Source organism: Dendrobates tinctorius, unplaced genomic scaffold, assembly GCF_039654945.1.
Source record: "Dendrobates tinctorius isolate UK_male_01 unplaced genomic scaffold, ASM3965494v1 ptg000107l, whole genome shotgun sequence".
Lineage (NCBI taxonomy): Eukaryota > Metazoa > Chordata > Amphibia > Anura > Dendrobatidae > Dendrobates > Dendrobates tinctorius.
This window is the reverse complement of record NW_027361775.1, coordinates 25,801,161-25,945,339: the sequence shown is the minus strand read 5'-3', so window position 1 is coordinate 25,945,339 and position 144,179 is coordinate 25,801,161. Positions and strand designations below refer to the sequence as shown.

General features: G+C 45.0%; 1 protein-coding gene and 1 long non-coding RNA gene across 4 annotated transcripts; one reads left to right on the top strand and one right to left on the bottom strand.

Annotated features, from left to right (window-relative positions):
- Positions 1-79,712: 79,712 nt before the first annotated feature.
- CUNH2orf72 (chromosome unknown C2orf72 homolog) lies at positions 79,713-85,977 on the bottom strand. The gene is made up of 3 exons (XM_073589297.1): positions 85,335-85,977; positions 83,699-83,782; positions 79,713-80,229 (listed from the first exon to the last, which is right to left on the bottom strand). The coding sequence occupies exons 1-3, from the start codon at positions 85,900-85,902 to the stop codon at positions 80,150-80,152; spliced, it is 732 nt and encodes a 243-aa protein (XP_073445398.1). The 5' UTR covers positions 85,903-85,977; the 3' UTR covers positions 79,713-80,149.
- Positions 85,977-142,763, top strand: LOC141100669 (uncharacterized). 3 transcript variants are annotated; one of them, XR_012234737.1, is made up of 4 exons: positions 85,977-86,092; positions 134,498-134,607; positions 138,784-138,938; positions 139,119-139,215. It is a non-coding gene; the product is annotated as an uncharacterized lncRNA (long non-coding RNA). The 3 variants fall into 3 exon arrangements; XR_012234738.1 differs by lacking the exons at positions 85,977-86,092; positions 139,119-139,215 and adding exons at positions 99,405-100,126; positions 141,469-142,763; XR_012234736.1 differs by lacking the exon at positions 85,977-86,092 and adding an exon at positions 99,405-100,126.
- The last annotated feature ends 1,416 nt before the right edge of the window (positions 142,764-144,179 follow it).

Sequence of the window (144,179 nt, the reverse complement as noted above, 5' to 3'; positions counted from 1 at the left end):
TGGGGATGTGATTCCCTGCTCTGTCATGGGGAGTATGTTGGACCCCCTGCTCCTGCCGCAGGCAGGTAGTTGGTTATTGTTATCTATTGGTTACTGTTATTTTACCTTGCATTTTGTATTTTTTGTGGTCCGTCGGCATGGGACACTTTATCATTTATTTTTTCTTTTGCTACATCTAATTTACTATGGGTGACAAGGAAAATTTTGCCACTATAGTAGTGGCTTCGTATAATGTAAAGGGGCTACGCTCCCCGTGTAAGAGAAATCAGGTATTGAACCTTCTGCATGCAAAAAAGGCTAGTGTGGTCTTTCTACAGGAGACACATTTTAAAGCGGGGAGAGTACCAGACATGTCTAGATCTCGTTACCCGACCTGGTATCATAGTACAGGTGGGTCGGCGTCTAGAGGAGTGAGTATTGCTATTAAAAAAAATGTTCCTTTTGTCTTGCATGATTGCCTTTCAGATTCCGAAGGAAGGTATATTATACTGAAGGGCCTTATTGCCAATACCAAAGTTACCCTATGAAACTTATATGCCCCAAACAAGAATCAGATTGGATGGCTGTGCAAAACAATGAATACCTTAATACTATTTACTGAGGGTTTATTGCTGATGGGGGGAGATTTTAATGTATCACTTAATCCATCTTTGGATACTTCCACGGGCAAGTCGACCCTTTCTCAAAAGGCACTGAGAAAACTACACCTTTCTTTCCAAGAATTACACTTGATAGACCCCTGGAGGACACTCTCTCCTTCGGGCAGAGACTACACTTTTTATTCCCATCCGTGTGGTAGCTATCATAGAATTGATTATATATTGGTACAAACAACCAACCTCTCATTAGTCAAAAATGCGACCATAGACGCTATCTCACTATCGGACCATGCTTCTATTTTTCTCGACATAGGCATAGAAACCCTTCCGCGACCAGCCAGGTCATGGTCGCTTAATGAGACATTATTAGATTCAGATTCCCACATTACGAAACTGACTGACACTCTTGAATTCTTTTTTCAGACAAATTTTCACTCTGGCCCACCCATACCTGTGGTGTGGGAATCACATAAAGCGGTAATGAGGGGAGAATTTATAGCTTTGAGTTCCCATCTCAAAAAAGAGAGGACAAAACAGGTTGTGTCTATTTTGCATCAAGTTAATTCCTTGGAAAGATTGCATAAGAGATCTCAAGTAATTAAGATACTAACTGAAAATAAAAAAATCATGTTTTCCACAAACATGATCTTTTAGTCCCCAATTTTTTTATTTTCCCAAGGGTAACAGGAGAAATTGGACCCCAAAAGTTGTTGTCCAATTTGTCCTGAGTATGCTGATACTCTATATGTGGGAGAAAACTACTGTACAGTATTGGCACACGTCGGGGCTCGGAAGGGAAGTAGTGACGTTTTGGAATGCAGACTTTAATGGAATGGTCTGCGGGTGTCATGTTGCCTTGGAGAGCCCCTGATGTGCCTAAACTGTGGAAACCCCCCACAAGTGACCCTATTTTGGAAACTAGACCCCCCAACGAACTTATCTAGATGTGTGGTAAGCACTTTGAACCCCCCAGTGCTTCACAGAAGTTTATAACGCCCAGGCGTGATAATAAAAAAACATATTTTTTCCACAAACATAATCTTTTAGTCCCCAATTGTTTTTATTTTCCGAAGGGTAATAGGAGAAATTGGACCCCAAAAGTTGTTGTCCAATTTGTCCTGAGTACGCTGATATCCCATATGTGGGAGAAAACTACTGTATGGGCAGTAGTGACGTTTTGGAATGAAGACTTTAATGGAATGGTCTGCGGGAGTCATGTTGCCTTTGGAGAGCCCCTGATGTGCCTAAACTGTGGAAACCCCTCACAAGTGACCCCATTTTGGAAACTAGACCCCCCAAGGAACTTATCTAGATGTGTGGTGAGCACTTTGAACCCCCAAGTGCTTCACAGAAGTTTATAACGCCTTGGTGTGAAAATAAAAAAATCATATTTTTTTCCACAAAAATGATATTTTTGCCCCCAATTTTTTATTTTCTCAAGGGTAACAGGAGAAATTAGACCCCAAAAGTTGTTGTGCAATTTTTCCTGAGTAGGCTGATACCCCATATGTGGGGGTAAACCACTGTTTGTGCGCATGGCAGAGTTTGGAAGGGAAGGAGCACTGTTGTGAACTCTTTTGACCTGGCATCTGAGTTTGGGCTCCCTCTGGTGGTTGCTGCGGATAATGGAGCTGGTTTGGCTGACAGAAGTCAATCACCTGAGGCTGATGAATGGAGGTCAGATGTTACAGACTGGATAGATTAAAGTGAGCAACCTTCCCTCAGTTGTTGTTGCCGGTGATTTGGTTTGCTTCCTGAGCACTTTGGAAGTCTGCTAGCCTTCTGCTCTGTCCTGCATCTTTCAGATAAGTCAGTGGCGTAGCTAGAGCTTTTGCCGCCTGGGGCTGTTCCCGAATTTGGCGCCCCCCCGGCTTAATTCACACAAAGGTTACCAAAAAATAGTCAGGACAACACGCACAGAAACAAAACTCTTTATTGTTTAACTGAAACTTTAAATTGTCACTTTGGGAGTAAAGTTGATTTCAATTGTTCTAGAATCTTACTTTTCTTGCCTTTCTGTTTGCAAAATCGTTGACAACATCATTAAAGTCTATTTTTTCACTCAGCTGATGTTCAATAGACAGAATGGCCATATTTCCTAAAACGCATGGCGCTCATTGTGGATCTGAGGTAATTTTTAATGAGCTTTAACTTAAAAAAACTCCTCTCACAAGTAGCAACACTTATAGCAATAGTGAGAAAAATTCGAAGGAGTATCACAATATTTGGAACAGAGTTCTCTAGACTATATTTTACAATAAACTGCAACAGTTCAAGGGGACTGTCTTCCTTCCATGTCTCTTTTTTGTCTTGTGTAACAGCAACAGAAAGAAAACTTTTAAGCCTTTTTCTCTCAATGAGGAACTCTTCCTTATTAATATCATCGTGATCTTGATTTAGCTGACACTCATACTTCTCGTCCAAAAGGTGTGATGGAGTAAGGAAGGCATATTTTTCAGAAAGAGCATGAAGCTGTTTAAATCTTGTTGTGATCTCCTGGATCACTCTGTCCAACGAAAGGTACATTTCTCTCATCAACTCCATTTCATACGGCAATTCAACGTCTTGTGATTCTTCACCTGCCATCCTTTTCTTCTTTCTAGAGCGGAGATCCATATCTATTCCCAAATCTTCACAAATTTCTTTTGCATAAGCTACTGAATGCTTAACTAATTCCTCTCTGTTTTCAGTTAAAAATGCTTTTAATGCTCCAAGTTTTGTGTCACATTGTTGGATATTTAATCCTTTGGTCTGTAGGTAGACCTGTGTGTCATTAATTTCTTTAAGCACAGATTCCCACAGGCCAAGAAAGCACAGGAAGGAAAAAGATTGTAATGCAAAAAGCAACACGCCAGCATCTGACCTGGTAACTCTATTTTCTTCTTCACCAGTTAAATGTTCTACAGCCTGTAAAATTTTGGAGTAATGTTTTTTTACTGCACTCACAGCATCTCCCCGTGCACTCCACCGAGTTTCTAATACACGCTTGACACTTTGACCAGTGACTGAAATCAGAACATCCCAGCGATGGGTGGAAGAAGAAAAAAATGTGAACAAACACTCCACAGTTCCAAAAAATGTAACCGAACTCAGTGCAACAGAAGCTGCATGTACACCTGCCAAATTCAGAGAGTGATTTGTACATGCAACAAATTCAGCTTTTTTGTTTATTTCCTTGATGCGTCTCTGAACGCCAGTATGTTGACCAGCCATTACAGCAGCATTATCATATGCTTGTCCTCTACAATTTTGGATGTCAATTCCGTATTTTTCTAATTGTTGCAAAATCATAGTTGAAATACTCTCTGAAGTTTTACCTTTTATTTCAATGAAATCAACAAATGATTCCACAACCTTCACTTAATTTCCATTGATCATAACGTAGCGTAAAACTTGGCACATTTGATCCTTATGAGAAATATCAGGGGTGCTGTCAAATATCATACAGAAATACTTTGCTAATTTTACTTGCTCCTCAACTTTGCTTCTTACTTTCCCCAAAAAAATTTCTCTAAACTCATTCTGAATTGTAGGAGACAAATATGATGTAGCAAACTTTTTTCCCAACTTGATTCTTAGAATATGTTCACGTAGCACTGGATCATATTTCGCCAACAAATGAACTAATTCTAAAAAATTTCCATTATTTCCAGTTGATTCAGGTTCATAATCAGTCTCATGATGAATTACTTCTCTGTGACCCCGTAAAGCCAAATTTTGTTTAGCTAGGAATCTAATGATATCCAACAATCTTGAAAGTATCTCCCTCCACTTCTTCACATTATTTTCTACTTCTTCCTGTACTTTTTTATCAATTGTTACGCCACGTTGGAGTCTAATTTCCAACTCCTTCCATTTTGTGAAACATTCTACATGGGCCACACTAGATTCATGGTTGTATACTTTAGGATTAAGTTTCCACCATGTGTTGAATCCATCCACTGAATAAAAATTAGACTGACTTGTTTCTGCATCTGCAAATAGTCTGCAACAAAAGCAGTAAAGGGCTTTTTTGGAAGGAGAGTACAGCAACCATGACCTCAAGATTTTTTCATTATTTGGCAGAGTTTTAAAAAACCAGTTGCATTTAAGTTTTCTGTTTTGTCCTTTGATTGATACACCCTCACGAACCACTTCAGCAAAGTCTGAGTCTAGATGCTGAACCACTGATGCACCTTGACGTACCAGTAAGATCCTTGTATCATTATTAATTTTACTTGGCCAAAGACCAACATCTTTTAAGTCAATAGCAGGAATATTTTGATCATCACACTCCTCATTGCTTCTTGAAGTTGAAGGAGCACTTGTGTCAATGTTTTGGTCATCACACTCCTCATTGGTTCTTGAAGTTGAAGGAGCACTTGTGTCAATGTTTTGGTCGTCACACTCCTCATTGGTTCCTGAAGTTGAAGGAGCACTTGGGTCAATGTTTTGGTCATCACACTCCTCATTGGTTCCTGAAGTTGAAGGAGCACTTGGGTCAATGTTTTGGTCATCACACTCCTCATTGGTTCCTGAAGTTGAAGGAGCACTTGTGTCTAATGCTGTGAATTTAGGAATCTCCTCAGCAACAGGAGTAGTGGTATCGCGGCTGAGATATTTTAGTAGTGCACCTTCATTTTTTTTTTAATTCTTCCTCCTTAGCCTTTTTCTTTTTTCTAAACATTGCACCACTTTCTTTTCTTCGCTTCATTTGATCTAAGCCTAATAAAATAACAAAAAAACAAAGTAAGGTCAGACCGGGGCCCGGGCAGTGCCAGTGCCCAGGCCACCAAGATGGCACTCCTGCAGCCGGCAAGAGAGTGGGACTGGTTGCAGACACTGACTCCAGCATTCCCAGAATGATGTCACTTTCTGCCTACGTCTGGGTGCTGCTACCCAAAGTCCAGCCCTAGCCCTCCCACCAAATGACCTATCGGCCCGGCAGCGGAGTACTTGGTAAAGCCTGTACGCTGTAAATGAGTTGGAGCCTGCCACTCGCATTTCTGAATGAATGCGCTGTGTCAGACCACGTCGTGGCTTTAGCCGCATCTGACACACGGCAAACCAGAAGTAACCCGGCTTGCCGTTTGCCGGAGCAGACAGGATGGAGACTGATCCTGTCTGCTGGGAATACCCCTTTAATCTCTGTGTACAGAAGCCTATGCATTTTTTATAGCCTAAAACGTACACCAAAATAACAGCGTGAACCCAGCCTTTGTGACTTTTCTATGTCCCTTGTACCTTATAAATCCCTATAAAGAAATCTTTCAGAAAAGGACAATTACAGAATTTCAGAACTGTACAAGAATACCAGAAAGTAAAGGTCTGCTTCCTGCACGGTGCACCCCCTAAACACACACCAAGAATTACACAGCGCTGCTGGTTAGCCTTACAGATAGTAAGAGTAGAGTGAACATGTGGAGTATTCTCTTTTTTTAGTCACTGTGTCACCCTCTGCATTTTTTGCACACTTTTTACCTGCAACTCTAGAACTCACTAGTTAGGAAGAAGGAGCCGAACTGGAGCCGAACTGCCAACTGCCGCCCGCCTCACACACTCTGCTGTCGCGTCATTCGGACCGCCCACTTCCCCGCAAGCTCCTTCATACCGCCAGAGCGGAGTGGCGGGGGGCGGGGCCGCCTGTCACAGGATGCTTACGAGCTGTCTGCCCAGGAGCCGGATTGTAGTTGGAGCGTGAGTGCGGACCGCAGCGGACGGCTTCCTACATCTCCCTGCTAGGCGCCCCTGGGACTAACTTTAATTAAATAGAAAAAAAAAATTTGCTGCGCCACCGGCGGCCCGCCCCCCGCACTGGGGCGGCCCGCCCCCCCGCACCCCCCTTCCTACGCTGCTGAGATAAGTTATTTGTCTCCTGGAATCTTTTTGCATTGTGATTCAATTTTGCTTTGCTGGTGTGAGTCAGCCTTCCCTGCTGGGACATGTGCTGGACTTTGCTTCATATGCCACAGCTTAGGTCCAGTTCACACCAGAGTGCTGATTTACTGGGGGAGAGGTCGTGTGGCCTCAGTATTTTTGCATACCAGACGTGTTTTATTTTTCTTAGGGTTTTTGCGTGATTGCAGACAGTATCCTTTCCTGTCCTGTTCTATCTAGACAGCTTGGGCCCCATCATTTGCTTACTCTATTTTCTGCCTGTGTTTGTGCCTCATCTTGTCTCACCGGCAATATATGTTCGGGGGCTATCTATTTCTTTGGGGTTCTACTCCGGGGCAGTTTAGCTTTCCCATTTCTCTCTTTAGGCTTAGTTGAGTCTTGTCAGTGCCGAGGCGTCTAGCGCATCGTAGGTATGTCCCACGGCTAATTCTAGTTGTGTCGTCAGTTTAAGGGTCTGCAATCCGCTAAGCTACCAACCTCTCTGGCTATCTGGTTACCTAGCCTATGTACCTGCTATCTTCCTCGGTTACCTAATCATAACAGAGCATCGTTTGACTTTTTCAACACAGAATTGGCTGGAATTGAGATCAGACGCCATGTTGCATTTGGAGAGCACCTGATGTGCCTAAACAGTGGAAACCCCCCAATTCTAACTCTAACCCTAACCCCAACACACCCTTAACCCTAATCTCAGCCCTAGCCCTAACCCTAGCCCTAGCCTTAATCCTAATGGGAAAATGGAAATAAATACAATTTTTTTTATTTTACTTTTTTACCCTAACTAAGGGGGTGATAAAGGGGGGTTTGATTTACTATTTTTAGCGGGTTTTTATGTTTGGCAGCTGTCATACGCTAAAAGACGCTTTTTATTGTAAAAATAGTTTTTGCATCACCACATTTTGAGAGCTATAATTTTTCCATATTTTGACCCACCGAGTCATGTGAGGTCTTATTTTTTGCGGGACAAGTTGACATTTTTATTGGTACCATTTTCGGGCACGTGACATTTTTTGATCGCTTTTTATTACGATTTTTGGGACGCAGAATGAACAAAAAACAGCATTTCAAGAATTTCTTTTGGGGGGTGCGTTTACACAATTCCGCGTGTGGTAAAATTGATAAAGCGGTTTTATTCTGGTCAGTGCGATTACAGCAATATCTCATTTATGTCTTTTTTAAGTTTTGGCGCTTTTATGCAATGAAAACAATTTTATATAAAAAATAATTATTTTTGCATCGCTTTATTCTGCGAGCTATAATATTTTTATTTTTTGCTGAAGACGCTGTGTGGCAGCTCATTTTTTGCGGGACAAGATGATGTTTTCAGGGGTACCATGGTTATTTATATCCATCTCTTTGATCGCGCGTTATTGCACTTTTTGTTCGGCGGTATGATGATAAAGCATTGTCTTTTTGCTTTGTTTTTTATTTTTATTTTTTATGGGGTTCTCTAAAGGGGACTAGTGGGACAGTTTTATAGGTCAGGTCATTACGGATGCCGTGATACTAAATATGTGTACTTTCATTGTTTTGTTGTTTTTTTTTTTTATTTCCAAAAAATGAATTTATTGGGGAATTTTTTTAAATTTATTTAGGGATTTTTTTCTAAATTATTTTTACACTTTTTTTTCTTTACTGACACCCGGCTGCGATCAGCGGCATCCCCCCCAGGAGCGCCGCTGATCGCTTAGACGTACTATCCCTTTCCCGGTCATACGGGCCCGGGCAGCGTAGGATTGGAGCACCTTGGGCCCACCAGAGAGAATCATTCTTGGGGCCCACTATGTAACTACATAGAAATAAATACAAGACTACCAGTTGTGTGGTAAAACGCACTAATATCAGGGTATAATATAAGATAGTACACATCTTAATTATGTAGCAGGAGTTGGGGTAGAATCATAGAGGGGTAGCCCCCTCATAGAATATAATGCAGCCCCCCTCATAAAATATAACGCAGCCCCCCTCATATGGTATAATGCAGCACCCCACAAAATATAATGCAACCCCCTCAAAAGGTATAACGCAGTCCCCACAGTACAATATAATGTAGCACCCTCATAGGGTATAATGCAGCCCCCCTCATATAGTATAATGCAGCACCACCACAGAATATAATGCAGCCCCCCCCATAGTGTATACTGTAGCCCCCTAATAGGGCATAATGCTGCCCCCTCATATAGTATGATGTAGCTCCCCAGAATATAATGTAGTCCCCTGAGAGAATAATGCAGCCCCACCACAGAATATAATGCAGCCCCCCATAGAGTATACTGTAGCCCCCTCATATAGTATGATGTAGCCCCCAGAATATAATGTAGTCCCCTGAGAGAATAATGCAGCCCCCCATAGAGTATACTGTAGCCCCCTCATATAATGTAGTCCCCTGAGAATAATGCAGTCCCCCACAGAATATAATGTAGCCCCTTCATAAAGTATAATGCAGCCTCTCTCCACCCCATCATTGTCCTCATCACCACCTCCATCATTGCCTTCTCCCCCACCACCCATATCATTCTCCCCCACCACACCATCACTGCCCATTTCACCACCTCAATCATTGCCTCCTCCCCACCATCATTGTCCATTTCATCACCTCCATCATTGCCTTCCCCCACCACCATCATTGCCCATCACCTCCATTATTGCCTCTCCCCACCACCATCATTGCCCATCACCTCCTTTATTGCCTCCCCCACTTCCATCATTGCCTCCCCCCACTTCCATCATTGCCCATCACCTCCATCATTGCCTCCCCCACCATCATTGCCCATCACCTCCATAAATTGCCTCCCCCACCATAATTACCCATCACCTCCATCATTACTTCTCATCACCTCCATCATTGCCTCCCCCACCGCCATCATTGCCCATCACCTCCATTATTGCCTCCCCCACCACCATCAATGCCCATCACCTCCATTATTGCCTCTCCCACCACCATCAATGCCCATCACCTCCATTATTGCCCCCCCACCAATATCATTGCCCATCGCCTCCTTCATTGTCTCCCCCACTGCCATCATTGTCCATCACCTCCATTATTCCCCCCCATCAATATCATTGCCCATCACCTCCATCACTGTGTCCCCACCAATCTTTGTCCATCACCTCCATTATTGCCTCCCCCTACCATCATTGCCCATCACCTCCATCATTTCCTCCTCACCATCATCGCCCAACACCTCCATCATTGCCTCCCATCACCTCCATCATTGTCCATCACCTCCATCATTGCCTCCCCAACCGCCATCATTGCCCATCACCTCCAATATTGCCTCCCCCCACCACCATCATTGCCCATCACCTCCATTATTGCCTCCCCCAATATCATTGCCCATCACCTCCATCATTGCCTCCCCCACCAATATCATTGTCCTTCCCCACCACCCCTCTCACAATCACATGCACACAGCACCGGTCCGCATCACTCACTCACACAGCACCGCATCTCAGACACACACAGCTCCGCACCACATACACACGCAGACACAACACAGCTCACCTCCCCGCAGCAGCACATCCCAGAAGCCTCTTTCTCTCCTGCAGCTTTCTCTCTGAGACAGCACGCTGGCTGATGATGTCATCCAGCTGGGCTGTCACAGACAGGAAATGCCCAGAAAGCAAGACATCCAGCATGCTAGCTCAGAGAAAGCTGCAGGAGAGAAAGTGGCTTCCGGGATGTGCTGCTGCGGGGAGGTGAGCTGTGCTGTGTGTCTGCGTGTGTATGTGGTGCGGTGCTGTGTGTGTGATGCGGTGCTGTGTGTGTGGTGCGGTGCGGTGGTGGGGCTGGGCTGCCCACTATTAAAGAGGAATGGTATTCACGCCTCTCCACGCCCATAGGGTCGTGGGGATGTGTGAATATTGATTTAGCTTTAGCAGCGGGGACAGAATCCTGTCTCCCGCTGCTGCTAGCTGGCACAGGGCAGGCCCACTTGACTCAGAGGCCCCATAGCCACTGGCTTGGGGGCCCCTCAAGCAGTGGGGGCCCTAGGCACCTGCTGGCCAGTATGCCAGCAGGTGTCAGTGCCTTGGCCCAGGTACCATGGATGGGATAGCACGTCTGATGTCAGAAAGGGGTTTATATATACTTTGCTCCCCATCTTGACTAAAAAAAACAGAAATGTAGAAATTTTTCCAAATTTATTAAAAAAGAAAAACTGAAATATCACATGGTTATAAGTATTCAGACCCCTTGCTCTGTATTGAGTAGAAGCACCTTTTTGAGCTAGTACAGCTATGAGTTTTCTTGGGAATGATGCAACAAGTTTTTCACACCTGGATTTGGGGATCCTCTGCCATTCTTCATTGCAGATCCTCACCAGTTCCGTCAGGTTGGATGGTGAACATTGATGGACAGTCATTTTCAGGTCTCTCCAGAGATGCTCAATTGGGTTTAGGTCAGGGCACTGGCTGGGCCAGTAAAGAATGATCACAGAGTTGCTCTGAAGCCACTCCTTTGTTATTTTAGTTGTGTTCTTAAGGTCATTGTCTTGCTGGAAGGTGAACCTTCGGCCAAGTCTGCGTTCCAGAGCACTCTGAAGAGGTTTTCATCCAGGATATCTCTGTACTTGGCCGCATTCATGTTTCCTTCAATTACAACCAGTCGTCCTGTCCCTGCAGCTGAAAAACATCCCCATAGCATAATGCTGCCACCACCATGTTTCACTGTTGGGATTGTATTGGGCAGGTGATGAGTAGTGCCTGGTTTTCTCCACACATACCTCTTAGAATTATCACCAAAAAGTTCTGTCTTCGTCTCATCAGACCAGAGAATCTTATTTCTCATAGTCTGGGAGTCCTTCATGTGTTTTTTAAGCAAACTCTATGCGGGCTTTCATATGTCTGCCACTGATGAGAGGTTTCCGTCGGGCCACTCTGCCATAAAGGCCTTACTGGTGGAGGGCTGCAGTGATAGTTGACTTTTTGGAACTTTCTCCCATCATCCTACTGCATCTCTGGAGCTCAGCCACATTGATCTTGAGGTTCTTTACCTCTCTCACCAAGGCTCTTCTCCCACGATTGTTCAGTTTGCCTGGATGGCCAGGTCTAGGAAGACTTTTGGTGGTCCCAAACTTCTTCCATTTAAGGATTATAGAGGCCACTGTGCTCTTAGGATCCTTGAGTATTGCAGAAATTCTTTTGTAACCTTGGCCAGATCTGTGCCTTGCCACAATTCTGTCTCTGAGCTCCTTGGTCAGTTCCTTTGACCTCATGATTCTCATTTGGTCTGATATGCACTGTGAGCTGTGAGGTCTTATGTAGAGAGGTGTGTGACTTTACAAATCAAGTCCTATCAGTTTAATTTAACACAGCTGGACTCCAATGAAGAAGTAGAACCATCTCAAGGAAATGGACAGCATGTGACTGAAATATGAGTGTCTGAGTAAAGGGTCTGAATACTTATGACCATGTGATATTTCAGTTTTTCTATTTTAATAAATTTGCAAAAAAATTCTACATTTCTGGGTTTTTTTTCAGTTAAGATGGGGTGCAGTGTGCACATCATTGAGAAAAAAATGAACGTTTTTGAATTTACCAAATGGCTGCAATGAAACAAAGAGTGAAAAATTTAAAGAGGTCTCAATACTTTCTGTGCCAACTGTAAATGGGCAGTACCTTGTCAGTGATTGAAGGACATGTATCTTCACACTGCATAAGGCTGCCATTTTCTCTGTTATGTATGCTTGAAAAAGACCTATAGTATTCGAAACGTTGCATTATGGCAAAATAAAGATCAAGTTTTGTTTTTTCACCTGAATTGGATGCTGCTCATTTCTATATTTGGTATGTCCTTTCTCCAATTGGGTTCATTGGATTTGGAACGTGCATCCCTACATTTGAAGTGCTGTCGCCTACCGCTTTTGTATTTATTGGACTGCCACCACCATGGCTCAGTGTATTTTTCTTTGCACTCCTCACCTTTGTGATGCCATACAGTTTTGAAGCCATCATGTCAAAGAACATTTACTTTGGTCTCATAACTCCAGAGGATAGAGTCCTAGTAGTCTTCAAATTTTCAGCATGGGCCCTGGCAACTTGGAAATGGGCTATTTTATGCCTCAAATTTAGAAGTGGCTTCCTTTGTGGACAACACCAATGCATACCATTCCTCTGCAGTGTACTCTCTATTGTGTCATGGGAAACACTCAAACCTGGTTTGGCTTTCTACTTTTTTATGTAACTGTATTGACCTCCGTATCATGTAATCTCTGAGACTGCTCTGTACTCACATGTGCATTTATGCATTTAGCAGGGCTTAAGGGGATTATTGTGCTTGTTACACACCAAATCTGTAGATGTGCTCACTAATGAGACTTTGGTTAGGGCAACTTAAAATATGGAGTAATACAAAGGGTAGCCAGCTCACCGTCATTAGATGCCCAGCGTGCACGGACCATGCTCTGACCGGCGGGAGTAGAACAAATTGAAAGAAAAGTCCAGCTTCTGGTAGAAAGCCTAATAGGCTTTGAGAAAGAGCGCTGCTTGCTCTCGAAACGCATCGCCATGTGTTCTCCTGCTCCCCACTGTTTGTATATGGATTTTTAGGAATAAAGGAAATTTTTATTAAAAAAAATTTTTCTTCTAGCAGCTGGACTTTTCTTTCTATTAATTTAAAATATAATAATGATAATGGTCCTGACAAGTGGTAAGATTATTTTACAGACTTTTGGAGAAAGGCACAATGCCAGTCATTCAAGGGTTAATTCTTTGGACCACTGAGAAGGACTTTCTATCCACTGAAGCATCAGTAATAATCACCTGTGGTAACTACGGCAACCGTGCTGATGTCATAAACACATACATCTATGATATAAAAAAAACAATCAGGAACCACAGGTCATTCATCCGTATGAGGTGCCGCACCTTGATGTGTCTGGAGACCTGGAGCTTCATCACTCCACAATGGGAGGAAGGAGACATCTGTCTAGCCAGCCAGATAAGCCATACCGCCTAGCCAGCCAGATCAGCCATACCGCCTAGCCAGCCAGATCAGCCATACCGCCTAGCCAGCCAGATCAAACTAACCCTAGCGATCAATGGGGTGACAGATGTTGCAGCCAGATCTCCCTCACGTCGGGTACTAGCCGGCTTCAACTTTACGTGTATGGCCTGGAGAGGTCGCATTAGGCTTCTCCATACGGCGTTCACACAGGGCGCCTGCTTGGACCTTCTCCATTACGGTCTGTTTTCTGCTGATGTAATATGTAACCTGTGTGCCTATGTGATGTCACTGCTATCATATCTATAGTGGATATATATTATGTCTCACTGTAAATATGATACAATGTATAAATTCTGGTACAATTTGCTGTTACGTGTTGGCATTAAATAAAAATAATCTGATTTGTAGTAAAATTATTTGGTCGATTTAGCATCTAATAAAAGTGTTTTGTATGTTTCTTTCACAATCTTGGGTTGGTGGAATTTTCTTGAGAGTCAGGATCCAGCATCTATGATCAAGCCATGAAGCCAGATATGGAGTCGGAGCATTTCTAACCCTGTGCTGGAAGACAGGATGGAGCAGAGATGACAGTGTTTCTGCACAACTAGCACAAGTTCACACTCTTCCCTGCATTCAGATAATGGAGCTGATAATGAATCTACCCGCTTTTGCACCTAGCAACTTCATGCCTGTGCCTACCTCTACCGCTGCCACAGAGTGAACTGCTACAATGTGAAATGTAAAATGATGTGACATGATTACATAATGATATCTAGTTCAAGAATTTCAGTTATACAAAGATGTCACCCAACTCTCATAGTAATGTGAGATAGGATGTATTAACCCCTTTCCGACATCGGGCGTAATAGTACACTAATGCCGGACTCCCCCCTATTTGGTGTGGGCGCCATCGCTTAACTAGTTAACAGCCATGGGTAGATCGCGATTGCACCTGCGGCTGTTGCGAGCACATGTCAGCTGTATATATCATGTCAGTTTATATTTACAGTTAACATGTGACCAGAACAGCCGCGGGTGGAATCGCAATCCACCTGTGGCTGTTAACTAGTTAGATGCCACTGTCAATTTCTGACAGCGGCATTTATCACGCTTACCAGAAGCGCACCATAAATCTAGCCCATTGGTGAATCCATCACATGATCTCGGGTCAACGATGGGTTGGCAGGACAAACAGAGGTCTGAAGCAGACCTCTATGGTTGTCAGTGCCAGATTGCTATGAGCGGCGCACGGTGGTCAGCGTTCATAGCAATTGAGCATTTCTGCTACATACAGGCGATCGAATCATCGCCTGTGTGTAGCAGAGGCAATCGAAGTACTGCAGCTTCTAGTTTCCAAAGGAGACTATTGAAGCATGCCAAAAGTAAAAAAAAGTTTTAAAAAATATTAAAAAAATAAAAAATATATAAAAAGTTCAAATCATCCACCTATCGCTGTTATGAGTTCATTTTCCCCTTCACCATTGAGGTCTGATGAACTCCCTTTTCTGGTGAAGGAAGGTAGTGAGGCTGATTACCAAACACCTGAGCTGGTAGAGGATGACTGAGTGACGGGAATTGCTGACTGGATATAAGGCAGCCGACGCCCTTCTGCCTCGCTGGTGATTTCTCTGAGGGATTCTAGGAGACTAGTCTGATTCCTGCTCCTCAAAAGCTAAGTTTTCTGCCTTGCTTTTTGCATTTGTGTTTTGGTTTTATTTTGCCTTGCTTTTCTGGATTCTGCCATTCCCTGCTGGGGTGAGCTGAATTCCTTTGTGTCTTTTTGCTCTGTCTTCAGAAAATACCTGAGTACTGACATAGTCTTTTTGAAGCCTAGCGTCTTCAGGGCCTTTTTCCCTGTCAGTCTGTTGGCTCTTGTTTTGATAGGGTTTTTGGCAGATTGCAGACAGCAGCTTTTCTATCCTGTCCTATCTAGTTAGCTTGGGCCCCATCATTTGCTCAGTCTATCTTTCTACCTGTGTTAGTGTTTTTTCTTCTTGCTTCACCGTCATTCTATGTTGGGGACTGCCTATTGCTTTGGGGTCTGCTCTGGGGCAGTTTAGATTTCCCTTTCTGTCTTTAGGCTATGTAGTTCTCCGGCTGTGATCGAGGGGTCTAGGGCACCGTAGGAACCCCCCACGGCTACTGCTAGTTGTTGTTGAAAGGTTCAGGGGTCTGCAATCCGATAGCTGCCAACTTCTCTGGTTTTCTGGACTTAGCTAGCATTTCTGTTTTTGCCTCCTACGGTGACTCGTTCATAACAGAATCACCAGCCATACCGGAGATCCTAGGGTACTCAATAGTAGGAAAGAATTGTAAAAAAAAAAAAAAGGTGTGTATATTTTTTTTCCTCTATATCTCTGAGGCCGTAGGGGGAATTTTTTTTCTTCTCTCAATGGAGATAAAGCAATTGTCTGATCATGTGGAGCAGCTCGCTGCGGAAGTGTGGGGAATTTCCACCTACCTTGCTCATTCACATGCTGCTGAACCAAAGATTCCTATTCCTGATGTGTTTTTTGGGGATCGGTCTAAATTTTTGAATTTCAAAAATAATTGTAAATTATTTTTTGCCTTGAAGCCTAACTCGTCAGGGAGCTCCGCGCAGCAGGTTAAAATTGTCATCTCTTTGCTGCGTGGCGATCCCCAGGATTGGGCGTTTTCTTTGAAACCAGATGATCCTATTCTGACTAATGTGAATGCATTTTTTCAAGCCTTGGGGTTGTTGTATGATGAACCTAATGCTATTGATCAGGCTGAAAAGACCCTGTTGGCATTGAGCCAGGGTCGAGATTCTGCAGAATTGTACTGTCAAAAATTCCAAAAGTGGGCGGTCCTTACTACCTGGAATGATAATGCCTTGGCAGCTCTCTTTCGGAAGGGTTTGTCAGAAGCCGTAAAAGATACTATGGTGGGATTTCCTGTTCCCTCTGGTCTTGACGATTCTATGTCATTAGCCATTCAGGTTGATCAGTGTTTACGTGAACGCAGGACTGCACGAGAGGTGTTGCCACCTGTTGAACAAGTGTCTGAACCTATGCAATGTGAAGAGTTTTGTCCAGGGAGCAACGTCAGGAGTTCAGAAGGCGTAATAAGCTGTGTTTTTTTTGTGGAGATGCCTCACATATTATTTCTGTCTGTCCTAAACGAGAGAAACGTTTTGTACACACGTTTTCTGTGGGTGGTGTTCAACTTAAGTTTCTTCTGGCAATTATTCTAATCTGCTCCCTGTCCACATTTTCCGCCAAGGCTTTTGTGGATTCGGGAGCAGCCCTGAACCTAATGGACTTGGATTTTGCTAAACGTTGTGGATTTCCTATGACACCTCTGCGGACACCTATCCCTTTGAGGGAGATTGATGCTACTCCTTTGGCGAAAAATAAACCTCAGTTTTGGACCCAGGTGGTAATGCGGGTCGCCCCAGACCATCAAGAAAATTGCAGATTTTTGGTGTTGCATAATTTGCATGATACCATTGTTCTGGGGTTTCCATGGTTGCAAATTCATAATCCAGTTTTGGATTGGAAATCTGTGTCTGTCGTGAGTTGGGGTTGTCGGTGTGCCCTTAGTGAGGCTCCGGTTTTTTCCACCTCTCCTTAGTCACATGATGTTCCTGACTATTTGGCGGACTTTTATGATGTATTTAGTGAGAATGAGTCTGCGTCTTTGCCTCCTCATAGGAGTTATGACTGTGCAATTGAACTGAGCCCGGGGTGTAAATTTCCCAAGGGTCGGCTCTTCAATTTATCTGTACCCGAGCATGAGGCTATGCGATCCTATATTAAGGAGGCGTTGGAGAAGTGTCATATTAGACCATCCTCTTCACCATTAGGTGCTGGGTTTTTTTGTGTCCAAAAAGGATGGTTCATTAAGGCCTTGTATTGATTATCATGCCCTCAACAAAATTACTATTAAATATCAGTATCCATTACCCCTGATTTCGGATCTATTCTCCAGAGTTAAAGGTGCTTGCTGGTTTACCAAGCTTGACCTCAGGGGGGCGTATAATCTTATCCGCATTAAGCATGGGGATGAATGGAAGACGGCGTTTAATACTCCAGAGGGACATTTTGAGTACCTGGTGATGCCTTTTGGGCTCACTAATGCCCCTTCTGTCTTCCAGTGCTTCATGAACGATATTTTCCGAGACTTTGTGCATAAATTTTTGATTATCTACCTGGATGATATTTTGATCTTCTCCAAGGATTGGGATTCTCATGTGGAACATGTTCGGACTGTGTTCCAGATCTTGAGGGAGAATTCCCTGTATGTCAAGGGATTGAAATGCCTTTTTGGGGTACAGAGGATTTCATTTTTGGGATTTATTTTGTCTCCGTCAACTATTGAAATGGACCTGGCCAAGGTACAGGCCATTTATGATTGGATTCAGCCCACTTCTTTGAAGGCCCTTCAGAAGTTTTTGGGTTTTGCTAATTTTTATCGGAAATTTAAAGCAAAATTTTCTAGTATTGCCAAGCCATTGACTGATCTGACTAAGAAGGTTGCTGATGTGTTGAATTGGTCTCCGGAGGCTTTCTTCCTTTCAGGAGCTGAAGCGAAGATTCACTTCTGCCCCAGTTTTGCGGCAACCTGATGTCTCACTTCCATTCCAGGTAGAGGTGGATGCTTCTGAGATTGGTGCAGGAGCTGTTTTGTCCCAAAAGGATCCTGTAACATCTAAAATGAATCCCTGTGCTTTCTTTTCCCGAAAGTTCTCCCCATCTGAACGTAACTATGATGTGGGGAATCGGGAACTGTTAGCCATGAAATGGGCATTTGAGGAGTGGAGACTGTTGTGAGTTCATTTTCCCCTTCACTACTGAGGCCCGAGGAACTCCCTCTTCTGGTGAAGAAAGGTAGTGAGCCTGATTGTCAAACACCTGGGGCTGATGATGATGACTGGCTGAGTGGAGTTAATGACTGGATATAAGACTGCCGACGCCCTTCTGGCTTGCGGGTGATTTCTCTGTGGACTTCTAGGAAACCAGTCTGATTCCTGCTCATCTAAAGCTAAGATTTCTACTTTGCCTTTTTGCATTAGTGTTTTGTTTTCCTTGCTTTTCTGGATTCTGCCATTCCCTGCTGGGGTGAGCTGAATCTCCTTTTGCCTGTTGCTCTGTCTTCAGAATATTCCTGAGTACTGACATAGCTTTTTTGAAGCCTAGCGTCTTCAGGGCCTTTTTTACTGTCAGTTGGTTGGCTCTTATTTTCATAGGGTTTTTCACGGATTGCAGACAGCAGCCTTCCTGTCCTTTCCTATCTAAGCTAGCGTGGGCCCCATCTTTGCTCAGTCTATCTTTCTGTCTGTGTTTTGTTCTTTCTTCTTGCTTCACCGTCATTATATGTGGGGGGCTGCCTTTTTTGCTTTGGGGTCTGCTCTGGGGCAGTTTAGATTTCCCTTTCTGTCTTTAGGCTATGTAGTCCTCCGGCTGTGATCGAGGGGCCTAGGGCATCGTAGGAGCCCCCCACGGCTACTGCTAGTTGTGTTGATAGGTTCAGGGGTCTGCAATCCGATAGCTGCCAACTTCTCTGGTTTTCTGGACTTAGCTAGCATTTCTATTTTTGCCTCCTACGGTGACTCAATCATAACAGAATCACCCGCCATACCGCAGATTCTAGGGTACTCAATAGCAGGAAAGAATTGTAAAAAAAAAAAAAAAAAAGTGTATATTTTTTCCTATATATCTCTGAGGCCGTAGGGGGAATTTTTTTTTCTCTCAATGGAGATAAAGCAATTGTCTGATCGTGTGGAGCAGCTCACTGCGGAAGTGCGGGGAATTTCCACCTACCTTGCTCATTCACATGCTGCTGAACCAAAGATTCCTACACCTGATGTATTTTTTTGGGATCGGTCTAAATTTTTGAATTTCAAAAATAATTGTAAATTATTTTTTGCCTTGAAGCCTAATTCGTCAGGGAGCTCCGCGCAGCAGGTTAAAATTGTCATCTCTTTGCTGCGTGGCGATCCCCAGGATTGGGCGTTTTCTTTGAAACCAGATGATCCTATTCTGACTAATGTGAACGCATTTTTTCAGGCCTTGGGGTTGTTGTATGACGAACCTAATGCCATTGATCAGGCTGAAAAGACCCTGCTGGCATTGAACCAGGGTCGTGATTCTGCAGAATTGTACTGTCAAAAATTCCGAAAGTGGGCAGTACTTACTACCTGGAATGATAATGCCTTGGCTGCTCTCTTTCGGAAGGGGTTGTCAGAAGCCATAAAGGATACTATGGTGGGATTTCCTGTTCCCTCTGGTCTTGACGATTCTATGTCTTTAGCCATTCAGGTTGATCGGCGTTTATGCGAACGCAGAGCTACACGAGAGGTGTTGCCACCTGTTGAACAGATGTCTGAACCTATGCAATGTGATAGAGTTTTTTCCAGAGAGCAGCGTCAGGAGTTCAGAAGGCGTAATAAATTGTGTTTTTTCTGTGGAGATGCCTCGCATGTTATTTCTGTCTGTCCTAAACGCGAGAAACGCTTTGCACACACGTTTTCTGTTGGTGGTGTTCAACCTAAGTTTCTTTTGGCTATTACTCTGATCTGCTCCCTGTCCACATTTTCCGCCAAGGCTTTTGTGGATTCGGGAGCAGCTCTAAACCTAATGGACTTGGATTTTGCTAAACGTTGCGGATTTCCGATGACACCTCTGCAGACGCCTATCCCTTTGAGGGGGATTGATGCTACTCCTTTGGCTAAAAATAAACCTCAGTTTTGGACCCAGGTGGTAATGCGGGTCGCCCCAGACCATCAAGAAAATTGCATGTTTTTGGTGTTACATAATCTGCATGATACTATTGTTCTGGGGTTTCCCTTGTTACAAATTCATAATCCAGTTTTGGATTGGAAATCTGTGTCTGTGGTGAGTAGGGGTTGTCGGTGTGCCTTTAGTGAGGCTCCGGTGTTTTCCACCTCTCCTCAGTCGCATGATGTTCCTGATTATTTGGCGGACTTTTATGATGTATTTAGTGAGAATGAGTCTGCGTCTCTGCCTCCTCATAGGAGTTATGACTGTGCTATTGAACTGAGCCCGGGGTGTAAATTTCCCAAGGGTCGGCTCTTCAATTTATCTGTACCCGAGCACGAGGCTATGCGATCCTATATTAAGGAGGCGTTGGAGAAGGGTCATATTAGACCATCCTCGTCACCCTTAGGTGCCGTTTTTTTTTTTGTAGCCAAAAAGGATGGATCATTAAGACCTTGTATTGATTATCGTGCTCTCAACAAAATTACTGTTAAATATCAGTATCCGTTACCCCTGATTTCTGATCTATTCTCCAGAGTTAAAGGTGCTTGCTGGTTTACCAAGCTTGACCTTAGGGGGACGTATAATCTTATTCGCATTAAGCATGGGGATGAATGGAAGACGGCGTTTAATACTCCGGAGGGACATTTTGAGTACCTGGTGATGCCTTTTGGGCTCACTAATGCCCCTTCTGTCTTCCAGTGCTTCATGAACGATATTTTCCGAGATTTTGTCGATAAATTTTTGATTATCTATCTGGATGATATTTTGATCTTCTCCAAGGATTGGGATTCTCATGTGGAACATATTCGGACTGTGTTCCAGATCTTGAGGGAGAATTCCCTGTATGTCAAAGGATCTAAATGCCTTTTTGGAGTACAGAGGATTTCTTTTTTGGGATTTATTTTGTCCCCGTTAACTATTGAAATGGACCCGGCCAAGGTACAGGCCATTTACGATTGGGTTCAGCCCACTTCTTTGAAGGCCCTCCAGAAGTTTTTTGGTTTTGCTAATTTTTATCGGAAATTTATAGCAAAATTTTCTAGTATTGCCAAGCCAGTGACTGATTTGACTAAGAAGGGTGCTGATGTGTTAAATTGGTCTCCGGAGGCTGTTTCTTCCTTTCAAGAGCTGAAGCGAAGATTCACCTCCACCCCGGTTTTGCGGCAACCTGATGTCTCACTTCCGTTCCAGGTAGAGGTGGATGCTTCTGAGATCTGGAAGAGTTCCAGGAGGACAAACCTGAGCGTTGTCCCAGTGGAAAGTTGTATGTTCCTGACCAGTGGAAGAAGAGAGTGATGTCTGAAGTTCATTACTCTGCTTTGGCTGGTCATCCAGGTATTTTTGGTACTAGAGATCTGGTGAGTCGGTCTTTTTGGTGGCCCTCCTTGTCTCGTGATGTCAGGAATTTTGTGCAGTCCTGTGGGACGTGCTCCCGGTCTAAATCGTGTTCTCGCTCTAGTGGGTTGTTGATGCCTTTGCCTGTCCCCAAGAGGCCATGGACCCATATTTCAATGGATTTCATCTTTGATATGCCTGTCTCTCAAAGGATGACTGTTATTTGGGTGATTTGTGATAGGTTCTCTAAGATGGTTCATCTTGTACCACTCCCTAAGTTGCCGTCTTCCTCTGAATTGGTGCCCCTGTTTTTACAACAGGTGGTTCGCTTGTACGGGATTCCTGAGAACATTGTATCTGACAGAGGAGTCCAGTTTGTGTCTAGATTTTGGAGGACTTCTAGGAAACCAGTCTGATTCCTGCTCATCTAAAGCTAAGATTTCTACTTTGCCTTTTTGCATTAGTGTTTTGTTTTCCTTGCTTTTCTGGATTCTGCCATTCCCTGCTGGGGTGAGCTGAATCTCCTTTTGCCTGTTGCTCTGTCTTCAGAATATTCCTGAGTACTGACATAGCTTTTTTGAAGCCTAGCGTCTTCAGGGCCTTTTTTACTGTCAGTTGGTTGGCTCTTATTTTCATAGGGTTTTTCACGGATTGCAGACAGCAGCCTTCCTGTCCTTTCCTATCTAAGCTAGCGTGGGCCCCATCTTTGCTCAGTCTATCTTTCTGTCTGTGTTTTGTTCTTTCTTCTTGCTTCACCGTCATTATATGTGGGGGGCTGCCTTTTTTGCTTTGGGGTCTGCTCTGGGGCAGTTTAGATTTCCCTTTCTGTCTTTAGGCTATGTAGTCTTCCGGCTGTGATCGAGGGGCCTAGGGCATCGTAGGAGCCCCCCACGGCTACTGCTAGTTGTGTTGATAGGTTCAGGGGTCTGCAATCCGATAGCTGCCAACTTCTCTGGTTTTCTGGACTTAGCTAGCATTTCTATTTTTGCCTCCTACGGTGACTCAATCATAACAGGAGACATTGGTTGGAGGGAGCTAAACATCAAGTCGTGGTCCTCACTGACCACAAGAATTTGATTTACCTGGAGTCGGCCAAACGCTTGAACCCTAGACAGGCTAGATGGGCCTTGTTTTTTACACGTTTTGATTTTGTGGTCTCTTTTCTTCCTGGCACTAAGAATGTCAAGGCTGACGCTCTTTCTAGGAGCTTCTTGGCTGATTCTCCTGTGGTGACCAAGCCTGCTACCATCTTAGGCGAAGGGGTAGTTCTTTCTGCCATCTCGCCCGATTTGAGACGTGCTCTGGAAGAGTTCCAGGAGGACAAACCTGAGCGTTGTCCCTGTGGAAAGTTGTATGTTCCTGACCAGTGGAAGAAGAGAGTGATGTCTGAAGTTCATTGCTCTGCATTGGCTGGTCATCCAGGTATTTTTGGTACTAGAGATCTGGTGAGTCGGTCTTTTTGGTGGCCCGCCTTGTCTCGTGATGTCAAGAATTTTGTGCAGTCCTGTGGGACTTGCTCCCGGTCTAAACCTTGTTCTCGCTCTAGTGGGTTGTTGATGCCTTTGCCGGTCCCCAGGAGGCCATGGACCCATATTTCAATGGATTTCATCTCTGATATGCCTGTCTCTCAGAGAATGAGTGTTATGTGGGTGATTTGTGATAGGTTCTCTAAGATGGTTCATCTTGTACCACTCCCTAAGTTGCCATCTTCTTCTGAGTTGGTGCCCCTGTTTTTGCAACAGGTGGTTCGCTTGCACGGGATTCCTGAGAACATTGTATCTGACAGAGGAGTTCAGTTTGTGTCTAGATTTTGGAGGACTTTCTGTTCCAAGGTGGGAATTCAGTTGTCCTTCTCCTCTGCGTTTCACCCTCAGACCAATGGGCAGATGGAGAGAACAAACCAGACCTTGGAGTCGTATTTGAGATGTTTTATTTCCGCTGATCAGGATGATTGGGTTTCATTTTTGCCCTTGGCCGAATTTGCTTTAAATAATAGAGCTAGTTCTGCCACTGTGATGTCACTTTTTTTTGTAACTTTGGGTTTCATCCTCGATTTTCTTCAGGGCAGGTGGAGCCTTCTGCCTGCCCAGGTGTTGACACTGTGGTGGAGAGAATGCACCAGATCTGGGACCAAGTGGTGGATAAGTTCTCTCTCTCCCAGGAAAAGGCCCAGCGGTTTTCCAACCGACATAGGACTATTGGTCCCCGGTTTAAGGTGGGTGATATGGTTTGGTTATCATCAAAAAATATCGCTATGAAGGTAGCTTCTCCTAAGTTTAAGCCTAGATTTATTGGACCTTACAAGATTTTGGAGATCATTAATCCGGTCTCTTTTCGGTTGGCTCTTCCTGTCACATTTAAAATCCATAATGTGTTTCATAAGTCCTTGTTGAAGAGGTTTGTTGAACCAGTAGTTCCTGGGGTGGCACCTCCAGACCCTGTATTAGTTGAAGGTAACATGGTATATGAGGTAGAGAAGATACTGGATTCCCGTCTGGCTAGACGGAGACTCCAGTATTTGGTTAAGTGGAAGGGTTATGGTCAGGAGGATAATTCCTGGGTCTCTGCCTCTGATATTCATGCCAAAAGATTGGTGCGTGCCTTTCATCGGGCTCACCTTGATCGCCCTGGTGGCGTGGATGAGGGTTCGGTGACCCCTCCTCAAGGGGGAGGTACTGTTATGAGTTCATTTTTCCCTTCACCATTGAGGTCTGATGAACTCCCTCTTCTGGTGAAGGAAGGTAGTGAGGCTGATTACCAAACACCTGAGCTGGTAGAGGATGACTGGGTGACGGGAATTGCTGACTGGATATAAGGCAGCCGACGCCCTTCTACCTCTCTGGTGATTTCTCTGAGGGATTCTAGGAGACTAGTCTGATTCCTGCTCCTCAAAAGCTAAGTTTTCTGCCTTGCTTTTTGCATTTGTGTTTTGGTTTTATTTTGCCTTGCTTTTCTGGATTCTGCCATTCCCTGCTGGGGTGAGCTGAATTCCTTTGTGTCTTTTTGCTCTGTCTTCAGAAAATGCCTGAGTACTGGACATAGTCTTTTTGAAGCCTAGCGTCTTCAGGGCCTTTTTCCCTGTCAGTCTGTTGGCTCTTGTTTTGATAGGGTTTTTGGCAGATTGCAGACAGCAGCTTTTCTATCCTGTCCTATCTAGTTAGCTTGGGCCCCATCATTTGCTCAGTCTATCTTTCTACCTGTGTTAGTGTTTTTTCTTCTTGCTTCACCGTCATTCTATGTTGGGGACTGCCTATTGCTTTGGGGTCTGCTCTGGGGCAGTTTAGATTTCCCTTTCTGTCTTTAGGCTATGTAGTTCTCCGGCTGTGATCGAGGGGTCTAGGGCACCGTAGGAACCCCCCACGGCTACTGCTAGTTGTTGTTGATAGGTTCAGGGGTTTGCAATCCGATAGCTGCCAACTTCTCTGGTTTTCTGGACTTAGCTAGCAGTTCTGTTTTTGCCTCCTACTGTGACTCGTTCATAACATATTGCCCCATTCAAAATAAAACAAAAAAAATTCAAACATACACATATTTGGTATCGCTGCGTTCAGAAACACCTGAACTATTAATATAAAAAAAGAATTAACCCGATTGCTAAATGGCATAATGAGAGAAAAATTCAAAACGCCAGAATTACGGTTTTTTGATCGCCGCTACATTGCAATAAAATGCAATAACAGGTGATCAAAAGATCATATCTTCACAAAAATGGTATAAATAAAAACATTAGATCAGCTCGCAAAAAAATAAGCCCTCACCCAGCCCCTGATCACGAAAAATGGAGACGTTACATATGGCGCCATTTATTTTATTTTTTTTTAACCAAACTTTGGATTTTTTTTCACCACTTAAATAAAAAAGAACCTAGACATGTTTGGTGTCTGTGAACTCGTAATGACCTGGAGAATCATAACAACAGGTCAGTTTTACCATTTAGTGAACATGGTAAAAGAAGAACCCAAAACAACAACTGTGGAATTGAACATTTTTTGCCATTTCACCGCACTTGGAATTTTTTTCCCGTTTTCCAGCATGCTAATACCAATGGTGTCTTTCAAAAGTACAACTTGTCTAGAAAACAACAAGTCCTCACACGGCCATATTGACCAAAAAATAAAAAAAATGACTCTGGGAAGAAGGAAAGCAAAAAAGGAAAAAGCAAAAACGGAAATACCTCTGGTCATGAATGGGGTTAATGAATCAATGTGATGAAGTGATGACATAATATTGATATCATATTGATGTGAAATTATGTGAGATGATAAAATACGAAGGTTACAGAGCTGTGTTTGCAAAAAAGTAGAAAAAACTTGATTCCTCTATCCACTTATTCAAGCTAAATTTCAATCTCCATAATCTTTGTCGGGCTTAATAAAGGATGGAGGACTAAGGCTATGTGCACACGTTGCAGATTCAGCTGCGGGTTTTTTCGCGCTGTACCGCAGGTAAAACCGCAGGTAAAGTGACCTGCGGTTTGGTCTGCAGTTTTGCATTGCGGTTTCACACCTCTACTATGTTAACCCCTTACCTACAATTGACATAATATTCCGTCCATGTGACCATGGACCTAATTACCATGGACGGAATATTACGTCATCGCGATCAGCGGCGCCCACGTGGTGAGCGCCGCTGATCGCGGCCGAGTGTCAGCTAATTATCATAGCCCTTATATCTTACTAACAAAAAAAATTTTGGTTCCAAAATTGTGCTGATGTAAAGTAAACATGTGGCAAATGTTACTTATTAACTTTTTGTGTGCCATATCTCTGTGATTTAAGGGCATAAAAATTCAAAGTTGGAAAATTGCGGAATTTTCAAAATTTTCGCCAAATTTCCGTTTTTCTCACAGATAAACGCAAGATATATGAATTAAATTTTACCACTAACATGAAGTACAATATGTCACGAGAAAACAATGTCAGAATCACCGGGATCCATGGAAGCGTTTCAGAGTTATTACCTCATAAAGGGACAGTGGTCAGAATTGTAAAAATTGGCCCGGTAGTTAACGTGCAAACCACCCTTGGTAGTGAAGGGGTTAAAGGTGTGAAACCGCTGCAGAAACCGCCCAAACAATTGACATGCTGCGGTTTGTAAACCGCGGAAAAAACCGCACCGTCAGCACAGCGTTTTTGAAAACCCATAGGGTTTCATTGTACTGTACTTGGTCTGCGGAACTGCTGCGTTTCCGCAGGGCCAACACCGCTGCAGAATCGCAGCAGAATCCGTAACGTGTGCACACAACCTAAAGGTTTTCTCTACTTTTTTGCAAACCAGGTGAGCACTATCACTTCTTCACATTTTTAGATTCTATTTTATCAAGTGGCCTTCTTGGCTTTGTTTTTATGTCACTTATACCATTTTGACCGTACTCCGGACAGTCTGTTTTTCGATTATGTGAGATGATGACATAATGATGATTCGGAGAAGAGTAATGTTAAGATGTTCCTCCAACTCCCAGGTGGTCGTAAATCACCACTAAAGGGGTTGCCCAGCTATAGGCTACTAGTCTGCACTCACTCTATGTGACTGTAGACTTGTGAATCATCGCATTGCACACACTGTATGCTGTGATGAATCTCCGATGCTGGGAGTGGGTGGTCATGTGACCTCAAGTATGCAATTTGCACGCTCACAGCCACATTCCGACTAGACTTGATTGGCCACAGTCAATAGACTTGCATTGATTGGGGCCACGTCCATCTAGTTGGCAGGTGACAGCATGTATTCGAATCATATACTTATGGTCAGACGTCTGCCATTTCCGACACCTGAAAATCCTCACAGCCCTGAAGTACATGATTTGCATACATGTGGTCACCTGCCGAATAGATGGACATAGCCTCCCTCAATGCAAGTATACTGAGCAACACCGGATAAGTGTAGTCAGAATGTTTTGCATGCAATTTTATATAAAAACTGAATCACACTACATAGAGTTTTGTTTGTTGATACCATGAAATCACATAGGCTTATGTAGTAGATGCAAAGCAATAGAAACATTTTTAATTAAGGCGATTTATAATTGAGACACTTATTTCATTTTAGATGAATTGATACAATAAAAAATTTGGTGAAGCTGGACATTGCCTTCAATATACTGTAAATATACTGTATTTTTACTGTAAGTTTGCAAGTATAAACCTATTTGGCATCGCTGTTATATCCAGCTATAAGGGAAAATTAACCAGGAGACATTTTGATTACTTTTTTTTATAGGTATTGCTTTACTTCAATACATTATTTTATCATCTTTACAGTATACATTGTTACCACAAGATGTCCCCATAATCGCAAGATTCAAGTATTATTGCATTCAATTTCTACAGCATTTTTTTTTCTCAATAGCAATACATATACTGTAATATATAAGTTATATGCTTTGATGTAATTTGGTATGAGTAAATCAAAATGTGTGAATTATTTAATTTTTTGGGTAAATTGTTTAAATATATTTCATGTATTCGTTTGCTAACAAGAATTTTATTCTTCTTTGTCTAATAAGAGGCTTTAAATTCAAATTTTTAATAAAAATACGCAGGCATACTTTCACTAAAATCAAAATTTGTGTGTGGGAACACATAATGGACGGAGCAGGGGCATAACGATCAAGGTTGCAGAAGTGGAAAATTCGATCTGGCCCATGCGGGAGGGGGCCCGCCAGCACATACTTCAGCTGCATGTGCGTCCGCACATGCAGTGGAAGCGTGTTACGGTGCAGAGACCCACTGAATCCCAGTGCTGCAATACACAACGATGGCCAATCAGAAGCTGGCAGCTGACATCGGAGAGCCAGTTACAGGCTGTGCATGACAGTGACTTCATGTGTTGCCGTTGTTTGCACATTGAAGAGGACGCTGTGCGGCGGAGGAAAGGAAAGAAGGCGAGTAGAATAGTCAAACTTTTTTTTATACATTAAAAAATAGCAGCAGAAAGGGGGACATATACACCAGTATGGGCCCAGGATAGGTGACATATATACCAGGATGGGGGACATATATACCAGAACAGGGCCGGACTGGGACTAAAATTCAGCCCTGGCATTTGAAGTTACACAGGCCCACTAGTCACAAGGTGACTATATAATATCTTTGTACACTTGTAGTTTACAAGAAGTGAGAGGAGATTAATAAGACTATATAACATGTAGTCACAGCTGTGCCCAGTATTTCAGCTCAGTCCTATTTATTGCTTTTAGGGACAGTACTCCTCCCAAATCTCTATCCCCTTTTGTATGCATGATTACAGAATTCCTGGAAGAACTGCTCTCTATTGGGCAACCAGACCCCCTGTTCATAGCCGCCCCTATCATACTTCCCAACTTTTGAAGAAGGGAAAGATGGACAAAGACTGCGGCGCGCACAGCGCGCCGCTGCAAATTTTGGCCACGCCCAGCCACACCCATTTCACAACTAGTCACACCCATGTCCACACCTAATCGCACCCATTTAGCACTGCTGATCACACTGACTGGTACTGAGGGCACAGTGGCTGGCATTATGGGCACACTCACTGGCACTAAGGAAGAGAGAAAACAGAGAGAGAGAGAAAAAAGAAAACAGAGAGAGCGAGAAAGAAAGGGGAAAGAAAGAAAGAACAGTGAGAGACAAAGAAAGAACAGTGAGAGACAGAGAAAGAACAGAGAGAGAAAGAAAGAGAGGAAAGAAAGAAAGAACAGAGAGAGACAGAGAAAGAACAGAGAGAGAAAGAAAGAAGTAAAGAAAAGAAAGAAAGAACAGAGAGAAAGAGAGGAAAGAAAAAGAAAGAAAGAGGGGAAGAAAGAACAGAGAGAGAAAAAAGAAAGATTAGAGAGCGAAAGAAAGAACAGAGAGAGAAAGAAAATGAGGGAAAGACAGAACAGAGAATGAAAGAACAGAGAAAGAAAGAAAAAGAGAGAAAGAAATAAAGAAAGATTCTATAAAGATACTATAGCAGCCCGGCTCCCATTGTAGTGCCCACCTGAGCCTCCTGGTGCAGGACCCATCATGATCCGCTCACATGGCCGGCATCCCCGATTCCAAGGCGATCCTGCTGTATGCGCTGTCGGAGGAGGACACGGTGATGGATCTGAAGCATTCCTGGTTCCATCACAATCTCCTCAATCTCCTCAAGAAATTATCTAATTTCCGGTCAGCTTCCAGCACATCACTTCAGGTGGAACGTCATGTGTGTGTTTTAAAATGCTCCTCGGGGCTCCGCCGTGTACTCCTGTGTCTGTGGGAAAAGCCCGCTTTGTATACACTTGGCTCCGCTCCGTACATCCCGTACACATATGGCTCCACACCATACACACACGGCTCCACTCCGTCCACCTCGTACACGCGCGGCTCCTCTCCGTACACCTCGTACACGCGCGGCTCCTCTCCGTACACCTCGTACACGCGCGGCTCCGCTCCGTACACCTCGTACACGCGCGGCTCCGCTCCGTACACCTCGTACACGCGCGGCTCCTCTCCGTACACCTCGTACACGCGCGGCTCCGCTCCGTACACCTCGTACACGCGCGGCTCCGCTCCGTACACCTCGTACACGCGCGGCTCCGCTCCGTACACCTCGTACACTCACGGCTCCGCTCCGTACACCTCGTACACACACGGCTCCGCTCCGTACACCTCGTACACACACGGCTCCGCTCCGTACACCTCGTACACACACGGCTCCGCTCCGTACACCTCGTACACACGGCTCCGCTCCGTACACCTCGTACACACACGGCTCCGCTCCGTACACCTCGTACACACACGGCTCCGCTCCGTACACCTCGTACACACACGGCTCTGCTACATCCACACTGTAAATCCTGACCCCACACATACTTACCTCAACCAGCACCATGACAACAGCAAAGCAGAGTCTTGCAGACGGTAGAGGCAAGGCTGAGCACAGAGGACCTGTGATGAGGTCACAGGAGGGGCGGAGTCAGGGGTGACATGATCGGGGGTCTGGACAAAGGCTCCTGATCATGTGACCCCCTGACTCCTCCCCTCCTGTGACCTCATCACAGGTCCTGCGAACAGAGTGAGCAGGCAAGCGAGTGCGACGCTGTGAGTGGCTGCGGGGGGAGGGGGTCTCATGCTAAGGCGAGGATGGGGTGCGTGGGGGGGTGTGGCGGCTTATCTCCCTGCAGTGCGGGAGGAACTTGAAACTATCACCGCCATGCCCGCAGAGGGCCGGCGGCAGGAGCAACAGTGGCCGCAGCAGCTGGCAAGCGGCCAGATGACGGCCCACGTGACAGCGGCCCAGCGGGAAAATGCCCGGTTGGTTATATTTCCAATCCGGGCCTGTACCAGAATGGGAAATATACATACCAGGATGGGAGACATTTACACCTGGATGGGCGACATATATATCAGGAAGGGATCTAGGATAAAGAATATATATACCAGGATGCATCCAAATGGGAGACATATATACCAAGTTGGGGGACATATATAACAGGATTGGCCAAAGATGAGAGACGTATATATACCTTGATGGGAGACATACAGGTCTGGCAAGAATTAAGAGACCACTGCACAGTCTTATAAAAATCAGCTTCTCTACATGTCTGACAGCCATTTTATTCCAGTGTCAGTTGAATTCCAAACAGAGTACACCTCATTCTACTTAATGTGCTTCTGATTAGGTCATTCATCACCTGAACCAAATCTTATTTAACAAAGGAAATTATTAAAAAAAAACCCTGCTGTTGGTGTTCACAATCCTCTTGCAATAGGACAAACTGGATGGCAAAACAAGTGCTAGTAATATCCCAAAAGTAACAGGAATGAAAAAATAACTTTTAACCATGCCAAAGGAGTTGAAAAGAAAAAGTCTTGAGTGAGGAAAAGAAGGGCTCAATTCTGGCTTTACTAGCAGAGGGATACAGTGAGCGTCATGTTGCCTCCATCCTTAAAATTTCTAAGACGGCAGACAATGGGAACAACAAAGCTACAGACCGGCAGAGGGCGAAAACGACTCTCCACTGACTGCGATGACCATCACCTTATTCGAATGTCACTCAGCAACCTCATGATGACATCAAGTGTCCTACAAAAGGAATGACAGCTGGGGTGAAGTGCACGGCAAGAATAGTTCGTAACAAGCTCCTAGAAGCAGGGCTCAAGTCATGTAAAGCTAGAAAAAAGCTTTTCATCAATGAGAAGCTAAGGCGAGCCAGGCTGAAGTTTGCTAAAGACCATAAGGATTGGACCATAGAGGACTGGAGTAAGGTAATCTTCTCTGATGAGTCTAATTTTCAGCTTTGCTCAACACCTGGTCATCTAATGGTTAGACGGAGACCTGGAGAGGCGTACAAGCCACAGTGTCTTGCACCTACTGTGAAATTTGGCGGAGGATCGGTGATGATCTGGGGACGCTTCAGCAAGGCTGGAATTGGGCAGGTTAATCTTTGAGAAGGACGCTTGAATCAAGCCGCATACAAGGTTAACCTGGAAAACCAGTTAATTTCTACTGCTCAGGAAATGTTCCCCAACTCTAAAGGACTAGTTTTTCCAGCAGGAAAATGCATTATGCCACACAGCTAGGTCAATCAATGTGTGGATGAAGGACCACCACATCAAATTCCTGTCATGGCCAGCACAATCTCCAGACCTGAACCCCATTGAAAACCTCTGGAATGTAATAAAGAGGAAGATGGATAGTCACAAGCCATCAAACAAAGAAGAACTGCTTAAATTTTTGTACCAGGGGTGGCATAAGGTCAACCAAAAGCAGTGTGAAAGACTGGTGGAAAGCATGCCAAGACACATGAAAGCTGTGATTAAAAATCATGGTTATTCCACAAAATATTGATTTCTGAACTCTTCCTGAGTTAAAACATTAGTTTTGTTGTTTCTAAATGATTATTAACTTGTTTTCTTAGCATTATTTGAGGTCTACAAGCACTGCATTTTTTGTTCTTTTGACCAGTTCTCATTTTTTGAAAATAAATACAAAATTTAGTGCTTGGAAATTCGAAGACATGTTTTCAGTAGTTTATAGAATAAAAGAGAAATTTACATTTTACTCAAAAATATTCCTATAAACAGAAAAATCAGACAATCTGAAAATGTTGCAGTGGTCTCTTAACCCCTTCCTGACATCCGACGTACTATCCCGTCCATGGGACCCGGGCCCCTATGCCCATGGACGGGATAGTACGTCTACCGCGATCAGCGGCGCCCACGTGGTGAGCGCCGCTGATCGCGGCCGGGTGTCAGCTGATTATCACAGCTGACACCCGGCACAATGTGTCAGGGGCGGTCACGGACCGCCCCCGACACGTTAACCCCTTGCACACCGCGATCAAACATGATCGCGGTGTGCTTCCCTGAGCCCCCCACGGCAGCGCAATGTGCAGCGCTGCTGTGGGGGGCTCCTTTCCTCCAGGCCCCCCGAATCCAAGATGGCGACGGGGGCCTGGAGGAAGCTGGCTTCCTCAGTGCCTGCAAAGTGCAGGCAAGAGGAAGTCTTCTTCAATGCCTGTGACAGATTGCTGATCTGTCACAGTGATCTGTGATGTGACAAATCAGCGATCTGTCACAGGACAGTGATGTCCCACCTGGGACTATGTAATAAAGTTAAAAAAAAATTAAAAAAAAGTGTAAAAATAATTTAAAAAAAATTGCCAAATAAATTAGTAAAAAAAAAAAAAATATTCCCCAATAAATTCATTTTTTGAAAATAAAAAAAACAAAACAATAAAAGTACACATATTAGGTATCGCCGCGTCCGTAACGACCCGCCCTATAAAACTGTCCCATTAGTTAACCCCTTTAGCGAACCCCTTAAAAAATAAAAATAAAAAACGAAGCAAAAAATGATTTATTATCATACCGACAAACAAAAAGTGTAATAACGCGCGATCAAAAAGACGCATATAAATATCCATGGTACCGCTGAAAACGTCATCTTGTCCCGCAAAAAACGAGCTGCCACACAGCATCATCAGCGAAAAAATAAAAAAGTTATAGCTCGCAGAATAAAGCAATGCAAAAATAATTATTTTTTATATAAAATAGTTTTCATTGCATAAAACCGACAAAACATAAAAAAAAGACCTAAATGAGGTATCGCTGTAACCGTACTGACCCGAAGAATAAAACCGCTTTATCAATTTTACCGCTCGCGGAACGGTGTAAACGCACCCCCAAAAGAAATTCATGAAACGCTGGTTTTTGTTCATTCTGCGTCCCAAAAATCGGAATAAAAAGCGATCAAAAAAGTCACGTGCCCGAAAATGGTACCAATAAAAACGTCAACTCGTCCCGCAAAAAATAAGACCTCACATGACTCGGTGGGTCAAAATACGTAAAAATTATAGCTCTCAATATGTGGTGATGCAAAAACTATTTTTACAATAAAAAGCGTCTTTTAGCGTGCGACAGCTGCCAAAAATAAAAACCGCCATAAATAGTAAATCAAACCCCCCGTTATCACCCCCTTAGTTAGGGAAAAATAATAAAATTAAAAAAATGTATTTATTTCCATTTTTCCATTAGGGTTAGGGCTAGGGTTAGGGCTAGGGTTAGGGCTGAGATTAGGGTTAGGGGTGTGTTGGGGTTCGGGTTGGAGTTAGAATTGGGGGTTTCCACTGTTTGGGCACATCAGGGGCTCTCCAAATGCAACATTGCGTCTGATCTCAATTCCAGCCAATTCTGAGTTGAAAAAGTCATATGGTGCTCCTTCCCTTCCAAGCTCTGCCATGCGCCCAAACAGTGTTTTACCCCCACATGTAGGGTATCAGCCTACTCAGGACAAATTGCAAAACAATTTTTGGGGTCCAATTTCTCCTGTTACCCTTAGGAAAATAAAAAATTGGGGGCAAAAATATCATTTTTGTGGAAAAAAATGATTTTTTTATTTTCACGTCCGAGCGTTATAAACTTCTGTGAAGCACTTGGGGGTTCAAAGTGCTCACCACACATCTAGATAAGTTCCGTGGGGGGGTCTAGTGTCCAAAATGGGGTCACTTGTGGGGAGTTTCAATAGTTTAGGTACATCAGGGGCTCTCCAAATGCACATGACACCCGCAGACCATGCCATCAAAGTCTGCATTCCAAAATGGCACTGCTTCCCTTCCGAGCCCCGACGTGCCCATACAGTAGTTTTCTCCCACATATGGGGTGTCAGCGTACTCATGACAAATTGGACAACAACTTTTGCGGTCCAATTTCTCCTGTTACCCTTGGGAAAATGAAAAAATTGGGGACTAATTGATCATGTTTGTGGAAAAAATACGATTTTTTTATTTTCATGCCCGGGCATTATAAACTTCTGTGAAGCCCTTGGGGGTTCAAAGTGCTCACCACACATCTAGATAAGTTCCTTAGGGGTTCTCGTTTCCAAAATGGGGTCATTTGTGGGTGTTTCCACTGTTTAGGTACATTAGGGGCTCTCCAAAGGCAACATGACACCCGCAGACCATTCCATCAATGTCTGCATTCCAAAACGTCACTACTTCCCTTCCGAGCCCTGACGTGTGTCCATACAGTAGTTTTCTCCCACATATGGGGTGTCAGCGTACTCAGGACAAATTGGACAACAACTTTTGGGGTTCAATTTCTCCTGTTACCCTTGGGAAAATAAAAAAATTGGGGACTAACTGATCATGTTTGTGGAAAAAATACGATTTTTTTATTTTCATGCCCTGGCATTATAAACTTCTGTGAAGCCCTTGGGGGTTCAAAGTGCTCACCTCACATCTAGATAAGTTCCTTAGGGGGGTCTAGTTTTCAAAATGGGGTCATTTGTGGGGGGTTTCCACTGTTTAGGTACATTAGGGGCTCTCCAAAGGCAACATGACACCCGCAGACCATTCAATCAATGTCTGCATTCCAAAACGTCACTACTTCCCTTCCGATCCCCGACGTGTGCTCATACAGTAGTTTTCTCCCACATATGGGGTATCAGCATACTCAGGACAAATTGGACAACAACTTTTGGGGTCCAATTTCTCCTGTTACCCTTGGAAAAATAAAAAAAATGGTGACTAAAAGATTATGTTTGTGGAAAAAATACGAATTTTTTATTTTCACGCCCGGGCGTTATAAACTTCTGTGAAGCACTGGGGGGTTCAAATTGCTCACCACACATCTAGATAAGTTCCTTGGGGGGTCTAGTTTACAAAATGGTGTCATTTGTGGGGGGTTTCCACTGTTTAGGTACATCAGGGGTTTTCCAATCGCGACATGGTGTCCGATCTCAATTCCAGCCAAAAACGTCAAATGGCGCTGCTTCCCTTCCGAGCTCTGCCATGCGCCCAAATAGTGGTTTACCCCCACATGTGGGGTATCAGTGTACTCAGGACAAATTGCACAATAACTTTTAGGGTGCTGTTACCCTTGGGAAAATAAGAATTGAGGGTGAAAAGATCATTTTTGTGGAAAAAATATGATTTTTTAATTGTACGGCTTTTTGTTATAAACTTCTGTGAAGCCCTTGGGGGTTCAAAGTTCTCACCACACATCTAGATAAGTTCCTTAGGGGGTCTAGTTTCCAAAATGGTGTCATTTGTGGGGGGTTTCCACTGTTTTGGTACATCAGGGGTTTTCCCATCGCGACATGATGTCCGATCTCAATTCCAGCCAAAAACGTCAAATGGCGCTGCTTCCCTTCCGAGCTCTGCCATGCGCCCAAATAGTGGTTTACCCCCTCATGTGGGGTATCAGCATACTCAGGACAAATTGCACAATAACTTTTAGGGTCCTGTTACCCTTGGGAAAATAAAAATTGGGGTGAAAAGATCATTTTTGTGGAAAAAATATGATTTTTTAATTGTACCGCTGTACGTTATAAACTTCTGTAAAGCCCTTGTGGGTTAAAAGTTCTCACCACATATCTAGATAAGTTCCTTGGGGGGTCTAGTTTCCAAAATGGGGTCACTTGTAGGGGGTTTCCACTGTTTAGGTACATCAGGGACTCTCCAAACGTGACATGGCGTCCGATCTGAATTCCAGCCAATTTTGCATTGAAAAAGTCAAACGGCGCTCCTTCCATTCTGAGCTCTGCCATGCGCCGAAACAGTCGTCCCCCCCCCCCCACAAATCAGGTATCAGCGTACTCAGGACAAATTGCGCAATAACTTTTGCAGTCCAATTTCTCCTGTTACCCTTGGTAAAATAAAAAAAATTGAACCTGAAGTATTTTTTTTGTGAAAAAAAGTTTGATGTTCATTTTTTTTTAAATATTCAAAAAAATTCCTGTGACGCACCTAAAGGGTTAATAAACTTCTTGAATGTGGTTTTGAGCACCTTAAGGGGTGCAGTTTTTAGAATGGTGTCACTTTTGGGTATTTTCTATCATATAGACCCCTCAAAGTGGCTTCAAATGTGATGTGGTCCTAAAAATAAAATGGTGTTGTAAAAATGAGAAATCGCTGGTCAACTTTTAACCCTTATAACTTCCTAACAAAAAAAAATTTGGGTTCCAAAATTGTGCTGATGTAAAGTAAACATGTGGGAAATGTTAGTTATCAAGTTTTTTGTGTGCCGTATCTCTGTGATTTAAGGGCATAAAAATTCAAAGTTGGAAAATTGCGAAATTTTCAAAATTTTTGCCAAATTTCCGTTTTTTTCACAAATAAACGCAAGTTATTTGAATGAAATTTTACCACTAACATGAAGTACAATATGTCATGAGAAAACAATGTCAGAATCACCGGGATCCATAGAAGCGTTCCAGAGTTATGACCTCATAAAGGTACAGTGGTCAGAATTGTAAAAATTGGCCCGGTCATGAACGTGCAAACCACCCTTGGGGGTGAAGGGGTTAATGTTTGCCAGAGCTGTATATACCAGAAGTGGAGTCATATGTACACTACCGTTCAAAAGTTACCGTTCACTTAGAAATTTCCTTAATTTTGAAAGAAAAGCACAGTTTTTTCCAATGAAGCTAACATTAAATGATTCAGAAATACACTCTATACATTGTTAATGTGATAAATGACTATTCTAGCTGCAAACGTCTGGTTTGTCATGCAATGTCTTCATAGGTGTATAGAGGACCATTTCTAACAACCATTACTCCACTGTTCTTATGGTACTTTGTGTTTGCTAACTGTGTAAGAAGGCTAATGGTTAGATTACCCTTGAAATCGCTTGTGCAAGTATGTTAGCACAGCTGAAAACAGTTTGGCTGATTAGAGAAGCTATAAACCTGACCTTCCTTTGAGCTAGATAAGAATCTTGAGCATTACAATTTTTGGTTCCATTAAACTCTCAAAATGGCCAGAAAAAAAGAACTTTCATGTGAAACTTGACCGTCTATTCTTGTTCTCAGAAATTAGGCTATTCCATGCGAGAAATTGCCAAAAAACTGAAGATTTCCTACAAAGGTGTGTACTACTCCCTTCAGAGGAGACCACAAACAGGCTCTAACCAGAGTAGAAAGAGAAGTGGGAGGCCCCACTGCTCAACAAGAAAAGTACATTAGAGTCTGTAGTTTGAGAAATCAATGCCTCACAGGTCCTCAACTTGCAGCCTCATTAAATAGTACATGCAAAACGCCAGTGTCAATGTCTACAGTAAGGAGGCGACTCCGGGATGCTGGCCTTCAGGGCAGAGTGGCAAAGAAAAAGCCATATCTGAGACTGGCTAATAAAAGGAAAAGATTACTATGGGCAAAAGAACACAGACATTGGACAGAGGAAGATTGCAAAAAAGTTTTATGGTCAGACTAATCCAAGTTTGAGGTGTTTGGATCACACAGAAGAACATTTGTAAGACACAGAACAACTGAAAAGATGCTGGAAGAGTGCCTGACGCCATCTGTCAAGCACGGTGGAGGTAATGTGATGGTCTGGGGTTGCTTTGGTGCTGGTAAAGTGGGAGATTTGTACAAGGTAAAAGGGATTTTGAATAAGGTAGGCTATCACTCCATTTTGCAACGCCATGCCATACCCTGTGGACAGCGCTTGATTGGAGCCAATTTCATCCTACAACAGGACAATGACCCAAAGCACACCTCTAAATTATGCAAGAACTATTTAGGAAAGAAGCAGGCAACTGGTATCCTATCTGTAATGGAGTGGCCAGCGCAGTCACCAGATCTCAACCCCATTGAGCTGTTGTGGGAGCAGCTTGACATTATGGTACGCAAAAATTGCCCATCAAGCCAAACCAACTTGTGAGGCTTCTGGAAGCATGGGGTGAAATTTCTCCATATTAACTGGTAGAATGCCAAAGGTCTGCAATGCTGTAATTGCTGTAAAGGGAGCATTCTGTGACGAGTGCAAAGTTTGAAGGAGAAAATGATTTCAAATAAAAATCTTTTTTTCGAACCTTGCCAATGTCTGGACTAGAATTTTAATTTATTTGTCAACTCATTTGAGTATGAGTTTTCATGGAAAACACAAAATTATCTGGGTGACCCCAAACTTTTGAACAGTAGTGTACAAGGATGGGAGACATATATACCAAGAAGGGGCACAAGATAAAAGGACATATAAATCAGGATGGGCCCAGGACGGGATAATTAAATACCAGGACGGAAGACATATATACCAGAATGGAATATATAAATACCAGGAGGGGGTACATATATACCAGTATTGGGGATATACAGTATATATCAGGAGGAAGAAGTCCAGGATAAGGGACATTAGCACAGGAGGGGGGACATTACACATAAAGAGGAAGGGGGGGGCAACACGTTAATCCTTATAGAATTTTGAGGACATATAAAAAGGATGGACCCAAGGTGGGAGATATATATACCAGAATGGGAGTCATATATACCAGGATGGGAGATATACAGTAAATACCAGGAAGGTGAATATATATACCCGTATAGGGAACATATATACCAGGATACGGGACATACCTGTATATACCAGGAAGGAACCCAGAATAAAGGACATATATCCGAATGGATGGCATATATATATATAAGGAAGGATCCCAGTATAAGGGACAGATATAGCATGATGGGCCCAGTATGGGGGACATATATACCAGTATTAGGGACATATATATCAGGAAGGAACCCAGGATGGAGGACATTAGCACAGGAGGGGGGACATTGGCACATAAAGGGGGAGGGCAGCAACACATATCTTTATAGAATTTAGAAAGCTATGAGGACCCATACATCTGACCAACATGCAGGAGCTGGGGGGGCAGGTCCAAATTTTGCACCCATCGGACTCTAGTTACGCCACTGGAGCTGAGTGAGTTTAGGAAAGTGGCTCAGCATAAAATAAAAATTGCTGCAGCATGCTACGTATGCTGCCGTATTTGTACATTTTTCTTATCTATCAAAGTTCGGAGTTAGGGTTAAAGCCTACTGCTTGAGTGCAGTGGATCTGCCTAGGTCTATCTATAAAGGAAGGCTCGGATATACCTATCTTGGGGGTAGAGATAACAGATGCACCCAGGCCCAGGTACCTTAGGCTCGCTTGGTGAGCTGGATTCTCTGTGCTGTAAATCAGGGTGAGCAGTATAGACCAGAGGTGGTGACTAGTGATGAGCGAGTATACTCGTTGCTCGGGTGATCTCCGAATATTTTGCCGTGCTCAGAGATTTAGTATTTGTCGATGCAGCTGCATGATTTGCGACTGCTAGGCAGCCTGAATACATGTGGGGATTCCCTAACAACCAGGCAATCCCCACATGTATTCAGGCTATCTAGGAGCCGCAAATCATGCAGCTGCGTCGACAAAAACTAAATTTCCGAGCACGCCCAAATACACGGAGACCAACCACCCGAGCAACGAGTATACCCGCTCATCACTAGAGGTGATGCATTGGAGCAGGACAGCATGTCGATCAGTGAGGACTAGGACAGTGAAGTATGCAGGATGGTAGATAGACAAGCGGAACTGGAAATACCAGAAGAAACTGAGCCAGGTGTGTGGATAGACACAGGTTTTATTGCAGAAACATATGCAAACAGTAGGCAAACAGTTAAAGCGTAACTGTCGTTTTAATCTTTACTTCATAAATCAATAGTGCGCATGAAAATATGCAACTTTGTAATTTGCCTTATTAGAAAAATGTGCTTCTTTCTTTCAAAATTGATCAGTCATCAAAATTCGCAATTCTTGGGTAAAATCTGTATTCAGTGAAGACAGATAGTTACATTACTGACATAGGAGAAGACAGCTGCTACTGATAAGAGTCTATGCAGATAGGAGGATGAGGGAGGAGCTCGGCCTCTAGCTCCTCCCTTCTCCGATTTACAAAGAATTGTATCCGTAGCAACTGCCATCTCCTGTAATACACATGGCAGCGGAATGCAATGGTTACTGAATACTGAGGCAGCACATGACCTTGTCAGGCTACCTAACACCTTCTCGACATATGACGTACAGTTATAGTTCAATTCCTTCCTCTTTACTTGTCCTCTGTATTCACTATTTATCACTACTTCACCACGACCTGGCTCAACACTACAGTTCTGTTTAGTAAGAGTTCTTTACTCAACCTGTGGTTCTGCATCTTCTTTCCCCTTAGGGGGAGCTATGGTGCCAGTATGGCCATTACTTAACTTCTCTAATGCAGGAACTTCCGTCCAGGGCACTCTACTCGTCTTGTGTATTCAGTCTTGTCTAGGCCCGATACCTTCCATAAACTCTGGGCCTTGCTGCTAGGCTACTCTCCCAGGACCCGTCTCTGGAAAATAACTCTGTTTCTCAGTCATTTTTGTTCCTGATCTCTCCATCTTTTCCTTTCGGTCTCGTTTCACTTTGGACACCTGAGAATGTGGCACTGCTCACATTGGACCTTAGGTCCTTTCTCTATGCACTCCAGGCCCTATCTGTCTCTCTACCAGGAAACTGTCACTTTCCCTTCAACCTAGCCCCTACCACTCTGAGCTAGTCCCAACCATTAACTATTGCTATTCCTACTGTCAAGAAATTTACATTCTCAACATTTCTAACGTCTTTAACGCACATCACAATTTACATTATACATCACAGTTCACATTACAACAATTTACAGTCTTTAACCCCTTACAGACATCAGGCAAAGTAGTACGCCGATGTCATACTCCCAGTTTTGTGCGGGCTCTGGAGCGTCACTAAACCCGCCCATCGGTGACCCCATCACATGAACTTGGGTCACTGATGGGTTGGCACTTGGTATGACAGCCAGAGGTGTCAAGCAGACCTCTATGGTTGTCATAGCCAGATTGCTATGAGTGCTGCTCGGTGGTCGGCGCTTATAGCTAGTGAGCATTTCTGCTACATACAGGCGACTTGATCATCTGATCTGAGACTATTGGAGCATGCAAAAAGTAAAAAAATGATGTTTTTAAAGATATAAAAATATATAAACCGTATATATATATTTTTTTTTTTCAAATCACCCTCCTTTTGCCCCATTCAAAATTAAACAACCCAAGCTATTATAAAAAAAGAATTAACCCGATCACTAAACGAGAAAAAAGTCAAAATGACAGAATTAAGTTTTTTTGTTGTCGCAACATTGCATTAAAATGCAATAACGTGCGATCAAAAGATTGTATCTGCACCAAAATGGTATCATTAAAAACGTCACTTTGGGTCGCAAAAAGTAAGCCATCCCCCAACCCCAAATCACAAAAAATGGAGAAACTATGGGTCTTGGAAAATGGTGCATTTTTTTTTTTTTTAACAAACGTTACAAATTCTTTTCATTCATTAAAAAATAACCTATACATGTTTGGTGTTTATGACCTGGAGAATCATAATGGCAGGTCAGTTTTAGCATTAAGTGAACATGGTGAAGAAAAAAAACACAACTGTGGGATTGCACTTTTTTAAAATTTCGCCGCACTTGGAATTTTTTCCCTGTTTTCGAGTAAACGATATGTTAAAACCGATGGTGTCATTCAAAAGTTCAACTTGTCCCGCAAAAAATAAGCTCTCACATGGCTGTTTTGACCAAAGAAATAAAAAAGTTATGGCTCTAGGAAGGAGCAAAAAACGAAAATGCAAAAACAAACATACCTCTGGTCATTAACGAGTTAAGGGGGAAGGTGGGCAATTTTTTCGTCTAATTATATGTACAGAAAAATTAACAGGTTATGGCTGTTGGAAGAAGGGGAGGAAAAATCTCCCAGGTGATTATGTCAAACATGTTTGCCAGTATACTATTTGCACAAAAGGAACCTATCCTAGGGAAACCTACACAAACACGAGGAGAACATGCAAACTACTTACAGATGTTGTCCTTGGTGGGATTTGAATCCAGGACCTCAGCACTGCAAAGCAACAGGACTAACCACTGAGCCACCATGCTGCTTTCTGTTACATAAGTTGATACCAGCGTTAAAACCATCATTTTTAACCTGAGGACCCTCTAACAGATTTTGCATGGGGACCCAGGAGATTCCTCTTGGGCCTCATAATAAAAATCAGCCCCAGTTATTTCATTATCTAGAACTGCGTTCAGGTTGAGCAAATTACCTCTGAACCCTAAATGGGTTGTCCATTCTATGAAGTAAAGTCCGCAGTCACTCTATGAAACGACCGAATTGTGACAGCGTGCGATGCGCCCCTGTACTGCGTCATCTCCTCCAATTTTAGTGGAGCTGGAAGAAATTGGGATGAAAACACCAACAGTTTTGCCAACTTTTCAAAGCCATTTACACCAGAATTCTGGCAAAATTGCTTTGATGAATCAAAGGTAACGTTTGAGTTTTCAAGGTAGATGAAAAAATGTAGACTCCCTTATAACGATTACTCCTTTATCGATCATTATTTTTTACAGTTAACCTCATAAAATTTATTGTAATGGTAAATATTCGACCTATGCCAAATAAAATGTACGGTAATTGGTCTTGTGAGCCAATATACACAAAAATAGCCAAAAATCATAGGGAGCAGATTACAACTCCTACAATTAATTTATCTGAACCTGAGTAAAACACAATAATAAATAGATTTAGATTTGGGTTAGACCTGGAGGAATCTATTACCAGTAATGATGAGCGAGTATGCTTGTTACGTAAGATTTCCGAGCATGCTCGGGTGATCTCCAAGTAGTTGGATGTGCTCGGAGATTTATTTTGTGTTGCCGCAGCTGCATGATTTGCGGCTGCTAGACAGCCTGAATACATGTGGGGATTGCCTGTTTGTAAGGAAATCCCCACATGTATTCAGGCTGTGTAGCAGCTATGGCGACACAAAATAAATCTCCGAGCGCATCCAACTACTTGGAGATCAACCGAGCATGCTCGGAAATCTCGAGTAACGAGCATACTCACTCATCACTAATTACCAGTGACAAATACTCATGACTGGACTTTAAAGGAAGTTCAAACAAAAGTTTCTTTTGAGATGGAGTGGCATAAAGAGATCATTGTCATGACAACAGGAATAAATCCCTTGAAAATATGCTTGAATCCAGTCCAAGAAGCAATGAAAGCTAAATTGTCTTCATGAAGACTGGAATTCTTTTGTTATGTAGTTCTTTGTACGGTTTTCAGTATCAATTTATACATCCATGATCACACTGAAAAAAATGTGTAAATCGCATCCATAAATTTTCGCCACTTGATGAAAAGACCTATTTATGGCATTTTTAATTTTTGTTTTCAAAGGTTAAAAGAAGCAGTCATATGGAAATTGTGGCTTCCCAGATGGTGTGATAATATAGAATCTATAATATGGGATAAGCTGCCGATACAAATATACACTGCTCAAAAAATTAAGGACATACTTAAAAGATTGTTCTACTACATTTATATTGATGACCTATTTTTGGAGAAAAAATTAGAAATTTGAGAAAAACACAAAACAAAATCCCAAATTTTGCTTTTGTCTTCATTTTCCGAGAGCCATGACGTATTCATTTTTCCCGAGCTGGGACTGGGTGATGGATTATTTTTTGCCCACTGAGTCTATGTTTTTACCTATACCATTTTGGGATTGATACAATGTTTTGATCGTCTCTTATTGCAATGTTGCGGCGGCAAAAAAAACGTTATTCTGGTGTTTCGATTTCTTTTTTCGTTACACTGTTTACCGATTGGATTCATTTATTTTATATGGATGTCCAAGGTCCTGCATTGCCTGCACATGAGAAAAGAGACATTGCGAATCAGAAAAAGTCTACTACATTTCTAATTGGAGGCATTTGCTATTATTATTACACCTACTACATATTGTGATACGATCTTGGAGATGGGGATACCCTTTTAGGCCGGGATCTCACATGCAAGAAACTTAGACGAGTCTCGCATGTTAATACCAGGCACTACCGCCGGCACTTGGATCGGAGCATGCAGCCGCATAGCAATACATGGAGCCGCACGCTCCGCTCCCGAGTGCCGGCGGCAGTGCCGGGTATTAAGATGCCAGACTTGACCGTGTTTCTCGCATGTGTGATCCCGGCCTAAGGGCTCATACTCACTGGAGAGAAAATCAGACGAGTGCAATCCGATAAAAAATCGGATTGCACTCTGACAAATGCTATTCAATAGGTGACATCTCATTAGTGATTTTTTTTCTCATCTGAAATCGGACTGAGAAAAAAAATCACAGCATGCTGCGATTTTCAGATGAAAATCGCCAATACAAGTCAATGGGTGAGATAAAAAAATCGGACAGCACTCACACTATGCGAGTGTTGTCCGATTTATACGCACCGGTGTCCTTTGAAAAGCCGGCAATTCATGTCTGGCTACTGTAAAATTACACTGACAGCTTAGAAAAGAATAGAGAGAATAGATATACAGTATACACATAGAATACATAGATATATACATGTCAGTGACACACACATATATATGTATTTATATTAGAAAGATAGATAGATAAGCTGGCAATTCATATGCAGCTATACAGTAAAATCACACTGACAGCTCAGAAAAGAAAAGATAGAATATATGTATACACATAGAATGCATAGATATATACATGTCAGTGACACACACACATATATATGTATTTATATTAGATAGATAGATAGATGAAAATCCGGCAATTCATATGCGGCTATACAGTAAAATCACACTGACATGTTAGAATAGGTGTATATATATATATATATATATATATATATATGTCAGTGAGACACACATATATATATATTTATATTTCATAGAGATACATAGCATAATAGGTGATAATTCATTTGTCGGCTTTTGTAAAATCACACTGACAGCTCACAAAACACTAGATATATTCACATAGAATACACACATATATATATATACATGTCAGTGACACACATACATATATATTATATATAGCATATATACACAATATATACAGTATATATATACAGTATATACAGTTAGGCCCATATATATTTGGACAGAGACAACATTTTTCTAATTTTGGTTCTAGACATTACCACAATGAATTTTAAACAAAACAATTCAGATGCAGTTGAATTTCAGACTTTCAGCTTTCATTTGAGGGTATCCACATTAAAATTGGATGAAGGGTTTAGGAGTTTCAGCTCCTTAACATGTGCCACCCTATTTTTAAAGGGACCAAAAGTAATTGGACAATTAACTCCAAGGCTATTTCATGGACAAGTGTGGGCAATCCCTTCGTTATGTCATTCTCAATTAAGCAGATATAAGGTCTGGATTGATTTGAGGTGTGGTGCTTGCATTTGGAAGGTTTTGCTGTGAAGGAAACAGCGGTCAAAGGAGCTCTCCATGCAGGTGAAACAAGCCATCCTTAAGCTGCAAAAACAGAAAAAACCCATCCGAGAAATTGCTACAACATTAGGAGTGGCAAAATCTACAGTTTGGTACATCCTGAGAAAGAAAGAAAGCACTGGTGAACTCATCAATGCAAAAAGACCTGGGCGCCCACGGAAGACAACAGTGGTGAATGATTGCAGAATAATCTCCATGGTGAAGAGAAACCCCTTCACAACAGCCAACCAAGTGAACAACACTCTCCAGGAGGTAGGTGTATCAATATCCAAATCTACCATAAAGAGAAGACTGCATGAAAGTAAATACAGAGGGTTCACTGCACGGTGCAAGACACTCAAAAGCATCAAGAATAAAAAGGCTAGACAGGACTTTGCTAAAAAAAATCTAAAAAAGCGAGCACAGTTCTGGAAGAACATTCTTTGGACAGATGAAACCAAGATCAACCTCTACCAGAGTGATGGAAAGAGAATAGTATGGCGAAGGCGTGGTGCAGCTCATGATCCAAAGCATACCACATCCTCTGTAAAACACGGCGGAGGCAGTGTGATGGCTTGTGCATGCATGGCTGCCAGTGGCACTGGGTCACTAGTGTTTATTGATGATGTGACACAGGACAGAAGCAGCCGAATGAATTCTGAGGTATTCAGAGCCATACTGTGTGCTCAGATCCAGCCAAATGCAGCCAAACTGATTGGTCGTCATTTCATACTACAGAAGGACAATGACCCAAAACATAAAGCCAAAGCAACCCAGGAGTTTATTAAAGCAAAGAAGTGGAATATTCTTGAATGGCCAAGTCAGTCACCTGATCTCAACCCAATTGAGCATGCATTTCACTTGTTAACCCCTTCCTGACATCAGACGTACTATCCCGTCCATGGGACCCGGGCCCCTATGCCCATGGACGGGATAGTACGTCTAGCGTGATCAGCGGCGCCCACGTGGTGAGCGCCGCTGATCGCGGCCGGGTGTCAGCTGATTATCACAGCTGACACCCGGCACTATGTGTCAGGGGCGGTCACGGACCACCCCGACACGTTAACCCCTTGCACACCGCGATCAAACATGATCGCGGTGTACCGGGAGTTAAAGGGAAGCATCGGCAGGGAGGGGGCTCCCTCCGTGCTTCCCTGAGCCCCCCACAGCAGCGCAATGTGCAGCGCTGCTGCGGGGGACTCCTTTCCTCCAGGCCCCCGGATCCAAGATGGCGACGGGGGCCTTCGGGGGCCTGGAGGAAGCTGGCTTCCTCAGTGCCTGCAAAGCGCAGGCATGAGTAAGCCTTGTGCACTGCCTGTGACAGATTGCTGATCTGTCACAGTGATCTGTGATGTGACAGATCAGCGATCTGTCACAGGACAGTGATGTCCCACCTGGGACTATGTAATAAAGTAAAAAAAAAATTAAAAAAAAGTGTAAAAATAATTTTAAAAAAATCGCCAAATAAATTAGTAAAAAAAAAAAAAAAAATATTCCCCAATAAATTCATTTTTTGAAAATAAAAAAACCCCAAAACAATAAAAGTACACATATTAGGTATTGTCGCGTCCGTAACGACCCGCCCTATAAAACTGTCCCATTAGTTAACCCCTTTAGCGAACCCCTAAAAAATTAAAAATAAAAAACGAAGCAAAAAATAATGATTTATTATCATACCGCTGAACAAAAAGTGTAATAACGCGCGATCAAAAAGACGCATATAAATATCCATGGTACCGCTGAAAACATCATTTTGTCCCGCAAAAAACAAGCCACCACACAGCATCATCAGTGAAAAAATAAAAAAGTTATAGCTCGCAGAATAAAGCGATGCAAAAATAATTATTTTTTATATAAAATAGTTTTCATTGCATAAAACCGAGAAAACATAAAAAAACGACCTAAATGAGGTATCGCTGTAACCGTACTGACCCGAAGAATAAAACCGCTTTATCAATTTTACCGCACGCGGAACGGTGTAAACGCACTCCCCCAAAAGAAATTCATGAAACGCTGGTTTTTGTTCATTCTGTGTCCCAAAAATCGGAATAAAAAGCGATCAAAAAATGTCATGTGCCCGAAAATGGTACCAATAAAAACGTCAACTCGTCCCGCAAAAAATAAGACCTCACATGACTCGGTGGGTCAAAATACGGAAAAATTATAGCTCTCAATATGTGGTGATGCAAAAACTATTTTTACAATAAAAAGCGTCTTTTAGCGTGCGACAGCTGCCAAAAATAAAAACCGCCATAAATAGTAAATCAAACCCCCCGTTATCACCCCCTTAGTTAGGGAAAAATAATAAAATTAAAAAAATGTATTTATTTCCATTTTTCCATTAGGGCTAGGGTTAGGGCTAGGGTTAGGGCTAGGGCTAGGGTTAGGGCTTGGGTTAGGGCTGAGATTAGGGTTAGAGGTGTGTTGGGGTTCGGGTTGGAGTTAGAATTGGGGGTTTCCACTGTTTGGGCACATCAGGGGCTCTCCAAATGCAACATTGCGTCTGATCTCAATTCCAGCCAATTCTGAGTTGAAAAAGTCCTATGGTGCTCCTTCCCTTCCAAGCTCTGCCATGCTCCCAAACAGTGTTTTACCCCCACATGTAGGGTATCAGCCTACTCAGGACAAATTGCAAAACAATTTTTGGGGTCCAATTTCTCCTGTTACCCTTAGGAAAATAAAAAATTGGGGGCAAAAATATCATTTTTGTGGAAAAAAATGATTTTATTTTCACGTCCGAGCGTTATAAACTTCTGTGAAGCACTTGGGGGTTCAAAGTGCTCACCACACATCTAGATAAGTTCCGTGGGGGGGTCTAGTGTCCAAAATGGGGTCACTTGTTGGGAGTTTCAATAGTTTAGGTACATCAGGGGCTCTCCAAACGCACATGACACCCGCAGACCATTCCATCAAAGTCTGCATTCCAAAACGTCACTACTTCCCTTCCGAGACCCGACGTGTGCCCATACAGTAGTTTTCTCCCACATATGGGGTGTCAGCGTACTCAGGACAAATTGGACAACAACTTTTGCGGTCCAATTTCTCCTGTTACCCTTGGGAAAATGAAAAAATTGGGGACTAATTGATCATGTTTGTGGAAAAAATACGATTTTTTTATTTTCATGCCCGGGCATTATAAACTTCTGTGAAGCCCTTGGGGGTTCAAAGTGCTCACCACACATCTAGATAAGTTCCTTAGGGGTTCTCGTTTCCAAAATGGGGTCATTTATGGGTGTTTCCACTGTTTAGGTACATTAGGGGCTCTCCAAAGGCAACATGACACCCGCAGACCATTCCATCAAAGTCTGCATTCCAAAACGTCACTACTTCCCTTCCGAGACCTGACGTGTGTCCATACAGTAGTTTTCTCCCACATATGGGGTGTCAGCGTACTCAGGACAAATTGGACAACAACTTTTGGGGTTCAATTTCTCCTGTTACCCTTGGGAAAATAAAAAAATTGGGGACTAATTGATCATGTTTGTGGAAAAAATACAATTTTTTTATTTTCATGCCCTGGCATTATAAACTTCTGTGAAGCCCTTAGGGGTTCAAACTGCTCACCTCACATCTAGATAAGTTCCTTAGGGGGTCTAATTTTCAAAATGGGGTCATTTGTGGGGGGTTTCCACTGTTTAGGTACATTAGGGGCTCTCCAAAGGCAACATGACACCCGCAGACCATTCCATCAATGTCTGCATTCCAAAACGTCACTACTTCCCTTCCGAGCCCTGACGTGTGTCCATACAGTAGTTTTCTCCCACATATGGGGTGTCAGCTTACTCAGGACAAATTGTACAACAACTTTTGGGGTTCAATTTCTCCTGTTACTCTTGGGAAAATAAAAAAATTGGGGAATAATTGATCATGTTTGTGGAAAAAATACGATTTTTTTATTTTCATGCCCTGGCATTATAAACTTCTGTGAAGCCCTTGGGGGTTCAAAGTGCTCACCTCACATCTAGATAAGTTCCTTAGGGGGTCTAGTTTTCAAAATGGGGTCATTTGTGGGGAATTTCCACTGTTTAGGTACATTAGGGGCTCTCCAAAGGCAACATGACACCCGCAGACCATTCCATCAATGTCTGCATTCCAAAACGTCACTACTTCCCTTCCGATCCCCAACGTGTGCCCATACAGTAGTTTTCTCCCACATATGGGGTATCAGCATACTCAGGACAAATTGGACAACAACGTTTGGGGTCCAATTTCTCCTGTTACCCTTGGGAAAATAAAAAAATGGTGACTAAAAGATCATGTTTGTGGAAAAAATACGAGTTTTTTATTTTCACGCCCGGGCGTTATAAACTTCTGTGAAGCACTGGGGGGTTCAAAGTGCTCACCACACATCTAGATAAGTTCCTTGGGGGTCTAGTTTCCAAAACGGTGTCATTTGTGGGGGGTTTCCACTGTTTAGGTACATCAGGGGTTTTCCAATCGCGACATGGTGTCCGATCTCAATTCCAGCCAAAAACATCAAATGGCTCTGCTTCCCTTCCAAGCTCTGCCATGCGCCCAAATAGTGGTTTACCCCCACATGTGGGGTATCAGCGTACTCAGGACAAATTGCACAATAACTTTTAGGGTGCTGTTACCCTTGGAAAAATAAGAATTGAGGGTGAAAAGATCATTTTTGTGGAAAAAATATGATTATTTAATTGTACGGCTTTATGTTATAAACTTCTGTGAAGCCCTTGGGGGTTCAAAGTTCTCACCACACATGTAGATAAGTTCCTTAGGGGGTCTAGTTTCCAAAATGGTGTCATTTGTGGGGGGTTTCCACTGTTTAGGTACATCAGGGGTTTTCCAATCGCGACATGGTGTCCGATCTCAATTCCAGCCAAAAACGTCAAATGGCGCTGCTTCCCTTCCGAGCTCTGCCATGCGCCCAAATAGTGGTTTACCCCCACATGTGGGGTATCAGCGTACTCAGGACAAATTGCACAATAACTTTTAGGGTGCTGTTACCCTTGGGAAAATAAGAATTGAGGGTGAAAAGATCATTTTTGTGGAAAAAATATGATTTTTTAATTGTACGGCTTTATGTTATAAACTTCTGTGAAGCCCTTGGGGGTTCAAGGTTCTCACCACACATCTAGATAAGTTCCTTAGGGGGTCTAGTTTCCAAAATGGTGTCATTTGTGGGGGGTTTCCACTGTTTTGGTACATCAGGGGTTTTCCAATCGCGACATGATGTCCGATCTCAATTCCAGCCAAAAACGTCAAATGGCGCTGCTTTCCTTCCGAGCTCTGCCATGCGCCCAAATAGTGGTTTACCCCCACATGTGGGGTATTAGCATACTCAGGACAAATTGCACAATAACTTTTAGGGTCCTGTTACCCTTGGGAAAATAAAAATTGGGGTGAAAAGATCATTTTTGTGGAAAAAATATGATTTTTTAATTGTACCGCTGTACGTTATAAACTTCTGTAAAGCCCTTGTGGGTTCAAAATTCTCACCACATATCTAGATAAGTTCCTTGGGGGGTCTAGTTTCCAAAATGGGGTCACTTGTAGGGGGTTTCCACTGTTTAGGTACATCAGGGACTCTCCAAACGTGACATGGCGTCCGATCTGAATTCCAGCCAATTTTGCATTGAAAAAGTCAAACGGCGCTCCTTCCATTCTGAGCTCTGCCATGCGCCGAAACAGTCATTCCCCCCACAAATCAGGTATCAGCGTACTCAGGACAAATTGCACAATAACTTTTGCAGTCCAATTTCTCCTGTTACCCTTGGTAAAATAAAAAAATTGAACCTGAAGTATTTTTTTGTGAAAAAAAGTTAGATGTTCATTTTTTTTTAAATATTCAAAAAAATTCCTGTGACGCACCTAAAGGGTTAATAAACTTCTTGAATGTGGTTTTGAGCACCTTAAGGGGTGCAGTTTTTAGAATGGTGTCACTTTTGGGTATTTTCTATCATATAGACCCCTCAAAGTGGCTTCAAATGTGATGTGGTCCTAAAAATAAAATGGTGTTGTAAAAATGAGAAATCGCTGGTCAACTTTTAACCCTTATAACTTCCTAACAAAAAAAAAATTTGGGTTCCAAAATTGTGCTGATGTAAAGTAAACATGTGGGAAATGTTAGTTATCAAGTTTTTTGTGTGCCGTATCTCTGTGATTTAAGGGCATAAAAATTCAAAGTTGGAAAATTGAGAAATTTTCAAAATTTTTGCCAAATTTCCGTTTTTTTCACAAATAAACGCAAGTTATTTGAATGAAATTTTACCACTAACATGAAGTACAATATGTCATGAGAAAACAAAGTCAGAATCACCGGGATCCATAGAAGCGTTCCAGAGTTATGACCTCATAAAGGTACAGTGGTCAGAATTGTAAATATTGGCCCGGTCATGAATGTGCAAACCACCCTTGGGGGTGAAGGGGTTAAAGACTAAACTTCAGACAGGCCCACAAACAAACAGCAACTGAAAACCACCGTAGTGAAGGCCTGGCAGAGCATCAAAAAGGAGGAAGCACAGCGTCTGGTGATGTCCATGAGTTCAAGACTTCAGGCAGTCATTGCCAACAAAGGGTTTTCCACCAAGTGCTAGAAATGAACATTTTATTTACAATTATTTAATCTGTCCAATTGCTTTTGGTCCCTTTAAAAACAGGGTGGCACATGTTAAGGAGCTGAAACCCCTAAACCCTTCATGCAATTTTAATGTGGATACCCTCAAATGAAAGCTGAAAGTCTGAACTTAAACTGTATCTGAATTGTTTTGTTTAAAATTCATTGTGGTAATGTCTAGAACCAAAATTAGAAAAATGTTTCTGTCCAAATATATATGGACCTAACTGTATATATACATACACACACATAAAATAATATATATAATATATTATATTGAAGATATAGAGAATATATATATGCATATAATATATATATATAATATATTGTATATATATATAAAATATATATCATATATTTTATATATTATATATATACATATCATATATATAGTATAAATATACTAAAATATTATAGATATATAGTGGTGTAGTGACCACTGTGTCCGCTAAGGGGCGCTGTGTGGGTGGTCCAGGACAGGCGTATAAGCATTTTCAGTGTCCTGATAGGAGTAGAATGCTGAATGATTGTAATGTATCTCAGGGTGGGTGGCCTTGAGATGAAGACTTGTGTATGTGTTGATCAGCAGTGATACTGCTGAGGTTCCATGTCAATATCTTAGGGAAGTCTTCAGGTAGCTGGAGAGACGACGGAACCAGCTACCTACAAATCCACCCAGGGGTGTGTCTGAAAACGCTGGTAGTAAAAAACTATGTGAGTGTGAAGGACCTGTGATGAGGTCATAGCCATGTGACCCGGTGGGCGTGGCTACGGACCATATAAGGTGGCCAGGATCGGTCACATGAATGAATGCTGGGATCCGGTTGGTCCGTTGTGGAAGGTCCCGCTGGGAGATGGGGCTCCTGGCTAACAGCACGTGAATGCTGTGAGTAATGGCTGCAAGCGTCTGACAGTTCCCAGGGAGAGGGAATGAGATATCTGTAAGGCTGAAGAGCCTGAGTACTGGACATTGCGTAACCTGTGTGACCACAGGCTTAACAAAGGGAAGCTCTGTCATGAACACTATGCTGATTATATGAACTTTATGTTGCTGCTGTGGGTTTATGATGCCTGAATAAACCGCATGGATTGTTATTGTTTTATGGAAAACCCGTGCCGGATGTGATTATTTGCCTGCCAAGCGAGTGTCCCAAACCTTGAATGACAGCTCTACCTTACAATATACACTGTACATACACTACCGTTCAAAAGTTTAGGGTCACTTAAAAATTTCCTTATTTTTTAAAGAAAAGCACAGTTTTTTGTCCAATGAAGCAAGCATTAATTGATTCAGAAATACACTCTATACATTGTTAATGTGGTAAATGATTATTCTAGCTGCAAACATCTGGTTTGTAATGCAATATCTTTATAGGTATATAGAGGCCCATTTCCAACAACCATCACTCCAGTGTTCTTATGGTACTTTGTGTTTGCTAACTGTGTAAGAAGGCTAATGGATGGTTAGAATACCCTTGAAAACCCTTGTGCAAGTATGTTAGCACAGCTGAAAACAGTTTGGCTGATTAGAGAACCTATATACTTGACCTTCCTTTGAGCTAGTCGAGAATCTGGAGCATTACATTTGTTGGTTCCATTAAACTCTCAAAATGGCCAGAAAAAAAGAACTTTCATGTGAAACAGTCTATTCTTGTTCTTAGAAATGAAGGCTATTCCATGCAAGGACTAGTCAAGAAACTGAAGATTTCCTACAACGGTGTGCACTACTCCCTTCAGAGGAGAGCACAAACAGGCTCTAACCAGAGTAGAAAGAGAAGTAGGAGGCCCCGCTGCACAAATGAGCAACAAGATAAGTACAGTAGAGTCTGTAGTTTGAGAAATCACAGGTCCTCAACTGGCAGCTTCATTAAATAGTACACGCAAAACTCCACTGTCAACGTCTACAGTGAAGAGGTGACTGGGATGCTGGCCTTCAGGGCAGATTGGCAAACAAAAAGCCATATCTGAGACTGGCTAATAAAAGCAAAAGATTAATATGAGCAAAAATTGGAAAAAAAAGTGTTATGGACAAACAAATCCAAGTTTGAGGTGTTTAGATCACACAGAAGAACATTTGTGAGATGCAGAACAACTGAAAAGATGCTGGAAGAGTGCCTGACGCCATCTGTCAAGCATGGTGGAAGTATTGTGATGGTCTGGGGTTGCTTTGGTGCTGGTAAAGTGGGAGATTTGTACAAGGTAAAAGGGATTTTGAATAAGGAAGGGTATCACTCCATTTTGCAACACCATGCCATACCCTGTGGACAGCGCTTGATTGGAGCCAATTTCATCCTACAACAGGAAAATGACCCAAAGCACACCTCCAAATTATGCAAGAACTGTTTAGGGAAGAAGCAGGCAGCTGGTATTCTATCTGTAATGGAGTGGCCAGCGCAGTCACCAGATCTCAGCCCCGTTGAGCTGTTGTGGAAGCAGCCTGACTCCCAAGCCAACTTGTGGGAGGGGCTTTTGTAATCATGGGGTGAAATTTCTCCAGATTACCTCAACAAATTAACTGCTAGAATGCCAAAAGTCTGCGATGCTGTAATTGCTGCAAAGGTAGCAGTCTTTGACTAAAGCAAAGTTTGAATGAGAAAATTATTATTTCAAATAAAAATCTTTTTTTTTCGAACCTTGTCAATGTCTGGACTAGATTTTAAATTCATTTGGCAACTCATTTGATTAATAAAAGTATGAGTTTTCATGGAAAACACAAAAATGGCTAATAAAAGGAAAAGATTAATAAGGGCAAAAGAACACAGACATTGGACAGAGGAAGATTGGAAAAGAGTGATATGGACAGACGAATCCAAGTTTGAGGTGTTTGGATCACACAGAAGAACATTTGTGAGACGCAGAACAACTGACAATATGCAGGAAGCATGCCTGACGCCATCTTTCAAGCATGGTGGAGGTAATGTGATGGTCTGGGGTTGCTTTGGTGCTGTTAAAGTGGGAGATTTGTACAAGGTGAAAGGGATTTTGAATAAGGAAGACTATCACTCCATTTTGCAGTGCCATGGCATACCCTGTGGACAGCGCTTGATTGGAGCCAATTTCATCCTACAACAGGACAATGACCCAAAGCACACCTCCAAATTATGCAAGAACTGTTTAGGGAAGAAGCAGGCAACTGGTATTCTATCTGTAGTGGAGTGGCCAGCGCAGTCACCTCACCAGATCTCAACCCCATTGAGCTGTTGTGGGAGCTTAACCGTATGGTACACAAAAAGTGCCCATCAAGCCAAACCAACTTGTGGGAGGGGTTTCTGGAAGCGTTGGGTGAAATTTCTCCAGATTACCTCAGCAAATTAACTGCTAGAATGCCAAAGGTCTGCAATGCTGTAATTGCTGCAAAGGGAGCATTCTTTGACAAAAGCAAAGTTTGAAGGAGAAAATTATTATTTCAAATAAAAATCTTTTTTTTAACCTTGTCAATGTCTGGACTAGATGTTAAATTCATTTGGCAACTCATTTGAATAATAAAAGTATGAGTTTACATGGAAAACACAAGATTGTCTGGGTGACCCTAAACTTTTGAACGGTAGTGTATATATATTTATATATAGTCCTCAAGATATAAGCAGCACACCAAAAGAAATCCAGTCAAAGTGCTATTAGAAAGGTCCACAACTCCCAAGACCGAAACGTCGCTGTATGGGCAACTAGCCAGATGGGCTAATAAATGGCACTTTCACTGGATTTCTTTTGGTGTGCTGCTTTCATCTTGAGGACTATTTTTGAGGTTTGGTATATGCCTGGAAGGCTTGCACCCGCATTGTCTGTTCATTTTTTGTGCTGCTTTTTCCCTTTTTTCACACACACACACACACACACACACACACACACACACACTTGTGGCCAAAAGTATTGATACCCCTGCAATTTTGTCAGATAATGCTCAGTTTCTTCCTGAAAATGATTGCAATCACAAATTATTTGGTATTATCTTCATTTAATTTGTCTTAAATGAAAAAACACAAAAGAGAATGAAGCAAAAAGCAAAACATTGATCATTTCACACAAAACTCCAAAAGTGGGCCAGACAAAAGTATTGGCACCCTCAGCCTAATACTTGGTTGCACAACCTTTAGCCAAAATAACTGCGACCAACCGCTTCCGGTTACCATCAATGAGTTTCTTACAATGCTCTGCTGGAATTTTAGATCATTCTTCTTTGGCAAACTGCTCCAGGTCCCTGATATTAGAAGGGTGCCTTCTCCAAACTGCCATTTTTAGATCTCTCCACAGGTGTTCTATGGGATTCAGGTCTGGACTCATTGCTGGCCACCTTAAAAGTCTCCAGTTCTTTCTCTCAAACCATTTTCCAGTGCTTTTCGAAGTGTGTTTTGGGTCATTGTCCTGCTGGAAGACCCATGACCTCTGAGGGAGACCCAGCTTTCTCACACTGGGCCCTACATTATGCTGCAAAATTTGTTGGTAGTCTTCAGACTCCATAATTCCATGCACACGGTCAAGCAGTCCAGTGCCAGAGGCAGCAAAGCAACCCCAAAACATCAGGGAACCTCCGCCATGTTTGACTGTAGGGACCGTGTTTTTTTCTTTGAATGCCTCTTTTTTTCTCCTGTAAACTCTATGTTGATGCCTTTGCCCAAAAAGCTCTACTTTTGTCTCATCTGACCAGAGAACATTCTTCCAAAACGGTTTAGGCTTTTTCAGGTAAGTTTTGGCAAACTCCAGCCTGGCTTTTTTATGCCTCGGGGTAAGAAGTGGGGTCTTCCTGGGTCTCCTACCATACAGTCCCTTTTCATTCAGACGCCGATGGATAGTACGGGTTGACACTGCTGTACCCTTGGACTGCAGGGCAGCTTGAACTTGTTTGGATGTTAGTCGAGGTTCTTTATCCAACATCCGCACAATCTTGCGTTGAAATTTCTTGTCGATTTTTCTTTTCTGTCCAAATCTAGGGAGGTTAGCCACAGTGCCATGGGCTTTAAACTTCTTGATGACACTGCGCACGGTAGACACAGGAACATTCAGGTCTTTGGAGATGGACTTGTAGCCTTGAGATTGCTCATGTTTCCTCACAATTTGGTTTCTCAAGTCCTCAGACAGTTATTTGGTTTTCTTCCTTTTCGCCATGCTCAATGTGGTACACACAAGGACACAGGACAGAGGTTGTCAACTTTAATCCATGTCAACTGGCTGCAAGTGTGATTTAGTTATTGCCAACACCTGTTAGGTGCCACAGGTAAGTTACAAGTGCTGTTAATTACACAAATTAGAGAAGCATCACATGATTTTTAGAACAGTGCCAAAACTTTTGTCCACCCTCTTTTTTATGTTTGGTGTGGAATTATATCAAATTTGGCTTTAGGACAATTCTTTTTGTGTTTTTTCATTTAAGACAAATTAAATGAAGATAATAAATAATAACAAAGAATTTGTGTTTGCAATAATTTTCAGGAAGAAACTGAGTATTATCTGTCAAAATTGCAGGGGTGTCAATACTTTTGGCCACAACTGTATATATACATAAGAGAGACAGAAGATTCGGCACTGCTCCTTAACCCCAAAGCATTTCCATGACTGCTATTCAAGTCAAAAATCACCCACCTGGACCGACCGCCAAAATACTGTCAGAACGGGTGCTCAATCCAGAAAAGCAAACATGTAATATGATTTTCTACAAAAAAGAAAAAAAAGTGATGGCACTCACCGTTCTGTCGTGAAAATTTTTTATTGATTAAAAGGCATTGGCACGGGAGGAACGTACACTACTACACTATATATATATACACACTACCGTTCGAAAGTTTAGGGTCACTTAGAAATGTCCTAATTTTTTAAAGAAAAGCACAGTTTTTTCCAATTAAGCCAACATTAAATGATTCAGAAATACACTTTATACATTGTTAATGTGTTAAATGACTATTCTAGCTGCAAACGTCTGGTTTGTAATGCAATATCTTCATAGATGTATAGAGGCCCATTTCCAACAACCATCTCTCCAGTGTTCTTATGGTACTTTGTGTTTGCTAACTGTGTAAGAAGGCTAATGGATAGTTAGAATACCCTTGAAAACCCTTGTGCAAGTATGTTAGCACAGCTGAAAACAGTTTGGCTGGTTAGAGAACCTATAAACCAGACCTTCCTTTGAGCATGTTGAGAATCTGGAGCATTACATTTGTTGGTTCCATTAAACTCTCAAAATGGCCAGAAAAAATGAAATTTAATGTGAAACTTGACAGTCTATTCTTGTTCTTAGAAATGAAGGCTATTCCATGAGAGAAATTGCCAAGAAACTGAAGATTTCCTACAGCGGCGTGTACTACTCCCTTTAGAGAAGAGCACAAACAGGTTCTAAACAGAGTAGAAAGAGAAGAGGAAGGCCCTGCTGCACAACTGAGCAACAAGACAAATACAGTACATTAGAGTCTGTAGTTTGAGAATTCGACGCCTCACGGGTCCTCAACTGGCAGCTTCATTAAATAGTACACGCAAAATGCCACTGTCAACATCTACAGTGAAGAGGCGACTTCGGGATGCTGGCCTTCAGGGCAGTGTGGCAAAGAAAAAGCCATATCTAAGACTGGCTAATAAAAGGAAAAGATTAATATGAGCAAAAATTGGAAAAAAGTGTTATGGACAAACGAATCCAAGTTTGAGGTGTTTAGATCTCACAGAAGAACATTTGTGAGATGCAGAACAACTGAAAAGATGCTGGAAGAGTGCCTGACGCCATCTGTCAAGCATGGTGGAAGTATTGTGATGTTCTGGGGTTGCTTTGGTGCTGGTAAAGTGGGAGATTTGTACAAGGTAAAAGGGATTTTGAATAAGGAAGGGTATCACTCCATTTTGCAACACCATGCCATACCCTGTGGACAGCGCTTGATTGGAGCCAATTTCATCCAACAACAGGAAAATGACCCAAAGCACACCTCCAAATTATGCAAGAACTGTTTAAGGAAGAAGCAGGCAGCTGGTATCCTATCTGTAATGGAGTGGCCAGTGCAGTCACCGGATCTCAGCCCCATTGAGCTGTTGTGGAAGCAGCCTGACTCACAAGCCAACTTGTGGGAGGGGCTTTTGTAATCATGGGGTGAAATTTCTCCAGATTACCACAACAAATTAACTGCTAGAATGCCAAAAGTCTGCGGTGCTGTAATTGCTGCAAAGGTAGCAGTCTTTGACTAAAGCAAAGTTTGAAGGAGAAAATTATTATTTCAAATAAAAATCTTTTTTTTCGAACCTTGTCAATGTCTGGACTAGATTTTAAATTCATTTGGCAACTCATTTGATTAATAAAAGTATGAGTTTTCATGGAAAACACAAAATTGTCTGGGTGACCCTAAACTTTTGAACGGTAGTGTATAATTTTGCCCCTATCTACATAATGGGGAAAAAGTGGTGCGTATCAAGCCCCGCCCCTCATTATGATGTAACAATGGTTGCCATGGCGACGCTGATGTCATCATAGGTTGCAAGCCCTGCCGCCGCTCATTATGATGTCATAATGGTTGACTATGAGATGGAGGATGTGTGATGAGTATATGGGCACCGGACTATGGGATGGAGGATATGTATGACGGGTATATGGGCACTGGACTATGGGATGGAAGATATGTATGATGGGTATATGGGAACGGGACTATGGGATAGGGGATGTGTGATGGGTATATGGGCCCTGGACTATGGGATGGAGGATATATTTGACGGGTATATGGGCACGGGACTATGGGATGGTGGATATGTATATGGGCACAGGACTATGGGATGGAGGATGTGTGATGGGTATGTGGGCACTGGACTATAGGATGGAGGATATGTATGACGGTATATGGGCACAGGACTATGAGATAGCGGATATGTATGATGGGTATATGGGCACGGGACTATGGGATAGAGGATATGTATGATGTGTATATGGGCATGGGACTATGAGATGAAGGATGTGTGATGGGTATATGGGCACTCAACTATGGGATGGCGAATATGTATGATGGGTATATGGGCATGGGACTATGGGATGGAGAATATGTATGAACGGTATATGGGCATGGGACTATGGGATGGAGAATATGTATGATGGGTATATGGGCATGGGACTATGGGATGGAGGATGTGTGATGGGTATATGGGCACTCGACTATGGGATGGAGGATATGTATGATGGGTATATGGGCACAGGCCTATGGGATCGTGGATATGTATGATGGGTATATGGGCACGGGACTATGGGATGGAGGATAATTATAATTTTCTATAACTTACCACAGTTAGTTACTATGCCCGGGCAGCGCCGGGCTCTTCAGCTATATATATTTATAAAAATGAATGTGTATGTGTATCACCAACCAATCACGAAGCATCTTTCATTTCACCAGAGCTGTTCAAAAGAAGCTGAGCTGTGATTGGTTGCTATGAGCAACAGTTTTCCTTGCAACCAATCAATCACTAAGCATCTCTCATTCCACCAGAGCTGTTTAAAAGAAGCTGAGCTGTGATTGGCTGCTATAAACAAGTTTTCCCACTTGAGAACACCCAGCAGACACTGACAAAGTGGGAGAAATCTAGCATCCCCGGGAACATAAGCTCCCAGCCATTGTCTGCCCCCCAGAAAGGAGCAGAGAGCACGACAGAAGTGAATCCCCCCTCCCGTGCCCATAGTCCCATCACACATCCTCCATCCCATAGGCACATCTTCCCTCTTTAAGGGATCATTGGCATTGAAGTCAGAGCAAATCCATCCAGCGCTTTAGTTTTGACCCCAGACCTCTCTTATAGGGATCCGCGGTATGGAAGTTAGGACAGCTTCACTCAGCTCTGTGGTTCTGACCCCAGGGTCTCTTAAAGGGATCATTGGTATGGAATTTAGGGCAAATCCACTCTGCGCTTTGGTACTGACCCCGGACCCTTCTTAAAGGGATCTCCGGTATGGAAGTCAGGGCAAATCCATCCAGCGCTTTAATTCTGACCCCAGGCCTCTCTTAAAGTGATCCCCAGTATGGAAGTCAGGGCAGTTGCCTTCAAATGCTCTGGTACTGACCCCAGGCTCTCTTAAAGGGATCTCCTTTATGGAAGTTAGGGCAAATCCCTCAGTGCTCTGATTCTGACCCCAGGGTTCTATTAAAGGGATCATTTGTATGCAAGTCAGGGCAAATCCTCTCAGAGCTCTGGTTCTGATCCCAGGCTCTCTTAAAGGGATCCCCGGTATGGAAGTTAGGGCAAATCCACTCAGCGCTCTGGTTCTGACCCAAGTCCCCTCTTAAAGGGATCCTCGGTACGGAACTGAGAGCAAATCCACTCTGCGCTTTGGTACTGACTCCAGGCTTCTCTTAAAGGGATCTCCGGTATGGAAGTTAGGGTAAATCCCTCAGCGCTCTGATTCTCACCCCAGTCTCTCTTAAAGGGATCACTGGTACGGAAGTGAGGGCAAATCCACTCAGTGCTCTGATTCTGACACCAGGCCTCTCTTTTTTAATCCAAAGATTTTTATTGAATTTTCAAACAACAAGAAAGGCAATGCACAAAACAAGACAAGGCATAACATCATACATTGCAAGAAAAGGGGGAAGGGGGGGCGGGGAGTTAACTTACAACAATACAGTAAGTACATTTATTGCACAGAAAAAGAGATTTGTTCTAAACCACCGGTTACAGAACTACCTGTCCAACCTATTACAAGAGCAGGCTATCACCATTTTAGAGGGGGCGAGGCCGACCACATCGCCCAACATTTTTGAATTTTTAAGGCCAAAGAGACACTGCTGGCTAATTGAGTTTCATAGTGGAAGTGCATGTTGATTTTAGCAATCACCTCCTCCAGAGCAGGAATTTCAGGGGACCTCCATCTAGCTGTGATACACTGTCTGGCCGAGATTAGGATGTGAGAGATGCATTGAGCAATGGGAGCAGGAAAGGCATCCAAGCCCATGTGTAAAATCCCCATTTGAGGTGAGGGAGGAAGTCTAGTCTCACAAACCTCTGCCACTAGATCAAAGATCCGACCCCAGAAACTATCAATTAAAGGGCAAGACCACCAGAGATGTCCTATTGTCCCCACCATGCCACAACCCTTCCAACAGAGGGGAGAGTAATCCTCCGCAAACCTAGCTACCTGGGCTGGGCACCTATACCAACCCATGTGTACTTTCTTAATCTGTTCCAAATGGTTAAGGCAGGCGGAGGACCCCAGTACCATCCGGGAGGCCGCATGCCATTGTCGTGGCGGCAAGGGGAGACAGCTCTTTTTCCCATTTTGTCACATATGTTGGTGTCTTCCCCTCCACATCAGAAGCAAAGTGGCGATATAATAAGGACAAGCCCTTGACCGGTGGCGAGTCTTTCAATAGAAAGTCTGCCAAAAACCTATGTCCTGATGCTGAGGAACTCAGGTGGAAAGTGCTTAGGAAATGCCTAATTTGAAGATATTGGTAGAAAACCTGCCTTGGAAGGTTGAATTTGGACATCAGCTCAGGAAAAGGTAACAGGGAACCCTTGTCATAAAGATCTGACATACGCAGGGACCACAACTGATCCCAAGCCCTGAGGTCAACATCAGGAACACAAGCCCTAACGTCCTTAAAGGGCAACCTCCAAATCAGACCGGCCACAAGCTCCAATGACCAATCCCTCCAGTGCCACCTCACCGCCTTGACCGTGCCCAGAATGGAATGCGGGACCAACCGATTTTGAATCAAAGCCCCCAGCAGTTTTTTTGTTGAACCTAGTGGACTTAGGAATCCCTCAATCTGCAGCCATCTATGATCCTCCGTCTCTCTCCACCAATCCCTGACAGACTCTAAAACCGCCGCCCTGTGATATGCTACCACATCAAGCACACCCATTCCGCCTTCACCAAATGGGGGGTGAAGTGATTGAAGGGGTATTCTAGATTTCTTCCCAGCCCAAATATATTTGCGGATAAGGCCTTGTATACCAGACAGGGAGTATCTCGGAATCTTCAAAGGGAGGCATCTAAAAAGGTATATCAGCTTTGGGAGAAATAACATTTTAAAAGTGTGAATTCTGGCCAACCACCATAGAGGCAATGCAGAAAAGCGCGGGAGATCTTTTCCCAATTCTTTGGTCAGTTCTGAGATATTTTTCCTTACCAATTGTTTAGTTGTTGCAAGATGGATTCCCAAATAGGGAATACTATGGTCCACCCAACAAAATGGCAAGGATGTGGCGAGCCTCTCCCTTTCAGCCCGGGGAACAACGAAGGGAAGAATTAGGGATTTATTTGCATTAAGTTTATAAAATGAAACAGCAGAAAATTCCTCAAGAACCGATAGTACATTAATTAAAGAACTCTGTACTTCAGAACAGGAAATAATGTCATCAGCATACAGACCCACATGATCAACTTTACCAACTGCCACCCCCACAATACCCTTATGCAACCAAATGTACTCCGCCAGAGGCTCCACCATCAAATTAAAAATTATTGGGGAAAGTGGGCACCCCTGACGGGTACCATTAGATATAGAAAAACTACGGGAGGCAAACCCTGAAGCGAGAACCTTAGCGTTAGGATTGGAGTACAGGGAGAGAATTGCAGATAAAATTGGTCCCCGAAATCCAAATTTCTCCAAAACATTCTTTAGAAATCCCCAGTGCACCCTGTCAAAGGCTTTTTCCGCGTCAAGGGACAGGAGAACACTGGGGACCCTCCTACTCTCTATCACAGCTATAAGGTCAATCAAACGTCTAGTCCCGTCTTTAGCCTGCCTTCCGGCAACAAACCCCACCTGATCTGGAGCTATCAAGGAGGGAAGGATCTTATGTAAACACGAGGCCAAAATTTTTGCATATATTTTAAGGTCACAGTTGAGCAGTGAGATAGGGCGAAAGTTCCCCGGAGAGGTGGGGGGCTTCCCTGGCTTAGGGAGGGTAGTAATTATCGCTTCTACATTGGAAGTGGCGACCGAGGATTGATTTTGCCAATATGTGAAAGTCCTGCACAAATAAGGACCCAGGAGATCCACAAATTGTTTATAGTATAAATTAGAAAATCCATCTGGGCCTGGAGCAGAATGTGTCTTTGTAGCTTTGACCGTTTTATGGATTTCTTCTATAGAAAAGGGGGCATTTAGAACCTCCAGGTCCATTTGAGACAGACTAGGCAGGTGTAGTTTACCTAGGAAGGCCTCAATAGCAGGTTTCGTTGGCTGAGGGGTGGACGGGTCGTCTTTTAAATTGTAAAGACCCTGGTAATAGTCTGCAAAGGCATTCGCAATGTGAATAGGATTTTTAATTATAGAGCCCTCCGGGGTATGCATAAATTCAATTCTGGACTTAATTTCCCGACTCTTGACCCTCCTAGCTAAAATGGAACCAGCTCTATCTCCCAAAGAGTAATGTTTGATTTTAAAAGCTCTAAGATTTTTTTTCATATTTGAAGATAAGAATTTGCCTTAGCTGTAACCTTAGCTCTTTTAATTGGGCCGAGCGCGAGGGTAAGGGGCCAGTTTTATTTAGTGATTCTAAGGTTTGAATCTGACCAAGAATATTCGCTGTCAACTGTTCTCTTTTCTTTTTTTCCCCAAGCAGCAATTTTAATAAAAATTCCCCTAATTACCGCCTTATGTTTAGACCAGAGTCTCATCTGAGACTGAATTATTATCATTCAGAAGAAAAAACTCTGCTAACCCCCCAGATAATTCTTGTAAAACATGTTGTTTAGAGAGCAAGGAATCATTTATTTTCCATCTATGAAAAATTGAGGAATTATGACCCTCATTAATTGTTAGGGAGACGGGCGCATGGTCAGACCATGATATGACTCCTATTTGAGAGTCCGAGCACTCAGCCAGGAGGCTACTATCCACTAAAAAATAATCTATGCGGCTATAAGAGGAGTATCTAGCAGAATAATACGTGTAGTCCCTTTCTTCAGCATGGGTGTATCTCCAAACATCGTGAAGGTAATGTTGTGCTACAAGCTGGCCAATTTCTTTCCTATGAGCAGTATTAGCGGAACAGTCTAGTTGTTTTGAAACAGGGATATTGAAATCTCCACAGATTACTTTATGACCCACAGCTGTTTGGTCCAGGATTTTTAGGAATTTCCACAGAAATCCGATTTGCCTTATATTAGGAGCATAGACCCCGGCCAGAGTGTATTTCACATTGTTCAGGGAGCACACTATAATCAGAAATCTGCCTTCTGAGTCAGAATGTACAGAATCCAGCGTAAACGCCACTGTATGTTTAATAAAAATACTAACCCCAGCCCGCTTTTTACTAAAGTTAGCATGAAAATTATGAGGGAACAACCGATTGTTGAGCCTGAAATTGTCAGCTGCAACCAGATGAGTTTCCTGTACACATAGAATATCACACTTTGACTTGTGAACCTCATTCCATAACATGTTACGCTTAGCCGGGGAATTTAACCCTTTAGTGTTCAACGATAAGAACTTTAACCCCATTTCAGATCATGCAGAATATTTATGATACCTGTAGGAAGGAAGGGGGGGGGGAAGGGAAATGGAAGAGGAAGATGGAGGAGTGGGTGAGGAAAAAAGCATGATAACTAGAAGGAAAGAAGCAGAAGCTAGCAAAAATAACATGAAGAAAACATGCAGTCAAATAAACAGCTTTAACAAGAAGCTGTATCACCACCACCACAAATGGGGTAGCTGGTGGCTAAAAATGAAACTGAGCCACTTGGGGGCACCTGGTGAAGAAAGAAAAAAAAAAAATAGACCAGGATCTTGAGCAACAGTGAGCTGGCTCTCAACTTCAGGTTTGGATCCATTCCTCTGAGATCTTTTCCAACTGGGAATTATCTTGAGAGCGACCTGCAGCCTCCCAATGTGGGAGAATGTTCCAGGATTCCATCAGTTTTGCTAGATGGGCAGGAGACCGGCAAACATGGAGGGAACCGTTGCGTGAAACTGAGAGACTGACTGGGAAGCCCCAGCGGTATTTTATTCCAGCATCTCAGAGCTTTAGTGAGAGGAGCATATTCCTTTCTTTTTGCAAGTGTCCCTGCAGATAGATCCGGGAATACCAACAAGGCTGCATATCTTGGGGATAAAACCGGCTGTCTCCTCAGAGCTCGCAAGAAGGCTTCTTTAGTCTTAAAGAAATGTAACCGGGCCAGGGTATCACGTGGGATGTCAGCTCCGAGCGATCTAGGCTTAGGCATTCTGTGGACCTGATCCACCATGAGACTGGCCGATTCAGCCTCAGGGAGCAGCTCAGATAACAGACCTTGTAAAAACTGACAACTCCCCATCTGGTACCGACTCGGGGATTCCACGAATCCTTACATTATTACGGCGTGACCAATCCTCCAAATCTGTAACTTTAGCTTGAAGGCCACTAACGTGATCTTCTAAAGTAGAATGGGCGTCTATAAGGTCATTATGAGACTTGGTGAGCTCCGCCATTTTAGATTCTAAATGATCCGTTCTGTCCCCTATAGCCGTTATGTCCTCCCGGATCCCCGCCAGCATACCTCTCAGATCCTCCTGTAAAGAAGCTCTCAGTGAGACCAGCAGGCTCTGCATTGTTTTCTTTGTCAGCGGGATGTCTGACTGGTCCGGTGCAGTGTCAGAGTTCACGACTGAGGCTCTTCTGGAGGAGCGGGAAGAAGTGGAGGCAGGGGAAGCTGCCATCTTCCCCTTCACCATGCTGCTGTCTCTGGGGAAGAAGTTTGTAAGTTTGGCTGGAGAAAGACGCTTAGCAGCTTTCCCTCTGGTCATCTTGTTCCTGGGAGGCACGCAGGTAAAACTCACAACCCCAGCCAGGAGAGAAGGAGGAATGAATCTATTTGAGCCGATTTAGAGCAGCTCACATGGGAGCTCAGAATTTGTGCAGCCAGCACCAGGCCACACCCCCCCACACCAGGCCTCTCTTAAAGGGATCCCCAGTATGGAAGTTAGGACTGTTCCACTCAGCGCTCTGGTTCTGACCCCAGGCTGACGGGATGATGAGGAATATTAGGAGTAGTAGTCCGGTGGCTCTGGCTGATGGGACGATGTGGGATATTATGGGTAGTAGTCTGGTAGCTCTGGCTGATGGGATGATGTGGATATTAGTGGTAGTTGTCCGGTGGCTCTGGCTGATGGGATGATGTGGGATATTAGGGGTAGTAGTCCAGTGGCTCTGGCTGACGGGACGATGTGGGATATTATGGGTAGTAGTCTGGTAGCTCTGGCTGATGGGATGATGTGGATATTAGGGGTAGTAGCCCAGTGGCTCTGGCTGACGGGATGATGTGGGATATTATGGGTAGTAGTCCGGTAGCTCTGGCTGATGGGATGATGTGGGATATTATAGTCAATGTGGCTATGCGGAGTGGGCAGGGCTCTACACTCAGCTATATATATATATATATATATATATATATATACACAGTATATTTTACACACTGTAGATATAATAATCATAGTTTGTTATAACTAACCGTAGTTAGTTACTATGCCCGGGCAGCGCCGGGCTCTTCAGCTAATATATATATATATATATATATATATATATATACACACTCACTGGCCACTTTATTAGGTACACCTGTCCAACTGTGTGTTAAGACTTAATTTCTAATCAGCCAATCACATGGCGGCAACTCAGTGCATTTAGGCATGTAGACATGGTCAAGACAATCTCCTGCAGTTCAAACCGAGCATCAGTATGGGGAAGAAAGGTGATTTGAGTGCCTTTGAACGTGGCATGATTGTTGGTGCCAGAAGGGCTGGTCTGAGAATTTCAGAAACTGCTGATCTACTGGGATTTTCACGCACAACCATCTCTAGGGTTTACAGAGAATGGTCCGAAAAAGAAAAAAAATCCAGTGAGCGGCAGTTCTGTGGCCGGAAATGCCATGTTGATGCCAGAGGTCAGAGGAGAATGGGCAGACTGGTTCGAGCTGATAGAAAGGCAACAGTGACTCAAATTGCCACCCGTTACAACCAAGGTAGGCAGAAGAGCATCTCTGAACGCACAGTGCGTCGAACTTTGAGGCAGATGGGCTACAGCAGCAGAAGACCACACTGGGTACCACTCCTCTCAGCTAAGAACAGGAAACTGAGGCTACAATTTGCACAAGCTCATCGAAATTGGACAGTAGAAGATTGGAAAAACGTTGCCTGGTCTGATGAGTCTCGATTTCTGCTGCGACATTCGGATGGTAGGGTCAGAATTTGGCGTAAACAACATGAAAGCATGGATCCATCCTGCCTTGTATCAACGGTTCAGGCTGGTGGTGGTGGTGTCATGGTGTGGGGAATTTTTTCTGGGCACTCTTTGGGCCCCTTGGTACCAATTGAGCATCGTTGCAACGCCACAGCCTACCTGAGTATTGTTGCTGACCATGTCCATCCCTTTATGACCACAATGAACCCAACATCTGATGGCTACTTTCAGCAGGATAATGCGCCATGTCATAAAGCTCGAATCATCTCAGATTGGTTTCTTGAACATGACAATGAGTTTACTGTACTCAAATGGCCTCCTCAGTCACCAGATCTCAATCCAATAGAGCATCTTTGGGATGTGGTGGAACGGGAGATTCGCATCAGGGATGTGCAGCCGACAAATCTGCGCCAACTGTGTGATGCCATCATGTCAATATGGTCCAAAATCTCTGAGGAATGCTTCCAGCACCTTGTTGAATCTCTGCCACGAAGAATTGAGGCAGTTCTGAAGGCAAAAGGGGGTCCAACCCCTTACTAGCATGGTGTACCTAATAAAGTGGCCAGTGAGTGTGTATAATATATATTGCACAGTAAGATTGAACAAAACCCGTTAATTCATTTGCCGGCTTCTGTGAAATCAATACAAAACCCGACATGAAATGACACATGGTTTATGTAACGAATGGAAGTGGAGGCAGAGATGGTGAAGTTCACATTCATTTTTATTTTTTAAGTGGAACCTCGGGACCACAGTCTGGTGGGCTCCGAAGGGGGCGTGACTAGTGAGCCCTGGGCACCCGTAGTAATGCCCCTCAGGCAGGGCCAGAATGGAATACCCGGAGGACACAGGTGCTACCTCCAGTTAGACCCCGAACACGTGGCAGCTGTCCCAGCGGGACCAAAAGGGATAACAAAAGTTACAGCAGAGTCCGTAATGCGCTGGGTCCTGGATCCGGTTAGTTGGTAAGGAGTCGGTTCCAGTGACCTTCACACAGTCCTTGGACTCGGATGGATGTAGGCGGAATGGGATGGCTTAGGCCCAGATGGTTGCTGATATAACCAGGTAACACGGGATACTGATATGCTGTGGAAACAGAGAGCATTAGACAATGCACAGAGACTGCAGATGCAGCGCAGACAGGTTAGCATGAGAACCGGATGTAGCAATGATAGATACTCGTTGCTCCGGCGCTCTCCCTATGAAGGAGAGGCCAGAAATAGCAGCCAGTGAGCTGCCATTAGTTAATTGTACTTTTGAATAATGCGCGCCGCCCCTTTAAGAAGGCAAGAGAGCGTGCAGGCGTGCCCTAATAGTCTTAGCTACAGATCTCCTCACAGGACGCGAGGAGGGGGAGGCAGGAGGGAGGACAGGAGGCTGAGCAGCAGCCTGAGAGGCTCGAGGTGAGTGCCCAGAACGGAAAGCAGCGGCAGGCCTGGATGCAGCGCCAGGACGGGGGCCAGGTGTAACAGCGACAGACCTGGACGCAGCGCCAGGACAGGGACCGGGTGTAACAGTATCCCCCTCTTTACACCCCCTCTTCTTCAAGCCTGCGTAGAACCATTTAAGGAGGAGAGGAGCCTGGATGTTCTCCCTAGGTTCCCAAGATCTCTCCTCAGGACCAAAATCCTTCCAGTCCACCAGGTAGTAGGTCTTACCCCTTACTTTTTTTTACGGCCAGGATATGTTTTACCTCAAAAACATCATCCTCCGAGACAGGGTCAGGAGTGGTACCCGGATCCTTAAAGAAGGGACTCAAAACTACTGGTTTGAGGAGAGAAACATGAAAGGAGTTAGGCACACGTAGAGAAGTGGGCAACTTCAGTTTGTACGAGACTGGATTGATCTGTCTCAAGATCTCATACGGTCCGATGAACCGGGGACCCAGTTTGTAGGATGTCATCTTTAACCGGATGTACTTAGAAGAGAGCCATACCTTGTCTCCGGGGCGAAAGATAGGTGCATCCAAACGTCTCTTGTCCGCATGCCTTTTCATACGCTGGGAGGCTTTCTTCAGAGCAGTTTTGGTTTCCTCCAGACCTTAGAGAAATCTTCGGAGAGGGTATCGGCAGCTGGAACGCCAGATGATCCGGAGATGGGAAGAGGCACTCCGGGTTGCAATCCGAAGACAATCTGAAAGGGAGACTTTCCAGAAGATTCATTTACTTGATTGTTGTAACAAAATTCGGCCCAGGACAGTAAGTCTACCCAGTCATCATGATGGGCGTTAACAAAGTGACGCAAGAATCCAGACAGGATTTGATTTGTCCTCTCCAATTGTCCATTGGACTGGGGATGGTACGCTGAGGAAAAATCCAGTTCAATTCTTACCAGTTTACAAACTGCTCTCCAGAATCTTGAGGTGAACTGGACTCCTCCGTCAGACACGATGTGGAGAGGGAAACCATGGAGACGGAAGATGTGCCGAATGAACAGGTCCGCCAACTCAGGAGCAGTTGGAAGACCGGGTAGTGGAACGAAGTGAGCCATTTTAGAGAAGTGATCCACCACTACCCACAGCACAGAACAGTCAGATGAGATCGGGAGATCTGTGATGAAGTCCATCGCGATATGTTGCCAGGGAGCAGACGGAATTGGAAGAGGCTGAAGCCTACCTGCGGGTAGATGCTTGGCCGTTTTGTTACGAGCACAGGAAGGACAGGCTGTGACGTACTTCAGAATGTCCTTAGCCATGGCAGGCCACCAGTAGTACCGGGAGATGAGTTGCAGAGTCTTTCTCTGGCCGGCGTGCCCAGCCAACTTGGACGAGTGACGGCACCGAAGAACACGAGTACGCTCAGAAGCTGACACAAAAGTCTTCCCGGGAGGCAGCCGGGCAAGATCAGTAGAAGCGACCATGACTAACCTTGAGGGTTCAATGATGTGCTGCGGTTCTTCTTCTTGATCAGGAGGTAGAAAGGCTCTGGAAAGTGCGTCTGCTTTGACATTTTTGTCAGTTGGGCGAAAATGAAGAACAAAGTTAAAACGAGCAAAAAACAAAGCCCAGCGGGCTTGACGAGGATTCAGCCTTTGTGCAGTTTGGAGGTAAGCAAGGTTCTTGTGATCGGTGTATACGACAACCTGATGAAGAGCTCCTTCTAGAAGATGCCTCCACTCCTGCAGAGCCAATTTGATAGCCAACAATTCCCAATCCCCAACAGAATAATTCCTCTCTGCGGAAGAAAAAACCTTGGAAAAAAACCACAGGAATGCATTCGCCCGGAGGATGATTTCTGGGTTAGTACGGCTCCCGCACCTACTGAAGAGGCATCGACCTCAAGAAAAAATTGTTCATGGGAGTTAGGACAATGAAGAACAGGTGCGACTGCAAAGGCCTTTTTGAGAGTAACAAAAGCCTCCTCAGCCTCAGGAGGCAGGCCAATCCTTCGGATTTCTACCTTTCCATGTTAGAGCTGAGATGGGCGCCACTTGGGTGGAGAAGTTAGGAATTAATTGCCTGTAGTAGTTGACGAAGCCCAGGAATCACTGTATGGCCTTCAACCCAGACGGACGAGGCCACTTGAGTACAGCCGATAACTTCTCTGGATCCATTTTTAATCCTGTGGAAGAAACAATGTAACTGAGGAAAGGCAAAGAGGATTGTTCAAAGAGGCACTTTTCAAACTTGGCGTACAGTCTGTTCTCCCTGAGCCCCTGTAAGACCAGGCGCACTTGTCTGCGATGCGAGACCAAGTCAGTATAAAAAAATCAGAATGTCGTCTAGGTAGACAACAACACATGTGTAAAGCAGGTCCCTGAAAATGTCATTGACGAACTCTTGGAAAACAGCGGGCGCATTGCTTACACCAAACGGCATTACCAGGTACTCGTAGTGGCCATCACGGGTGTTGAAGGCTGTTTTCCATTCGTCTCCATCTCTGATTCAGATCAAATTGTAAACACCTCTGAGATCCAGCATGGTGAAGATCCTGGCTCCTCGGAGACGGTCAAACAGTTCTGAAATTAGAGGCAAAGGGTACCTGTTTTTTACCGTGATCTGGTTCAGCCCTCGGTAGTCGATACAGGGCCGCAGGGATCCGTCATTTTTCTTCACGAAGAAGCAGCCTGCTCCTGCCGGTGACGATGATTTTCGGATAAACCCTCTGGCCAAGTTCTCCTGGATGTAGTCTGACATAGCCTGAGTCTCTGCCTGGGAAAGAGAGTAAACTCTCCCACGGGGAGGAGATGTTCCCGGAAAAAGGTCTATTGGACAGTCATACAACCTGGGGGGGGGGGGGGGGAGAGTTTTTCAGCCTCCTTTTTCCCGAAGACATTCGAGAAGAACCAGTAAGCGGATGGTAATCCAGGCAGGGTAGCAGGTTGGACCGGGGGTGAAGCTGGTTCAATCCGGGTTAAACAACGGTCCAAGCAGGAATCTCCCCAACGTAGAATTTCGCCTGCTCTCCAATTAAGGACTGGTTCATGTTTCTGAAACCAAGGCAAACCTAGAAGCAAGGGGTGAGACAAACCAGGGTACACATAAAACGGATTCTTTCAGAATGCATAAGGCCTACCCGGAGTTCCACTGGCTCAGTCTGGAACTGGACGGGTTCAGTCAGAGGCTGGCCATCGACAGCGGTTACTCGCAACGGGTTGGGAAGAGCCTTGACTGGTAAGTGGTAGCGATCCACAAGCGTCTGCTGGATAAAGCTTCCGGCGGCTCCGGAGTCCAACAGACAGAGTCCAGAAAATGTTATTGCTCCGCAGGTCACGGAGACTGAGATCTGCAACGAAGGAGAGGAACGTTCTCTACCTAGGGTGGCCTCTCCTACCGAGCCTAGGCACAGGAGTTTCCCCGACTTCTTTGGACAGGAGCGGATCAGGTGTTCGGAACTACCACAATACAGACAGCTTCCGTCTTTGCGACGCGCCTCCTGGCGGCGGCTGGCCAGACTTATTCGATCTACCTCCATAGCCTCGGGAGAAGAGGATGAGATAGACGTTTTGGAAGAATTAGAGTCCAGGTGGTAGGACCTCCTGTCACGCTTAATCTCCATGGAACGCTCCTGAAAACGCAGGTCAATCCGGGTCGCCAAGGAAATCATGTCATCCAAGATGGTAGGCCTGTCCCGTCCCGCCAGCTCATCCTTAATTTTTCCAGATAGGCCCTCCCAGAAGGTAGCCAGCAAGGCCTCATTGTTCCAGGATAACTCAGACGAGAGGGTGTGGAACTGAGCAACATACTGAGCCACCGTGAGGGTTCCTTGGCATAAGAGAAGCAGGGCAGAAGCGGTCGACGTGACCCGGCCGGGTTCATCAAAGGTCCTGCGAAAAGTCTCTAGGAAAGATTGAAGATCATTAACCAGCGGGTCTCCTCTTTCCCATAACGGATTCAACAAGGCGAGTGCCTCTCCTGCTAGATGTGACATAATGAAGCCCACTTTGGCACGGTCAGAAGTAAACATATGCCCCAAGATTTCAAAGTGCAGGGTACACTGATTGAGAAAACCCCGACACTGAGTGGGATAACCATGGAAGCGGGTAGGAGCCGCCAGGCAGGGGCCCTTGCTTGTGATGACAGCAGGTACCTGGGTGTTGCTAGATGAATCAGGAGCAGCCGGGTTCTGCAGAGAATCCATGCGGGTGGACAGGTTACGTAGATACGTCGTGATCTTATCCTGTTGATCTCTTAAACGGGTCACCTCTTGGCACAACTCCAACGTCGGAGGCCTCTGGGGTCCAGCGGATTCCATGGCTGGAGCAATCTGTAACGAATGGAAGCAGAGACAGAGATGGTGAAGTTCACATTCGTTTTTAGTTTTTAAGTGGAACCTCAGGACCACGGTCCTGGGGCTCCGAAGGGGGCGTAACTAGTGAGCCCCGGGCACCCGTAGTAAAGCCTCTCAGTCAGGGCCAGAATGTAATACCCGGAGGATACAGGTGCTACCTCCAGTTAGACCCTGAACACGTGGCAGCTGTCCCAGTGGGACCAAAAGGGATAACAAAAGTTACAGCAGAGTCCGTAATGCGCTGGGTCCTGGATCTGGTTAGTTGGTAAGGAGTCGGTTCCAGTGACCTTCACACAAGTCCTTGGATGGCTGTAGGGGGAACGGGATGGCTTAGGCCCAGATGGCTGCTGATATAACCAGGTAAAACAGGATACTGATATGCTGTGGAAACAGAGAGCATTAGACAATGCACAGAGACTGCAGATGCAGCACAGACAGGTTAGCATGAGAACCGGATGTAGCAATGATAGATACTCGTTGCTCCGGCGCTCTCCCTATGGAGGAGAGGCCAGAAATAACAGCCAGTGAGCTGCCGTTGGTTAATTGTATTTTTTGAATAATGTGCGCCGCCCCTTTAAGAAGGCAAGAGAGCGGGCCCTAATAGTCTTAGCTACAGATCTCCTTACAGGACGCCAGGAGGGGGAGGCAGGAGGGAGGACAGAATGCTGAGCAGCAGCCTGAGAAGCTCGAGGTGAGTGCCCAGAACGGAAAGCAGCGGCAGGCCTGGATGCAGCGCCAGGACGGGGGCCAGGTGTAACAGCGACAGACCTGAGCGCAGCGCCAGGACGGCGGCCAGGTGTAACAGTTTACATACAGTAAACCATTTTATTTCATTTAGGTTTTTATATGTCTTTGACTAATAATTAGATTAGGGTTTGTGTGTAAAATTTGGGAGATGTAGGTGTTAATTTAAGGGGTTAATTCGTTGAAAAAAAATTGACGTCAGTGAGTCTGCGCGGAGTCCCCTGGCTAACCTGAGGTGAACTGATGAGCGCGGGAAAAAATGTAAACTTTTCCATGCTCATTAGTTCATCTCCTGTCAGACAAGGGAGGCTGCGCAGAGTGGAGCTAATTCATTCTGGCAGTGGTTTAGAGCAAGCCGGTCTTATTAGCATCGGTCCCGTTCTAAACCACTTAACCCCTTCTGATGGATTGCAGCGGGGGACCTGACTAACCAGCGGAAGGGTAAGGATATTGTTGCTTTTTTGTTTTATTTTTGTTACAGGTCGATGTTTTGTTTTTTTTTTTGATTAGCAGAGGAATAAAATTTTGGTCAAAAACTTGGTGTCTTTATTTCATTAAAATAATTTTTAATTAATGTCTGTGTGGTTTTTTTTAAACCTTTACTAGTTTAGGGTTAATAAAGGATGGGTGTCTAATTGACACCTCTCCATTATTAATCAGCTTAATGTCACTATCACGTGGACACGTCCTGTGTGACACGGCCCGCAGGCCGGTACTAAAACAACAAGACAAGGCACGTGTAACTGTCCTGTGTGACGCGACCCGCAGGCCGGTAACAAACAGCAAGACATGGGGAAAGGGGCAACAGTTACAACGGTGGGCCCTGCGATAGGGAACGGGGACGGGCACTCCCCTGAGTCACTGTCCCTCCACTCCTAACGATCCCTAGGCCGGTTCCGCACCGGGCGCCGATCAGGATACCTGTAACCCTAGCACACCCTACACCTATCCCTCGCTAGGGAGCTGGGTGGTGCAGGCATTGGCCCCACCGCTGTACTAATACACACCAGGGAAAAATGCAAACAGGGGAAACATCAAAAAGACTTATCTTGCTCTGCTGCAGCACCAGGCAGCAGAGTGCATCACCGGATTAACTTTTCACAGTGGCTCGACATCTCAGAGCTAGCTGCCACCTTCACCATCTCACTCTGCTGCGGACACCGGGCAGCCAGAGTTCAACACCAATTTCAGCAGTGGCTCCAACCTTCAAGCCAGCTGCTAACTTCACCAGGTTTCTGCAGTGGCTTCACACCTCAGCCAGCTGCTCCCTTCACTGTGGTTGGAATCCCAAAAAGATGCTATCACCAACACCTTCTCATAGACCATGTGACCCTATATAGGAAAAGGGAATGGTCAAATGATCAGGAGCTAAAGGCTGCTATAATCCCAGTGACCACCGGGGGCAAAAGGCAAAGCAAAGAAAACATCAAGTGCAATGATCCTATCGGCCACCGGGGGCAAAACTAGAACTGAAACTACACAGTGCAAGAAAAAAAAAAAAAAGGTTACTAGTGCATTTTATCTGTCATGATCCAGCATGGATCATGACCAGTCACGTTCCAATTGCAAGGTGACAATAACCCTTTCTTATTAACCCATTAGCCACCGCTACAGGGCAATGGGAATAGAGAGGCTAAGTGCCAGAAAAGGCGCATCTTATATATGCACCTTTTCTGGGGTGTCTGGGGGCAGATTTTTGTAGCCGGAGGGGGGGTGCAAAAACAATGGTTCCATATATATATATATATATATATATATATATATATATATATATATATATATATATATATATATATATATATATATATATATTATATATATTTTGAAGATTCTTTTGTTTTAAAACGATGTGTACAGTATTTTTTTTACAATGCTATTTTAACATGAGTTTTTACATAGAGCAGTTCTCTCCATGTAAAACCTCATGTTAAAATCGCATTGCATACGGATTGCATACACGTCATACGGGGGGGGAAAAAGAAAATAAAATCGCATGTCATTCGCATAGCACTCGTCCGAATTTTTGAACCTGAAATCGGACTTTTTTTTTTTTATCGCAAATGGGGATAAGCCCTAAGGCTCACAAACACACTCACCCCAGTGGTTTTATACACTTGTGAAAAAACAATTTAATTTGGTTCGAATTTAGTTTTTTTTTCCTATTACATTTATATTTTGCTTTTGTTTTTCAAGTTTTATAGAAAAGTCTAACAAAAAAACAACATATCCTGAAAAAATATCCCGAGACAGCTGCTGGACTATTCTACTAACCAAGCTTTCTTTGATTGCACAGAGTGAAACACACCCAGACATGACCTTTGTATTCCTAAATAGAGATAAAAGTTGTTTTATGAAATATGTCACCTTTACTGGGACTTCCATGTGTGTCTGTACATGGCAGCTCAGCAGCACATGATCCTGTAGCACATCCTGGAATGTGTTACTGTTAGTGAATCACTCAGGAGTTTCGACTTCAATAACATTGATCTTACTATAATCTACGTAACTGCAAAGATAGGAAAATAGTTCGACCAGTCAGAATTTGTTTTGTATTGTAATACATTTTGCATCAAAAAGCACATACAGGTCTGTTGGAGCATGCCATTAACTATCCAGGCATCATACCATTGTGCCTGCCTATATGCACTACAAGAATGTAATACATCGCAGACTTTAAAGTGAACCAGTCTTCTGATTTATGCTAGCCAAAGCACAGACAGAATGAAACAGCGTATAGATGCATTATTGCAGCACTGTATGTTTACCCTGCCATCGCTGAGATTCAGAGAGAACAGACTTTGGAATGCTGAGTCTCGAATGATTCGTCTGAGCTAGGCCCTCCGTGGCTTCTCCACGTCTCCGAGCTAGGCCCTCCGTGGCTTCTCCACCTCTCCGAGCTAGGCCCTCCGTGGCTTCTCCACCTCTCCGAGCTAGGCCCTCCGTGGCTTCTCCACCTCTCCGAGCTAGGCCCTCCGTGGCTTCTCCACCTCTCCGAGCTAGGCCCTCCGTGGCTTCTCCACCTCTCCGAGCTAGGCCCTCCGTGGCTTCTCCACCTCTCCGAGCTAGGCCCTCCGTGGCTTCTCCACCTCTCCGAGCTAGGCCCTCCGTGGCTTCTCCACGTCTCCGAGCTAGGCCTTCCGTGGCTTCTCCACTTCTGTAGAAGAGAGCGTCGGGTTGCATAGACCAGAACAATCGCTGTTACAATTACATCATGACAGAATCATCTGCAACGTGTGCACATACCCTGACACTTAAACCCTCTCCTTCATTGTAATACTGTGCACTCTCAACCAAGATATGAGCATACATTAGCGGCCAAGCTTCAAGGAAAGCAGCTGTACACTATGAAAAAGAAAAGCAGACGCCGTCTAACTAAAGCAATTTTATAACTTGAGAATTCCGGAAAATTTACTTACAAAAGGAAGTGTAGCAGTACTTTGACAAACTAAATATTCCCCTTGGATATTTTTGCTTTTGGATGCTGAATGATATGACAAATATCTTGCAGTATTTCCATTTGCACCCACTGTTCTATTCAAGAGACCATTCCATCTGGCAGAGGATGCAATCTAATCAAGGTCCGAGCACACAGAATCTCCAACAAGTGCACAGATCCCAGAACACGTTATAGTGTACTGTCTTAGGAGTAACGTCTGTGCAGAATGAACTTGTGTGCATTAGACAGTCATAAATCGAGTGTAACCGAAGTCGATCCACCACCTCAGCCCGCAAAAAAAACTGCAGATTTACTCAGGTTTTGTGTTTAACAGCTAACGCTAGAAACACATGCTTCCCTACATGGGGTGAAACATTACATCTAGCTGAGACACTAAAACTGTGAGGGGCCCCGCATTAAATTTGCTTCAATTTATCCATTTTTTTTACCCAGAACCAGATTTACAATTTATAAGATTGTGACAAGTTTATATCAAGGAAGCAATTTGTCACATATGAACAGAAAACTATCATATTGTTCGAGCTATTTGAGATTCAATAAAGTGGTTACTCTTAAGGGGTTGTCCACTACCCCTTCTGAATCCTCATTTCCCCCTTTTAAAATAACACTCCCCTCCGGCGCTGTTCCAGCAGTGTAGCACAGTCTCTCTCCCGGTGATCGTGTGACATCACAAGCCCTGCAGCCAATCAGTGGCAGCTTTACTCTCTTTCCGCCTTCCGAAAACCGCTTCTAGTCAGAGGAAGTGAGCGCTGCTGCCCCTCTTTCTCTGGATGTATGCGACACGCCCAAAGTTGGGGAGAGAAGCAGCTGCTGATTGGCCATGGGGCTCCGCGTGATGTTACACTATCACCGGACAGACACCACTGGAACGGCGCCGGTGGGGAGTACAAGTGTTGTTTTAAAAGGGGGAATCAGAGATTTAGAAGGGGGAAGTCCGAGTAGTGGCCAACACTTTTGCACTATAGTATTTATCTTATTTGCTAGATTCTGATTCATGTTGCATATAGTTTGGGAAACATGAATAATACAACAGATTCCTTAGAAAATATGATATATTGGTGACTTGGCAAACAGTGCAAAATTTGACCACATTTGTGAGGCAAATATTTATTTACAGGCTTTCCCGACATTACTGTGTGTGAAAGAAAGATCCAATATTGCCAGGAGTCTCAGTAGTGAGAAGAAATAAGGCATTCATAGCAGAATTACAGAGTCTGAAGAGGCAGAATTGTGCGGCACTGCACAAAGATCCGAATGCCGTACATGAATCGGGGGGGGGGGGTCACATACATGGCCGCCGTCATTTATTATGCCTTTGTACAAAACATGTTGGTGCTCTGTAACTGGTAATAGCAGCCACTGTCCATATACAGTTCAGTCAATTACTTTAGTGTCGTCATAGTCCATGTGTGACGGTTCATAACCGCAAGGCAGGTTCCAGTGTAGTTAGGAACTTCATTGCGCACAGATCTTAAGCCTCCGCTGTGGTCTCCGCACACTCTCCATTAGGATAGCTCAAGACAGTCAACGCTGTTCCCTCGTGAAGGTTAACTGCAATTAGAAAAAAACATGACAAGTTGATTACTCAGTGACATTTATAATACAGGCAATACATGTTGGCAAGCAACAGCAAGTATATGGTTTTCCCAGAGGGCTTTAGCTCTGATCAGTCTAGTTTTTACACTCCACACCATCCACAGCCTATACTCACTTAGGTTGGACCTTACAAATGCATACCAGGGCTGCACACATTTATGAGGGAATATAAATGTCAGAAAAATCATCTTTCTAAAGCTTCTGGCATCTAATCATGGAAGTAAGGCAAAAGGGGAATCCCAGGACTGCAAGTTCCTCAAAGAGGAAGCACACTGAGCTGCTGGCATCTCCGATCCCACAGCGTTATAAACATCCTGCAAGCAAATAAGGCCAGCAGGCATTTAACCAATGGCGCGTAACTGCTGATCCTGTCAGAGGATTAGTCATTTACATAAATAAATTCAACTAACAAAGTGCAAATTACCTGGCCTCCCTTATACACAAGATGCAAACTGTTTGCACCTGGGCACATATACAAGATACATAAAACTGATATTTAGACAAGGGTTTTTAGGGGTGGAGTAAGGTTAGGCTTCCTTCACACACTTTGCTAGTAGCGTTTATAACATCAGTCATCTTATTTAGATTACATAGAATTATAATTAAAGAAAAAAAAATAATGCCACAAAAAACAATTAAAACTGTGATAACGAAAATATGTCCAATAATTAAAGTTTATTAGATAAATATCAGATAAAAATTATAATAAGGGGAGGCCAATGCCATGGATTAAGGCACATCCCGGGGACTACAGCAGCAATAGAGGTATAGCACCGTGCCTGCATTGTTAAACACTTTTTCATACTTTTTTTCTTGCCTCTAGCGTTTCTTTTATATATATTTACCATTATTGTTCAAATTCACTTCACCATTTTTTTGCATTTGCACATTATTTGTGGCCATATATTTATTGCCTGCTGCACAGATGTATTTGCACTTTATATGATATCCTATTTTGCACATCAATATTATTATTGGCACTTGTATTTTCTATTTTTATTTTGCATTGTGCTATATCATTTGAACATGCAGTATTTGTAGTTACTATTGTCCCCTGGTTGTGCCTTATCCATGGCATTGGCCTCCCCTTATTATAATTTTTATCTGATATTTATCTAATAAATTTTAATTATTGGACATTTTCGGTTTCTTTTGCTGTTTTATCACCCGATTTGTCCCTTTTTTATTTTTCCATGTGTGCAATATTTATTATTATAAGGTGATATTTATAACTATAAAACGATTTATTGCACTATTCCGTGAGCAATTTTATCACAAAAAACAATTGAAAAAAAAAAAAAAAGGTGTAGGTCTTTAGTTACATGTCACAGACTTTCAGCAAACCTCAAGCGTCACTGATGTCGTCTTCCTCCTACCCCCTCTCTCAAAAAACACAACCACCATCTTTTACCAAAAAAAGATTGCATGCCAAGGCACCCGTAAAGGGTTGTTCCAATCTTCCAAAAAATTTACTCTATTAAGATTTTTCCCCGTTCTCCAACTACCTCTGCTTCTTTATTTTATTTCCAAGGGGCCCAACGTGCACAGCGCTTACAAGCCTTTTCATAGTGAGCATGTAAATGCTGCATGGCTGGTCGGAATCGCTGAAGCATACCATTCAGCTCCTGATCCCAGACAGGTTCAGTTCCACTGCACTTCTGATGCTGCAGACACTAAGCTGCCTCAAAAACCAACACCAGAAGTGCAGTTCTCCATGTCTACTTACCCCAAATGCTATTAAACTACTGTGTTTAAAGGGATATTCCCAACTCCAAGATAACATCCCAATAAATAGTAGGTGTAATAACATTAGCAAATCCTTAAATTTAGAAATGTAGTGGAGTCCTGATTCGCCATGTTGCTCACCGCATGTGCAGGGCATCGTGGTAGCTTAAGTATCGCACAGGTGTGATCACTTCTATAGTGACATATACCTAAGTAACTGCAATGCCTGCACATGGGGTAAGCGACATAGCGAATCTGATACTACATTTCTAATTGGAGGCATATACTAATATTATTGCACCTACAACATACTGGGACAGGATCATGGAGATGGGAATACCCCGTTCAGTCTCATGATACGGTCTTACTGAATCCCAGCGTTTAGTAATGCAAAAACAAGGCGAGACTTGTCAGAATAAAAATAAAAAAAAAAAATCTCTAAAATCATTGGCTTCTATTTTAACGTAACCGCATGAATAGCTTATGATCGATGTGGCCGTAAATGAAAACTAGTGGGGGAAGCAAGAGGACTGGCAGGAAGTTTTAGCAGTGAGAATGGGTTAGTTATCATACAGTGTTATACACGTCCATGGTAGTGGCAGAAGCTTATATGCAGATCCATGTTGGACTTCTAGGCACAGACCTAGACAGTAACCGCCTGTTATTTTGTACTATCTGTTCTTAGAACTGAATTGTGCTGGTCCTGTTATTCAAAACGGAGATAAATTGAGGAATGGGCATTCTTAGTGTGAGGTGTCAATCAGTGCTGATTAGAGATGGGCGTCCATACTGAACACTGTTGGGGTGACAGCACGGCAAACACTGGATGTTCGGGCCCCTCATTCAAGTGAATGGGGTCCGGGTACTGTTCTGAACCCGCCGGACGCGAACATCCAGGTGTCCGCCCACCTCTATTGCTGATCCTTCTACACTGTAAGGAGATGCCCCATCTTATAATACATGGGGGGACCATTCATTTATACATTTCTAAGGAGCCAAATAATTTACCGTTCTAAGAAAAGACAATCCAGAATTCAGATATTGTGGGCCATGCAAGAACCTATAGAAAAAAAGACACAGCTATGGGCAGCACGGTGGCTCAGTGGATAGCACTGCTGTGGTCCAAATCCCACCAAGGACAACATCCGCAAGGAATTTGTATGTTCTCCCCGTTTGTGGGTTTCCTCCGGTTTCCTCCCACATTCCAAAGACATACTGATAGGGAATTTTGATTGTGAGCTCCATTGGGGACAGCGATATTGTACATAAAGCACTGTGGAATTAATGGCGCTATATAAGTGAGTAAAATAACTTAAAAAATGGCCAGAGAGGACTTCTTTAAAGTCATTTTTTACACAAGTTTATTGTTCAAAGAAGTTGCCTCAATGAAAATGTCAAGTCTATAAGCCGTATGCAGGCAAATGAATATTGTGAAGGTTCTCAGCTGCTTGGGATTAGTCCTACGGACCACAACAGAAAGTGACTTTGTGAAAGCAGCCCGCTCTGGCACAGCCATGTAATGCTATAAAAGGTGTCATCTCTCACCCTGGCAGGCACACGTAACATACATACTATGTGTTTTATCTTCTGGATTCTCAAAAGGGACATTTTGCTCTGAAAAATTAAAGTTCTACTCTGAAGTTGCCAGATAGCAGAACATATGCCCTTCAGAGTCATAGGTCACATTCCGCTGTGTTACCTTTCTGCGCAGTGTCCTCCTGCCTCCACCTTCTCCATGAGAAGCACCTGGATTTCGTGTTTTTCTTTTCAGTCCTTTGCTCATCTGGGAAGGAAGGAAGGAAACGTGTGGTCAGTCAGGGATGGACTAATATCTAGGAGCCATCTGAAGTGTTTCTGCATTTATAGAGACGGTCACATTACCATGAATGTGATTTATGGCCAAACCTGCCGATATTTAGAGGTTCAACCAACGATCTAAAATGCATGGGGTCATCAGCCAACTGATAGTCGGGGCAGATGTAAGTCAGGCACGTCTGATTTTGGACTGATGATTGTATTGTTCTCAGGTACGGACTGGGACTGAAATTCAGCCCTGGGGATTTGAAATCACACAGGCCCATGGTGTCCCCGTCCCCAAGCACCAGATGGGATATATAACTAATATTACCCTGGATGGAGGAACGCAAGATTTACTACAAGACCAATATTTCTAATGATACCCGTGAAATACTGGGTAAGTGTTGGCGCCACCAACTTTGTGCTCCGTCACAACTGTTCACATGGGTGTCTTGAGATCACCGATTCTGTTAGCAATGTAGCAGTCAAGGCGGCCCACGATCAGACAGGTGCCAATGTAGCAGACAAGGTGGTCCACGATCAGAGAGGCCCTTCTGGCATTTTCCAGAATTGCCAGATAGCCAGTCCAGCCCTGATTGTTCTCCTAGAGACAAATCCATTAGGCAATGTGTTGGCTGGTGGCTTTCTCAGGACACAGGAGGGCTCAGCCAAACGAGCCCTCCTGGGTATGGTGGAGATGGTTGTTGGCCAAACAGCAGCCACCTAACGTATTGCTAGAGCCTAGTTACTCATGGAGGTGCGACCCTGAACGCGCGGTGTCACATTGCAACATCCAACTAATGATTTCCTACGGGTCACAAATGCTTCTAAATGTGTTGAGTTTTTTGTCACTGATGGCAATGAACACGAGATTGACCTCAGGCTTTAAAAGTCTTTTCTTACAAACCCAATTAAAAGGTTTAAAATAGAAGCAGAAAGTCAGACAAGTTGCAATTATTTTTTGATGTTTGGGTTGTACAACTTGCATGAAATTTGCCATCACACAACACAAATTGCAGTGTAGTCCAGCCCAGGACAGACACACGAGCTATATACACACACGCCGCCTCTAATGACACGGGCGCGTGTCGCACATACACGCCATCCTGATTGCATTCCAGAGCTGCCTACATTAGCCTTCCGCCAATTCACACGTCCGCCCTCCACAGTCCGAGTGCGGAGCCCGATGTCAGGATCGGCCAGGGGTCTCCTGATCCACTCAGCAGCCCCCATAGGCAGTCCAGGCCCATAGACCCTCATGTACAGAGATTGGAGGTGTGACAGAGCAGGCAGAGGGACCACCAACTGCTGAGGGGGCTTCTCCCAACCAAGGAAGGCATCACCTTTCCACAGACGTTCTGACCTGCTAGCACTGGGGGCGCCACCAGGATGTGATGATCCCAGCGGCCACAGAATGAATAAAGAGAAGCTTGTAGCAACCAATCAGCGCGCAGTTCTCTCTGCCCAAGCCATGAGACAACGTGAATGAACGCAGCTGGTTGGCTGCTCGGGCGAGTGCCGGCCGGGAGAGCCTGTACCTGCCGCAGTGAGCGCCTCGCACGCCGCCATCTGCACGTCCCGCCGGCTCTCCTCACGGCCGGGGATGAGGGCAGCAGCTCGGACTTCAGAGCAGCGCGAACCATTTGGTGGGAACACAGAGCGGAGGAGGGAGAAGAGCGCGGAGACCGCGGGCTGGAGGCGTGCGGGGGTCTCCTCCCGGGACTGCATGATCACCCCGACCACAGCGCCCCCCGCAGGCAGCCGCTTCCGTATGTCCCGCAGGATTTCTCGCATCTGGCGCTGTGACGCGGGGAGGACCACAGACTCCGGCCGGCACAGGAAGAACACCAGCCCGAAGCGCACAGTCCGGGGTGGGGCGGTGTGCGGGGGCTTCTCCCGCGGGGCTCCCGTGTCATGCTTCGGCGTCTCTCTAAATAAGTCTCCGGCATTCCCCAGCTCAGCCGGAAACAGCTCGTGCAGGAAGCCCCCCAGCAGAGCGCGGCTCTCCGCCCGGTCCCACAGCTCCCCGACCAGCAGCACTTGCTGAGGACCCCCGAAACGCTCCAGCACCTCCCGGAAGCGGCTCTCCGTGCAGTCTCTCGCCATGCCGGCCCTAGCAGCATGCAGCGCCGGCGGCCGCACACATCTCCACGGCACACAGGCCAATGAGGCCGGACCAGCGATCACCTGCCGCCCCCATAGGTCAGATACCGACACGCCCACTACAGCCTGCACCTCTGTCTCATCGCCTCCATAGGAGGTTATGCGACACACCCACCTGAGACCATACCCCCAGGTAAGGTCTGTGGCCTCCCATAGGGCGGTACGTGACACACCCACTGGCCACCACACCTCCGGGTCCTGGTCCATTGCTAGCCTTGATCAGGAAAGATGTATATATCTTTGTACCGTGTTAGCCAGTAAATAGAAGAATATTCAGAATTAGGAGTCCTCAGTGGTTGATACCTTTTAGTCTATGCCTGATGAAGAGACCTGAGTAGTCTCGAAAGCTTGCAATTAGGGATGAGCGAGTATACTCGTTAGGATTCGGTACTCGGCGATTAATGCGGTAATCGAATCCTGGAGAGTAAATTTCACTACTAGCCTCGCAATATTCGGCACAGTCCCGCACAGTCCCCGCACAGCCCGGCACAGTTCCCGAACAGTCCCGCACAGTACCTGCACAGTCCCTGCACAGTCCCCGCACAGCCCTGCACAGTCCCCGCACAGCCCGGCACAGTCCCCGCACAGCCCGGCACAGTCCCGCACAGTACCTGCACAGTTCCCGCACATCCCAGCACAGTCCCCGCACAGCCCGGCACAGTCCCTGCACATCCCAGCACAGTCCCCGCACATCCCAGCACAGTCCCCGCACAGCCCGGCACAGTCCCTGCACAGCCCAGCACAGCCCGGCACAGTCCCCGCACAGCCCAGCACAGTCCCCGCACAGCCCGGCCAGTCCCCGCACAGCCCGGCCCAGTTCCTGCACAGTCCCGCACAGTACCAGCACAGTCCCGCACAGTACCAGCACAGTCCCCGCACATCCCAGCACAGTCCCCGCACAGTCCCGCACAGCCCGGCACAGTCCCCGCACAGCCCAGCACAGTCCCCGCACAGCCCGGCCAGTCCCCGCACAGCCCGGCACAGTTCCTGCACAGTCCCGCACAGTTCCTGCACAGTCCCGCACATGCCAGCACAGTCCCCGCACAGCCCGGCACAGTCCCCAAACAGCCCAGCACAGTCCCCGCACAGCCCGGCCAGTCCCCGCACAGCCCGGCACAGTCCCTGCACAGCCCAGCACAGTCCCCGCACATCCCAGCACAGCCCGGCACAGTCCCTGCACAGCACAGCCCGGCACAGTCCCCGCACAGCCCAGCACAGTCCCCGCACAGCCCGGCCAGTCCCCGCACAGCCCGGCCCAGTTCCTGCACAGTCCCGCACAGTACCAGCACAGTCCCGCACAGTACCAGCACAGTCCCCGCACATCCCAGCACAGTCCCGGCACAGTCCCGCACAGCCCGGCACAGTCCCCGCACAGCCCGGCCAGTCCCCGCACAGCCCGGCACAGTTCCTGCACAGTCCCGCACAGTTCCTGCACAGTCCCGCACATGCCAGCACAGTCCCCGCACAGCCCGGCACAGTCCCCGCACAGCCCGGCACAGTCCCCGCACAGCCCGGCCAGTCCCCGCACAGCCCGGCCAGTCCCCGCACAGCCTGGCACAGTTCCCGCAAGTGCCTGCACAGTTCCCGCACATCCCAGCACAGTCCCCACACAGCCCTGCACAGTCCCCGCACAGCCTGGCACAGTCCCCGCACAGCCCGGCACAGTCACCGCACAGCCCTGCACAGTCATCGCACAGTCCTGCACAGCCTAGCACAGTCACGCACAGCCCAGCACAGCCCCCTCACACACACACCCCATTACTCGCATTTACCATAGACTTACATTGGACTCGTTACGAGTACCAGGAGCTACTCGCAACGAGTACAGCGAGTCTGAGTATTTCACTACTCGCTCATCCCTACTTGCAATGTGTTACCATCTTTTCCGTTAGCCATTAAAAGATATCAACCACTGAAGACTCTCAATTCTGAATATTCTTCTAGCCTTGATCAGGAACTTCCCAGCATTTGATCCAGCATAAACAATCCAATCACCCAATGAATGAACAGCATTTCACTTGTTTAGTATACTACACCCTATAGTTCTCCATATAGTATAATGCACCCTACAGTCCTCCACATAGTATAATGTACACCCGGGGCAAGTGGGAATGCCAGTCAGTACTAAAGATGATGATATCATCTAAGTACGCTGAGGCATACTTCTGATAGGGTCCTAACACTATGTCAATCAGCATCTGGAACGTGGCTGGGGTCCCATGTAGTCCAAAATGCAAGATGACTTAGTGGTACAGACCCTTCGGTGGTTATGAAGGCGGTCTTTTCCTTCGCTGACTCTGTAAGAGACACCTGCCAGTAACCCTTGGTCAGATCAAACGTGGTAAAGTACTGGGCCTGGCCTAGTCGCTCAGCTTGTGCACCCGGGCATTGGATAAAGATCGAATTTTGACACCTCATTCAACTTACCGAAATCATTACAGAATCGTAATGACCCGTCTGGCTTTGGTATCAGCACAATGGGGCTAGCCCACTCACCCCAGGACTCCTCAATTACTCCTAGCTGGAGCATTTGTTTTACCTCACTTACGATGGCTTGTCTTGAGGCCTCGGACACATGGTATGGTTTCATCCGCACCCTTATGTGAGGCTTAGACACACGGTACGGTTTCATCCGCGCCCTTATGTGAGGCTCGGTGACAATGTCATGCTGGATTACAGAGGTTCGACCAGGTAGTGCCAAGAATGCATCCGTATTCTCTTGTACTAATTTCCGCACCTCTTGACGCTGGTGTTTAGAGAGAATGTTGCCAATTTTTACCTCGCTCTCAGCCTCCGGCTAGCCGATATCGAAGGGTCCCCAGATGATACTTCTGGAGTTGCATCCGTAAGCATACACTCCCAGTCCTTCCACGTTTTTAACAGATTGATGTGGTACAACTGTTCGAGTTTCATTTTCCAGTGCTGGTATATTTAGTATTTCACCTCCCCAACCTTTTACCGAACTTCGTATGGCCCTCGCCACTTGACCATAAGTTTACTTTCGGCGCTGGATACTACAACTAAAATCCGATCTCCATGGCCTTTCTGTTATATGCGCGGATCTGTGCTACCTGAGCATCCACCAAATGCTCTTTTATTATAAGCATGACCGCTGAGATCCGGTCCTGCATATTGACCTCATGCTCAGCTACACTCTTATGCTGCATAGGATCCTGCTCCCACGTCTCTTTGGCTACATCCAGCAGACCCCGAGGATGCCTGCCATACAGTAGCTCAAAGGGTGAAAATCCCGTGGAAGCCTGGGGCACCTCGCGAGGGCAGTAACATGTCCCAATCCCTTCCATCCTTTTAAACCACTCTTTTTAACATGGACTTGAGGGTTTTGTTAAACCGCTCCACTAATCTGTCAGTCTGGGAATGGTACACCGACGTGCACAACTGCTTTATTTTGAGGACCTTGCACATAAAAGGAGTTCTCTGATCAGGATCTCCTTAGATAGCCCAAGGCAACAGAACATGGAAAACAACAACTCCCGGGCGATAAGCTTAGCCGAGGTGTGCTGAAGCGGAATGGTCTCCGGGTACCGAGAGGCGTAGTCTATGACCCATGTACAAGTGTCACTAGGCTCCCTGAGTCCAAGAGGGCCTCGGCCTTGTGTCCGTTGACGCGCACCTGGCACAGATGCTGTTCATCCGCTGGGACGAATGGATCCATGGTTAAATGGCCTGGGCGTACATACATATATTTGTAGACAGTTATTAAGTCTCCTCTCAGTCTTCTCTTTTGCAAGCTAAACATTCCCAAATCCTGCAACCTTTCCTCATAAGACAGGGTTTGCAGACCGGTCACCATTCTGGTCGCTCTTTTCTGAACTTGCTCCAGTTTGTTGTGTCTTTTTTAAAATGTGGCGCCCAAAACTGGAGACAGTATTCCAGATGAGGTCTGACCAAAGAGTAGTAGAGGGCAATAATGACTTCACGTGATCTAGACTGTATGCTTCTGTTAATACATCCTAGAATTGCATTTGCCTTTTTTGCTGCTGCATCACACTGTTGACTCATATTCAGTCTGTGATCTATTAGTATACCCAAGTCTTTTTCACATGTGCTGATGCTTAGCCCTATTCCTCCCATTCTGTATATGCTTTTTTCATTTTTATTGCCCAGATGTAGTACTTTGCACTTTTCCCTGTTAAAAAACATTCTGTTAGTTGCTGCCCACTACTCCAGTTTATTTATATCTTTTTGAATCCTCTCTCTCTCTTCTCTAGTATTAGCTATCCCTCCTAGCTTTGTGACATCAGCAAATTTAATTAGTTTACCCTCAATTCCTTCATCTAAATCGTTGATAAAGATGTTGAACAATACAGGGCCCAGGACAGAGCCCTGTGGTACCCCACTTAAGACATTCTTCCAACTGGATGTGCTGCCATTTACGACCACTCTTTGGGTCCGATCACTAAGCCAGTTATGAATCCACCTAACAGTTGCCTTGGTCGTGGCCCTTTCCCAGGCTTCGGGGCTGGCGGGTCACGGTGTGCTAATCGCAGTGGAGCAGCGTCCCACATGAAGTCCTAAGTGGCCGTATACCGCTCAGTCAGATCGATCACATGTTCTAAGGTTCCTGGATTGGCCCACCCAACGCTGGATAGCGGCTGGCAGAGTTCTCACCAGCCGATGAACAAGCACCATCTCCACCATCTGGGAAGGGGTTAAGGTCTCAGGCTGAAGCCATTTTTTACTAGCTGCGGTAAGTCATATGCCTGAGACCTGGTGGGTCAGGCCTCCAAAAAGGACCATTGGATCACCCATTGTACCTGTACATACGTGTTAACCCCTAGTCGGGCAAGGATCTCACGTTTCAGTTTCTCATAGTCCAGGGCATCGTCCCGACTGAGGTCAAAGTTGGCCTTCTGGGCATCTCCCATCAGGAAGATGGCCACCACTTCAGCCGACTGGCAAAACGGCAAGCTCTCCCGCTCTGCTGTGCGCTCAAACACTGTGAGGAAGGCTTCCATATCTTCCTCAGGCCTCATCTTCCTCAGCGCTGACCGGACTTTGTGTCGGGCTTCAAAACGTATCAGGGTCGCTGGTGAGGGCGCCTCTCGCAGGGCCGCAATCTGTTGCAGGATAAATTTGTTTGTCTGCTTCTGCTGGTACAACTCCTGCTGCTGTCGCTGACTAAGGACCAATTGCTTCAACAGCTCCTCCATTTTGTCGGCCAGCTTGGGCTGCAGCATTGCAGGCAAAATAACCAACATGCAGCTTTAGGTATGCCTCAGTTCACACTGCCCACATTCTCCAACCATATGTAGCGCAGCGGGGTTGGTGCAGTATGACAGGTAGGCAGGGACCACAAAGTTCAACATAAACAGTGTCTTAATTTTTGGACACATACAGGAGTGTTGTCCTCTGGATCGCAGCTGAGTTTCCACAAATGCAGTCCGTGTTTAAAACCAATGGCACCGCTGTGTCTCTTGGGTGCATAAGCCTCCTTGAAGCCCCTGGCTCTGTGTTAGCTCCACACAGACCTGGGTTGCACAGAGTCTCTTTATTTTGCAGCTTGCTAACTCCAAACTGACAAACAATAAATGGAATCATGGCCATAGAGCCACTTGCAAAACCCAGAGTAGAGAGAGGGGTTCGCCGCACTACCAAACCTGCAAATCCCTCTAAAAATAAAAGCCCTTAACCCCTTTCTGCCATTAGACGTACTATCCCGTCCATGTGCCCTGGGACTTAATTCCCAAGGACGGGATAGTACGTCTAATGCGATCAGCGGCGCCCACGTGGTGAGCGCCGCTGATCGCGGCCGGGTGTCAGCTGATTATCACAGCTGACACCCGGCACAATGTGTCAGGGGCGGTCACGGACAGCCCCCGACACGTTAACCCCTTGTACACCGCGATCAAACACGATCGCGGTGTACCGGGAGTTAAAGGGAAGCATCGGCAGGGATTGCTGATCTGTCACAGTGATCTGTGATGTGACAGATCAGCGATCTGTCACAGGATAGTGATGTCCCACCTGGGACTATGTAATAAAGTTAAAAAAAAAAAAAGTGTAAAAATAATTTTAAAAAAATCGCTAAATAAATTAGTAAAAAAAAATAAAATATTCCAATAAATTCATTTTTTGAAAATAAAAAAAAAAACTATAAAAGTACACATATTTGGTATCGCCGCGTCCGTAGCGACCCGCCCTATAAAACTGTCCCATTAGTTAAACCCTTTAGCGAACCCCTTAAAAAATAAAAATAAAAAATGAAGCAAAAAATAATGATTTATTATCATACCACCGAACAAAAAGTGCAATAACACGCGATCAAAAAGACGCATATAAATATCCATGGTACCGCTGAAAACGTCATCTTGTCCCGCAAAAAACGAGCTGCCATACAGCATCATCCACAAAAAAATAAAAAAGTTATAGCTCGCAGAATAAAGCGATGCAAAAAAAATTATTTTTTATATAAAATTGTTTTTATTGCAAAAAACCGACAAAACATAAAAAAAACCTAAATGAGGTATCGCTGTAACCGTACCGACGCGAAGAATAAAACCGCTTTATCAATTTTACCGCACGCGGAACGGTGTAAACGCACCCCCCCAAAAGAAATTCATGAAACGCTGGTTTTTGTTCATTCTGCGTCCCAAAAATCGGAATAAAAAGCGATCAAAAAACGTCATGTGCTCAATAATGGTACCATTAAAAACGTCAACTCGTCCCGCAAAAAATAAGACCTCACATGACTCGGTGGGTCAAAATACGGAAAAATTATAGCTCTCAATATGTGGTGATGCAAAAACTATTTTTACAATAAAAAGCGTCTTTTAGCGTGCGACAGCCGCCAAACATAAAAACCGCCATAAATAGTAAATCAAACCCCCCGTTATCACCCCCTTAGTTAGGGAAAAATAATAAAATTAAAAAAAGTATTTATTTCCATTTTCCCATTAGGGTTAGGGCTAGGGTTAGGGCTAGGGTTAGGGCTAAGGTTAGGGTTAGGGGTGTGTTGGGGTTAGGGTTGGAGTTATAATTGGGGGGGTTTCCACTATTTGCGCACATCAGGTGCTCTCCAAATGCAACATGGTGTCTGATCTCAATTCCAGCCAATTCTGCGTTGAAAAAGTCAAATGGTGCTCCTTCCCTTCCAAGCTCTGCCATGCGCCCAAACAGTGTTTTACCCCCACATATAGGGTATCAGCATACTCAGGACAAATTGCAAAACAACTTTTGGGGTCCAATTTCTCCTGTTACCCTTAGGAAAATAAAAAATTGGGGGCAAAAATATCATTTTTGTGGAAAAAAATGATTTTCACGCCCAGGCGTTATAAACTTCTGTGAAGCACTTGGGGGTTCAAAGTGCTCACCACACATCTAGATAAGTTCCGTTGGGGGTCTAGTTTCCAAAATGGGGTCACTTGTGGGGAGTTTCAATAGTTTAGGTACATCAGGGGCTCTCCAAACGCACATGACGCCCGCAGACCAATCCATCAAAGTCTGCATTCCAAAACGTCACTACTTCCCTTCCGAGCCCCGACATGTGCCCATACAGTAGTTTTCTCCCACATATGGGGTGTCAGCGTACTCAGGACAAATTGGACAACAACTTTTGGGGTCCAATTTATCCTGTTACCCTTGGGAAAATAAAAAAAATGGGTACTAAAAGACGATGTTTGTTGAAAAAATACGATATTTTTATTTTCACGCCCCGTCGTTATAAACTTCTGTGAAGCACTGGGGGGTTCAAAGTGCTCACCACACATCTAGATAAGTTCCTTAGTGGGTCTAGTTTCCAAAATGGGGTCACTTGTGGGGGGTTTCCACTGTTTAGGTACATCAGGGACTCTCCAAAAGCAACATGACACCCGCAGACCATTCCATCAAAGTCTGCATTCCAAAACGTCACTACTTCCCTTCCGAGCCTCGACGTGTGTCCATACAGTAGTTTTCTCCCACATATGAGGTATCAGCGTACTCAGGACAAATTGGACAACAACTTTTGGGGTCCAATTTCTCCTGTTATCCTTGGGAAAATAAAAAAATTGGAGACTAATTGATCATGTTTGTGGAAAAAATACAATTTTATTTTCATGCCTGGGCATTATAAACTTCTGTGAAGCCCTTGGGGGTTCAAAGTGCTCACCACACATCTAGATAAGTTCCTCAGGGGGTCTAGTTTCCAAAATCGGGTCATTTGTGGGGGGTTTCCATTGTTTAGACAAGACAGGGAGGGGGGAGCAGTTGAATAAGCCCCGCCCATCGGACCGGACAGCGGCAGTTTACATACATCTGAACCGATATAACAAAGGTATTTATGCATGAAAGGTGCGGGGTCAGGGGGAAGCAAAAGTACTTAGAGAATCCTTATGTGACATCCAATTGATTGATATCATTATATGATATCTCAAAAAAGGGGTGACAGATTCCCTTTAAAGACTAAACGTCAGACAGAAAGGCCCACAAACAAACAGCAACTGAAAACCACCGCAGTGAAGGCCTGGCAGAGCATCAAAAAGGAGGAAACACAGCAACTGGTGATGTCCATGAGTTCAAGACTTCAGGCAGTCATTGCCAACAAAGGGTTTTCCACCAAGTACTAGAAATGAACATTTTATTTACAATTATTTAATCTGTCCAATTGCTTTTGGTCCCTTTAAAAACAAGGTGGCACATGTTAAGGAGCTGAAACTCCTAAACCCTTCATCCAATTTTAATGTGGATACCCTCAAATGAAAGCTGAAAGTCTGAACTTCAACTGCATCGGAATTGTTTTGTTTAAAATTCTTTGTGGTAATGTCTAGAACCAAAATTAGAAAAATGTTGTCTCTCTCCAAATATATATGGACCTAACTGTATGTTCGGGGGATATCTATTCCTTTGGGGTTCTACTCCAGGGCAGTTTAGATTTCTCATTTCTCTCTTTAGGCTTAGTTAATTCTATGGCTGTGCCGAGGCGTCTAGGGCATCGTAGGTACGTCCCACGGCTAATTCTAGTTGTGTTGTCAGTTTAGAGGTCTGCAATCCGCTAGCTACCAACCTCTCTGGTTATCTGGTTGCCTAGTCTATTCCCCGTTATCCTCCCCGGTTACCTAATCATAACAGAATCACTGGCCAAACTGTAGATCCTAGGGTACTCTAAAGAAGGAAAGAATTGTAAAAAAAAAAAAAAAAAAAAAAAAGGGTATCAGAATATTATATATATTTTTTCCTCTTTTTCTGTAATGGATACTAAGCAATTGTCTGATCGTGTTGAGCAGCTTGCTGCTGAAGTTCGGAGAATTTCTGCCTATCTCGCTCTGTTGTCTGCTGTAGAACCTAAAATCCCTATTCCTGATTTATTTTCTGGGGATCGGTCTAAATTTTTGAACTTTAAGAATAATTGTAAACTGTTTTTTGCCTTGAAACCTAATTCCTCGGGAAACTCGGTGCAGCAGGTTAAAATTCTCATCTCCCTGTTGCGCGGCGACCCTCAGGATTGGGCTTTTTCCCTGACACCTGGGGATCCTATTCTGACTAATGTGGATGCGTTTTTTCAGGCTCTTGGGTTATTGTATGATGAACCTAATGTTATTGATCAAGCTGAGAAAACCTTATTGGCATTGAACCTGGGTCAGGAATCAGCAGAGTTATATTGTCAGAAATTCCGAAAGTGGGTGGTCCTTACTAAATGGAACGATGATGCCCTAACGGCTCTTTTTTAGAAGGGTCTGGTAGAGACCGTTAAAGATGTTATGGTGGGATTTCCTGTCCCCTCTGGTCTCAATGACTCTATGTCACTGGCCATTCAAATTGACACGTTTACGTGAACGTAAAACTATGCGAGAGGCGGTGTTGCCTTTCAAACAAACTTCTGAGCCCATGCAGTGTGATAGGGTTTTTTCTAGGGCTCAATGTCAAGAATTTAGAAGTCGTAATAAGTTGTGCTTCTTTTGTGGGGCCGCCTCTCATACTATTTCCGTCTGCCCTAAGTGGGAAAAACATTTTGCTCACTCATCTGTTTTGGGAAATGTACAGCCTAAATTCCTTTTGTCGGTTTTCTTGATCTGCTCCTTATCTTCATTTTCTGCTAAGGCTTTTGTTGATTCAGGAGCAGCCCTGACACTGATGGATTTTGACTTTGCCAAACGTTGTGGTTTTCCCATGGTACCCCTGCAGACTCCTATTCCTTTGAGGGGTATTGATGCTACCCCTTTGGCGGAGAATAAACCCCAGTTTTGGACCCAGGTGATAATGCGGACCACCAAGAGAATTGTAAATTTTTGGTGTTGCATAATTCACATGACATTATTGTGCTGGGTTTTCCTTGGTTGCAGACCCATAATCCTGTTCTGGATTGGAAATCTGTGTCTGTGGTTAGTTGGGGTTGTCAGTGTGTTCGTAGTGACACTCCTGTTTTCTCTACCTCTACCCAGTCTCATGATGATGTCCCTGACTATTTGGCTGATTTCTCTGCTGATTTTAGTGAGAGTAAGTCTGCATCCTTGCCTCCTCATAGGAGTTATGACTGTGTGATTGAGTTAGTGCCCGGTTGTAAATTTCCCAAGGGGCGTCTCTTCAATTTATCTGTACTTGAACATGATGTTATGCGATCTTATATCAAAGAATCCTTGGAGAAGGGTCATATCAGACCGTCCTCTTCACCTTTAGGTGCCGGGTTTTTTTTTGTGGCCAAGAAAGATGGCTCATTGAGGCCATGTATTGACTATCATCTCCTTAATAAAATCATTGTTAAATATCAGTATCCGTTACCACTGATTTCTGATTTATTCTCCAGAGTGAAAGGTGCTAGTTGGTTTACCAAGCTTGACCTTAGGGGAGCGTATAATCTTATTCGCATCAAGCACGGTGATGAATAGAGGACGGCGTTTAATACTCCTGAGGGACATTTTGAGTACCTAGTGATGCCTTTTGGGCTCACTAATGCCCCTTCCGTCTTCCAATCTTTCATGAACGATATTTTCCGGGATTTTGTGGACAAGTTTTTGATCGTTTATTTGGACGATATTTTGATTTTTTTCCAAGGATTGGGATTTTCATGTGGAACATGTTCGGACTGTATTCCGGATTTTTAGAGCAAATGCTCTGTATGTTAAGGGATCGAAATGTCTCTTTGGCATACAAAAAATTTTGCTTTTGGGATTCATTTTGTCCCCGTCCGCTATTCAAATGGACCTGGTCAAGGTCTAGGCCATTTATGATTGGGTTCAGCCAGGGCCGGACTGGGACTAAAATTCAGCCCTGGCATTTGAAGTTACACAGGCCCACTAGTCACATGGTGACTATATAATATTTTTGTACAGTTGTAGGTTACAAGCAGTGAGAGGAGATTAACACTACCATGTAGTCACAGCTGTGTCCAGTATTTCAGCTCAGTCCTATTTATTGCTTTTAGGTACAGTACTCCTCCCAAAGCTCTGTCCCCTTTTGTATGCACGGTGACAGAATTCCTGGCAGAACTGCTATCCATTGGGCCACCAGACCCCCTGGTCATAGCTGCCCCTATCATACCTCCCAACTTTTGAGGAAGGGTAAGAGGGACAAAGACTGCGGCGCTGCAAATTTTAAGCTACGCCCGGCTACACCCATTCCACAACTAGTCACACCCATGTCCACGCCTAATCGCACCCATTTAGCACTGCTGATCACACTGACTGGTACTGAGGGCACAGTGACTGGCATTATGGGCACACTGACTGGCACTAAGGAAGAGAGAAAACAGAGAGAGAGAGAGAAAAAAGAAAAAAAAGAAAGAAAGAAAGAGGGGAAAAAAGAAAGAAAGAACAGAGAGAGACAGTGAAAGAACAAAGAGAGAGAGAAAGAAAGAGGGGAAAGAAAGAACAGAGAGAGACAGAGAGAGAGAGAAAGAAAGAGGGGAAAGAAAGAACAGAGAGAGACAGAGAAAGAATAGAGAGAAAGAAAGAGGGGAAAGAAAGAACAGAGAGAGACAGAGAAAGAATAGAGAGAGAAAGAAGTAAAGAAAAGAAAGAAAGAACAGAAAGAAAGAAAGAAAGAAAGAAAGAAAGGAAAGAAAAAGAAAGAAAGAGGGGAAAGAAAGAACAGAGAGAGAGAAAAAGAAAATGAGGGAAAGACAGAACAGAGAATGAGAAAGAACAGAGAAAGAAAGAAAAAGAGAGAAAGAAATAAAGAAAGATTCTATAAAGATACTATAGCAGCCCGGCTCCCATTGTAGTGCCCACCTGAGCCTCCCGATGCAGGACCTATCATGATCCGCTCACAAGGCCGACATCCCCGATTCCAAGGCGATCCTGCTGTCTGCGCTGTTGGTGATGGATCTGAAGCATTCCTGGTTCTGTTACATTCTCCTTAAGAAATTATCTCATTTCCGGTCAGCTTCAAGCACATCACTTCAGGTGGAACATCACGTGTGTGTTTTAAAATGCTCCTCGGGGCTCCGCCGTGTACTCCTGTGTCCGTGGGAAAAGCCCGCTTTGTATGCTTTGTACACACTTGGCTCCGCTCCGTACATCCCGTACACATAAGGCTCCGCTCCGTATACCCCAAACACACGCAGCTCCGCTCGGTACACCAAGTACACACGCGGCTCCGCTCCGTACACCTTGTACACGCGGCTCTGTTCCGTACACCTCATACACACACGGCTCCTCTCCATACACTTCGTACACACGCGGCTCCGCTCCGTACACTTCGTACACACGCGGCTCCGCTCCGTACACCTCGTACACACACGGCTCCGCTCCGTACACCTCGTACACGCGGCTCCGCTCCGTACACCTCGTACACGCGGCTCCGCTCCGTACACCTCGTACACGCGGCTCCGCTCTGTACACCTCGTACACGCGGCTCTGTTCCGTACACCTCGTGCACGCGGCTCCACTCCATACACCTCGCGCACGCGGCTCCGCTCCATACACCTCGCGCACGCGGCTCCGCTCCATACACCTCGTGCACGCGGCTCCGCTCCGTACACCTCGTGCACACGGCTCCGCTCCGTACACCTCGTACACGCGGCTCTGTTCCGTACACCTCGTACACGCGGCTCCTCTCCGTACACCTCGTGCACGCGGCTCCTCTCCGTACACCTCGTACACACACGGCTCCGCTCCATACACCTCGTACACACACGGCTCCGCTCCATACACCTCATACACACACGGCTCCGCTCCGTACACCTCGTACACACACGGCTCCGCTCCGTACACCTCATACACACACGGCTCCGCTCCGTACACCTCGTACACACACGGCTCCGCTCCGTACACCTCGTACACACACGGCTCCGCTCCATACACCTCGTACACACACGGCTCCGCTCCGTACACCTCGTGCACGCGGCTCCTCTCCGTACACCTCGTGCACGCGGCTCCTCTCCGTACACCTCGTACACACACGGCTCCGCTCCGTACACCTCGTGCACGCGGCTCCTCTCCGTACACCTCGTACACACACGGCTCTGCTCCGTACACCTCGTACACACACGCGGCTCCTCTCCGTACACCTCGTGCACGCGGCTCCTCTCCGTACACCTCGTACACACACGGCTCCGCTCCGTACACCTCGTGCACGCGGCTCCTCTCCGTACACCTCGTACACACACGGCTCCGCTCCGTACACCTCGTACACACGCGGCTCCGCTCCATACACCTCGTACACACACGGCTCCGCTCCGTCCACCTCGTACACGCACGGCTCCTCTCCGTACACCTCGTACACACACGGCTCCGCTCCGTACACCTCGTACACGCGCGGCTCCGCTCCGTACACCTCGTACACACACGGCTCCGCTCCGTACACCTCGTACACACGCGGCTCCGCTCCATACACCTCATACACACGCGGCTCCGCTCCGTACACCTCGCACACACACGGCTCCGCTCCATACACCTCGTACACACGGTTTCGCTCCGCACACCTCATACACACACGACTCCGCTCAGTACACCCCACACACATACAGCCCTGCTACATCTACCCTGTAAACCCCTCCTGACCCCACACATACTTATCTCATCCAGCACCATGACAACAGCACAGCAGAGTCCTGCAGACACCAAGAGGCAAGGCTGTGCGCACAGGACCTGTGATGAGGTCACTGGAGGGGCGGAGTCAGGGGTCACATGATCAGGGGTCTGGACAAAGGCTCCTGATCATGTGACCCCCTGACTCCTCTCCTCCTGTGACCTCATCACAGGTCCTGCGAACAGAGAAGGCAAGCGACACTGTGAGTGGCTGCGGGGGGGAGGGGGTCTCATGCTGCGGCGAGGATGGGGTGCGTGGGGGAGGCGTGGCGGCTTATCTCCCTGCAGTGTGGGAGGAACTTGGAAACTATCGGGCCGGCGGCAGGAGCCACAGTGGCCGCAGCAGCTGACAAGCGGCCATTTGATCGGGCGCTGCCGCCTGCGGCCCACATGACAGCGGCCCAGCGGGAAAATGCCCGGTTGGTTATATTGCCAATCCGGGCCTGGGTTCAGCCCACTTCCTTGAAGGCTCTCCAGAAATTTTGGGGTTTTGCTAATTTCTACCGTAAATTCATAAGTAATTTTTCTGGTATTGTTAAACCACTGACAGATTTGACCAAAAAGGGCGCTGATGTGGTGAATTGGTCTCCACAGGCAGTCTCGGCGTTTCAGGAGCTTAAGCGGGGATTCACTTCTGCTTCTGTTCTACGGCAACCTGATGTTTCTCTCCCATTTCAGGTGGAGATAGATGCTTCTGAGATTGGTGCAGGGGCCGTTTTGTCTCAAAGAGATCCGGTAACCTCTAAGATGAATCCTTGTGCCTTCTTTTCTCGAAAATTTTCCCCATCTAAACGTGATTATGATGTGGGGAATCGGGAGTTGTTGGCTATGAAGTGGGCGTTTGAAGAGTGGAGACATTGGTTGGAGGGGGCCAGACATTAAGTTGTGGTCCTCACCGACCACAAGAACTTGATCTATCTCGAATCAGCCAAGCGATTGAATCCTAGACAGGCTAGGTGGGCCTTATTTTTCACGCGTTTTATTTTTGTGGTCTCCTCTCTTCCGGGCACTAAGAATATTAAGGCAGATGCCCTCTCTAGGAGTTTCTTTGCGGATTCTCTTGATGTGACTGAGCCTGTTAGGCGTTGGGTTCCTGCCACAGCACAACAGGAATCCAGAGCCTTGCACTCAGCGGTCTCCCATTCTCCTTCGGCTGCAGAGGAGCCTGCTCAGCAAACTCGTCGTTCCTAGCACTCTGCTCAGACCAGCACTGTGGGCTTGCTGGCTGCTGCCACCTCTGGTCCACATATAGCAACGCAGGCTGGCCAGCAGCGATTCTTTCCAGGGGCTAAGTTCCCAGTTCGGTCCACTGAGCATGCCCGTGGAGTGATCTCCCATTGGAGACTGAAGGTCACGTGCTCAGGTCCTTCTCCAGCTCCGATTGGTCCATCCGAAAGGCCAGGAAGGTCCCGGAAGCACGCGGCTATATAAGGTTCGCATGGCCGCTCGACCATGCGCTAGTATAGACTGCATTATCAGACTATGAGGATTGAGTGTTGTATGCATGTATGAATGTCTCTGGTAAATGACTCATTAAGAAACCCCTACCCTTGGTACGCATGTGTTGTGCAGCCTAGCCTGTTAAGCACCTAGGCTTAGGTGTAGGTAGGACAGAGTCTGAGACAGGCATCAGTCTCCACCTCAGTGCATGTGCTCTACACTCCATAGTCAGCGTATACAGCATCTTCAGAAGGTCTAGAGGGACTCTGACCCCGTGTCCTTGGGGCAGAGTTCTGTGACCGCTTTCTGTGCGCTCCTTGGCTGGGCTCTGTGAGCTAAACAGGCTTCGGCATTTATGTTCAGTGGTAGTGCGGCTCTGTGAGTTAACAGAGTTCGCTTCTGTTCATACTGGGTGATGTTAACCCATGTGTGCACTTTCCACATCACTTTATACTCCCGCCATTACCTAGCAGCAGTGTACCACCTCTGCACAGTGGACCCCGGGCTGCGAACGCACCTACTATTATTTTATAATTTGGTGCGTTCCGCCAGACCTAACATTATACTACTGCCAGGGTCTGGCTAGTAATGGCGGATAAACAGCAACTACTGCAGCACATTCGGCAGCTGGGGGGCAGGTTGGCGGCTCTCGAGCGTTCAACCTCAGCTGCGAACGTTACTGCGGCCGCTGCTCAGGCAGCTGCGAAGGCTGTCTCCCGTGTTCCCACTTTCATCCCTGCACCGATGTTATCCCACCTCCCGCTGCTCGAGAAGTTCTCGGGTGATAGTGCCTCCTGTAGTGGATTCGTGAGCCAGTGTGCTATTCAGTTAGAGCTGCTGGCCGCGCGATTCCCCTCTGAGCGGGCTAAGGTCGGATTCATCATTTACCTTCTGGCTGGCAGGGCTCTGGAGTGGGCCACCCCACTGTGGGAGCATGGTGACCCCGCGGTTCAGGGAGCCTCTCAGTTCCTAGGCTCTCTGAAGCTTGTCTTTCTGGGACCACGGGTCACACACGATACCGCGCTCCAGCTGTTGGCTCTGACACGGGGTTCGTCCCCGGTCAAGCAGTATGCCATTCGTTTTCAGACACTGGCTTCCGAGTTGGAATGGTCAGATAAGACCCTAAGACCAATCTTTTGCAGGGGTTTGGCTGACCACGTTAAGGACGCTCTGGCCACTCGGGAGGTTCCAGGCACTCTGGAGGAGCTTATTACCATCTCCACCCGTATTAATCTCCACTTCTTAGAGCGAGGGTTGGAGTGCTCCCAATCCAGACAGAGGTTTAAGTTGGCTCCAACTTTCTCTAAACCTCTGGAGCCACCCGATCGAGCGTCCGAGTCGTCGGTGGTTATGGAGGTACCTCACACGGGCTCTAAGTTCTGCCCTGCTTGAACCCCCATAGCTCACGCTCACTGCCGACAGTCTGGTCACTTTGCCAATAGGTGTCCACAACGCTCGGAGAAACAACCGCGTCTAGTGGCAATAGCAGGATGGTTATGAGACACCACACCATTTTCCTCCAAGTTAACCTTCAAGGGGGTGCTAGAGTTCGGCTCCTCCACTCTGGCGGTGGAGGTTTGCGTAGATTCTGGAACGGAGGGTAATGTTATGTCTTCAGCCTTCTCTCTTCAGCACGCGATCCCTTTGGTTAGGCTACCTCAGCCGGTCACCATCAGAGTGGTGAACGGCTCGAAATTACCCTTGCAGATTACCCATCAGACTGCTCCACTAAGACTCTCACTGTCTCCGTCTCATCACAAGACAGTGTCCCTCCTTATAATGCCCGAGGGTATCAACCAGGTTCTCTTGGGAGTTCCCTGGTTGCGTTGCAACTCTCCCCATATTGAGTGGTCCTCGGGGAGAATTCTTAGTTGGAGTAAGTCCTGTGAGGGTAGATGTCTGAGCGAGTGCGTTCAGGTGGCCTCCACTGCGGCTCCCGCAGATCTCTCTTCGCTCCCTAAACACTATCAGCAGTACGCAGATGTGTTCTCCAAGAGAGCGGCAGAGACTCTCCCGCCGCATCGTCCCTACGACTGTCCTATAGATCTCTTGCCTGGTGCAGAGCCTCCCCGGGGTCGTGTGTATCCCCTGTCTCTCCCAGAGATGGAGGCCATGTCATAGTACATCAAGGAGAATCTGGCCAGGGGATTTATTAGGAAGTCGGTGTCACCAGCAGGGGCGGGATTCTTCTTCATTCAGAAGAAGAGCGGTGAATTGCAGCCTTGCATCGATTACAGGGGTCTTAACGCCATCACCGTTAAGAATAAGTATCCTCTGCCCCTGATATCGGAGCTGTTTGATTGGTTGTGGGGAGCAAGAGTATTTACCAAACTCGATCTGCGTGGAGCTTACAACAGGCATGCACGGCTTGTAGACACGGCTTGGAGACACTGGGCAAGCGGGCACGGCTTGGAGACACTGGGCAAGCGGGCACGGCTTGGAGACACTGGGCAAGCGGGCACGGCTTGGAGACACTGGACACGGCTTGGAGACACTGGGCAAGCGGACACGGCTTGGAGACACTGGGCAAGCGGACATGGCTTGGAGACACTGGACACGGCTTGGAGACACTGGGCAAGCGGACACGGCTTGGAGACACAGGGCAAGCAGGAGTGGTATATGAGAGAACAGGTTTGGACCTGTTCACACAGGAGATGCAGGTATGGATATAGGCAGGAAGGTTTGGTATATGAGAGAACAGGTTTGGACCTGTTCACACAGGAGATGCAGGTATGAATATAGGCAGGAAGGAGTGGTATATGAGAGAACAGGATTGGACCTGTTCACACAGGAGATGCAGGTATGGATATAGGCAGGAAGGTGTGGTATATGAGAGAACAGGTTTGGACCTGTTCACACAGGAGATGCAGGTATGAATATAGGCAGGAAGGTGTGGTATATGAGAGAACAGGTTTGGACCTGTTCACACAGGAGATGCAGGTATGGATATAGGCAGGAAGGAGTGGTATATGAGAGAACAGGTTTGGACCTGTTCACACAGGAGATGCAGGTATGGATATAGGCAGGAAGGAGTGGTATATGAGAGAACAGGTTTGGACCTGTTCACACAGGAGATGTAGGTAGGCAGAGCCGCAGGAGTGCGGAGCAGGCAGAGCCGCAGGAGTGCGGAACACAGATAAAGCTGCGAGGGTGCAGATGCACACACAGGGAGGACACAAGGAAAGACACGGCAGAGAAGGAACCACAAACAAGGAGACTGACAGACAGAGGTAAGACTGAGTTCAGACAGAGACACAGGGACAAAGACACAAGGACCAGGATATTCTGAGACAGAGCACGGACAAGGTACAGGGAACAAGACTCAAGGGCCAGGATATTCTGCCTCCTGGCAGGCGGACAAGGTACAAAGCGAGACAGAGTATTCCTACAGAGAAGGAGATACACAGAACAGGGCCTGGCTAGTTCAGCAGCAAAGAGCTAACTGAGTTTAGACATTGCACAGGCAATGTTTCAGTGGGAGTGGCGAAACTAAATAGTCAAGGGCTCCAGGTGATTGGTCAGGGACAGATTACCCAGGTGCACCCAGACTGCATAAGAACCAGAGAGTTCAGGCGCCGCCCCCCTATACACACAGTCAGGAAACATGGAGAGCAAGCAGGAAAACAAGAGTCATAGCACATGGAGCTCAGGGCTGGCAACAGACAGATTTCACAGCATGGCTTGAAGCAGAAAGTAAGTTGGTGTGCGGGGGATGGGAGGCCATGCAGTGACGCCAGCAAGGTTGTTACAGTACCCCCCCTTTACGGCCCCTCTTCCTTAAGCCTGCCAGAATGGCCTGAAGAAGGAGTATGGGACCACACACAGTCCAGGTTGACACGACATCCTTTAGGTAGGGTGGAGTATGTGTGCCATCAGGAATCCCAGATTGCCCGGTTTCTTGGTGCCCAAGGGAGTCAGTTTCCAACACAGAGGGTACAAAGACTTCTTCCTCCTGATTGGCAGAAGGCAGGGACCTGGAAGCTTCAGACTTGACCCCTACATCAGCCGGCCAGCTAGAAACAGAAGACACCATCACCGAGTCCGACTTCCGCCCGATGTGCCAGAAAAATTGGACCTCCTCCTCCCGGTTGGTGAGAAATGGAGATAGGTAGGTCACTGCTTCAACATCTTCACCAACCTGCCAAATGGAAGCTGGAAGCATACATACAGGGAGCCACTTCAGCCTGTTACCCTGAAAAAACTGGACCACATCCTCCTGGTTAAATAATGGATAAAGCTCTGTCTTGGGACCTTCACCCGTGGGCCACAGGGGAGCTGAAGGCATACACTCAGGATCCATCTTCAGCCCTTTATCCTGGGGAAGACAATCAAGAGGCAGGGGTGCTCTTGGGAGCAGGACACTGGTATAGTTGCTGGGGACGTGTGAGGAGACTGAGACCGCCTCCCCCTCTTCAGAGGCATCCTCACACCTTGACTCGGCGACTAGCAAACCAGGCAAAGAAGACGACTTTGCTGACTGAATGCGACACAAGAGAACCAGACACCTCTTGTCACTTGGTTGTTTCAAGTGTGGTGCCTTGCTGGGTCTCCAAACATAAATGGGCACCAGGATCTCTGGTTCAGAATGACCCATGGGCATACCAGACAGCAAATGGAAGACGAACTTCTTCGTATACAAAGCTCCGACCTGGAGCTGTAGTTGTCCTTGCAGGACTAGACTGTTCTCCAACAGGGCTCGGCCACCTCGAGACAACGCCCACACCGGCTTCGGGAGCTGTATGACAGATACCACACACTGACTCTGTAAGACTGGCGACTTAAATACACCAAAGCTCCCTGAAGGCAGAGAAACAGTTAAAGAGTTTAATGGAGAGGGAGTACTCTCGCCAGGGACAGCCTCTTCTACTGGCCCAGGGTTCTGGAGTACAGGCTTCACAGGACAGAGGCCAGATTCTGTCTGCAACTTGGCCTGCTTCTTCTTTTTAGACCTCTTGGATCTTGCACGGGAGGCCGCAGACTGTGGAACAGGTGATGGCTGGACTGTCATAGGTGGTTGAAACGATTCATCCACAGGTTCCTCTTGTCTCTGGAAGCTTGGAGGGGAAGACTTTTCAAGAACAGCTGGACGAGGCATGTCGAACACTTTACGGAAGGCCACCAGGAAGGCCCCCAGGCTCAAGACAACAGGATCCCCTGCTTCCCAAAGGGGACAGATCCATATCAAGGCATCACCAGCTAGGTAGGACATGATATATGCCACCTTGACCCGGTCAGAGGGGAAACAAACTGCATTCTGCAGGATGTAGTGCAGGCACTTTTTCAGGAACCCTTGGCACTCTTTGGGGTCCCCATAGAACCTAGGCGGATCTGCTGGGTCGTGCTCTTCGTAGGCCAGGAGCTGCTCATAGATGGCCTTGGAGACTATGAGTGGTTCAGAAGTCTCCACAATTGGAACCACACAAGGCGGAACAAACTCTTCTGGTGGCTCACACTGGCAGGGAGAGAGTTCATGACGCTCTGCGAGCGGAAGGACATGGGACTCAGCAGGGACCATGGCCTGTGCAAACTGTCACGCTCACGCCTTGGCTGAATGGCGCGAGCCGGGGGTTGTGGCCCCACTGTGCCACATTCCAGACTACCCTGGAAGGGGCGTGACTGCAACAGCTACCTTGGTCTTCACTGGAGCCTCTGATGGTGAGTTCAGGCTTGTGCGGCAGGTAGCTGCCGGGTGCCACTCCAGGGTGGTGTCTGGCTGTGGCTGCTGATCCCACTCGGGACCTGGACACCTGGACAGGTGCGAGTGACAAGCAGGCTGAGACACTGGGCAAGCAGGCATGGCTTGGTACACTGGCAGGCAGGCACGGCTTGGAGACACGGCTTGGAGACACTGGGCAAGCGGGCACGGCTTGGAGACACTGGGCAAGCGGGCACGGCTTGGAGACACTGGGCACAGCTTGGAGACACTGGGCAAGCGGACACGGCTTGGAGACACTGGGCAAGCGGACACGGCTTGGAGACACTGGACACGGCTTGGAGACACTGGGCAAGCGGACACGGCTTGGAGACACAGGGCAAGCAGGAGTGGTATATGAGAGAACAGGTTTGGACCTGTTCACACAGGAGATGCAGGTATGGATATAGGCAGGAAGGTGTGGTATATGAGAGAACAGGTTTGGACCTGTTCACACAGGAGATGCAGGTATGAATATAGGCAGGAAGGAGTGGTATATGAGACAACAGGATTGGACCTGTTCACACAGGAGATGCAGGTAAGGATATAGGCAGGAAGGTGTGGTATATGCGAGAACAGGTTTGGACCTGTTCACACAGGAGATGCAGGTATGAATATAGGCAGGAAGGTGTGGTATATGAGAGAACAGGTTTGGACCTGTTCACACAGGAGATGCAGGTATGGATATAGGCAGGAAGGAGTGGTATATGAGAGAACAGGTTTGGACCTGTTCACACAGGAGATGCAGGTATGGATATAGGCAGGAAGGAGTGGTATATGAGAGAACAGGTTTGGACCTGTTCACACAGGAGATGTAGGTAGGCAGAGCCGCAGGAGTGCGGAGCAGGCAGAGCCGCAGGAGTGCGGAGCAGGCAGAGCCGCAGAAGTGCGGAGCAGGCAGAGCCGCAGGAGTGCGGAACAGGCAGAGCCGCAGGAGTGCGGAACAGGCAGAGCCGCAGGAGTGCGGAACACAGATAAAGCTGCGAGGGTGCAGATGCACACACAGGGAGGACACAAGGAAAGACACGGCAGAGAAGGAACCACAAACAAGGAGACTGACAGACAGAAGTAAGACTGAGTTCAGACAGAGACACAGGGACAAAGACACAAGGACCAGGATATTCTGAGACAGAGCACGGACAAGGTACAGGGAACGAGACTCAAGGGCCAGGATATTCTGCCTCCTGGCAGGCGGACAAGGTACAAAGCGAGACAGAGTATTCCTACAGAGAAGGAGATACACAGAACAGGGCCTGGCTAGTTCAGCAGCAAAGAGCTAACTGAGTTTAGACATTGCACAGGCAATGTTTCAGTGGGAGTGGCGAAACTAAATAGTCAAGGGCTCCAGGTGATTGGTCAGGGACAGATTACCCAGGTGCACCCAGACTGCATAAGAACCAGAGAGTTCAGGCGCCGCCCCCCTATACACACAGTCAGGAAACATGGAGAGCAAGCAGGAAAACAAGAGTCATAGCACATGGAGCTCAGGGCTGGCAACAGACAGATTTCACAGCATGGCTTGAAGCAGAAAGTAAGTTGGTGTGCGGGGGATGGGAGGCCATGCAGTGACGCCAGCAAGGTTGTTACAGGAAGACTGCTTTTAATACCAGGGATGGCCATTATGAGTATCTGGTCATGCCCTTTGGCCTCTGTAATGCCCCGGCCGTCTTACAAGACTTCGTAAACGACATCTTCCGAGATATGCTTTCCTCTTCGGTGGTCTATCTGGATGATATTCTCATCTTCTCTCCAGTTTTGGAGTCCCACCGGAGAGAGGTTAGCAAAGCCTTCGATCTCCTATGGGCAAACGCCCTATATGCCAAGTTGGAGAAGTGCATGTTTGAGCAGGAGTCCTTGCCTTTCCTGGGCTATATCATCTTGGCCCAGAGGTTGGCCATGGATCCTGCCAAACTGCAGGCGGTAATGGATTGGCAGGAGCCTCACTCCCTCAAAGCGGTGCAGCGCTTTATGGGATTTATTAACTATTACCGCCAATTCATCCCGCACTTCTCGACTTTGATAGCTCCCTTGGTTGCCCTCACCAAGAAGGGAGCGAATCCTAAATTGTGGTCAGAGGAGGTATCTAAGGCCTTCCTCTCCATCAAGTCTCACTTCGCTAGTGCTCCCATTTTACATTGCCCCAATGTGGATAAGCCATTTATTTTAGAGGTGGATGCCTCGTCCGTCGGTGTTGGAGCAGTCCTGTTCCAAAAGGATGCCCAAGGTCGGAAGCATCCTTGCTTCTCCTTTTCCAAGACCTTCTCGCCGGCTGAGAGGAACTCTTCCATTGGGGACAGGGAGTTGCTAGCCATGAAATTGGCCTGTTCTGAATGGAGACACCTTCTGGAGGGGGCTCGCTATCCCTTCCAAGTTTACACTGACCACAAAAATTTGGTCTATCTCCAAACCGCCCAGCGGTTAAATTCTCGCCAAGCCCGATGGTCTTTCTTCTTCTCCTGGTTTCACTTCACCCTACATTTCCTTTCCAGTGAGAAGAATGTCCGAGCCGATGCGCGCTCTCGCTCCGTGGTATTAGCGGAGGAGGAGGAGCATCGGTTAATCGTTGCATCTGAGAGTCCGAGGACAGTGGCTCCTGTCGCCCTCGAGTCTGTACCCCCAGGCAAGACTTTTGTCCCTGCCCGTTTGCGTCCAGAGGTCCTCTCATGGGCTCACGCGTCCAGGGTGGGTGGACACTTTGGTACTAAGCGGACAGTTGAGCTTCTGGCAAGGACGTACCGGTGGCCGCATATGGCTCGTGACGTCAAAGACTACATTCAGGCGTGCGTCTCCTGCGCCAAGAATAAGCCTTCTTGGCAACGACCTGCTGGGTTACTTTACCCCTTACCGGTGGCGCACAGGCCCTGGGAGATGGTTGGCATGGACTTTGTGGCGGGTCTACCCAAATCCAGTGGCAGCACAGTTATTTGGGTCGTCACCGACCATTTTTCTAAAATGATGCACTTGGTGCCTCTCTCTCGGCTTCCTTCCGCACGGGGTTTAGCAGTGCTGTTCATCAAACATGTTTTCCGCTTACACGGCATGCCTGACAAGATTGTCAGTGACCGGGTTCACCAGTTTGCGTCTTGCTTCTGGAGAGAGCTCTGTCGCTTGCTCAGTATTGAACTGAATCTCTCCTCGGCCTATCATCCCGATACGAACGGGTTGGTAGAGAAGGCCAACCAGACCCTGGTCACACATCTCCGACATTTCGTCTCGGCAAGGCAGGATGACTGGGTATCTTTGTTGCCGTTGGCTGAGTTCGCCTTGAACAACACGGTGGCCGATTCCACCGGCCATACGCCATTCCTCCTTAACTATGGCCAACATCCTCGTGTCCCTGTGCCCATGCCCGTGTCATCCACCGACTCTAGGTTGGCAGACTGGGCGGTGGAGGCATGTGATATTTGGGATCGCACCCAGGATGCCATTTGGGCCTCTAAGGAGAGAATGAGGTCCTCCGCGGACGCACATCGGCGTGCTGCTCCACCCTTCTCCCCTGGCGACTTAGTGTGGCTCTCCGTCCGTAACATAAGTCGAGTCCACTAAGTTTGCTCCTAGCTACATTGATCCCTTCAAAGTCCTCGAGTGGATCAGCTCTGTGGTCTATCGCCTGGCTCTTCCACCACACTTGGCTATCTCTGACGCCTTCCACGTGTCCCTCCTTAAACCTGTTCACATGTCCCGGTTCTCCGAGTCATCTTCCGGAACATCAGACCTGTCTTCGGACGACTTTGAGGTCAATGCCATTGTAGGACGCAGGGTGATGCATGGTAAAAAGTTTTATTTGGTGGACTGGAAGGGTCATTGGATCTGGGAGCCAGTGGAGAACATCTACGCTCCGCTCCTTATCGCGGCATTTGAGCCTAGCGAGGCTCTGAGGGGAGGGGACCCTAGGAGGGGGGGTAATGTTAGGCTTTGGGTTCCTGCCACTGCACAACAGTAATACAGAGTCTTGCACTCGGCGGTCTCTCATTCTCCTTTCAGCTGCAGACCAGCACTGTGGACTTTCTGGCTGCTTCCACCTCTGGTCCACATATAGCAACGCAGGCTGGCCAGCAACGAGTCTCTCCAGGGGTTAAGTCCTCCGTTCGGTCCACTGAGCATGCCCGTGGAGTGATCTCCCATTGGAGACCGAAGGTCATGTGCTCAAGTCCTTCTCCAGCTCATATTGGTCCATCCGAAAGGCCAGGAAGTACGCGGCTATAAAAGGTTTGCATGGCCGCTCGGCCATGCGCTAGTATAGACTGCATTATCAGACTATGAGGAGTGAGTGTTGTATGCATGTATGAATGTCTCTGGTGAATGACTCATTAAGAAACCCCTACCCTTGGTACTCATGTGTTGTGCAGCCTAGCCTGTTAAGCGCCCAGGCTTAGGTGTAGGTAGGACAGAGTCTGAGACAGGCATCACTCTCCACCAGTGGCTCGGCACGCCTCAGTGCACGTGCTCTACATCCATAGTCAGCGTTTACAGCGGCGTTCGCAGTTGCGACGCCGGACACTCAGAAGGTCTAGAGGGACTCTGACCCCGTGTCCTTGGGGCAGAGTTCTGTGACCGCTTTCAGTGCGCTCCTTGGCTGGACTCTGTGAGCTAAACAGGCTCCAGCATTTATGTTTAGCGGTAGTTCGGCTCTGTGAGTTAACAGAGTTCGCTTCTGTTCACACTGGGTGACGTTAACCCACGTGTGACCTTTCCACACCGCTTTATACTCCTGCCAATACCTAGCAGCAGTGTGCCACCTCTGCACGGTGGACCCCGGACTGCGAAAGCACCTACTATTATTTTATAATTTGGTGCGTTCCACCAGCCCTAACAGAGCCTACTACCATTCTAAATGAGGGTGTGGTTCTTTCCGCTATTTCATCCGATTTGAGACTTGCCCTGAAGGAATTTCAGGAGGACAAACCTGAACGATGCCCTATGGGGAAATTGTATGTCCCCGACCAGTGGAGGAGAAGAGTAATGTCTGAAATTCATTGCTCCCCTTAGCTGATCATCCTGGTATTTTTGGTACAAGAGATTTGGTGAGTCGGTCTTTTTGGTGGCCTGATTTATCTCGTGATGTCAGGAATTTTGTGCAGTCCTGTGGGACTTGTTCTCGATCCAAACCCTGTTCTCATTCTAGTGGATTGTTAGTGCCACTGCCGGTGCCCAGGAGGCAATGGACCCATATATCAATGGATTTTATTTCCGACCTCCCAGTCTCTCAGAGAATGACTGTTATCTGCGTGATCTGTGATAGATTTTCCAAGATGTATCACTGCCGAAGTTGCGATCCTCTTCTGAGGTGGTGCCCTTGTTTTTACAGCAGGTTGTTCGTTTGCACAGTATTCCGGAGAACATTGTGTCTGACAGAGGAGTCCAGTTTGTTTCCAGATGTTGGAGAGCTTTTTGTTCTAAACTGGGAATTCAGTTGTCCTTCTCCTTTGCGTTTCACCCTCAGACCAATGGGGAGAGAGAGAGAAAACCAGACCTTGGAAACCTATTTGAGATGTTTTGTGTCTGCTGATTATGATGATTGGGTCTCTCTTTTTTGCCCTTGGCTGAATTTGCTCTAAATAATAGGGCTAGTTCTGCCACTTTGATGTCTCCTTTTTTCTGCAATTTCGGGTTTCATCCTCGGTTTTCTTCAGGGCAAGTGGAGGCTTCGGCCTGTCCAGGTGTTGATTCTGTGGTAGAGAGAATGCAGCAGATTTGGGATCAAGTAATGGATAAGTTGTCTCACTCTCAGGAGAAGGCCCAACGGTTTGCCAACCGGCATAGGACTGTTGGTCCCCGGTTTAAAGTGGGTGACATGGTTTGGTTGTCCTCAAAAAATATTCCTATGAAAGTTGCGTCCCAAAATTTAAGCCAAGGTTCATTGGACCCTATAAGATTTTGGAAATCCTTAATCCCGTTTCTTTCCGTTTGGCTCTTCCAGGAACGTTCAAGATTCACAACGTCTTTCATAAATCTTTGTTGAAAAGGCTTGTGGAGCCAGTAGTTCCCATGGCTGCGCCCCCTGATCCTGTATTGGTTAAGGGTAATCTGGAGTATGAAGTAGAGAAGGTATTGAATTCTCGTCTGGCTAGACGGGGACTCCAGTACTTGGTCAAGTGGAAAGGTTATGGTCAGGAGGATAATTCTTGGGTCTTTGCTTCGGACATTCATGCCGAAAGATTGGTTCGCACCTTCCACCGGGACCATCCTGATCGGCCTGGTGGCGTGGGTGAGGGTTTGGTGACCCCCCTCGAGGGGGGTACTGTTGTCATCACTTTTGACCTGGCTTCAGAGTTTGGGCTCCCTCTGGTGGTTGCTCCTGGTAATGGAGCTGGTCTAGCTGACAGAAGTCAAATCACCTGAGCTGGATGATTGGAAGTCAGGTGTTACAGACTGGGGAGTTTTAAGTGAACAACCCTCACTCTGTTCTTGCCGGTCATTTGGTTTGCTTCCTGAGCATATTTTGAAGTCTGCTTGTCTCCTGCTCCTTCCTGCATCTTTTAGATAAGTTATTTGTCTTCTTGAATCTTTTTTTGCATTGGATCCATTTTTGCTTGTCTCTGATTTTTGCTTAGCTAGTGTGAGTTCAGCCTAGTCCCCTGTTGGGACCTGTGCTGGACTCTTTTCCATATGCCACAGCGTATGTTAGTCTTTTTAGTAACCAGTTCACACCAGAGTTTTGATCTAGTGGGGGAGAGGTCGTGTGTCCTCAGTATTTTTGCATATCAGACATGTTGGATTATTCTTAGGGATTTTTGCGTGATTGCAGACAGTATCCTTTCCTGTCCTGTTCTATCTAGACAGTTTGTGCCCCATCATTTGCTTACTCTATTAATCTGCCTGTGTTTTGTGCTTCATCTTGTCTCACCGGCAATATATGTTCAGGGGCTATCTATTCCTTTGGGGTTCTATTCTGGGGCAGTTTAGCTTTCCCATTTCTCTCTTTAGGCTTAGTTAATTCTGTGGCTGTGCCGAGGTGTCTAGGGTATCCTAGGTACGTCCCATGGCTAATTCTAGTTGTGTTGTCAGTTTAGGGGTCTGCAATCCGCTAGCTACCAACCTCTCTGGTTATCTGGTTGCCTAGTCTATTCCCCGTTATCCTCCTTGATTACCTAATCATAATACAGCAGCTTGTGCCAGCAGTGGAGCTGATGAGACCGCAGCAGAGCCTGGAGCAGCACAGGGAATAAGGAGGAGTATTTTGTGTGTGTGAGAGTGCAGGTGCTGCACTATACTGTGAGTGAGTTTCTGTACTATACTGTGTACTGTGCTGGGAGAGCTGTACTATGTGTTTGGGGGGAGCTGCACTATACTGTGTGTTTCGGGGGAGCTGCACTATACTATGTGTTTGGGGGGAGCTGCATTGTACTGTGCTGGGGGAGCTGCGCTATACTGTGTGCTGGGGGAGCTGCACTATATTGTGTGCTGGGGAGCTGCACTATAATGTTTGCTGGGGAGCTGCACTGTAGTATGTGTCTGGAGGGATCGGCACTATACTGTGTGTTGGGGGGAGCTGCACTATACTATGTGTTTGGGGGGAGCTGCACTGTACTTTGCTGGGGGGCGCTGCACTGTACTATGTGTTTGGGGGGAGCTGCACTGTACTGTGTGTTTGGGGGGAGCTGCACGGTACTGTGTGCTCTGGGGAGCTGGACTGTACTATGTGTTTGGAGGGATCGGCACTATACTGTGTGTTGGGGAGCAGCACTATACTATGTGTTTGGGGGGAGCTGCACTGTACTGTGTGCTGGGGGAGCTGCGCTATACTTTGCAGGGGGGAGCTGCACTGTACTGTGTGGGGAGCTGCACTGTTCTGTGTGCTGTGGGAGCTGCACTATACCCTATGCTGGTGGGGAACTGAACTGTACTATGTGTTTGGGGGGAGCTGCACTATACTGTATGTTGGGGAGCTGCACTATACTGTGTGCTGGGGGGAGCTGCACTATACTGTGTGTGGAGTAGGACTGCATTATACTGTGTGAGGGGAGCTGCAATAAACTGTGTGGAGGGGCACTGTACTATGTGTGGAGAGGGGCTGCTTTAAACTGTGTAGGGGGGGCTGCACTCTACTGTGTGTGGAGGGGGTTGCCTTATACTGTGTGGCAGAGCTGCACTATACTGTGTGTGGAGGGAGCTGCACTATACTGTGTGTGTGACAAGGTAGACTCTTTTGGCCGGACCCTACTCTACTGTAACTTACTAAACATTTATTAAAATATCAAATACAATTTAGGCATATTTTTAGTTTATTTTTCAATTTTTAAAATGACCGATAATATCACAAACAAGGAAAAAATACCGCCACACCATGTCCAGACCACATATTACCACCAGAGTGACCCTATAATAGCACATGCAAGGAACAAATACCACCACACCATGACCAGATCACATATGACCACAACATAGTGACCGAATACTACAATACTGATCATGAATAAAAAAAAAACAATACTAATATCACCATAATTGTCATTATACCCAGTAGATCTGTACTTCGTATACAGTGTCCGTGTACATGTAATACAGTGATCACCGGTGACATTATACACAGGAGCTCTGTATATAGTGTCAGTGTACAGCTAACACAGTGATCACCGGTGACATACACAGGAGCTCTGTATATAGTATACAGTATATAGTGTAAGTATACAGGTAACACACTGACTCACCGGTGACATCTCTAGTTGAAGTCCTTCATCTTCGCTTTTCAACTTCATCCAGCGCACACCGCCATCACTTCTTCCAGCCAGGACTCATCTCTGCAGAAAATAAGTTATCTAGAGCACATTCACCAATTTTTCCCAACCTCTATACTATGCCAGATGAAGAAAAAAGCGACTGTTTCGCCCTGCACAGTAACAGGACCTCTCCTCCTCCACACTGAAAACAGCATCCTCAAAAATAATATCCTTTAATTAGCCCCTACAGTAATAATATCCCACATTCTGGACCCCATGTGTTCTCCCCATTCTGGACCCCACTTGTCCTCCCATTCTGCCTCATGTCTCTCCATACTTCCCCCATAGTCATCCATAATAATATAATGTTCCCCATAGTCATATACAGTGGGGAAAAAAAGTATTTAGTCAGTCAGCAATAGTGCAAGTTCCACCACTTAAAAAGATGAGAGGCGTCTGTAATTTACATCATAGGTAGACCTCAACTATGGGAGACAAACTGAGAAAAAAAAATCCAGAAAATCACATTGTCTGTTTTTTTTTTCATTTTATTTGCATATTATGGTGGAAAATAAGTATTTGGTCAGAAACAAGCAATCAAGATTTCTGGCTCTCACAGACCTGTAACTTCTTCTTTAAGAGTCTCCTCTTTCCTCCACTCATTACCTGTAGTAATGGCACCTGTTTAAACTTGTTATCAGTATAAAAAGACACCTGTGCACACCCTCAAACAGTCTGACTCCAAACTCCACTATGGTGAAGACCAAAGAGCTGTCAAAGGACACCAGAAACAAAATTGTAGCCCTGCACCAGGCTGGGAAGACTGAATCTGCAATAGCCAACCAGCTTGGAGTGAAGAAATCAACTGTGGGAGCAATAATTAGAAAATGGAAGACATACAAGACCACTGATAATCTCCCTCGATCTGGTGCTCCACGCAAAATCCCACCCTGTGGGGTCAGAATGATCACAAGAACGGTGAGCAAAAATCCCAGAACCACGCGGGGGGACCTAGTGAATGAACTGCAGAGAGCTGGGACCAATGTAACAAGGCCTACCATAAGTAACACACTACGCCACCATGGACTCAGATCCTGCAGTGCCAGACGTGTCCCACTGCTTAAGCCTGTACATGTCCGGGCCCGTCTGAAGTTTGCTAGAGAGCATTTGGATGATCCAGAGGAGTTTTGGGAGAATGTCCTATGGTCTGATGAAACCAAACTGGAACTGTTTGGTAGAAACACAACTTGTCGTGTTTGGAGGAAAAAGAATACTGAGTTGCATCCATCAAACACCATACCTACTGTAAAGCATGGTGGTGGAAACATCATGCTTTGGGGCTGTTTCTCTGCACAGGGGCCAGGACGACTGATCCGGGTACATGAAAGAATGAATGGGGCCATGTATCGTGAGATTTTGAGTGCAAACCTCCTTCCATCAGCAAGGGCATTGAAGATGAAACGTGGCTGGGTCTTTCAACATGACAATGATCCAAAGCACACCGCCAGGGCAACGAAGGAGTGGCTTCGTAAGAAGCATTTCAAGGTCCTGGAGTGGCCTAGCCAGTCTCCAGATCTCAACCCTATAGAAAACCTTTGGAGGGAGTTGAAAGTCCGTGTTGCCAATCGAAAAGCCAAAAACATCACTGCTCTAGAGGAGATCTGCATGGAGGAATGGGCCAACATACCAACAACAGTGTGTGGCAACCTTGTGAAGACTTACAGAAAACGTTTGACCTCTGTCATTGCCAACAAAGGATATATCACAAAGTATTGAGATGAAATTTTGTTTCTGACCAAATACTTATTTTCCACCATAATATGCAAATAAAATGAAAAAAAAAACAGACAATGTGATTTTCTGGATTTTTTTTTCTCAGTTTGTCTCCCATAGTTGAGGTCTACCTATGATGTAAATTACAGACGCCGCTCATCTTTTTAAGTGGTGGAACTTGCACTATTGCTGACTGACTAAATACTTTTTTTCCCCACTGTATAGTAGTATAATGCACCCCACAGTCATATATAGTATAATGCACCAACATAGTAGTATAATGCATCCCCATAGTGGTATCATGCAGCCCCATAGTAGTATAATGCACCACCATAGTGGTATAATGCACCCCCATTGTGGTATAATGACCCCCCATTGCAGTATAATACACCCCCATAGCAGTATAATGCACACTATAGTATTATAATGCACCCCGATAGCAGTATAATGCACCTCCATAGTATAATGCACCCCATAGCAGTATAATGTACCCCAATAGCAGTATAATGCACCTCCATAGTATAATGTAGCCCCATAGTAGTATAATACAGCCCCATATCAGTATAATGCACCCCCATAGTAGTATAATGCATCCCCATAGTAGTATAATGCACCCCATAGCAGTATAATGCACCCCTGTAGCAGTATAATGCAGCCCCATAGTTCTATTAAGCACCCCCATAGTATAATGCACCCCTATAGGACTATAATGCACCCCCATATCACTATAATGCAGCCCCATAGTATAATGCACCCCCTTTCCCTTCCCCATAATGGTATATGCAGCCCATAGTATAATGCACCCCCATAGCAGTATAAAGCACTACCATAGCAGTATAATGCACCTCCATAGCAGTATAATGCACCCCCATAGTAGTATAATGCACCATATAGTATAATGCACCCCATAGTAGTATAATGAACCCCATAATATAATGCAGCCCATAGTATATTGCATCCCCATAGCAGTATAATGCACACTATAGTAGCATAATGCACTCCCAATAGTATAATGCAGCCCATAATATAATGCACCACCAAAGTAGTATAATGCACCCCCATGGCAGTATAATGCACACTATAGTACTGTAATGCACCCTCATTGTGGTATAATGCACCTCCATAGCAGTATAATGCATCTCCATAGCAGTATAATTCACCTCCATAGCAGTATAATGCACCCCCTTTGTAGTATAATGCAGCCCCATAGTAGTATAATGCACCCCCTTAGTAGTATAATGCAGCCCCATAGTAGTATAATGCACCCCCATTGCGGTATAATGACCCCCATTGCAGTATAATGGACACTATAGTACTATAATGCACCCCATAGCAGTATAATGCAGCCCCATAGCAGTAAAATGCAGCCCCATAGCAGTATAATGCAGCCCCATAGTAGTATAATACAGCCTCATAGTGGTATAATGCACCCCCATAGCAGTATAATGCACCCCCATAGTTCTATTATTCACCCCCTAGTATACAGCACCCCTATAGGAGTATAATGCACCCCTTAGTATAATGCAGCCCCATACCAGTATAATGCAGCCCGATAGTATAATGCACCCCTTTCCCTTCCTCATAATTGTATAATGCACCATCATAGCAGTATAATGCACCTCCATAGCAGTATAATGCACCCCTGTAGCAGTATAATGCAGCCCCATAGTTCTATTAAGCACCCCCATAGTATAATGCACCCCTATAGGACTATAATGCACCCCCATATCACTATAATGCAGCCCCATAGTATAATGCACCCCCTTTCCCTTCCCCATAATGGTATATGCAGCCCATAGTATAATGCACCCCCATAGCAGTATAAAGCACTACCATAGCAGTATAATGCACCTCCATAGCAGTATAATGCACCCCCATAGTAGTATAATGCACCATATAGTATAATGCACCCCATAGTAGTATAATGAACCCCATAATATAATGCAGCCCATAGTATATTGCATCCCCATAGCAGTATAATGCACACTATAGTAGCATAATGCACTCCCAATAGTATAATGCAGCCCATAATATAATGCACCACCAAAGTAGTATAATGCACCCCCATGGCAGTATAATGCACACTATAGTACTGTAATGCACCCTCATTGTGGTATAATGCACCTCCATAGCAGTATAATGCATCTCCATAGCAGTATAATTCACCTCCATAGCAGTATAATGCACCCCCTTTGTAGTATAATGCAGCCCCATAGTAGTATAATGCACCCCCTTAGTAGTATAATGCAGCCCCATAGTAGTATAATGCACCCCCATTGCGGTATAATGACCCCCATTGCAGTATAATGGACACTATAGTACTATAATGCACCCCATAGCAGTATAATGCAGCCCCATAGCAGTAAAATGCAGCCCCATAGCAGTATAATGCAGCCCCATAGTAGTATAATACAGCCTCATAGTGGTATAATGCACCCCCATAGCAGTATAATGCACCCCCATAGTTCTATTATTCACCCCCTAGTATACAGCACCCCTATAGGAGTATAATGCACCCCTTAGTATAATGCAGCCCCATACCAGTATAATGCAGCCCGATAGTATAATGCACCCCTTTCCCTTCCTCATAATTGTATAATGCACCATCATAGCAGTATAATGCACCTCCATAGCAGTATAATGCACCCCATAGCAGTATAATGCACCCCATAGTAGTATAATAAACCCCATAGTATAATGCAGCCCATAATATAGTGCACCCACATAGTAGTGTAATGCACCCCCATAGCAGTATAATGCACACTATAGTACTATTATGGACCCCAATAGTATAATGCACCCCATAGTATAATGCAGCCCATAATATAATGCACCCCCATAGTATAATGCACCCCCATAGCAGTATAATGCACACTATAGTACTATTAAGCACCCCCATAGTAGTATAATGCAGCCCCATACCAGTATAATGCAGCCCTTCTCCCTCCCTCCCCCCACCCCTATAGTAGTATAATGCACCCCCATACTGGTAAAATATGCCCCCATACCTCAGCTTTACAAAAAAATAATTTTTCCTTACCTGGCCGAGCTCCAGTGGTGGCCATGTCTCTGATTCATCTGAGGCGCGCAGCGTCGTTCCGGCGTATGACAGTGACGTCATACGCTGGTGACGTGCGCACTGACATCAGCTGCCGGCCTGTGATTGGCTGGCGGCTGTTAACTATTGCCGTGTGGGAGGAATCCTCCTGCATGGCAACAGATTTTAACTGATCGTGTGTCGGAGGACGCATGAAAAGTTATTGAAGCGGCAGTTTGTAGAGCTGCAGGCAGTTTATAGAGCTGCCCACCCCCTCTTCTCATCGGGCCCCATACGCCAGTAAGGGCAGTAAAGCCCTAATGGAGGCCCTGTCCTTGTCTTCCTCCTTAGGTGTTGCTGGACCGCCACGCAGATGTCCCAGGACAGAAGATGAAGCAGTGCCCCCATTCCAGAAGATGAACTAGGGACCCCATTACTGGCCCTGTATGGACCTCGCTCCCCGAAAATTATGAGCCACTGATTCCTGATTTTGTGGCACAATCAGGAATCAAGTTTGACACCACCAACCTCAAAGAAATAAGCTTTTTCAAAGTCTTTTTCCCTGAGGATTTTGTTAACCTCATGATGGGCCAAACTAATTTGTATGCTCATCAATTTTTGGCACAAAACCGCAATTCATCATATTCTAACTGGTCTCCTGTAGACACAGTTGAAATGATGCAGTTTTGATGCGTGGTCCTTCACATGGGGATCCTGAAGAATCCAGAACTTTGGCAATATTGGAATGTTGATATTTTATACAACACTCCAGTGTTCTGAATAGTCATGGCCGGGCATGTTTTGAGGCCATCCACAAATTCCTACATTATACCAATAATGCACGGTGTCCTCCCCTGAGATAATCCCAACTTTGACCGTCTGTTCAAAGTTCGGCTAGTCATCGAACACATCATCAAAAAGTTTGCTGAAGTGTACGGGCCCCAAAGGGACATCTGCGTGGAAGAGTCCCTAATGTATTTCAAGGGGAGGCTCAAAATCCATCAGTACCTGCCTAGTAAGAGGGCCAGGTACGGAATTAAGCTCTACAAACTGTGTGAGAGTACCTCAGAGTGCACCCACAGGTTTGGAGTTTATGAAGGGAAGAACACCCAGATTGAATGCCCCTCTGTCCTGGGAGTGAGTGGGAAAATTGTGTGGGATTTGGTGCACCCACTGCTGGATAAAGGTTATCACCTCTACGTGCATAACTTTTATATCAGCATTCCACCCTTCAAATCCCTCTCTGCATGAGGAACCGCAGCCTGTGGTACTGTCCACAAAAATCAGAGAGGCCTCCCAAAAATGCTAATTGGGCAAAAGCTCAGAAGGGGTGACAGCAGAGCCCAATGTAGTGACCGCCTGCTGGTGGTCAAGTACAAGGACAAGAGGGATGTCCTCAGCACTTTACAAGGTACCTCTGCACAGGTTTGCAAACCGGACTGTGTACTGGGGTACACCAAAAACATGGGGGCGATGATCTCTCTGATCAAGTCCTCCAGCCGTACGTGCTTTGAGAAAAGTCAAGGTGTGGTATAAGAAGCTGGCCATGCACATCGTACAGATGGCAATGCTCAACACTTTCCTGCTGTCACGATGGGCCGACCAGACCGATATGTCATACCTTCAATTCCAGGAGGCAGTGATCAAGGTCTTAATCTTTGGAGATCAGGAAGGAGTGGGCCCCAGTATTTCTGGAACTGAAGGTGCTCGTATCGTACCAGGTCAACATTTTCCGTGGGAGGTCCAAAGTGGGAAAAAAAGGTAAGTCTCAAAAGAGGTGCCGAATGTGTTACAAAGGGGAATACGCAAGGACACCATTTATCAATGCGACACCTGCCCCACTAAACCTGGCCTGTGTATCAAAGAATGCTTCAGACTGTACCACACCTCTATGCACTACTAAATTAATTTCTGACTTATACAACTGACGTATGACAACCTGACAAACACTACACAACTCACATATGCCACAACATTATAACATTCACATACCAGGAAACAGTAGATTAGTTCCAAAAAGGGGCACTTGTTGGGCATTGCCACTGTTTAGGCACATCTAGATAAGTTCCTTGGGGAGTCTAATTTCCAAAATGGAGTCACTTGTGGGGGGTTTCTACTGTTTAGGCACATCAGGGGCTCTGCAAACGCAACATGACGCCCGCAGACCATTCCATCAAAGTCTGCATTCTAAAAAGTCACTACTTCCCTTCCGAGCCCCGACGTGTGCCCAAACAGTAGTTTTCTCCTACATATGGAATATCAGCATACATAGGACAAATTGCACAACAACTTTTGGGGTTCAATTTCTCCTGTTACCTTTGTGAAATTTAAAAATTGGGGGCTAAAAGATCATTTTTGTGGAAAAAAAATGTGATTTTTTATTTTCATTATAAACTTCTGTGAAGCACTTGGGGGTTCAAAGTGCTCGCCACACATCTAGATAAGTTCCTTGGGGGGTCTAGTTTCGAAAATGGGGTCACTTGTTGGGGGTTTCCACTGTTTAGGCACAACAGGGGCTCTCCAAACGCGACATGGCATCTAATTTCAATTCCAGGCAATTTTGCATTGAAAAAGTCAAACGGACCTCCTTCCCATCCGAACTCTGCCATGCGACCAAACATTGGTTCCCCCCCTCCACATATGGGGCATCAGCATACTCAGGACAAATTGCACATTAACGTTTGGGGTCCAATTTCTCCGGTTACCTTTGGGAAAATAAAAAATTGGGGTCTTAAAGATAATTTTTGTGGAAAAAATATAATTTTTTAATTTCACGGCTCTACGTTAAAAGCATTATAGAAGCGGTGTTTTCCACGCTGTCATTTGCATGAAAAACACCCGGTGTACGGGCAGCCAAATTCGATCAGTAACACGGACTTCATTGTGAAGTCCTTGTTCGGAGTCTGTGCCCGAACAGTAGGTGTTCAGTATGAACGCCGAACTTGACTGTTTGGGTTCACCCATCTCTACTCTGTAGCCGATTTGACACACATTCCTTGCCTGGCATTTGTGCTAAACATGGTGGTGCAAAGCTTCCTGAAAAACTACCCACACATGTTGGAGCTGCTGCTGAAAGTGCGGGTAGTGTGCGCGCACTTTGGTTGTTCTCACACTGCTACTGCTTGCCTGTCTGCGCTACAGCGTCACTTCTGCCTTCCTGCTCACCAGCTGATATGTGACTTACTAACAAGGTGGAACTCCACCTTGCATATGCTGGAGAGACGGTGCGAGCAGAAGCAGGCAATAGTGAAGTTTCATCTGCACGGCTGAGTTGCTCTGCAGAACAACACCACTTCACCACCAATGACCATGTGGGACATGTGTGCCGTGTTGTGCAGCTTCAAATATTCCACCAATATGACCAGCGCTGATGACGCCATCATCAACGTTACTATACCACTTATTTCCCTGCTGGAAAAAAACAATTCATGCCATGATGGCTGAGGTAGTGGCACAGGAGGAGGAGCAGAGCCAATTCACATCGTTATCAGACCTGTCATCCACACATGGATCGTAGGGTTGGTTACTGTCTCAACATCGGCCAGATACCCAACTGTGCACTGCCACTGGACAGTTTGGGAGGATGATGATGAGGAGGAGTTGAGAGAGGAGGAAGAACCGTGTTGACAGAAAGGTTGCAGATCAGCTTACAGGCATGCCTGGAGTGTGGCTAGGGGGATACAGGGTACTCAGATGATATACCTCCCACCAAGGACAATTTATCTCTGGGCAGCCTGACACACATGAGCCAATACATGCTGCAGTGCCTGCAGAATGACTGCCGTGTTGCCCATATAGTTACCAGTGTAGATTACTGAATGACCACCCTGCTGAATCCATGCTACAAGGGTAAAATACCATCATTATTTCCGTCACTGGTGAGGGATTACAAAATGCATAAATACAAGCACACACTGGTAGAAAAACTACTAATGGCTTTCCCACTTGTCAGCGGGGACTTAGTGGAACAACAAAGCAGAGGTGGAGGAGGGAGTCACCAACGCAGCTGGAGCACAGCCATCAGCTTGGAAGGCAGGGTTAGCATGGCCAAAGTGTGGCAAAATTTTATGAGCACGCCACAACATCCTGCACCACCATTTGATACGGTCCGCATTAGCAGGTGGCAGCATTACAACAACATGGTGGAAGAGTACGTGTCCACACGTCTCCAACTAACAGATGGGTCTGCCCCATATAACTTCTGGGTCTCCAAATTGGACAAATGACCTGAGCTTGCCTTTTATGCCTTGGAGGTGCTGGCCTGCCTTTACGGAAAGTGTACCGTTGGAACGTGTGATTAACACGGCAAGGGGTGTCATCACAGACAGGCGCATCCGGCTGTCCACATCTAACGTGGGGAAGCTAACATTCCTTAAAACGAACCATGTGTGGATCCCACAAGACTTGTTCATACCTTTGGATGACTACACAACTATAACAGCCGCACCCAGCCAGTTTTCAACTCTTATTTGCCATTTGTTTTGTTTGTGTGCCTCCTCCCTAAATAAAAAAAACAATGAACTCCTACTCCGCCTTTTACACCTACACCGCCACATCTACCTTCTCCACCTTTTCCTCCAGTTGGACCTCTGCCCCCTGGTTGTAGCTTGTTAGTTTATTTTGGATTCATTCTATATTCGTTGAAGTCAGTTCCCTAAGAAAATAAGAAACCGTGTTGAATTATCCCTCCCTTGCCCCTTCCATCCATACCACCAGATATACTTTTTCCTAGACTCGGACCTACGCCTCAATGGCTAGTTTTAGTTTTGTAAATTCTAGGTTGTTTTAAGGGAGTTACATAAAAAAATACATAAAACAGTATAAAAAAAAGTTGGTTTACTCCTCCCTTGCCTCTTCCACCTATACGGGCATGTCCACCTCTTCCTCCACTTGGATCTACGTCTCGTGGTTAGAGATAGCTAGTTTTGTTTTGTAAATTATAGGTTATTTTAAGTCAGCTACATAACAAAAAAAAGAAAAAAAGGCTAAAAAAACAAGAAAAACAAAAAAATAGTGTTGGATTGCTCCCCCCTTGCCTCTTACATCCATACCGACACGTCCACCTCTTCCTTCACTTGGACCTATGCCTCGTGGTTCGAGATAGTTCATTTCTTTTTTTTTTAAATTGTGGGTTCTGTTAAGTCAGTTCCATAACAAAAATATAAAAAGTGTGAAAAAAAGCAGTGTTGGATCTCTCCTCCTTTGCCTCTTCCACCCATACTGAAACGTCCAGCTCTTCCTCCACTTGGACCTGTGCCTCGTGGTTCGAGATAGCTAGTTTAGTCAGTTGCATAACAAAACAGAAAAAAACAAAAAAGTCTGAATAATATAAATAAAACAAAAACAGTGTTGGATTACTCCTGTGTCACCTCTACCACCCATACCAACATGTCCACCTCTTCCTCCACTTGGACCTACGCCTCGTGGTTCGAAATGGCTAGTTTCATTTTCTAAATTGTAGGTTGTGTTAAGTTCCATAAAAGAAAAAAAAATACCAAAAAAACAAAAAGTCCCAAAACAGTGTTGGATTACGCCTCCCTTGAATCTTTATTTTATTAATTTATTTTACTCAGTTATATAACGCCATAAATTCCACAGCGTTTTACAAACAATATACTATATGGGGCTGCATTATACTATGGGGGGGCTGCAGTCTCATTAAATGATTTACTTTATATACTCGTGGGGTAAGCCGAGTTTTTCAGCCCCTTTTTTTGGACTGAAAAAGACGCTCTTGGCTTATACACGAGTCATACACACAGAAAGCCGGCGGGGAGGGGGAGCAGGACACATCATACTCACCCTCCTGGCGTCTGCATATCAGGCTCTGCTACATCTCAGTCCCAGCGTCTGCATCTCCCTTCATGTCTTCTTCCTGTGCTGGTCACATGGTACCGTTCATTAAAGTCATGAATACAGACGTGTCTCCACTCCCATAGGGGTGGAGAGGATATACATCATGACTTTAATGAGCGTTACCATGTGACCAGCACAGGAAGAATATATTAATATGGAGCATGTTATGAGCCACCATTTTTAACCTTTGTGCAGCATTATATGGGGCATATATTAATATGGAGCATCATATGGGGCCACCATTAACCTTTGTGCAGCATTATATGGGACGTATTTTAATATGGAGCATCTTATGGGGCCACCATTAACCTTTGTGCAGCATTATATGGGGCATATATTAATGTGGAGCATCTTATGGGGCCACCATTTTACTTTTATTAGTATTTTTATTTTTGAAATTTACCAGTAGCTGCTGCATTTCCCACCCTCGGCTAATACTCGAGTCAATAAGTTTCCCCAGTTTTTGTGGCAAAATTAGGGGGCCTCGGCTTATACTCGGGTCGGCTTATACTCGATAATATACGGTAACTACTCATTCCAATTAAAGAGCCTCTAAATTGTCATGAATGGCTATTCAACTGCTGACTCTGTTAACAAGTGATTAATTTGCTTGACTGATGCTTTCCTTGGATGTGGTACATTTCTCACACTTCCTTTCCAGAGTAGAACCCTGATTCTCCGTTACACGTATGTATGCTGCAACCCTGCCTGTGAGCGGTTTGAAATTGGATGGCTGAGAGTGACTCCTGCTCCTTTACTTTGTGTTCCACCAGGTCCCCTCTTAAGTATGGCCCCAGTTCAAACAAACTGGAAAATAGAAACAGAGTACAATTGCATTATCTCTAGCTGAAGTATTCAGGCGTGGTTGCCTGCTTTGAACACTAAGGCTAAGTTCACACGTCGCAGTTTTTTCACGTTTTCGTGGCGGTTTTAAACACGCAATTTTGCCGCGAAAACGTGAAAAATAAGCATCCCATGCAATCCTATGGGATTCCGCAATGCTGTGCTAATGCTGTGTTTTTTTCCATGGCGGAATCGCTTTGCGGTAAAAAACGCAGCATGCTCATTAATTTAGCGGAATCGCGGCGATCCCGCACCCATAGGATTGCATTGTTCCGCTTACTTCCAGCATGTGGCTGTGCCCACCATGCGAAAAGAAAGCAGAACATTTGCGGATGGTACCCATGGTCCGGAGGAGAGGAGACTGTCCTCCGGGCTCTGGGTAACATATCCCTGTAAAAAATAGAATTAAAATAAAAAATATTGTTATTCTCACCTTCCGGCGTCCCGCGCAGCCTTCCCGCCTCTCTCCACACTCCCGGTCCCAGTAATCCTTTGCGAGAATGACCGCGATGATGTAGAGATCTCACGGGAGCGCGACGTCTCGCAGTCATTCGCGATGACGTCGCAGGAGCGCGACGTCTCGCGGTCATTCACGCAAGGGATTACTGGGATCGAGAGCGTGGAGAGAGGCGGGAAGGCTGCGCGGGATGCCAGAAGGTGAGAATAGCAATATTTTTTATTTTTTTTTATTATTTTTTACATTTTATCTTTTACTACTGATGCTGCATAGGCAGCATCAGTAGTAAAAAGTTGTTCACACTTGTCAAACACTATGTTTTACGAGTGTGACCAACCTGTCAATCAGTTCTCCAAGCGATGCTCCAGATCGCTTGGAAAACGCTAGCATTCTGCAAGCTAATTACGCTTGCAAATCGCTAGTTTTTCCGCAGGAAATTCGCGAGAATTTAAAATGCGATTTTCCCGCGGAATGGAATTACGGAATTCTCGCGGTAACTTCAGCGAGAGTTCCGCTACATGTGAACGTAGCCTAATATTTTTAAGGGAAACACTTCAGGCTTTCGGGACCCTAAGACCACAGCATTGGGGAGGCAAAGGGGCTGGGACCGGCGGTAGTAAGCCTCGCGGTAGACTGCCAGATGTATCCAAGATCATACTAATGGCTTTCATCGGCGGAATTTGTAACGTACACTACTGGAGCAGACATTTTGGAGCTGTGAGGGTACTGTGCCCCATTGTCTGGAGGTGAAAGTTTTATTCAGCTTTCTCAGAGAAATATGAAAACATGCTCTGTGGGTGAAATTTGTTACCAGCTTCCGTGGGATAAATGTGGAAACATGCTCTGTGAGTGAAATTTGTTACCAGCTTCTGTGGGATAATTGTGGAAACATGGACATTTTATCAGCTGTGAGATAAATGTGGAAACATGCCCTGTGAGTGAAATTTGTTACCAGCTTCTGTGGGATAAATGTGGAAACATGGTAATTTTATCAGCTTCTGTGGGATAAATGTAGAAACATGCTCTGTGGGTGAAATTTGTTATCAGCTTCTGTGGGGGAAATGTGGAATCATGATCTGTGGGTGAAATTTGAAAGCTGCTAATTTAGGGGTACTCTGCCCCATGCTCTGAGGGTGAAAATGTTTATAAGTTTCTGTAAGGTTATGTGCCCACGTTAGCGTTTTTAAACGCTCAGGAAACTGATCCCCTTCCCAGAAACCACGCGTTTTATTTCCGCTCGTTTCTTGTGCGGTTTTTTGCACAAAAGACGCGCGTTTTTGATGCGTTTTTTCCGCGCGTTTTCTGGGAACATTGGAAAAGGCTAAAAACGCTCAGCAATGCGGAAATTAATGAGCATGCTGCGTTTTTAGCCGCTAAGCGATTCCTGAGCGTTTAAAAACGCATGCATTGGCACAAAAAGCCAGAAACGCATGCAATTTAATGGGAAGCTTCTTTTAAGCGTTTCTGCAGCGTCTGAGCCGGCACAAACGCTGTGGAAGCGCTTAAAAAAGCGCAACGTGGGCACACAGCCTCAAGGTACTTTGCCCCATGCTCTGTGAGTGAAATTTGTAAGCTGCTTCTTTGGATGTACTCTGACCTATTTCACTCTGTGTGTAAAATTCCTGGACTGTCAGTAGCAAGCCTCAGTCTCTGTGAGGGCACTGTTAAAATTTCTAGGTTATTCATTTACTTCCTATTTTACCATGATTGCGATGGTGACAGATTTCCTTTACGTCATTTCCCTTTTCACATTTGTTTGAAGGCCAATCGTCCATCTTTTACCTCTATTTATCTTCCTTTTGCATCCACCTAGCCCCGGACTATGACCATTTTATAGCCATTTTAAAGCACCAAAGTTTGGATACCCATTGACTTCTATTGTGTTATATTGAGAACTTTAGAACAAACTTCAGTTCGTGAACCAGAATTGTACCCAAACTTACACCTGAACACGAACCTCATTGACATGATATCACTTTCTCCCCTTCCGCTCATCTCTATAGATGAGGTGTTTGTGTCGCAGCTGAGAACCACAGTGGCTGGGTGCCTTTAGGATGATCAAATTGCCTATCCAACAGTCCTTTAATTTTGGGGGGAATAACTGTTTCACCCAGAAAACTGTGTGGCCACAAAAGTTGGACCATGCTTATATTGCAGTGCTCAGTCCAACTGGTGGGTCTCCTGGCCTGAGATACTGCAATAAGAGGCAATTAAGTCAGGTCAGGAGACCTGCAAGTTATTGATTCTTTTTTTATGGAAGTGTGAATTTGGTCTAGGTGATGACTGGTAGTCAATTTTCTTAAGTAGGAGGTGAATTGCATATAGCAATCTACCAACTGATACATGTGCCTCTTAAAGGTACTGTCACACTTAGCGATGCACCAGCGATCCCGACAACAATATGGATCGCTGGTGCATCACTAAGTGGTCGCTAGTGAGCTGCTACACAGGCAGATCTCACCAGCGACATAGCAGCAGTCGGGGGTCGCTACTTACCTGTCAGACGAGGCAATTCTGACGTCCTCCTGCCCGCGTCCACGCGTCTCTCGTCGGCGCCACAGGAAGCCCAGCAGGAAGCTGACAACGAGAAATGGCCCAGGCCGTTCTCGCGCGATCAGCGATAATCAGCGGGGGGAGCCGGTCGGAGGTAAATATCACACATAGCGATATCGCTGCTGCGTCACAAAACCAGTGACGTTACAGCGATATTGCTAGCGATATCGCTTAAGGGCCTGTCACACTAAGCGATATCGCTAGCAATATTGCTATAACGTCACTGGTTTTTGTGACGTTATAGCGATATTGCTAGCGATATCACTATGTCTGATACTTACCTCCGACCGCTCCCCCGCTGGTTATCGCTGATCGCGCGAGAACGTCCTGGACCGTTTCTCGTCGTCAGCTTCCTGCTGGACTTCCTGCTGTGGAGACGAGCGACGTGTGGACGCGGGCGGGAGGACGCAGGATCGCCTCGTCTGACAGGTAAGTAGCGACCCCCGACCCCTACGTTGTCGCTGGTGAGATCTGCCTGTGTGGCAGCTCACTAGCGACCACTTAGCGATGCACCAGCGATCCTGACCGCGTCATATCGCTAGTCGGGATCGCTGTTACATCGCCAAGTGTGATAGTACCTTTAGTGTGACGGGGCCTTAACTTGTATGAGTTGAACTAGTGAATTTTGTGACTCTCTCTTAATCTGGGATCTGCAAACAAGGGAGTTCTAATCTCTTCAAATGATAGATCTACTTTATTTACACTCCTTTAATTTTTAACAGAAGTCAATCTGAGAGCAAAGCCTGGCTACCAAATCAGGGTCAAATTCTTATCAATGGCAGAAGTAGAGAGATGGTCAGGAACAGCTAAATGAGGTAAATCTACAGGTCACATGTGATAAACAGTTCTGCCACATTGTATTTAAAGGGAACCTGTCATCTCGGAAAAGCTATTTACCTGCAGATACTGGTTAATCTGCTGGTACATAGCGCTACAGAGCATGCAAGTCTCCTCATACTGGCATGCCAGATCTGGCATGTCACTCTCCACAAGGATATAAAAATGGGAAAAAGTGGATTCACTCCGCGTGGAGTGAATCGATTTTTTTCCCATTTTTGTATCTCTGGTTGATCACAAGTTTGATCGGTGGGTCTGCAGCAGCTGACATTTCTATGAGCCTTGTCTTTGGCTCTATCTGGTGAGTATAATCCAATTGGATGAATCTCTTAATATCTGGATAAGACCCTATTGCGCTTTTTTCCTTCCAGCATTTTTATTTTGACTCTCCACAAGGAGAAACATTATACCTTAAATCCCAGCCTTAGCCTCTCACTTAACCAAATCAGATCTCATACTTTACACAGACATGGGGAAATACTTCAAAACACTGTCTGCAAATTGAGATTCTTATTTGGCTTTTTTCCTAAGTCATGTTGCAAGGCTTGTTAAAGGGTCGATATTGATTTGTAGGATTGCTACTTCCAATAGGTTGCATTAGAGTCCAATAGATAGCATTAGAGTTCAAGTATTCTTCCTCTCTGGAGAGACAATGTTCATTTTGAAATTTTATTGAATTTCTTCTGCTCTCTCCCCGTGAAATATTCCCCATGCCATTGCCTGCAACACAACCCCAAAGCATGATTAATCTGCATAATTGTTGGTGAGATGTTCTTTTCCTGAAATTCTGTGCCCTTTTTTCTCTACACATACCTTTGATCATTGTGACCAAAGAGCTCTATTTGAATCTCATTGGTCTGCAGGACTTTCAAAATGCATCAAGCTTGTTTAGATGTTCTTTGAAATATTTCTAATGCTGAATTGTATAGCGAGGATGCAAGAGAGGTTTTCTGATGACTCTTTCATGAAGGCCATATTTGTGCAGATGTGTCTGAACAGTAGAATAATATATCACATCTATAGAGTCTGCTAAATATTTCTGAAGGTCTTTTGCAGTCAACCAGGGGTTTTTATTTCAGTCTCTAGCAATCCTACAAGTAGCTCTCAGTGAAATTTTGCTTGGTCTTCCAGACCTTAACTTGACCTCCACTGTTCCTGTTAACTGCCATTTCTAAATTACATTTCAAATTGAGGAAAGGCCAAATTTAAAATGCTTTGCTATGTTCTTATAGCCTCCTGCTTTGTGGGCCTCCACCATTTTCATTTTCAGAGTGCTAGGCAGCTGCTTAGAAGAATCCATGGCTGCTGTTTTTTGGCACAAGGTTAGAGGAGGCTGGGCTTTATAACACTGGGAAATTTAAATCATCTGGCCTTTCCTAACAATGATATTGAATGAGCCATAACTTTAACAGGCTCATTAAAAGTTCACATACCCTGATGATTTTGACCTGATAACATGCACAGAAGTTGACACAAATGTGTTTGAATGGCTATTAAAGGTAACATCCTCACCTGTGATCTGTTTGCTTGTAATCAGTATGTGTGCATAAAAGCTGAGTGAGTTTCTGGGATCCAGACAGACTTTTGCATCTTGCATCCAGCCACTGACGTTTTTGGATTGTGAATCATGAGGAAAGCAAAAGAATTGTCAACGGATCCACGGGAAAAGGTAGTTGATCTGTATAAAACAGGAAAGGGATACAAAAAGATATCCAAGGAATTGATAATGCCAGTCAGCAGCATTCAAACTGGGATTAACAAATGGAAAATCAGGGGCTCCCTAAAAACAAAACCATGGTCAGGTAGACCAACAAAATTTTTTATCCATAACTGCCAGGAAAATTGTTCGGGATGCAAAGAAAAACCCACAATTGACATCAGCTGAAATACTGGACTCTCTGGAAACAAGTGGTGTGTGGCTGTTTCAAGATGCACAATAAGGAGGCACTTGAAAAAAAAAAGGGATGCATGGTCGAGTCGCCAGAAGAAAGTCATTACTGCGCAAATGCCACAAAGTATTTTGCCTACAATATGCAAAACAGAACAGAGACAAGCCTCAAAACTTCTGGAACAAAGTAATTTGGAGTGATGAGACCAAAATTGAAAATGGCCACAATCATAAATGTTACATTTGGAGAGAGGTCAACAAGGCATATGATGAAAGGAACACCATTCCTACTGTAAAGCAAGGAGATGGATCGCTGATGGTAGGGGATGTGTGAGCTACAAACACCCAGGAAACTTGATCAAATGTGCAATCATCAGCCCGAAAGCTGTGCATGGGACGTATTTGGACGTTCCAACATAACAATGATCCAAAACACAAGACCAAGTCGACCTGTCATTGGCTACAACAGAATAAAGTGAAGTTTCTGGAAGGGCCATCTCCGTCTCCTCTCTGGGGGAGATCTCAAGCACGCAGTTCATGCTAGACAGCCCAGGAATTTACAGGAACTGGAGACTTTTTGCCAGGAAGAGTGGGCAGCTTTACCATCTGAGAAAATAAAGAGCCACAACTACCACAAAAGACTTCAAGCTGTGATTGATGTTAGAGGGGGCAATACACGATATTAAGAAATTGAGTATGTAAACTTTTGATCGGGGTCATTTGGATGTTTTGGGTTGTCATTATGATTCAAAAAGAGAAAACACAATAGTTTGACAATAAATGGCTTCACCCATCCACTAACCATGAGTGGAGAAAAAGTTTTGGTGTTATCATTCATATTCTCTGAAAAAAGGCCAAGAAAGAAAAAAATTCTGCCGGGGTATGTAAACTTTTGAGCACAACTGTAGTTCAGATCAACTGATTTTCCGATTCTGATGTGGATTCACACTGGTACTGACCCACAAAAAACTTGTTGACTTGATTGCACTCTGCGGTTAGGTGACTAATGTCTAATTGTCAAAGAACCGTTGTCTCTAATAAAGTGGCCATACAGTGAATGTGTCTGTGTATAATAGCTACTGAATTAACAGTTAACATTGAGCATGAGAATTTATCCTGAAGGCTTCACAGTTTTCACTGGCAGTAAAGTCTTGCTCACTGGATGTGAAATTTTCTCCCGGGAATTTTCCTTTTATTTTTTTTACACTAATTGAAATACATTTTATGAGTTAGAAAGCTGTGCAGGATGAGTAGCACTGATGACAGCTCAGGCTGCCCCCATGGGAGGAAGTATAGCCTCATTAATTCTTTACAGTACATCACTTAGGGAACAAGAGTAACAACATAGCCGTCACCTAGCATTCACTTGTAATAAAATGTAGCGTCTATAATTATGTATACATTTAAACTCAAAACCAGAAATGCACCTGTTTCATGTCGGCCATCTTTCAATAACAAAGCAATGGAGGGCTTTTAGGGTACATTTACAGGTGGTAAAGTTGTGTTGTAGAAATAATCAATGCTTTATATCATAATAGGGTTTGAATAAATTCCATGCAATGCTGCAGAAATAACCTTACCCCTGATGAAGCACACTGGGTGAAACATCTGTCGAACTGGCCAGGCACCTGGAGTCCCCTCCACTTTGGTTGGTACCGTGAACTTGACTATACTGTATATATATATTTTCCTTGTTAGTGCTGTGTTCTGTTGTGATTATCTGTTACTTTTAATCATGTTGAGTATCATGTTTTATAGACTGTGGCTTACACAGGTGTCATTCATTCATTGTCACTGCACCTTTGTATTTTGCATGTGTTCTACAGTTATGTATGTTCATTACCATGGTGCTATCCTTATGGGGCCTCCAGCTGCCCAGCCCATTCTTCTTTGGTTCTGTATCTTCCATGGATTCCTTACTTAATTTAATATGCTTTTATCCATTTCTCAATAAAAGTGTTTCCTTTTGTAACTACATATGTTCTTATCCATGCTTTTCTTAGTAAGGTCCTCAGAAATAACCTGCAGGAACAAGCCCCATTTCAGTGTATGTCAATACCTGACTTTGACGGCCCCTGAATTCTAGTAAAGCTCATATTCCTCTATTCTAAGGGTATGTACACATGACACCTTTTAGACTTGTATGCCCCCGGTGAGTTTTTCAGATTTTTTTTTTTTCATATTTTGTAGTGAACAAACTAGTGAGCAGCTTCCAAATAGAAGACGCTTGAAAAATGGCTAGGTCACTTCTTTACCTTGGAAAATTGAACACGTGCACAGCAAGCCAGTTCACATTACAGTTCATATGTTCATTCTTTTCATCGTTTCTTTAGCACCTTTTGAGATGAGTTACGGAACGGACTCACCTGAAAAACACATCCCGTGCACATACCCTTACAAGACAAATCTATGAAGTCAGATGCTAAGTTCTTCTTTATATTTGCAGTAAAGTCTTAATTATGCAAATTGTCTCTTCAAAGAGGAAGAGGACTAGAACTCTAGTGCCACCTATTGGAAGTCGCAATCCTAAAAGTCAATGTCGACCCTTTAACGAGCCTTGTTTCATGACTTAGGATAAAAGTCAAGCCAGTAAAGTCTTGTAATTTTAGCCAGGAGCTCGTCAGACATTAGATTGTGTAGATCCTGATGGAGAAGAAAAGCACTCATAGGTTGGTAATGAGGAGAAGTATCCACCATGCATGAAAGTGGAACGAGTGGGGATTCCATTGGAGATAAGATGTTCAGGTTGGGGATGATCCAAAGGACAAAGATGTATGCACTAAACCTTTCTTGTGATGAATTATACTACACGTTTCAACACTAAACCAGTGTCCTCCTCAGACTGAGCCGCAGCGGCAGCGTTCTATCTCCACTGGAATCTCTAATTAGATTGTTTGTGGATCATATAATTATAAGCCCTACAAAGAGACACCGAAGTGCTTAACTCCTATGAAAATATCAATTATCTATTTAATTAGTATTCAAATGTGAAATGAAAAGAGCATGACTAAAATGACAGTGAGTAGACTGGGGAAACATACAGAAAAGTGAAGTTAGCCCTATATGAAGTAGTATGTGAAAACTACAGTACAAGTTTCTATATTAGCATATGGAGAGGTATTAAAAAGACAATATTAGTCTAACATATAGAAACACTTAAAAATGCTGGAAAAAGTTGGCGCAATGATTGCACTGGATTTTCTGAACTAAATAATGCATGTATTTTTATACGTGTTGTGCACTCCGGTGCCTCTTTGTAGGTCTTATAGTTACTAATGTCACGATTCTTCTCAGTGCGTCTTGGACACCGAGTGACAGCTCAGTCATCCAATCTAGTGCAGGGTCGTGCTGAACTGTCGGTATTTTGATAACTCAGCCGTCCAATCTGAGACTGGAAGGTGCTGAGCGTCCTTGGGTGTTCCCTGTTCTAAGTTATTACCCAGCTACTTAGCTAAGCTGTCAGTCACATATCTCTGCCAGTTGTAGCATGTGCTCAGTGGTGCTTTGCCTTGTATTCCTGTGCTTTGTTTGTTGATCAATTGCTCCCTGACTTTGGACCTTGTTTTTGCCTAGCCCCTTTGCTCTGATCCGATATCTTCTGATATTCTTTTAAGATTATGTGCTTTCTTGGTATTTGATCTCGGAAAGTTTGACTACCCTGCCACACAGCTTGTTCGTGAGTAGTAACTAGCGTTACAGCTAAATGGAGTGTTATAGAATCAAATGTGTGTTTGAACTTTGGCTAACTAATCGCATGAAAATTAGAAAGATTTGCAATCAAACAAAAAATATCTATGGACAGTATATGCTTCATCCATCATATTATTTACATACTGAGTAATTGCAAGTCTAATGTGCCAATACTTTTCCATTGTCTGTGATGTTTTAGGTTAAAGATTAGTTTTTAATTTAGTAAAAATATTCTTCAGCCCCAGTGGTGTAACTGGAATCCTATAGGCTCTGGGGCAAAATTTTTAACCCATAAAGACATATCTGCCCCCTTATAACACCAACATGGTTAGCTTCACCCAACCACACTCATGGTTAGTGGTTGGGTGAAGCCATTTATTGTCAAACTACTGTGTTTTCTCTTTTTAATCATAATGACAACCCAAAACATCCGAATAACCCTAATCAAAAGTTTACATACCCCATTTCTTAATATCGTGTATTGCCCCCTCTAACATCAATGACAGCTTGAAGTCTTTTGTGGTAGTTGTGGATGAGGTTCTTTATTTTCTCAGATGGTAAAGCTGCCCACTCTTCTTGGCAAAAAGCCTCCAGTTCCTGTAAATTCCGGTGCTGTCTAGCATGAACTGCGCGCTTGAGATCTCCCCAGAGTGGCTCAATGATATTGAGGTCAGGAGACTGAGATGGCCACTCCAGAAACTTCACTTTGTTCTGTTGCAGCCAATGACAGGTCGACTTGGTCTTGTGTTTTGGATCGTTGTCAAGTTGGAACATCCAAGTACGTCCCATGCGCAGCTTCTGGGCTGTTCATTGCAAATTTGCCTCTCTTTCCTTCAACTTTGACCAAGTGTCCTGTGCCTTTGTAGCTCACACATCCCCAAACCGTCAGCGATCCACTTCTATGCTTTACAATAGGAATGGTGTTTCTTTCATCATATGCCTTGTTGACCTCTCTCCAAATGTAACGTTTATGATTGTGGCCAAGTTCAATTTTGGTCTCATCACTCCAAATTACCTTGTTCCAGAAGTTTTGAGGCTTGTCTCTGTGCTGTTTTGCGTATTGTAGGCAAAATACTTTGTGGCATTTTCTCAGTAATGACTTTCTTCTGGTAACTCGATCATGTAGCCCTTTTTTTTTCAAGAGCCTCCTTATTAAAACAGCCACACCGCTAGTTTTCAGAGAGTCCAGTATTTCAGCTGATGTTATTTGTGGGATTTTCTTTGCATCCCGAACAATTTTCCTGGCAGTTATGGGCGAAATCAGGCGGATGATTTGAAACAACGCTTGAGGGAACGGGCTATAGTGGCAGAACCATAAAAAAAGCCTTCAATAGGGCAAAACACTCGGTTCAACATGACCTTCTCTATAAATCTAAAAACAAAACGAATAATGAGATGGTTCGTTTTGTAATGAACTATCATTCACAATTCGATTCGTTGAAAAAAATCCTAGATAGGACATGGCCTATTCTTAGGGCGGATCCGGGGCTGTCAAAATACTTACCTAAGAAAGCATCAATAACAGCACAAACATCGAGTAACCTGAGAGATATTTTGGTCCACAGCCATTATGTGGGTGATACACCTATGACTTTCCTACACAAAATAGCTTCAGAAGGTGGTTGTGCTCCTTGTGGCCGCTGTGTCGCGTGCCCAAATATTGACCTCTGCAATACCATTTCTAATGCTGATGGTACTAGACAATACAAAGTAAAAAAGCGTATTACATGCACAAGTACAAATGTCATATACTATGCCACTTGTCCATGTGCAAAAATCTACGTAGGCCTCACTACATGCCGGTTAATGGTAGGCAGTAGAGAGCACATTTTGGGCATTACATGAAGACCCATCCACCTTAAAAACTATTCCGCGTCATTTCAGACTCCATCACAATCTAATATCCAGGGTTTTGGTACCTCTAAAAAGCTTGCACAAATGGAGGCGAGATGGATTTGGAAATACACTCCATCCGTCCGGTCTCAATGAGAACCTTTGCTTTGTCCCCTTCCTATGAAGTCCTTCAGCTTGTCTGTGTTTGTCTGTGGTATTTGTGTAAGGCATGTTTGCCTGTATTTTTTAATCTTTTGAATTTTTTATGTTTCTAATATTCACTATTTTACTTTCTATATAGTTGCTGAAAATCAAATCCTCTGTTACTTTGCAAGTTCAAAAAAAAAAATAAAAAAAAAATGCCCCTTGAGAAAGGCACCGCCTAAACGCGCGTTTGGGTTAACTGGCACACCCCCTGGACCACTTTTGGAGAGTGAGACTGTCACGTGCAACCGGGTAATATATTGATGACATCTAACATATGTTGCTATTGTGGTTTTATTCATATGGTGAGGACATTTCCTCCAGTTATTTTTGTTTGGTGAACTGGCTCTGTAAGAATATTACTAATCTAATGTGAACGGATTTATATAATTAATACACTCAATTTTTGTATCCACTCTCTTGCTCTTTCAGGGGTATGAGGGATCTGTGCGGTCTATCTAATACAGCGTCATTCCTTGCACAATTCTTCCATCTGCTCCCCACACCAAAGCTATATGTAGATCTGTGTATATTGTTGTTGTATGAATTTTAATCAATAAAGTTATCGTCTATTTGAATATACTATTTCTCGGACTAGTGCACTTTTGTTGCTTTCTGCAACCTTCTCTCATTGACTATGATGCAGATGGAGTTACAATGTGTTCTGTCATGCATCAGTTTTGGTTGTATATGCCTGGGGCGGGCATCAAGAAGTAGTTGTCTATGTCCTGCTGCCCACCTCCAATAGACTTTTACAGCCAAAAATAATGCATGAAAGCGCAGACTGTGACTCAGTCTGCATTTTAGTAATCAATGGCCTCATCAGCACATACACTGTACGTCCGAATCCTGTTTTACTGGGATTTGGACATAATTACTGACGGAGCTACTGAATGTAGGGGCAAATGCTATGTGAATACAGCCTGATAGAGATGACATAACATGATGTTGGCAACAATTTCTTGGCACACACTGGGTGCGCTTTGAATAAATGTTTGGACATTAGGGTTGTCATAGTTCATCCCTTTATGAAAGCTTCTTGCTTTCCTGGTCTTCACAGACCCCAGCTCTTAATCCTACTTAGGATCACTTGGACAAGGGAATTTGCTGTGGTTCTCAAGGCCAAAGGAGGTCCAATGCACTACACATTGGGGTGGTCAGTGTATATTAGCAACATTTACTGCAGGGCCCTACAGAAACAAAAAACACTCACACTATGGGTTTTATTACTACATACCAACATAGAGACATTATATTGATGACTTTAGAGATTAATGAGAAAGGCTTCATTAAAGGGGTTTCAAGAAAAAAACATGGGTTGCCTGTCCTAGACATGTAATGGTGTCAGGGACACCGCACTGCACTTTCTCACTGAGCCAGTGCGCATGTCCTATGTAAGACAAACTGTGCTCAGAGATACCTGTGGAGGGGGGCAGCAGCAGTGAAGATGCATGCTTCAGACAAACAGGACCTGAAGCACGTGACTGATGGGGCGTGGCCTAAGCTCCAGGGAGCTAGGAGCTGAAGGAAAACTCCTAGAAGGGTAATTACAGGACAAGGTTACCAAGGGGCATAGACAGAGACAAACCAGATCAAGCCGTGGTCAAAACAAAAGATAGCATGAAAATACCAAAGGGCTAGACAGAACGGATAGTCAGGATGTACCCAAGAAGTCAGAAACCAGAGAAACAGATATAGAGTACAGAATCGACAGGCAAACGCACAATGGCGGACAGAACCAGGTCAGAACCATAAAAGCAAGCTAGAAGGCAGGCAAAAGGCACAGGCACACAGGGGTCACCACAGTCGGTCAATGGCAAAAGTATAACTGACGGGGATTGGAGCTTCCCAGGGCTATAACAAGCTCTCCCTGAACCAAAGAGAGGCCACAATAATTAACCTCAGGTGTGCAGGTCAGAACCTGCACTGGGATCAAGACATTAACCCCTGGCGTGCAGGTCAAAACCTGCACTGGGATCATGACAAATGGCATGTTGAGTGTTTCCTGCGGTCAGTACTCCAGGATCAATAGTAAACAATGAACCTGGCACTCAACTTGGTAGTAATATATAGGTGAATTTATTCCCAGACGGAGGTACAGTATAGCACGACAAAACGTTTCGGTCAGTTTACACAACCTTCATCAGTTGCGTACTAATAATTGTGGCAGGATATGCAAAAGAGGGTTAATATTCTCACAGTGCGAGCCCATGAGCAGTAATGCTGAATGATTCAGTCTGGGTAGTAGCATTGGTGGATGCAGCCAAGCGTTCAGAGCTGCAGACACGGCAGTACTAAAACCTTTCTAATTAGAGAATATATTTCATGCAGCAGCGATTTTGTTGTTTATTATGCAACTTGTCCCTGCAAGCTAATATATGTAGGACTAACATCCAGGGAATTGCGGGTCCGTGTTAGGGAACATGTTCGGGACATCAAGGTGGCCCAAACTGGGGTAGATGTTGCGTCATTAAAGACAATTCCCCATTTCAAGCTGCGCCATACCTGTGATCCGGATCTCCTTAGGATAAGGGGCATTGACCGAATACATGATGGCATTAGAGGGGGGGATCTGAAGCGCAGGCTGGCGCAGCTTGAATGTAAATGGATCATTAGACTCAATACCATGACCCCTACGGGTCTTAATAAAAAAATTAAGCTTTTCATCATTTTTATGAGATTTTTGCGCTTCGTCTCTTCTCTTTTTCAATGTAGTTCATCTGTTCCTGGGTTCTTTTACGTTATTTTTATTATGTGTTTTTGTGTTTTTTTAATCTCCTAGTAGCGGATGTTATCTCAGCATTAACCTGGGCCTTTTGCATCTTTACACAAAATAAGGCTATCCTGACATCCATGAATTTTGTGCGCGATGAATTTCCTGAGACTTTGGTTAACACCTGTGATGGATGAAGCATGCAATTATGCATTTTAACCATAAGATGGCCATTTTGACACTCCTGGTTTTTGTTTCGATCAATCTCTTGGACTTTTGGATTAACATCCTTTTTGGATGAAGCATACATTTATGCACTTTATAATTTTAAAATGCTAAAAGTTTAATGGTACTTGATAATGAACTGTTTAAATTACATGCGTATTTGTGTATGATTTTCCTGTAAATCTATTTTTCATCTTATGCGCTCTTTTCCTTGTCTGTAAATAAAATGGTACTATGAGCGTTTTATAAATGTCTGCTGGGAACTCTTTTTCACTGCGGGTAGTGTGTGTCAACGGCCGTCCTGTAGTGTGAGTCACTGATGACGTCATTAAGGGGCAGAATTTTGTGTGTGATCGATGGAATACTAATTTCCCCATCCACTGCCTCCTGACGCCGGATGTGACGTCACGCTCCCGATGTCCCGCCTCCACACACTCACTGGAGGCTGGTGTGAAGCTTGTCCATCACACTGAGTCTTCTGAAGCAGGATGTGACGTTTGGTTGAGGTACTTCACCTCCCCACACTCACATGATATGCAGGAAGGCCTGTTTATTATGTTGCGCTTTCTGGCGCCGGATGTGACGTCATACTTGGGAGGTCCTGAACTGGCACACTTACATGTTGCGGCTTGAATCCGCTCTCTCATTCGATGTCAGTATTTTGGATGGTAGATTTAAAGATGGCGCTGTGAACACAATGTGCACTGTCCCCCAAGGAAGCCACAGCGAAATGCGCGTCGGGGCACCTGCGCTCTGGTTACGCATCCATTATGGGTAAGCTCTGCATAAGGCAGGTTTAGTGACTATTTCTATGTAAATTTTGTATCTCTGGACCAGTATCTAATGGGCACACTATGTGGATTATTGTACTTATCTAGTTTACATATGGAGGTGTTAACCCTTTGTCATATTGTCCTTTGTGCATTGCTGATATGGACACATGTAATGTAAAAGTATCATTGTTATTTATGATGAACTACACTATGCACTTTAATTACAGTTCCCTTTATTTCATTGTAAATGGACAATTGATATGTCCGTTGTGATGGTGCTAGCCATTGCTTGCATGGTTATATAGCTGCCCGCCTGTTCTTGAATATTATGTCACTTGTGGATTGTTAATTGTTACCTATGTATTTTTCAAATAAAGACATTGCTTTTTTACCTATGTCTTTAGTTATATTGATCTAACGGTTACTGGTATTGGGACTCAAAAATGGCTCTCTGATAGTCCTTTTATGCATTATAGTGTATTTTGAGAGTATCCTTGCAATAAGGAATATGTATCTTATCACCCAATTTTCCCTAAATGTGTTTCTTCTTCTTTGTTTAATATTGTCACGGTTTGGGAACCTACCTAGGCACCACTCTCTGGCTGTGCACATGTTTTTCGCTATAATAGTACTCCAGGGTCACACATGGATTATGCACATACCAACCAAACAGAGGACATAAGGACTCCTCAGAATTCTAACACTTTTTCCATGTAGCGCATATATACTGCCTATCCCTGTTTACTTTGAAGTTAATAGGGCTAGACAAAGAATTACAGAAGCAATTAGATCAATGAGATTGACATGTGATGACATTTTATAAAGTCTTTAATCTAACTTATAGATGTAAAGGAAAACACCTTAGGAAAGGGTGTGGAATGGCTTCTTTCAGGTAATTGCACCTTTAACAACACAGTAAACATCATATTTCGATAATGGTCGGCCCCCATCTCAACAGTGGGTCCGTCAGTGTCTCCTGGATGATTGGAAGCATGTCTTCTGGGCAGAGCTGGGCAAAGTTACACCAGGTTGTAAGGCATGAAGTAAAGCATCATTATGAATGATCACTCTCCACAAGTCAGTGCATTAGATTTTATTAGTTAACCGCTACATGACCGTTTGATTTTCCATTTTTCTACTTTAGTTTTTTCTTCTCTTTCCAAAAGCCATAACTTTGGAAAGACTGGAAAAAAAAAATTGAAGTGTGGTGAAATGATGAAACCGCCCAACTAAAGTCCATCATTATTTATTAGATTGTAAAAACGACCTGGCTATATGATTCTTTAGATCAGCACAATTATGGCAATTCCAATCTGTCATATTTAGTCATTTAAAAAAAACAAGGACTTTGTAAAAAAAAAAAAAAAAAAAAATAGTTTCGGTCACCATTTTTTAAGGCTAGTATTTTTTTCTCCCTTCTTTGGACCTGTGATCATTAGTTTTTTAAGCACCAAGCTGAAATTTTTATTGCCACAATTTTTAGGGTACATACAGTAAGTTTTCCCAGCTTCCTATCAAAATGTTTTGGGTTATTTTGGCACGCAAAAATTAAGATTTTTGTGGTTTGATTTTTTTTTTTTTTGGGGGGGGGGATTTAACATACAGTTTGAATAATTTTATACTTTGACAGATTGTGTTTCTACTTCTATTTGTATTGTTCAGCTTACAAGGGGATCTGAACTTTTTCTTTTATTTTTTAGAACTTTTTCTTTTATTTTTACTTTTCAGATCTTCAGGGGGACTTGAATCTGTGATACTGTATAGTGAACTACCACAGGGTGG

What these genes read in the sequence shown, in the direction of transcription:
- CUNH2orf72 (XM_073589297.1), bottom strand. Translation starts at nt 85,902, where the DNA reads ATGGCGAGAGACTGCACGGAGAGCCGCTTCCGGGAGGTGCTGGAGCGT. An exon ending in CGAGGCGCTCACTGCGGCAG is followed by an intron (nt 83,783 to 85,334) that starts GTACAGGCTCTC and finishes CTTCCTTCCCAG; the next exon opens with ATGAGCAAAGGACTGAAAAG. An exon ending in GGAGGACACTGCGCAGAAAG is followed by an intron (nt 80,230 to 83,698) that starts GTAACACAGCGG and finishes TTCTAATTGCAG; the next exon opens with TTAACCTTCACGAGGGAACA.